This window comes from Dendropsophus ebraccatus, chromosome 4 (assembly GCF_027789765.1).
Source record: "Dendropsophus ebraccatus isolate aDenEbr1 chromosome 4, aDenEbr1.pat, whole genome shotgun sequence".
Classification (NCBI taxonomy): domain Eukaryota; kingdom Metazoa; phylum Chordata; class Amphibia; order Anura; family Hylidae; genus Dendropsophus; species Dendropsophus ebraccatus.
In genome coordinates, this window is record NC_091457.1 from 26116313 (window position 1) to 26260491 (window position 144179).

Here is a 144179-nt window from a genome sequence, read left to right on the forward strand (position 1 = left end):
TGAATGAAAACATTCTAGTTCCATCCAGACTCTAAGAACATCCATAACACTTACAATAAACAAAGCTTTGACACAAAGACAGGTACATAGGCCTACATTGACTGACAGCAAGCAGAGACAGAACTATACCTTTTCATATTACAGAGACCTAGGCTCAGGGACACATTTAAGTCTATGGAAGCAGCACAGGTGCATGGAGATGATGCAGATAATGTCTCCTGGGGGTCACGTTACCAAGTCAATAGACAGCAAACCCAGCCCCCAGAGAGGAGATCACATGTCCTGTGACTACAAAGGGAGGGGGGAGAGGGAGTTGGGCGTGGTCAGAGTGGACCCAGAGTAGAGGATTTTATACATCAAGAGGGGATAAGAATGAGAAGAAAAAAACAGGGAAAGGGTGCAAGATAAGTTATAAATATATATTAGACATAGGGTGGTATTGGGAAGGGGGATTGTTTAAAATATTGTTACCTGGATAACCCCTTTAAGTGCAAACTCAAAATTAAAAAACACAAGAACTTAATTTGTAGGAAGATGAAATCAGGTTGGCCCTGGCGTCCTTGGCAAAAAGAAATGCGTGCCGATGACTCGAATACAACCAATTCAAGTAAATGTCCATTGATCATGCACAATGTATTCTCATGTCTTATCTCTCCTAACAAGAATATAAGAGCTCGCAGTGAAGATGTCTTCTACCTAATACCTTATACCTATGCAGTGATCATACCTTACATTGGTGGCTAACTGAAGTAGTGATGTTACAGCAAGCTTATTTAGATCTTTTCTTAACTGATGGCTCTTGTAGACACAAAATCCTGTCATAATTTCAAGACGAGTTTGTTTCTTGTATTGAGAACAATAAGAGTTTTTTCTTCTGGTTTACAAGGTATTGAAGGAGGAAGAAGAATCTAAGCTGCTATTATGTTCCTATAGGGCAGAAGAGAAGACCCTTTATTACATTCATCCACCATTTTAAGAAAATTAAATATTTATTGACATGCTAATTAGGTGAAATGTCAGGGGGTAAAGTGTCGGCACCAGCGCACCAACCCACCTGCCCGCTGTCTCCTCATGAATAATCATTGCCCTCTCTGCAGTGAAATAACTACAGGCTTTTCATGACTGCAGATCATGGTGTAAATACTCACAAAGTTGATGCCCCTATTCCACAGGTCGTTTAGAGGAGCAAACGAGCGCTCTCAGCGCTCGTTTGCTCCTCGTTCCCCGCTCGCTGCCGCCGCTATTCAACGCGTCTGCAGCGAGTGGGTGAGTGCGGGAGGGGGCGGCGGGGAGCTGCGGGGGGGGCTGCCCGGGTGATCGCTGATCCTCCGGGCAGCCCATAGGATATAGCAGCGTCTGCTGCCGATGCTCCTATTCAACGGAGCGACGGCAGCAGATCGCTGCTATATCAGTCGCTTGTTTTTCAACATGTTGAAAAACAAGCGACTGCAACGATCAGCCGACATGAACGATGTCGGCTGATCGTTGCACTCTATTCCACGGACGATTATCGTCCGTAGCGGCCGATATTGGCCGAATACGAACGATAATCGTTCCGTGGAATAGGGCCTTTAGGATGGATCAGTGAGGGGTAAAGTATCGTCCTGAATGGTCGGAATTCACTCCACTGAATTCTCCAAAAATGGCACCACGCTCAAACAAAAAGGTAGATTAGTAGCATCCCCACCCGGATCGTAAGAGAAGGTCAGATTCTTCTAACCTGCTGTTAGTTCCCTATTAAATTCTCCCCTTTAAACCTTCTTTGGCCTCACACAGTGGTCCTCTATAGCCATTCACAAAAAGGGTCACACAGTGGACATTATCTTTTCCCGCCTATGTCCCATATCTGAGCTCAACCTCTTAACATTACTTCACTTTTTTCTTCAAAAGGTGGACTCCTTCCTCAGGAGAAGGTGTAGATCTCTGCACCTGCCATACGGTGGTCAAAGAGGAGTGTAGCTCTTATGGTCCTTTTACACGGATCGATAATTCGGCCAATCGATCATTTAAAAGATTTTGAGGCCACAATTTTATTTTTATAACGATCAGCATTTAGACAAAAAAAAAAAATCGTTTGAAAAAAAACGTTATTGCGATCGTTTTAAGTTCGATTAAGCCCATCTCACACATAGGGTGAATTGGTGAAAGACTGTTTACACGAAGCGATCTGTGAATTTTCAGCGAACGACCAACGATGATTTGAGAACATGTTGAAAGACCAAGATGAACGATTTCTCGCTCATCGCTTGATCGTTTGCTGTGTTTACACGAGTCTTTTATCGTTTAAATGCGATCGTTATCGTGAAAGTTCGATCAATAACCGATCCGTGTAAAAGGACCAATAGTGAATCCGGCAGGGCAATTGGGAGGGCTTGTTTACTTGTACACCGGTCTTTATAAATGTTTCCCATTAACATTCAAACGCTCTCTGACTCTCTCCTGCCACTCTCCACCATATCTGCTCTTGATGGCACAGATACAGCCGTAACCTTTTACAACTCCACAATTACCTCTTAGCTCTTGACTCTTATTGCCCCTCTAATACACAACAGAACATGATGCATCGACAGACAGCCCCAGCACACCGACCTAACCAAACAACTTCAGTAGAGTTGTGCATATTTCTTGCACAACTTTCCCAGATGACTACATTTATGATGCAGCTTATAAAGTATCCCACTAGGGAGCAGCCGGGATTCCGGACATACCCTTTTTTTTATTTTCTTAGTAATTTCCAGCACCGACATACAGCGGGAAAAATAAGTATTAGATACGCTGACAATTTTGCAGGTTTTTATTATCGTAGGTACACTTCACCTGTGAGAGACAGAATCTATATATACTCCTTCTCTAAATAAATATATATATATATATATATATATATATATATATATTATATTCGCATTTTCTGAAGAAAAATGTATATGTTTTTGCTGTAGGCTAAAAGGGACATGGTGTAAAGTGAAACTGGCTCAGTTACCCCTAGCAACCAATCAGATTCCACCTTTCATTCCTCACAGATTGTTTGGAAAATGAAAGGTGGAATCTAATTGGTTGCTAGGGGCAACAGTTTCACATCATGTTTGATAAATCTCCCCCATGGTGTAAAGTGAAACTGGCTCAGTTGCCCATAGCAACCAATCAGATTCCACCTTTCATTTTCCAAAGAGTCTGTGAGAAAAAAAAAAAGTGGAATCTGGTTGCTAGGGGCAACTGAGCCAGTCTCACTTTACACCATGTTTGATAAATCTCCCCCTGTGTGTTCAAATTCTGGAGAGGACTCCGACACAAGACCAAACGAAACACATGCACGTTTTGCTGCAGATTTTTCTTCTGCATGTGAAAGGGTTAATAATGGTCTATAGAAGAGAATGAGTCAGGTACCTGGTGTCTGGAAGATTTCTCGCCTCCTCAGGCTTCTCATACATAAATAGCACATATACACATATCCAGTGTGTACTTACACCTACACAAAATACAATGCACTTTTTTGACATTTTATTATGTTGTTGCTTTGTACCAAAATAAAAAGTACCCCCCCCCCCCCCCATTATTCTCATTATTCTTCAGCAGCCACCGCTAATCAAATGCCGAACGATCGGGTTCGGATGGACTCGAACCCAAACCCGGTTCACTCATCTCTAAAAACACCACTTCCTACATGACATACAGCAGCTAATAAGTACTGGAAGACTTGAGATTTTTTAATAGAAGTAAATTACAAATCTATATAACTTTCTGGCGCTAGTTGATTTGAAAGAAAAAGTTTTTCGCTGGATAACCCCTTTAAGAATCTTCTGCCATTCTCTGCAGATCTTCTCGTGATGTGTCAGATTGTATAGTGACCATTGGTGGATAAATTGTCAGGTCTCTCCTCTTATTGTCTTGCTGGAAGGCAAACCTTCAGTCCAGTTTCAGGTTTGTACTTTGCTCCATGCAGATTTCCCTTAAAGGGGTTATCCAGTGAAAATCTTTTTCTTTCAAATCAACTGGTTTAAGAAAGTTATATAGATTTGTAATTTACTTCTATTCAAAAATCTTATATCTTCCAGTATTTAGCTGCAGGAAGTGATGTTTTCTTTCCAGTCTGACACAGTGCTCTCTGCTGCCACCTCTGTCCATGTCAGGAACTGTCCAGAGCTGGAGAGGTTTTTTAATGGGGATTTGTTACAGCTCTGGACAAGTCCTGACATGGTCAGAGATGTCAACAGAGAGCCCTGTGTCCGACTGGAAAGAATACACCACTTCCTGCAGGACATACAGCAGCTGTTAAGTACTGTAAGACTTGAGGTTTTCAAATAGAAGTTAATTACAAATCTATATAACTTTCTAAAAACCAGTTGATTTAATAGAAAAAGATTTTTGCTGGAGTAACCCTTTAACCCCGACCAGTCTCCCTGACCGACCACTGAAAAGCACCCTCATTCTTAACTGTAAGGATGGTATTGGGATTTTCTTACCAAGGCTCTTTTGCCTCAATTACGTAGTTTGGTGGGGCAGTCACCTCTGGAATTCTACGAGTCCTGGTTCTTTCAAACTTCTTCCATTCAATTATGGAGGCCATTGTTCTCTTGGGAAAATTTAGAGCAGCAGAAGTATTTTTCTCCAGATCTGTGCATTAACATAATCTTGTCTCTGAGCTCTACAGGCAGTCCTTTCCTCCTCACACTTGGTATTGCTGCATGCAGAATGGCCCACATGATTAAATTACCCCATACCTGATCTTGCATGGCAAATGGGGTAAGGGCAAAAAACCTTGCAAATTACAAAGTAGTAAAATGACATAAAATTTATATTAATTGAGTATCGAAAAGAAATGTCCAGCACCAAGAAATCCTGGAAAAAATTTGTTCTAACCGTACTGAGTAAGATTTTTGAAGAAAGTGGTATGACCTTTTAATCACAAGGAGGAAAAAACAAAAGTGCAAAAACGTGTTCCTGAAGAGGTTAAAGGTTAAAAAAAATCTAATCAACTGGTGCTATAAAGTTACACAGATTTACAAATTACTTCTATTAAAAACCTTTAAAGAGTCAGTGTCGTATTTATTTATTTTTTTGCAGAAATCAATAGTCCAGGTGATTTTAAGAAACGTTGTAATTGGGTTTATTAGCCAAATCTGCCATTATCTGCAGGGGGGGGGGGGGGGACATTTCCAGGTCCCCCCCCCTTCCCTCCTCTTTTCCATCCACTGCAAAATATCAGGAAATTGTGACTTGTTGCATCAGACGTACCCAGTCTGTTCTAGGGAGAGGGGAGGAGGGAGTTAGCCAACAGCAGAAAGTAGATAACAAAAGATTACAGGCACAGAGCTGGGTGACCGCTGTAATTAGAGCTCAGAGAGGTCAGTGGTTACTGTCAGAGGAGATAAAGGGTGATGTATTTGTAGATTAATTCTTTGTTGTCCTGTTTTAGTCTTTTATTTAGCTCTCTCCATAGGAGAACAATGAAGACAGGGGGGAGAGCTTCACACTGCTTTTTCATGTTAAAAATGCATTTTTCGGCTAATAAACCTAATTACAAAATTTCTTAAAATCACCTGTACTATTGATTTCTGCAAAAATTTTTAACCCCCTTGGTGACCATCGATACAGCTTTTTACGGCGGTCACTAAGGGGCCTTATTCTGCTGCCATCAGCTTTTTACGGCGATGGCAGAGAATAAGATAGCGGGGCCGGGACAGCCCCCACCCCATCCCCCCAGCTACCGGAGGTAGCTGAGGGGTTGGGGCAGTGTGTGGGGTCCGTGAATCCACAGCGGGGGGAGATGAAATAAGTGTCCCCCAGACCTCAGATCAGCCCCCCCTAGTAGGGCGATCACTAACCCCCCTCCCCCGGCGGCCATCATTTCCAAGATGGCCGCCCCCATCCCTGCGAACAAACAGTGTTTGTTCGCAGGGATGGAAAAGTGAAAATGATTGAAAGCCCCATGCTCTCCGCCACCGCATGGGGCAGTGATCGGGGACCCCCCTGTGGGGTTCCAGTACAAGCGATCAGAGGTATATACTATATACCGCTGATCGCTTGTGCCATGTGGATCCCGGCACTTTTTATCCCCTGTCACCATAAATGATTGGTGACAGGGGATAAAAATTGATGTGTCCGTCCCCTCAAAGTCACCCCCCACCCCCTCAGTCACCCAGTCACCCCCCCTTCCCCATATACGTTACCTGATCCTGGAGCTCCTTCCTCTTCGGCGTCCTGGCTGGTTATGAAGTGCGCATGCGCTCCACAACCAGCCAACTCTGAAAATTTAAAGTGACAGAGACCAATTTGGTCTCTGTCACTGAACTATGATTACTGTGATAGAAAATATCACAGTAATCATAGTAATACAGTGAAAATGAATGCATAAAGTACAAAAAGTGACAAACATACAAAAAAATAAAACACACACTTTTTATTATAGTAATAATTGCAGTTTACTCCCAAATTACCCCTAACCCCTCCCAGATTACCCGTAACCACCGCACGTTGCCCGTTACCACCGCACATTGCCCGTAACCACCCCAAATTGCCAGTGACCCCCTCCAGATTGCCCGTAACCACCCCAAATTACATGTACCCACCCCAGATTACCTATAAGCACTTCAGTTTATCAGTAACAATCCCAAATTGTCTGTAACCCTTCCAGGTTGCACATAACCCCCCCAGGTTGCCCGTAATCACGCCAGATTACATGTAACCCCCCAGATTGCACGTAACCACCGCACGTTGCCTCTGACTACGCCACGATGCCTCTGACCACCGCACGTTGCCTCTGACCACCGCACGTTGCCACTGACCACCGCACATTGCCTCTGACCACCACACGTCGCCTCTGACCACGCCACGGCGCCTCTGACCACGCCACGTTGCCTCTGACCACGCCACGTTGCCTCTGACCACCCCAAATTGCCAATGACCCCCTCCAGACTGCGGTGCCTATGCCAGATTACAGGTACCCACCCCAGATTGCCTATAAGCACAGCAGGTTGCCCGTAACCAGCCCACGTTGCCCGTAACCACCCCACGTTGCCTGTAACCACCCCAGGTTGCCGTAACCACAGCAGGTTGCCCGTGACCACCGCACGTTGCCTCTGACCACCGCACGTCGCCTCTGACCACCGCACGTCGCCTCTGACCACGCCACGTCGCCTCTGACCACGCCACGTCGCCTGTGACCACCGCAGGTTGCCTCTGACCACCGCATGTTGCCTCTGACCACCGCACGTTGCCTCTGACCACCCCAAATTGCCAATGACCCCCTCCAGATTGCGGTAACCATGCCAGATTACAGGTACCCACCCGAGATTACCTATAAACACTTCAGTTTATCCGTAATCACCCCACATTGCCCGTAACCACCCTACGTTGCCCGTAACCACCCCAGATTGTCTGTAAGCACTGCAGGTTGCCCGTAACCACCACACGTTGCCCGTAACCACCCCACATTGCCCGTAACCACCCCACGTTGCCCGTAACCACCCCAGATTGTCTGTAAGCACTGCAGGTTGCCCGTAACCACCACACGTTGCCCATAACCACCCCACGTTGCCTGTAACCACCCCAGGTTGCCGTAACCACAGCAGGTTGCCCGTGACCACCCCATGTTGTCCGTAACCACCCCAGATTACCTGTAACCACCTCAGGTTGCCCATAACCACCCCAGGTTGCCCGTAACCACCCCACATTACCTGTAATCTCATTTTTTTTATTTTATTTTAGTAACTGCGCTATTCTAATAACCATTACTAGCTGCGGTTTTGCTCCAGTAAATTGGCGCTCCTTCCCTTCTGAGCCCGGCTGTGTGCCCATACAGTGGTTTATGGTACCGTTTTACTCAGAAGAACCTGCGTTACAGATTTTGGGGTACGTTTTCTCTCCTGTTCCTCGTCAAATTGAGAAATTTCAAACTAAACAACATATTATTGGAAAAATTCGAGTTTTTCATTTTTACTGGCCAATTTTAAATACTTTCCTCTAATACCTGTGGGGTCAAAATGGTCACCACACCCCAAGATGAATTCTTTGAGGGGTATACTTTCCAAAATGGGGTGACTTTTGGGGGGAATCTATTCTGCTGACATTACAGGGGCTCTGTAAACGCACCTGACACTCAGAAACTTCTTCAGAAAAATCTGCACTGAAAATGCTAATAGACGCTCCTTCCCTTCTGAGCCCGGCTGTGTGCCCATACAGTGGTTTATGCCCACATATGGGGTACCGTTCTACTCAGGAGAACCTGCGTTACATATATTGGGGTGACATTTCTCTCCTGTTCCTCGTGAAATTGAGAAATTTCAAACTAAAGGAACATATTATTGGAAAATTCGAGTTTTTCATTTTTACTGTCTAATTTTGAATACTTTCCTCTAATACCTGTGGGGTCAAAATGCTTACCACACCCCAAAAGGAATACTTTGAGGGGTGCACTTTCCAAAATGGGGTGACTTATGGCGAGATTTTACTCTGATGGCACTACAGGGGCACTGCAAACGCACCTGGCGCTCGAAAACTTCTGCAGCAAAATCTGCATTGAAAAAGCTAATTGGCGCTCCTTCCCTTCTGAGCCCTCCTGTGTGCCCATACAGTGGTTTACGCCCACATATGGGGTACCATTGTACTCAGGAGAACCTGCGTTACAAATTTTGGGGTACTTTTTTTCTCTTGTTCCTCGTGAAATTGAGAAATTTCAAACTAAACGAACATATTATTGGAAGAATTCGAGTTTTTCATTTTTACTGTCTTCTTTTGAATACTTTCCTCTAATACCTATGGGGTCAAAATGGTCACCTCACACCAAGATGAATTCTTTGAGGGGTTTACTTTCCAAAATGGGGTGACTTATGGTTTTTTTTTCTCTCTGCTGACACTACAGGGGCACTGCAAACGCTCCTGGCGCTCAGAAACTTCTTCTTCTTCTTCCTTCTGAGCCCGGCTGTGTGCCCATACAGTGGTTTACGCCCACATATGGGGTACCGTTGTACTCAAGAGAACCTGCGTTACAAATTTTGGGGTGCTTTTTCTCTCATGTTCCTTTTGAAAATGAGAAACTTTAATCTAAACGTATATATTATTGGAAAATTTTAATTTTCCATTTTTTTACGGCCTAATGGTGAATACTTTCCTCCAGCCCCTGTAGGGTTAAAATGCTCATTATACCCCTAGATTAATTCTTTAAGGTGTCTAGTTTCCAAAATGGGGTCACTTATGGGGGTTTCCAGTATACAAACCTCCTAAATTAACTTAAAATAAGAACTGGTCCCTAAAAAAAATCAGTTTTGGAAACTTTCACGAAAATGTGGTAATTTGCTGATATATTTCTAACCCCCGTAACACCCTAAAAAAGTAAAATATGTTTATGAAATGAAGCCAGAATAAAGAGGACATATTGGTAATGTGACTTAGTAACTAATTTATGTGCTACAACGTTCTTTTTTTAGAAGCAGAGAATTTCAAAGTTCATAAAGTGCAATTTTTTTAATTTTTCATGATATTTTGATGTTTTTCACAAAAAACACACAAAGTAGTGACCAAATTTTGCCACTAACATAAAGTGCCATATGTGACGAAAAAAACAATCTCAGAATCGCTAGCATACGTTAAAGCATCACTGAGCTATAAGAGCATAAAGTGAGACAGGTCAGATTTTGAAAAATTAGCCTGGTCATTAAGGCCCAAACTAGCTGCAGCACGAAGGGGTTAAGCTTTCCAGTACTTATCACCTGCAGGAAGTGGTGTTTTCTTTCCATCCTTACACAGTGTTCTCTGCTGCCACCTCTGTCCATGACAGGAACTGTCCAGAGCAGTAGCAAATCCCCATAGAAAACCTCCTCTGCTCTGGACAGTTCCTGTCATGGACAAAGGTGGCAGCAAAGAACAATGTTTCAGACCACCACTTTCTGCAGGACATACAGCAGTTAAAAGACCAGAAGACTGGAGATTTAAAAAAAAAAAAAAAAAAAAAAAAAATAGAAGTCATTTACAATTCTGTATAACTTTCTGGTAACAGTTGATTTGAAAAAAAAAATAAAATAAAATTCTTCAGATTAGCCTTTAAGTATTAAAAAAATTTCGCGCATTCATAAATTATTTTTGGGATGCAAATGTGCTGCACCGCTATTCCCAATATAGGAGACACAAGTAGGATGTCTTTTTCATTCGCTGTCCCTGACGTCTCGTACTTGTCTCTCTGCCCCTCTGCACTGTTTGTCACATTTGCCGTCTGACTGTCTCTTCGGATATCCTCTTTGTGTCTCTCTACTTTTTACTCTCCACTTTTTGCTGTATGTAACTTTTTTTGTTCTCCCTCTTTCCCAGACTACTCCCACCTTCAGTGCCTGTCCCTCCTCCCCTGCCTGCCTCTCTTACTCCCTTTTTCCCCCCTCCTCCGTCTTCCTGTTTTCTCACTCTCTGTTTCTTCCCTGGCTGCTCTCAAGACATTGCCCTCATCCGGAACCCTTTCTAGCAGAGCCTCCGGCTTCAGTGACTGTCACTGCTGTCTATGTGTACGTCTGCCTCTGTCCGGGGAAACTTTCTCTTTGTCTCTATCCTCCCTCTGGCGGACTTTGTTTCTATATCTTTTCATCCGTTGCTTCATCGTCATTTCTCACATTCCACTCTCGCTTTCTTTTATTATTTCTTTTCCGCACTTTAGCCAGTTTTATTCACTGGTAGGTAATAACCTTCTAAGCTTAGACATCTGACGTGGGGGGCAGCTATAATCTAGCGGCATCTTATGGGACAATACATAGTAACGGCAGAGACAGCTATGTAGGTAAAAAGAATCTGAGCATCTGTCTAGCAAGTATACGCAGCATATTAGGCGACACTATGCACAAGTATACATAGCGCTACAGCTTTCCTACAACACTCACATAGCAAGAAACGCACTAAATTCTTTGCCGTGAAAGCTATCCCATGCAGGGTGAGGTAACGGGCAATGACAACCAGTGACAGAGAGGTGTCATATAAACAAAACTAAGTCCACATAGACAGCCAGACAACACAGGGGAAGGTTTAGCCATGGCTCCGGCACGTTCCTATCCCACATTTTCTATCCTCATCCTCTGGTTGGGAACTTATCTCTGTTACTTTACTCCGGCTGCTTCCCGTGAGCGCTTTAAGGTGGTATTTGCCCCCGTAGTATGTAAAAGGACGTGTCACAAGGGCTATTGTCACGACGTCTGCAAACCGGGGAGCAACATGACGCTGATAGCCGAGAATGGAGGTTCCACCGACACGCTCACCGGGTCTGGATTTAGAGTGGGTGAGTACGGTAGTTGTTTTAGTCATAGACATTGGCGTAGATACAGATCGCAATTCACGCACTACTTCTTCTACCTCTATAGAGAGAGAAAGCACGCTAGAAAGAGACACAATAAGGAACTGCTGCGGCCCGCTGATTAGAATTGGCTGTCCGCCAGCAGGGTGGCACCATGACACAAGCAAATAGGAATTTCCATGTTGGTGATGGTAAAGAGATTCCTATAAGGTATAAAAACATACCTGTGTTCCGGATAGAAGTGCGCTCGATAAATGCTGTTTTATGAGATGTGTTGTGTAGAACGCCGTCCGCCTCTCTCGTTCCATATAGTTTTTATGGCGTTTCTGTCTAGGAAAAACCATCTATATTCATTTCTTAGATTTTTGACCTCCGCAGTCCCAGACACTTCTCATTATTCACTCTGTTTACGCTGTCTATAAAGTACCCTGAAGAATTTCTGTATGCATCATAGAAGAGAATGGCGGATAGAAGGGAACGGACGGCAGGCACGGGAACATTGGACCAATAAATACACAATTTGATGTTATATTATATGATTATTATCAGACTGACACCACTTTATCATGTGTCCAGCTTATTTAGATGTCAGCCCAGGAAAGAGTTCTTTACAGTTAGAGAAGTCACACTATGCCAACAGGGTATGGCAGATACGATGAGGGATAGATGCCTATCTAGTGACGTATGGCATTGGGTGTTATAAATAATTTAGCAGTGAATCATATACAATTGATCTGAGAAAGGTAGAACTTAAAGGGGTACTCCTTTTCTTTCAAATCAACTGGTTTCAGAAAGTTATATAGATTTGTAATTTGCTTCTATTTAAAAATCTCAGGTCTTCCCACACTTATCAGAAACTGTATGTCCTGCAGAAAATGTTGTGCTCTCTTCAGCCACCTCTGTCCATGTCAGGAACTGTCCAGAGCAGCCGCAAATCCCCATAGAAAACCTCTCCTGCTTTGGACAGTTCCTGTCTCGGACAGAGGTGGCAGCAGAGAGCACTGTATCAGACTGAAAAGAATACACCTCTTCCTGCAGGACATACAGCAGCTGATAAGTATGGAAAGACTCAAATTTTTTAAATAGAAGTAAATTACAAATCTATATAACTTTCTGAAACCAGTTGATTTGAAAGAAAAAGATTTTCCCTTGAGTGCCCCTTTAATAGACATGTCTTTTTCCATCTGTGAATGGCTCATTGCACATAGAATAATCAGCAAAAACATAGTATTATTATTTATTTATTTATAAAGCGCCCTTGATTCCAGAGCGATTCCTGAGCGCAATATTGCTAATCAGCTTTATTAAGATGTTGTTACAATAGTTTTGCCTAATCAGTTTTCCAGGTGATAAACTTCATTCATCTCATGTACTTAGCAGATTGTTCATCAAAAATTCTTGAAAGAAGTGCCAAAAACCCAGTGTTTCTGCGTAATTCGGTCTCCCAGATTTATTACTTCGGTTGTCTGCGTTTTAATAAAGGACCTCAGGTCATTCCCAAAAAGTCATGTTTTATATATAAATCTTATAGCATTGGGTGCCCTTTTTTCGATGGTGTTTTTAATTTTTTGCTAAACCCCCTGAGATATAGAGGTTTTACTATTTGGTTGACTAATGGTGCGTTTAGACGAAGCGATAATTGGCCTGATCGTACAATTAACAATGTCGGAGTAACGTTTTTTTTTTTTCATAACGATCAGCGTTTAGACGGTACGATATATTGTACGGAAAAATCGTTTTGCGATCGCACGCCCGCAGCCCGGCCCGCCCGCTGCCCGGCCCCCCGTTCGCAGCCCGGCCTCCCGCTCATCCGCAGCCCCCTGCGCCGGCTTGATCGCCACCTCCGCCGCTCTCATCGCCGCCCCCGCCGCTCCGGTGCCCCCCCCACCGCTGCCGCTCCGATCGCCACCCCCACCCCCGCCGCTCCGTTCGCCACCCCCCCCCGCCGCCGTCGCCGCTCCGATCGCCCCCGCCGGCCCACGTTCATACGTTACCTGCTCTGCGCACTGATTGGCTGAAGAGGAGCCGTTTGAAATTCCCGGCTCCCCTCTTTAGCCAATCAGTGCTGCCGTGCATTGATTGGCTGAAAAGGGGAGGCGGGAATTTCAAACGGCTCCTCTTCAGCCAATCAGTGCTGAAGAGGAGCACTGATTGGCTGAAGAGGAGCCGTTTGAAATTCCCGACTCACCTTTTCAGCCAATCAGTGCACTGAAGAGCGGAGCCGGGGATGGCTGAAGACCTGCTGCGCGGAGCAGGTAACGTATGACCTTGGGCCGGGGGGGGGCGATCGGGGCGGCGACGGCGACGGCGGGGGGGTGGCGACCGGAGCGGCGGGTGGCGATCAGAGCGGCGGGGGTAGCGATCGGAGCGGTGGGTGGTGATCAGAGCGGCGGGGGTAGCGATCAGAGCGGCGGGGGTAGCGATCGGAGCTGCAAGTGGCGATCAGAGCGGTGGGGGTAGCGATCAGAGCGGCAGGGGGGGGCGACTGGAGCGGCAGGTGGTGATCAGAGCGGCGGCGGCGATGAGAGCGGCGGGGGTGGCGATCGAGCCGGCACAGGGGGCTGCGGATGAGCGGGGGGCCGGGCTGCAAACAGGGGGGGCCGGGCGGCGGGCGGGGCTGCGGGCGGCCGGACTATTGCGCGACGACTGTTTACACGGAACGATCAGCGAATTTTTTGCGAACGACGAACGACGATTTGATGACATGTTGAAAGATCAAAACGGACGATTGCTCGTTCGTCGTTTGATCGTTCGCTGCGTTTACACGTACGATTATTGTTCGATTTCAATCGTTATCGCGCAAATTCGCCCGATAATCGTTACGTGTAAACGCAGCATTATTGTATAGTCAGATGGGCAGAAACTTCATTGAAAAAATGGATTATGAATGCAAGGTTAATGGTGCGTTTACACGAAACGATTATCGTACAAATTTGCGCGATAACGATCGAATTCGAACGATAATCGTACGTGTAAACGCAGCGAACGATCATACAATGAACGATACATCGCGCATTTTGATCTTTCAACATGTTATCAAATCGTTGTTCGTAAAAAATTCGCGAATCGTTCCGTGTGAACAGTCGTTCGCCGATTTAACCAATGTGTGAGATAGGCTTAAGCGTTCGCAAAACGATCGCACAACGAATTTTCCATACCATATATCGTACCGTCTAAACGCTGCTCGTTATGAAAAATAAAACGTTACTCCGACATCGTTAATCGTACGATCGGGCCAATTATCGTTACGTGTAAACGCAGCATTAGAGGGTGTGATGATTAGGCTCAGGGGGCGTGACTATGAAGCTCCTAGTCCCACCCATCTGACTATTTAGTTAAAAGTACAGATAGTCAACAAACCCCTCTATCTTGGGAATGGGGGGATGCGGCAAGAAAGTAAAAACACTGTTATAATCAGAGGCTATTCAGAGGTTGTTTTCATCACATTATGTATATAACAAAAACAGTGGCGTCTTTAGTCAGTTTTTCATCTAAATTAGATTTTTTTTGTCTTTTATTGATGTTACTTGTATATTGATCTGCTTAGTTCTGCAGTTACTTGTATATTGATCTGCAATGTTTCATTGGGATATGTAATGAAATGTAATTTACTTAATAATTCAGATTTTGTATAATTTTCGTGTTGCACTTCTTATTTTTAAATAAAAAAAAAAGGTAAATTCACCATTTTACCATAAAATATTATTGTAGTAACTGTGCCCTACATTTAAAACCTATAAGGCAAACATATCCACTTAAAAAGTTTGATCTATTTATATAACCATAGTAATGAAACGTGTTAATAAGTAGTGGACAGATGGAAAAGAGTACGATGGCAAGATCAGACTACACAGGATTTGTTTGTAGTCTGTAACCATGGAAACACATAGATCAGCATGTGAGCTGTAGCAATGCAACAGTAGGATATTTTTAAACAAGCAGCTTTTTCTTTCAGATGTGGTAGAGCAATACAAACATGGTTGCAATTGTGTATTTTTCCATAAAGGGGTATTCCACCCAAAGTAAACTTTCAATATGCCATTTCCCTTTTAGAGAACATAAGAAACAGCCTATTCTTACCTTTACACGCTCCCCTGTTGTCCTGCTATGCCATCTTTAGCTCCCAGCTGAACGATTCAGCCTCCAATTCTGAAACAGACTAGTCTCGGGGGTGACAGCCCACTCAGTCAGTGATTGGCTGAGAGGGTGTCACCCCCGAGGTGAGTCTGTCTCGGTAGTGGAGATGGGATTGTTTAGCCGGAACCTAAAGAGTGAGTAAGAGGACATTGGGGAAACGTGGAAAGGTATGACCCGGTTTGTTATGTTCTTCCCAAGGGCAGCTCATATTGAAAGTTTCATTTGAGTGGAGTACCCCTTTAATAAGTTTAATAATTTCTCATTTCAATAAATAAAAAAACAAATCCTAGGTTGGGCTCTGTGCACAATTTCATTATCTGAAAGTCCTATAATTATTGGGTACGGTACAATAGAAAATGGATTAAAAATGGCGCCATGGCACAATTATTGAACAGACATTCCTATCGTGTGAACAAGCAGGAAAATCTATGAGTGTAGATGTAGGCTTCAGTAAGCTGTACGTTAATATGTCATTTGTTCTCCTCTTCACAGTGGTTTGCCCCATACCATGCATGAACGGTGGCCAGTGCTCCTCCAACAATCACTGTCTATGCCCTCCAGAGTTTACAGGCCGATTTTGTCAGTTCCCCGCTGTTGCTGGAGGGGGTGTGGGGCGAAATCCAAGTGAAGTGAGTGAAGGAGAAGGAATGGAGACATCCTCGGGGAAGCATGCAGTCTACGCTGTGCAAGTCATCACAGGAGAAGATGATCCTGAAGGCAAAGGGGTGAAAATCAGCCAGTCTGCTCTTACAGTACCACTGGGGCCTGGACACGGCTCTGCTGAAGGTATTTCATTTAAAATTCTTAAAGGTTTTGCCTAAAATGACCTATTCTACATTAGAAGTAAAGGGGTATTCCCATCTGGAACATTTATGATACCCATCTATCTCCAGATCAAGGGTTCCTCAATAGCCTGTTTATGGCCAATAGAGGTGGTTGGGCTCAGTGAGCGTAGTTTGCGTAATTCCCATTGATGTCAAAGGGAACTGCAATAGTTGTTGCGATTCACTAACATCGTACCTCCACCAATTGGACGCTAGTGTTGTCCGTGGTTGCCAATGTCTGTAGTGAACTAACCCTTTGAGTGGGATTATTCAATATAAATTTTCCACATAACCAATGGATGAATTACTCGAAGATTTACAGATCTACGTTACTTTTCTTTCTTGGTATTTTTACATTTTACATTTCCTTCATTCTGATATGTACACTTTGTCATCTCTCCTCATAGTTCAGGTCCTTCCACCTCTTTTAAACGTCCGCGTTCATCACCCACCCAATGCGTCCATCCAAGTTCATCGCATAGAGGGCCTTGGAGCTGAAGGAATGGCAGGTGGGGGTGGCCAACACTTACTCCCTCACCCTGAAGTAAATAAGGCAGCACCATCCCGCCCTGCCACCTACAAACCACTTGGTCGATGTTTTCAAGACACCCTTCCCAAACAAGCTGTAAGTAATAATGCGAATTAAGTAAATCTGGACATGCATGAGAAATTGTGGTCGCAATACTGTATGATATTATGATATAATATGATATGATATCTCTATGATTTGGAGAATGGGCCCACCACACTTAGTTATCTCTAGCGGCTCCCATACAAAATAAATACTTCTGGCAGTGGCTTATCTCCCCGAGAACAAAAGAATTGGCCAACATGCCCAATTCTTCTCTTTCCAAATATCTACGCTCAAGGGAGAGTCATGAGACCCCCCATAGCCAGTAAATAGTCGGCCAATACTCGTTGGGATCAGCCAACTGCAATCTTGTGTTTCTCCAGTTTAAGGCTACGTTCATACAGTGCACTATTTTGAAAAAGAACAGCCGTTGTTTTTCATTAAAAGAATGGCCGTTCTTTTCATACTACAATGACATGCACAGAAGTCAGTTGTTGTTTTCACACAATGCATTGAACAACGGCTGCTGCTTGGGCTCTCAAAACAAGGCTGTTGTTCAATACATTGTGTGAAAACAGTGGAAACCAACGGCCTTTCTTTTCAAAAATACAAAAATAGTATGTTGTGTAAACATAGCCTAAAGGGGTATTCCAGACCTACAAAATGTTTTATAATGGAGTAGGGGTGCTTTCAGAATAAAAAAAAACAATGCATACTCACCTGCATCAATCTCCTGCAGCTGCTGTTCTGACAGCTCTTGGTCCCTGCTTCCTCTGTTTTATTCCTGAAGGTACCTGCTCAGCTAATCGCCAGCCCAGGGGGCACTTTGGTTCGGCTAGTGATTGGCATGAATGGGAATTTCCTGCAAAAAAAAATAAAAAATCAGAGGGATTGTGAAGAAGTGGAGAACAGCGGAAACCAAGAGCTGTCAGAACAGTGGCTGCAGGGGATCAGGGCAGGTGAGTATGCATTATTGTTTTATTTGGAAATCGACACCACTATAAAACTTTTTGTATAACCAGAATACCCCTTTAATATTATACATTATTATACATGCTCAGGGCCAATGTACAATCTAGGACATCAATCGGCATACTTACAGTGGCACATAACAGATACAATAAAAGGCTGTAAAGTTGGCACCACATTTGTGAATCTGTGATTGTGCGTGTGTGTGTGTGTGTGTGTGTGTGTGTATACTGGAGGTATAGAGAAGAAGGAATGCACCCAGATGGGATTAGCTGGATTTCAGACAGACAGTGGTTTTCAGATAATGTTTGATACGTGTTGAAATTCTTTTGCCGTTTAGTCAGCTCCAATAAGCATCTTCTTACTGTACCTGCGTCTTTCATCAGACTTTTACCTAACCTGTTTTCAGTGCATTCCTACCTCGATACTTGAGCCATGATTGGCATTAGTTGTTTTTTTTCAATATTTGAATTTTCTTTTAATATTTAGAGGCTATGGATCATTCATTGCGGGTAATAACTTCATCAAGGCTTTATGCCAGCTAGGCGGATGAGTTCTACCGATATTGTGGCTAGTGATGACATGAGAGAGATCAGCGTACACTCTGACTACCATCGCTGACTTTTGCAGTGCAATGTTTTTCTAGCTTATGGTTTTGCCATTGCTTTTTGTCTAGAAATTAACTCTGTGAAAAAGGTTATTATGAGATTATGGCCGGTGGTAGAATGGAGTCTTTGTCTTGTACGGTATTGTCAGTTTCATTTAATTTAGTTTTTGTTGCATGCATGATTTTGTTTTCAAATGAGCCTAAGGCTCAGTTCACATTCGCATTACACAGATCCAAGCTCCCTTAGGATTATTGTAACCAAAGAGAGAACATCTCCCATCAGAAGGACCAGCTGGACCATAGGATAATAGGACAAGGCTTTGTAAAACTTTACTTTCTGCTGGCATGTATTTCTTTTTATTAGTTGAAAACATGGACGCATAACAGGCCCCATTAAAGCTAGTGTGAACTGAGCCAACACTAAAGCTAAACTTGCTGTAATGCCAGTACCGTATTTTCCAGCATATAAGACGACTTTTTAACCCAGAAAAAAGCCAGGGGTCATCTTATACGCCTGGTATGGTCGCCCCATATGGTTGGGGAGCTTGAAAATGGCCGCATCCCCACCGTATATGGCGACCACTATAAAAAAACAAACAATTCTACTCACCTGGGGCACGCACACTGCTTGTGCCAGAGAACCCCAAAGCTCTCGCCCCCAGCCGAGCGTCTCATCGGAGAAGCTTGGAGGCGCTCGTCTAACGGGAGAGCTTCGGGAGAAAGACAGAGGCTCCGGAAGTCTCCAGTCGCCTTATACGCCGGAAAATACGGTACATGCTTTTGCAGTATACCGTGCCCAACAGAACCTATTGACTTTAATTAGGGACATAGGGTTTCCAGCATGGTGGCCATCATATTACCAGAAAAAAATAGAGCATTCTGCATTATTGGAGACAACAACTAAACCTCTAATGCAGGTGTCACCCCAGACTTATTGTTATTATAAAAAAAAGTCACCCATACAAGTCTGACATCTGGGTGTCAAGGAAATATGGATCAGGATCAGGAGTTGAGCCGGTTTCATACAGGGAGGGTGCCAGTCAGGGGCATAGCTAGGATTCATAGGGCCCCTTAGGGGCATGATGAATCCTGTATGTCCCCCTGTCCCCCTCCCTTTCCCCCATACTCACCTGGTCCAGTGCAGTCCCCCACCATTCCTTCATTCTCCCAGCTCCCTGTTGCACGAGTGACATCACTCATGCACTAGGGAGCTGTGATGGAACACCAGGGGGCTGCGCAGGGCCAAGTCACTTGGGCGGTCATGGTGGGCTCAATCACTTGGGCCGAATGAAAGTACATTTTTGGGAAATTAACCAAATAGTCACTAGCAGACTCTGTTCAGTCTATTACAAAGGACCTGTGGTCTCGCCTGTCCTGTCTGTTTTAGTAAACACATGGGTTTTCCAGGAGACAATCTTTCTCTTGTTCGTGGTAGTTTACCCCTTACATGCCGCGGTCAAATCAGGACTGAAGCATATAAGCATGTGCTGTTTAACCCATCAGATTACTGGCAACATGATCGCCAGTGCAGATGGGTTTCCATGGCAGCTGGGGGCCCCCAGGCCTGCTGTGGTCTTCTGTTACCTGGCCATATGCATCATGAGCGAGGCTGAGCATCATGCTATGCTCCCAGGCAGAATACAATGCACTATAGCAGTATTATATCAGCGCTCAGACTGATAAAAGTTTTAAAAAATAAATATAAAATAAAAAATAACAACCCCCCCCCCAATAAAAAAAATTAAATGCTTTTACATTCTCTTTATTTGTTATTATTTATTTAAAAAAGAACACATATTGGGTATTATCAGATCCATAGCAACCCGAACAATAAAATAATTTTATATTTTGCATGGCGAACAGAACAGGAAGTGGCGGCTTATTATTAGGCTTAGTGGCCAGACTAAAAACTGTGAGTTTTCCGAGATTGTTTTTTTAATATGATGAAATTAGAAAATTAGAAATTAGAAAAGACACATAAATACACGCCAGACACATAAATACCTATAGTACATATAGCATACAGCTTGTCTATGCACACAGCTTGTCTTTGCCTTTTATAATGGCAAACTGAACAAACAATTGCAGATTGCTCACAGTAGGACGTGGGCAGTTTCAGCCCTGGCTAAGCAATTAGTGGTCACTTGAGGCTAAGGAGGCCTCGAAACAAAAATATAAAAAGTTAAGTACTGGCCGAGACAGGAAAATACCAAATTGTCTAGAAAGGCCACAGAGATGAACCCACGGCTGTATGATAAAAAGAATAGAAAACAGGGTCTGAAATTGAGGGACAGTCTGTGTGCTATTCAATTGCATAGAAAGCAATATAACCATATAATAAGACAGTCTGTATACACAGTCATTGGAAATATAAATAATGCAATATACAGTAATGTGGGTAATGGAGGAAGTGGAATGTCCAAGGTACATGAAGAAAGTAACCCAGACTGATCACAAGAGGAAAGAAAATCCAAGGGCTATATGGACATCACTGTAATAAAAAGACAACACATTTGTGTACTGAATTAGATCGTAGCAATACATGAAACACAATATAGATAGATAGTATAGATAGCAGACAAAATGTAGCATAAAGGGAACGCGCATAAAGTAGATGTCATTGAGTATGAGAGATAGATAACAATGGTATTGGATGTATAAAGTGCATATAACAAATAACAAAAACAGGAATACTAGAAAATGTACCCGGCGCTGCCCGAGTATAAAGTGTCAGTGTGTTAATTAGATTTGTTCTAAGGTGCCCAGGAGGCCAATCTAAAGGTATTGTTTCATCAGTGGAATTAGTGTATACCTGTAGTGCATAGTTGGAGGGGTTCTGTATACCTACAGTGTATAGTTTTTAGGGGTCCCGCATATCTGTAGTGCATAGTTGGGGGTGGGGGGGCTGTATACCTATAGTGTATAGTTGGGGGAGTCCTGTATACCTTTAGTGTGTAGTTGGGGGGGCTGTATACCTGTAGTGTATAGTTGAGGGAGGTCCTGTATACCAGTAGTGTATAGTTGGGGGGGCTGTATACCTGTACTGTATAGTTTGGGAAGTCCTGTATACCTGCAGTGTATAGTTGGTGAAGGTCCTGTATACCTCTACTGTATAGTTCGCGGGTCCTGTATACCTGTAGTAAATAGTTGGTGCTGTATACCTGTAATATATAGTTGGTGGAGGTTTTGTATACCTGTAGTTTATAGTTTGAGGGTCCTGGATACCTGTAGTGTATAGTTGGTGGAGGTCTTGTATACCTGTAGTATATAGTTCGGGGGTCCTGTATACCTGTAGTGTATAGTTTGAGGGTCCTGTATACCTGTAGCATGTAGTTGGTGGAGGTCCTGTATACCTGTAGTGTAAAGTTTGGGGGTCCTGTATACCTGTAGTATAGAGTTGGTAAAAGTGCTGTATACTTGTAGTATGGAGTTGGTGGAGGTCCTGTATACCTGTAGTGTAAAGTTTGGGGTCCAATATACCTGTAGTATATAGTTGGTGGAGTTCCTGTATACCTGTAGTGTATAGTTTTGGGGTCCTGTATACTTGTAGTGTATAGTTTGGGGTCCTGTATACCTGTATTATAGAGTTGGTGAAGGTCCTGTATACCTGTACTGTATAGTTTTGGGTTTCTGTAAACCTGTAGTGTATAGCTTGGGGTCCTGTATACCTGTAGTATATAGTTGGTGGAGGTCCGGAATACCTGTAGTGTAAAGTTTGGGGGTCCTGTATACCTGTAGTATAGAGTTGGTGAAGGTGCTGTATACCTGTAGTATAGAGTTGGTGGAGGTCCTGTATACCTGTAGTGTATAGTTCTGGGGTCCTGTATATCTGTAGTGTATAGTTTGGGTTCCTATATACCTGTAGTATATAGTTGGTGGAGTTCCTGTATACCTGTAGTGTATAGTTTTGGGGTCCTGTATACCTGTAGTGTATAGTTTGGGGTCCTGTATACTTGTAGGAGGGGGGGGTGGTATTATTGGTCAGGTCTGGTATAGCGGTGTTATCCAGTCACAGTATGGCGGTATTGATCAGGTCTGGTATGGCAGTGTTATTCAGTCACAATGTGTCGGTATTGGTCAGGTCTGGTATAGTGGTGTTATTCAGTCACAGTATGGCGGTATTGGTCAGGTCTGGTATAGCGGTGTTATCCAGTCACAGTATAGCGGTATTGGTCAGGTCTGGTGTGGCGGTGTTATCCAGTCACAGTATAGCGGTATTGGTCAGGTCTGGTATGGCAGTGTTATCCAGTTACAGTAAGGCGGTATTGGTCAGGTCTGGTATGGCAGTGTTATCCAGTCACAGTATGGTGGTATCAGGTCTGGTGTGGTGGTGTTATCCAGTCACGGTATTGGTCAGGTCTGGTGTGGCGGTGTTAAATGTGACGTCTGGAGCTATTACCTACCTATCCTGATGCTAATTGGTGAGTGAGGATGGGGCGTCTTCAGGTTTAGTGCTTAGGGAAGCAGCAGCTGGTAATACTGCCCTGTATACCTGTATAGATGGAGTAGGAGGTCCTGTATACATGTACTGTATAGATGGAGTAGGGGGCCCTGTACAGTATACATGTATTGTATAGATGGAGTAGGGGTCCTGTATACATGTACTGTATAGATGGAGTATGGGGTCCTGTATACATGTACTGTATAGATGGAGTAGGGGTCCTGTATACATGTACTGTATAGATGGAGTAGGGGGCCCTGTATACATGTACTGTATAGATGGAGTAGGGGGCCCTGTATACATGTACTGTATAGATGGAGTAGGGGGTCTACCAGTTATTTCTGTGCATCTGTTGTGAGGCAGCTGCCTTAGCAACCATTCACATTCCAGCTCCCTGTGAAAGTAGTAATCCTATTGGTTGCTTAGGCTCCCAAATGCCAACTGCTGGGCAGCTGCAGCTAATTATATCACCTGTGTGCAGATTTTCCCATTCATTTCTATGGGGTCTCGCTCTTCCCCCTCCCCTCCCCCCCCTGTACATCTGGTGGGGACGGGACCTTTGCAATAACCTTCCCGGGCACCCAATGTATCTGTGTGCCAAATTTGGGGTCAAACAGTTCAGGCGTTTGGAAGTCTATAGAGGACAGACAGACAGACTTTCATTTTTATTATATAGATTTGGTAAATTATTGATCACCCAAAAAGTATAAATGAATAAAAACATAGAAGATTGTTGTCAAAAAATGGCCACTGGGTCCATCTAGTCTGCTCTTTTAGTATTTCCTTTCTTATTATCTTAGGACAGATATATGTTTATCCCAGGCAGGTTTACATTCGGTAGATTTACCAACCACATCTGCTGGAAGTTTGTTCCAAGCATCTACTACTCTTTCAGTAAAGTAATATTTTCTCACGTTGCTTCAGATCTTTCCCCCAACTAACCTCTCACTGTGTCCTCTTGTTCTTGGGTTCAGCTTTGAGTTCAGTGGGTACAATATACTAACTATGCAGTGCAGTGCCAGAGCTCCAGTCCTCCATACAACCTAGGGTACTATTACACGGGCCGATGAAGGCCCGATAATAAATGTAAACGAGCGCTGATCTGCTAGATCGGAGCTCGTTTACTGGGCCTATTACACAACCCGATAATCCGGGCCAGTGATTTGATGAGCGGCCTGTCAGCTGAGACAGGAAACTCTGAAGCTGGAGCGCGCAGACCCAGGGAGAAGCACAGAGGAAGAGAAGCCTTGCAGCCTGGATAGGTAATGTATATTGTTAGTCGCCGGCCGCGCACTCCTATTACATGTAGTGATGCGCGGTCAGCGCCCGACAATGCTTTCAAACCTAGCTAGTCTTACCAAGTCCCCCTAAGTATTTCGAGCCATTGCCTGTCTTTCTAGCTGCCGGCGTTCCTGAGTTACATGTTTTTCTAAAAGCCGATCTATATCAAAGATTGCGTCTGTCGGGAAACTACATTTCCCAGCATGCATTGCACCTCATAGCCAACTATCAGGTATCTGCCTCATCTTGTAGTATCTGCCTATTACTTGCTCAATCTGCTTCTTCTTTAGGCTATGTTCACACTATGTAAAAAACACGGCTGTATTTCATAACGATTTGCAAAAGAACGGCTGTTATTTGTGCAAATACGGCCGTTGTTATGAGGTACGACCGTGTTTTTTACGTGGTGTGAACATAGCCTTATTACACTGTAAACAGTGTATTATCTATCTATCTATCTATCTCATATCTAGCTATCTATGTATCTCCTATCTATCTTTTTCATCTATCTATCTATCTATCTATCTATCTATCTACAGCAGTGCTTCTCAAACTGTGAGGCGGGCCTCACCATTGAGGCGCCCCCTAGTTGTTGGTGAGGCCCAGCTGGGGAGCCAGTTCTCACAAAAGTAACTATGATCTCAACTGTCCTTTTGCTATTTGCAAAAATCTCCATTTTAGCAACATTATTAATTTATTTTGTACTTACTTTATTAGTATCTAGAGCTTGGTAGATGGGTGTAAGCTAGCCCTAGCATTGTATTCAGCTTTTAAATTGACTTTTACCATAGATAGTGAGGCCCAGGCACCCTCTTGGTCAGTCTGGTGAGGCCCAAGCATTGCCTTGGTCTGTTGGGTGAGGCTCCAGTAGAAAAAGTTTGAGAAGCACTGATCTACAGTATCTATCATCTACATAGATAGATTAGAAAGAGAGATGAAACAACTGTGTTTCTTTTCCCCTATACTGCTCAGGAGGCTGTCACTGTTCTGTTTCCCCACCCCTTGGCAAAGTGTACACCAATTGGTGTAATGTCACTGGTGGGTGGGGTTACAGGTGATGCTATGTGCAGCCACACAGTTTTGGAACCCAAGGATCTCTGTTTAGGAACAATGAGTAAGGACATTTGTGTCTGAAATGCATTAGTTTTAACAATATGAAATAATAAAAAGGAGATTTTAAGTAGCGGGAGAGTTGTTTTTTTTGCAACACAGGAGATGGTGATCCGATAGCTAGATAGATAGCTGATAAGATGGTGTTAAAATAGATAGATAGATGATAGATAGATAGATAGATAGATAGATAGATAGATAGGAGATAGATAGATAGATAGATAGATAGATAGATAGATAGATAGATGATAGATAGATAGATAGATGATAGATAGATAGATAATAGATAGATAGATAGATAGATAGATGATAGATAATAGATAGGAGATAGATAGATAGATAGATAGATAGATAGGAGATAGAAGATAAGGTGGTGATGAGACAGATAGGAGAAGATAGATAGATAGATATATAGATAGATAGAGTCCAAAAATGTAGCGGCACATCCAGTAGTGAATAAGGTGAAATTTATTTGCTCAGAAAAATGCAGCAACGTTTCAGTCCATACTATATGGACCTTTCTCAAGCCATGAGAAAGGTCCATATAGTATGGACTGAAACGTTGCTGCATTTTTCTGAGCAAATAAATTTCACCTTATTCACTACTGGATGTGCCGCTACATTTTTGGACTCTATATTGCTCCGCCTTGAATCAGGCGGTGAGGAGCAGGCACCCACCCTCATTACTAGTGCCGTGGAATATTTTGGAACTATAAGATAGATAGATAGATAGATAGATAGATAGACAGACAGACAGACAGACAGACAGACAGATAGATAGATAGATAGATAGATAGGAGATAGATAGATAGATGATAGATAGATAGATAGATAGATAGATAGATAGATAGATAGATAGATAGATAATAGATAGATAGATAGGAGATAGATAGATAGATGATAGATAGATAGATAGATAGATAGATAGATAGATAGATAGATAGACAGACAGACAGACAGACAGACAGACAGATAGATAGATAGATAGATAGGAGATAGATAGATAGATGATAGATAGATAGATAGATAGATAGATAGATAGAAAGATAGATAGATAGATAGATAGGAGATAGATAGGAGATAGATAGATAGATAGATAATAGATAGATAGAGATAGGAGATAGATAGATAGATAGATAGACAGACAGATAGATAGACAGACAGATAGCTGACAGAGTTATCTATCATTAAGCTCTGCATTATACTGATACTTTTTTCTATACATAGTTCTACATTTTAGGTTCTGCTTCTCTAATCTTATTCCCACTTTTCCTTTTTCTGCAGTCATTCATCCTGCATCATCTATCCGTCTTCATCCCATATATTTATTTTTAGTTTATAGACGTTCCTTAATGTGGGCTGATAGCTCTCAGCTTATTTGTGGCCATGAAATCATAGTAAAAAAATGCTAAAAATACCAGTATGAAGAACAACAAACATGGCCTGCTCGGCTTTTCCTTCATGTGACCATGCTCATGGCACTCGATCAGTGGTACAGGACAGGAAAAGGTTATTCGGCCAGTCTACATTTACTTCCATAGCCTTTCCTGTTATAATTGGAAAAAATCTTTGCTAATACTACTGTTCTGAAACTGTAACGTAAAATGGGGCTCAGTAGCCCACACTGCAACAAAAAAGCCAACATATCACCTGAATTATCCATATAGCATCCATTAAAGTAGCACTCCGGCAAAAAAAAAAAAGTCTTCAAATCAACTGATGTCGGAAAGATTTGTAAATTACTTCTGTTAAAAAAATCTCAAGCCTTCCAGTACTTATCAGCTGCTGTATGTCCTACAGGAAGTGGTGTATTCTTTCCAGTCTGACACGGTGCTATCTGCTGCCACCTCTGTCTGTGTCAGGAACTGTTCAAAGCAGTAGAGTGTTTTCTTTGGGGTTTTGTTACTGCTCTGGACAGTTTCTGACACAGACAGAGGTGGCAGCAGAGAGCACTGTGTCAGAGCAGTAACAAAACCCCATAGAAAACCCTCTACTGCTTTGAACAGTTCCTGTCACAGACAGGGGTGGCAGCAGAGAGCACTGTATCAGACTTAAAGTGAACCTGTCACCCCCGATGCCGGGGTGACAGGCTCCCAACCCCCCGCTAGAGCACCTTATACGTACCTGATCGCGCCTGGTCCTGCTTCTTGAGACGGTCGGGTGACGGAGATGTCAGCGCCCGAAGCCCGGTGCCACACTCCTGAGATGAGTCCAGTGCTCATAGAGAATGATGGAGCGTCAGACTCACCAGTCATTCTCTATGAGAGTTGGACTCATCTCAGGAGCACGTGCGCCAGGCTTCTCTGTCACCTGACCGTCTCAAGAAGCGGGACCCGGCGCTATTAGGTAAGTATAAGGTGCTCTAGCGGGGGGTCGGGAGCCAATGTTGTTTGATAACAATCTCCAGTCTTCCAGTACTTATCAGCTGCTGTATGTCCTGCAGGAAATGTTGTTTTCTTTTCAGTCTGATACAGTGCTCTCTGCTCGCATGTTTTAGGGATCTGTGGGGGGCTGAGCACTCTAATCCCAATCAATGAAAACTCTAGACAAGTCCCTGCAATATATAGTAGGAAAAGTCGAATAGTAGCTTTGTTCCAAGTTGCTGCAGTTTTTGATGCACTCTGGGGGCCAACAATCCACAGAGGTAGCCCATGGATCACAAATCCAAGGAGTCCAAATCACCTGGTGTCAGAAAGTGATATAGATATGTCATTTACTCTCTCAAGTTTTCCAGTGCTTATCAGCTGCTGTATGCTCTACAGGAAGTGGTGTATTCTTTCCAGTGACACAGTGCTCTCTGCTGCCACCTCTGTCCATGTCAGGAACTGTCCAGAACAGCAGCAATAGAAAAACTCTCCTACTCTGGACACTTCCTGACACCACTTCATTTTAAATAAAAAAAAATTAAATGGAGTTCCCCTTTAAGTGCAAGTTGGAAATACCATCTTATAGTTTGAACTCTATATTCAATCCTGTGGGGGGGGGATATAATGTCTAATGTATAGATCATCTGGTCTCTTTTCTTTTGAGAAGTAGCTGTCTGTTCCCTCCTCTCCTCAATGGGGGGACATGATCATTTACCCTAAACTTGAGTTGGCTAATGGTGTGTTGGCACTGATGAAAGTGTTTGGGTATCAGGGGTATCTATGTTTTATAGGAAAGCGTTGGCCTGTGTGTGGATGGGGAAAACTGACAGCGGGTGCCTGTGGTCGATTGTACCAGGTGCACAATAAACTTCTGAAACTCAGATTCTGCTGTTGGACTCCTTGGATTTATGTCCTTGCAATACTTACAGTATTACATCAGGATTTCTGCATAATAAAGGCAGGAGATTGAATTACTTGCAGAATAAATGAACACATTTTAGAAATATGAATTCAGTACGGATCCAATGTGGCTTTACATAGATCAAAATAGCACAAGCTGTGATTCTAATACATTGTATACACCCGCATTGCCCCATAGACTAACAAGCTAGGCGAAGCTTACCATGCTGACAGCCCTCTATAGTGGCCAAGACGCTGAGGAGGTAGGTACGTGTGTTACCTTTCTCCTCAGTGCTGTTCGTCAGAGTACTCTCCGCTCCGGTGCACTGTTAGTAGCACTGCCAAGTCATCCACCTCACCCCCTCCATTGACTATCATCAGAAGGGGCGGGGCGGATGACGCGGCAGTGCTCCTAACAGTGCACCAGAGCGGAGTGCTGTAGGGGGCTATCAGTAGGTTAGATTTGTGTCAAAGCGAATATACCACCGGCTCATCGCTTTTCTGATGTGTACATGGATAGGCTGTTGCCGGCACAGGGTTGCCGGTGAGGCGGTCCTTTTTTTTAATGGTGGTTACAACGTACATTGCTGGTCTATTCCCAAGCACCGTCCGGGGGTGGAGCACTGGAGGTGGGCCGGCCCGTCCACAGTGGGAGGAGACACCCTCCCCTCTATGATGCAGCTCCATTGATTCTAATGAAGCCATGTCATAGAGAGGCGGGGTTTTCCACCCACTGGGGGCGGGTCGGTCCACCTCCAGTGCTTCACCCCCGGCTGGTGCCTGGTAATAGGCCGGCGCTGTATGCAGGAACTGGGCTGCGGTTCAAAAAAAAGGACCGCCTCACCGGCATCCCTGTTCTGGCGCCAGCCTATCCATGTAAATTTTAGAAAAGCGATAAACCAGCGGTACATTGTAAAACTACCTACCTGTTCATTAAAGGTTATATCTGTTGAAATCCTAAAACCTCTTCAAGTTGGACCTTTTTTTTTCTTATTTCTTGTAGACAAAACATTGAGATAGTGGGAAGGTCTCCTAAGAATTACTCAGCATTCCTATTCCCCCGGAGATAAATAATCATCTGGAGTCTCCTTATTGAATCCATGCTGAATGGAGGAGGAGGCCGTAAATATAAACTGAGTTCTCCAATGTGGGAATTTTCTATCCATCCAATTCTATAAGGGCATATGTACACAATGTCTACAAGGACCATATATATATATATATATATATATATATATATATATATATATATATATGTGTGTTTCTTACAAGTAAGGATTCAGGAGATTCAGTAATCTGCTGCCAACAGTGAAAGTTATTTTTACCACTAGGAATTACAGGATGATATTTACTGTGCTGCCATGGACATAAATGGAGAAGAGCCGAGACGTGTATGACGTGTTATCTGACATGGCATCGACTGTAGGACTCTGTGTGAGAGCTGAATTTCTTATTTCAATACATGGTTGTGAATAAGTAATCAGAGACACGTGAAATACGCCGACAAAGAGCTAGATATGAGGAAGCTTATAAAACACAGGCAACAATATATTTACAGCCCTGTCTGGCTCATTGTAAATAGAAAAAGATAAGATAAGGAGACTTTGATCTGCGCTACAAGAGGATTAGTAAACCCTATGTGATCATAGTATGCATCAATAGTAAGGACATATATGAAGCTTTGTGTTTACAGCTGCGCCGCTGTCTTATTACAGTGCTGTGAAGATTCAAAGGGTTCCCCATCTGCCGGCATGATATTGATTCATCATGCCGGGCAAGGAATCATTCCATTAAAGGGCTTTCACATCCGTAGGGCCCATAAAATACAGGACATGGGAATAAGCCCTTTTACTGCAAACTGCAGGAGCTGGTTGTCTCCTCTTCCTGCGTTCTCATCCCCCTCGGCCCCTTCCCCCCTTTATAGGTTATAATGGACACAGCAAATCTGTATTCACTTTTTTTTCTCCGTAACAGATAAGAAGTGTGTGTGTGGACTATTGATTTCTTCAAAGTTGTTTGACATGACAGTTGCATAAGTGAAACTATTACTTTCAAAAATTTCTGACGTGTCGATCTCAAAGGGGCTGATGGGCTCAGCAGCGCATGCTTTGCTGCTTCTTCACTGCTGTAACTGCTAATACAAGTAGTCTACAGAATTTTAATGGGAGCCTATGGAACTTTCGGTCATTTAATTTACCAGAAGTTCCTTGATTACTGGTGGCTGAAGAAGTTGGATGTAGTCTTAGGGAGTTCTGTAAAACATGGATAGAGCCATAGGCCATAGACTGCGGGGGAGATTTATTAAACATGGTGTAAAGTGAAACTGGCTCAGTTGCCCCTAGCAACCAATCAGATTCCACCTTTCATTCCTCACAGACTCTTTGGAAAATGAAAGGTGGAATCTGATTGGTTGCTAGGGGCAACTGAGCCAGTTTAACTTTACTCTATGTTTGATAAATCTCCCCCTATATTCTTGTTTTCCAGGACTCGTTAGGGCTGCATCCAATTCTACAGGTATCGGTTATCAAATGTTGCATGCTCAGGTTTGGACAAACCCACTTAAAAAAAAAAAGCATTACCGCAGTGTCAGTGTTCCAAAAACAACAGTCTTAGGTTTCCGTCAGACACAATCTTTACAAGTAATTTTTTGGCCTGAAAGGACAGTTTTGTGTTGCTTTTTGTTTGTTAGTTTCATCTATGTCCATGAGTCTAGCTGTAAAGCATGTCACTAAATGCTGTTAAAAACAGCCCAGGCAATATACAACGGCCGTACTTTGTACGGTCTGGAACACTGCCCATTCTTCTATGGGATCCTGGCTGGAGCGTATACACACAGTATACGCTCCGGCCGGGATCCCATGCGGCGCCGCAAAGAACTGACATGTCAGTTTTTTACGGCCGCAATTCAGTGAATTGCGGCCGCAGAAAGACCTGTCAGTTCACACAAAGAAGCGAGCGGCTCCGGCCATTTGCTTCATTGTGTGCTATGAGATTTCTGATGCGAGCGCGCGTTCATATACGCAGTGTGCACATAGCCTTTGTTTTTCTGGCATCAGCATTTTTTTTTTCATTGTCTTCTGATATCTAAAAATGATGTCTAAAAATAAAAACCCAATCTGCATATAGACCTGACGTTTTGTCTGTCAGGTTTCCCCTAGTCTATGGGATAAAAAACACCACTATTTCTTGAAAGTAAAACGACAATTTTTCATTGTGCTGTAAATTTTCGAATGTTCCAAGGAGCAGAAAAACACCAAAATGCCCTGAAAATCCCTAACACGAAATCACTTTGTTGGCATTGATCTTCATATCTCCCTAGCTGACCGCAGCGCTTTTGAGCCAAAAAAACACCATGGAACAATATTGTTGTTTTTATTGGCTTTTCGGGGGGGGGGGGGACACCAAGTGTGACAACGTCCTTAAGGAGCAATAAGTTGCAAATTTGTTATTACATTGATTTCTACAACATTCCAGTTTTAACTATATAGGCATTTACATACACCCCTGTGCTAATATTGTGCATTTTATTTTTTTTTTACGTATAAATATTTAGCTTTTTAGTGTTTTATTATCATTTAAGCGTGTGCTGCTAGAACTGAAGCTGTATGCTGAGAAGCAGATGTGCTTCAACCTGAGCTGTGAATGCAGCAGAGTGTATGACGTGCAGTATGTAACACCACCCCGACAATTCACAGAGGGCAGTGAACATATACAATGGCTGCATACAGAGCGCTCTGCATAGCTCCTGTGCAAGAAAGCAAATGAGCTGCTCTCAGGCAGCAGTGTCTAATGTATATAGCCATCAGCTAGGTCTCCTGTCTTCTCCATAAACATTCCCACCTGGTCCTGGCAGAAACATCAGGGGTGATGCTGGGGTAGCTTGGGTCGGACATCCACTTATTGCTCATTGATGTCCTAATACCCTTTCACCTAAATTTTCTATTACTGATTAGACTCAGATACTAAAACTTGTTCTTTTATTCTAATCTGTTTCTATTTTATGACTTTAATTTTCATTTATTTCACTTTTTGTACATTGTTATGGGGGCGGCCATATTGCCTGGGCTGTTTTTAACAGCATTTAGTGACATGCTTTACAGCAAGACTCATGGACATAGATGACAATAGGCAGAGTCTTACCCCTTCAGATAAATGTGAAACATTACTGAGGGCGCTCTGTGACCTTTGAAGAGGTCATTCCACAGGGAGCTGCTAGTTTAACTGACTGACTTAATATTGAAGGTGTATGGCCAGCTTAAAGGGGTTATCCAGCGCTACAAAAACATGGCCACTTTTCCCCCTACTGTTGTCTCCAGTTCATATGCAGTTTGCAATTAAGCTCCATTTACTTCAATGAACAGAGTTTCAAAACCCCACCCAAACTGGAGACAACAGTAGGGGGAAAGTGGCCATGTTTTTGTAGCGCTGGATAACCCCTTTAAGGGACATTTATAGCTTTAAAGCCATCAAGATAGTGAATGTCTAAGGTCCAGGGCAGATGCAGGGGAGGTGTTTTTATCAACATAATATTGCTGTAAAGGAAGGGGAAGGAGACACATGGTACCTTTCATTTATCAATCTGTACTTTCAGAACATAGAAAAATGCTCCTATTCTCTAGGGCACTGTGTAAAAGAGGCATCCCGAGCTGCTGAAGCGTTGAGAGTGGAAACACCTTCTCACTCCCCCTCCCATCCCTACACCTGCTCAATTAACAGACAGCTGGAAGCTTAGCTCTAAGCAGGTATAGTGATGGTATGGGAAGATAGGAGGTATTCTAGGCTGCAGCACATGAGAGTAAAAGCATTTCCTATGTTCTGGAAGCACAGACAGATATATGAAAGGTACCATGTGTCTTCTTGACCTAACAGCGATCTAACATGAATGAACATAAACATGAATTACAGTTGACAGATTCCCTTTAAAGAATGACTTAAAGAAGTATAAATCAATTATTGGGTTTTTCATTCCTGCAGCTGATGTGATGTTTCCTCTCTTCATAGTGCGGCTCTAACCCTCTGCCTGGTCTGACCAAGGAGGAGGATTGTTGTGGTAGCGTGGGGACCTCTTGGGGACACCAAAAATGTCAGAAGTGTCCTCAGTTACAATGTGAGTATAAAAGTTATTGGTGCTACGGGCTTGATACATTTTTCCTGGCTGAACCCCCATGGACCTCTGGTCGGCAGATGTGTGTAGCTGAAGGAGTGCCTCTTGGTGCCTTCGTATGAGACTGGTATCTTATGGTTTATTGGCTTCTAGTGGAGTCTCTGACACTTGACAAGGCTCGGTCACATTACCACCCTGTCTGTCACACACGCTGGCTGCCCTTATTTCCATTCTATGTTGCTCGTTCTGCCTTTTGCTCAGTGTTTGCCACCCAAACCAATTTGCTCCTTCTGCCTTACCTGGCAGCTCACCTGACTACCATGCCCCAGTCACTGTTTGGCTGGGCGGGCAATCACTCCGGAGCTGTAGTTGTGAAGTTGCAGCAAGTGGAGCTGCAGGACCCAGGTTAATGTGAATGGGACCCTGGAGCGGAGCTACAAGGGCACAGGGATGGGTTAGTTCACTTGTTTGTTATTTTCTTACCCACCCCAGCCTGCCTGCCATAATAAAAAATCTATACTTACCCAACCCTGTGCCTCTACATCACCGCTCACGGACCCCCTGCCAGCCTCCTATATCTCTAGGTCCGGTGACGTCATTACCAGACTCGCTCGTTCAGCCAGTCAGTGACTGAGACGGGACACCTGTGCAGTCACTGACTGGCTGAGCCGCTAGTTCCTGCCCAGTCATGAGGACACAGGAACTGGGAAAAAACTGGAGGCAGGAGGCTGACAGTAAACTGGTAATGCAGTGCTGCAGGGGCACCGGGACGGGTAAGTATAGCTTCTTTATTATGTCCCCAACACACACTTCACTACCACAACATGCCAATGAATGGCTTCTTTCAGATCTGACACTGATGGTAGACCAGGTCTTTCCAAAAGCCCCATAACAAGACATCACATGGGGTAATTTAATTTTGCTAACCCTGTACATATAAGCGGTAAAGTGCAAAGGTATCTCAATCAGGGAACCCAATGCAAGAAAACAAAAATAGAAAATAAAAAAGTGATGAACTTTACATTTTGTCACCATTAAAGGGGTATTCCATAAGAAAATGTAATCCTTTTTTTCCTTATTTGCTGCCACCTATATTGGGAACTGTTGCCTCCAGCACAGTTACATGTCGCCAGCTTTGCTGCAAGCTGTGCTAGCAATACTGATGCCCCCTGATGTCTATATAATGCATGTTAGTATTAGAATAGATATTACACTGAGGGAAGCTGTCTATGCCAGAAGCGCTGTCAATCACTGCTCGCTCTACTACACTGTGCTGTGGTTATAGCGCTTCTAGCACAGGCAGCTTCCCCAAGTGTAATGTCTATTCTAATACTAACATGCATTACATAGACGTTACACTGGGGGAATCTGTCTGTGCTAGAAGCACTATCAATCACTGCTTCCTCTGCTACACTGTACTGTGATTGTAGCGCTTCTGGCACAGACAGCTTCCCCAAGTGTAATGTCTACACTAATGCTAACATGCATTAGAATAGATATCAGAAGAGGCTTAGTATCTGTACATATAACTGTGCAGAAACCAGGGCTTCAGCAACCCTGCAGTTACCATGACGGCCAATGGAGGCATCACAGCTTGTACTCGATGTTAAAAAAAAAAAAAAAAAAAGTATACCTTTTGTTTAATAAAGTAATAATACAAATTTAAAAGAATATAAGATTGCCCCCCCCCCCCCCCCCCCGCTGGAATACCCCTTTTGCGTTCACACGTAACGGATCCGCAGCGGGTTTCTCGCTGCAGATCCTACCCTGTACACTCTATGGGCACACAAACTCGCAGCAGAATGCACATCCCGCTGCAAGTTTGTCAGCAGCCCGCCCCGTTAACCCCCCCCCCAGCCGCCGGAGCCTTTACATCACTTGGTCCCTGCTCTGGCTTGCTTCAGGGCTCCCGACACGTCCCGCTCAGCCAATCAGTGTGCTGTCTTGCTGCAGCGCACTGATTGGCTGAGCAGGACGTGAAGACACCGGGAGCCCTAAAGCAAGCTGGAGCGGGGACAAGGTAATGTATACGCTGCAGTGGCCGGGGCTGCTGAGTGCATCCTGGTGCGAGTTTGTCTGTCCATAGGGTGTACTGGGCAGGGATCCGCAGCGTGCGGAGTTAAGACACTGTCCAATTGTGGTGGGGCCACCGTAAGGAAAGCGGTCCTTACAATTACAATTCGAAGCAGATGCAATATAAATCAGCCTGGCCAACGTGTAATTTACATAATGATCCTAAAACTGTGGATTATACAACATGATGGAATCAGCTAAGTATACATAGTAAATGTAAGCGCTCTATGCTATAATATATAACACTAGAATAATATATCTATGCAATAATAACACAATATAGGGATAATACAACAATGACAACATTTACTAAAACTCCTATTCGTAGTGGAGTAAAGTTCTGCCTCTTTCTCTGAGTCTGTGAGGCTTAGTGCAGATGAGCAGCCGGGGAAGGGCTGATACCACATAATGCCCCAGGGATCAGCTCAGGATATTAGGATGCAGCTTGAATCTGAACGAGACTTTAGTTCCCATTGTGTACTGAACGCACTCTTCACTCTCTCACATCCTTCTTTTTTTTTCACTCTTTTCTCCGCTTTGTCCCTTTCTGTGTTACTGTATCATAAGATTTTTACAGAACTTTGTGCCGAGTAAAATGTTCCTGGAAATCAACAGCCATGAAATAAAATCGGCTTCAGGCAGGTTTTGGCGGCAGCGCCGGATAAGAAGGCCGCTCGCAGGCTCTCTCTGTATATCCATATCCCTTCCTCCATCCCCTCCCTTTCTTTTTTTCTCACTTTGCTCAGAATTTGGATTCAGATTTTCCAGAGCTGTTGGAAGTAAAATACATCAGACAATAGGGAGGGGGATGGGAGGGGGATGAGGTGTATTCATTATTCCAGTGTACTGTACATAACCTCTCTTTTTTCCCCTCCTGGTTTATAGATTCTGGCACACAGAAAACTGCGCCATTCCGAGGAGAGCTTGGTTCAGACTGCCCGCAGGGTTATAAGAGACTTAACAGCACTCACTGCCAGGGTAAATATAACCCGATGTATAGTCTCTGTACAATAATACAGCATATACTATATCCTCCTCTGTGTAAGGGGGTAGGCTACGCTCCATTGTTTACATCACAGACAATTATAGTGAGTGAGAGCTGGGGATTCACTCCCTCATTATCCAACCACACTAAGGGCCCTATTCCACGGGACGATTATCGTTAACGATAAACGATCCAAACGATCGTTATTGCAAAAGACCTGAAATCGTTCGCCCATTTACATGGAACGATGATTGATACTGATGATCGTTCTTGCGGTCGTCTTGTCGACGCTATTGCGTTCGTCACTACTGCGAACGATCGAACGACGTCTTATACAATGCGAATGATTTGCGAACGAGCAACGGTAAAGATAGGTCCAGGTCTTATTAAGCGATCAACGATTTCTCGTTCGGTCGTTAATCGTTAACTGCTATTCAACCGAACGATTATCGCTTAGATTCGAATATACTTTTATTAAAGAAAATATAAAAACATATTTTTTAGACTGACAGAAGGCGGGACATGGCACCTCTGCTGCCACCAATGGCTGTGTTGGAACTGCAGGGCTGTACTAGTCCTGGTCCAGACTAGTTAGTATTAGAATAAAAGTTACACTTAGGGAAGCTGTCTGAGTCAGTGGTGCTGCAACCGTGTAACAGAGCGTTATTGAGTGCCCCCTGATGTCTATATAATACATGTTAGTATTAAAATAAACATTATACTTGGGGAAGCTGTCTGAGTCAGTAGTGTTGCAACCGTGTAGCAGAGCTAGCAATCACTGACAGTTATTGAGCGCACCCTGTTGTCTATATAAAGCTGTCTGTGTCAGTAGTGTTGCAACCGTGCAGCAGAGTGAGCAGTGATTGACAGTTATCTTCACTCGCTATACATCACTGTGCCTCAGCTACAGAACTACTGACAAAGGCTGCTTCCCCAAGTGAAATGTTTATTTTAATGCTAACATACATTATTTAAAAACCAGGGGGCGCTCAAGATCTGCATGCTGCAGAGTTATTGATATTCAACTGTGCCAGGACCAAGGTTTATGCAGCCCTGCAGTTCCCCACACAGCTATTGTTGGCAGCACAGCAACTGTGTACTCCCTTACTACTGCCAGCCAATAAAATTGTATTCGCCGGAATACCCCTTTAAAGTTTTGCTGTGCTTTGTTTGTATCAAATAGTATTATATATATATATATATATATATATATATATATATGGCTCCGAATGGTAGCTGCAGGCAGCCATAGTTATTATTTACTATATAAAGGAAAGGGATTGGGTGGTACTATATATGGGAGATTCATCATTGTATCTAATTACAAAGAAACACATGGGGGGAATTTATCACTGCTGTCCCTGCTCTACTGCTGTGGTTTGGTGTAAAAAAAAAAAGTACACTTTTGGACAAAAGTTTGCAACTTTTTACAGGTAGCACCTCCTCACACATGTAGTCAGTTAAAGGGGTACTCAGGAGATTTTTTTTTATTATTATTATTATTAATTGGTATCAGAAAGTTGTACAGCTTTGTAAATTACTTCTCAATCTGAAGCCTTCCAGTACTTATCGGTTGTTGTATGTCCTGCAGAAAGTGGTGTTTTCTTTCCAGTCTGACACAGTGCTCTCCGCTGCCACCTCTGTCTGAGACAAGAACTGTCCAGAGCAGGAAAGGTTTTCTATGGGGTTTTCTGGACACAGGACAGGTGGCAGCAGACAGAACTGTGTCAGACTGGAAAAAATACATCACTTCCTGCAGGACATACAGCAGCTGATAAATACTGGAAGAATAGAGATTTTTAAATACAAGCAAATTATAAATCTTTATAACTTTCTGACAACTGTTGATTTAAAAACTTTTTTTCCCCTCCAGAGTACCCCTTTAAGGCCAGTTTAGAACTCACAGCACATTTATTATTGGAGATTCTGGTTATTCTTGCAAATTCTAGTGCAAATTTACTCCAGTCCGGAACACACTTAAAGGGGTATTCCAGCCAACTCACTTTCTGTGCAGCTCTGCTGCCGGAAGTCTTGTACTTCTTGTAAGAACGCTCCTATCCCAGTGCAGCCCTTATAGCTATAACAATGACTCATTATAACCTTATAATATATATTTTTTTCCATCTTATTTACAATTGGTTTCAGTTGGAGCTTTTATCTTCTGCATCTGGGATGCCTCACAATACAACACCGACCACTGGGTGCAGCCCCGTCCTCTGCTCTCCGGAAGGTTAATCTGAGCTGACAGGCCGAGCAAATAAAATAAACTTAGGTTGTAAAGAAGTCAACTTGGATTAGTGTAAAGTAGAGCAGAAAGAGGGACGTCCGTCTGTCTGTCAGAGAGAGCTGTGGACGGCATCCAGCAGCTCCTGAGCACGTCCGCTCTGCTGCATATATGTACTATAGTTAATGGGGCTTTCCCACAAAAATATTTATCTCTACTATTGATAACTATTAGGGCCCTATTCCACCGGACGATTATCGTTCAGATTATCGTTAAATCGTTCGAATCTAAACGATAATCGTTCGGAAGAAATGCAGTTAACGATTAACGACCGAACGAGAAATCGTTGATTGCTTTATAAGACCTGGACCTATTTTTATCGTTGCTCGTTCGCAAAACGTTCGCATTGAATAAGACGTCGCAGTAGATACAAACGCAATAGCGAAGAAATAACGAAGAAAAAACTATCGCAAATACGATCATAAGTAACGATGGAAATGAGTGAACGTTTTAGGTCTTTCGCAATAGCGGTCGTTTGAGATCGTTAATTGTTAACGAATATGCGAACGATAATCGTCCGGTGGAATAGGGCCCTTAGATCGCCAGGGGCCCCACCAATGTGGACACCATGCGGAGAGGAGGAGGTTGGATAGTGGGGGGCTCTAGTATGATAAACAATGAGTTTACTCTATGAGAAAGTGCTTTATCATACACATTATTGGTGTCTCACAAAAATTTTATAAAGATGGCGAAATGGAGCCTGCAGAGAAAGCTGTGTGCTTCCCCCTGCTGGCTGTAGCGGAAACAACAACAAGTTAACAAGTCCTGTGTCAGCTTCCTGAAAGGAAATACAAACCCTAACCAGAACCCTAAACTAACACCGATTCATACCAGGACTTTAGAGTAGTAGTGCCACAGGCCATAATCCTCTAAACTATTGCAGACCAGGCCCTAGACTAGACAGCCAAAATACAGACCGCAAAAGTTGTTATGAGAGATGGACATTCACTGCTGTATCACATCTTTATGCTGCCAGGACTGAGACTCTCAAAAGGCAGTAATAAAGTTACTAACATTAGATTTTTTCCAGGGACACTTAGGCTTTGCCAACGAGGGGTGTGGCCAATTATGGGTGTGGTAAGTGGGGGCATAGCCTATTATGGGTGTGTTTTTAGGGGTGTGACTTGTCAACGGTCTTGATTTAATTTAAAATTATACTACATTATATTGACTACAAGATGCTGGGAAAGCTGGGAGACCTCCACTCTGCTGAGTATAGGATGCTGGAAAGCTGGGAGACCTTCATCATGCTGAGTATTGGATGCTGGGAAAGCTAGGTGACCTCCATCATACGGAGTACAAGATGCTGGGAAATCTGGGTGACCTCCATAATACTGAATATAAGATGGTGGGAAAGCTGGGTGACCTCCATCATACTGATTATAAGATGGTGGGAAAGCTGGGTGACCTCCATTATATTGCGTATAGGATGCAGGAAAAGCTGGGTGACCTCCATCATACTGAGTACAAGATGCTGGGGAAGCTGGGTGACCTCCATCATACTGAGTACAAGATGCAGGAAAAGCTGGGTGACCCCATCATACTGACTACACTACAAGATGCTGGGAAACTGTGGTTTCTGTATTTTCATAATTGTTGCTGTCAAAATTGCCCCCCTACCCAAACCCCCCCCCCCCCCCCCGGCAATCCTCATTGGGGCACCAATGTAAATATAATTATTATAATAATAATAACAACATCAACAAACACACATACAGTACTCTATGTATCCTCTATGTATTCCTGTATATGTCTCTATGTGTACTCTCTGTACTCTGTGTATATGTCTCCTCCTGTATATATGTATCCTCTATGTACTCCTGTATATATGTCTCCCCTGTATATACTGTAGGTATCCTCTATGTACTCCTGTATATATGTCTCCTCTATGTACTTCTGTATATGTCTCCTGCTGTACATGTGTATCCTCCTGTGTATGTCCACTCCTGTATAGTTATACCCTGGATCCCTGCAGTACACCATCTTCTCTTTCCTCAGGCTCCTCTAGCCAAGATGCACCAGTGACAGCTGGGAGGAGAGAGCGGACTCTAGTGGCCGGAGGAAGAATACTGCCTGCAGCCAAAACTGAGACTGGCAGTGCAGTTAACTATAAGCCTCATAGGTTTATAGTTAAAAGCATAGGGGCGGGCACAGGGGACGGGGCTTGCCGGGACATAAATTTGCTGGGACTGTCCGTTTAGGTAGACATCTCTGGTGTACAGTGCCTATAGAGTCAGGAAATGTGCTCTATACTAGAGATGAGTGCAATTCAAACATGCTCAAGTCTGATCACCTCTACTCTATAACTGACCTTTTAGGTATTTACTGTAATGTAGGTGTATACGCTGTAGTCAAGTGACATGTGACAATTTCTGGTCCTCCAACAGATATAAATGAGTGCAGCATGCAAGGGGTATGCCAAAATGGGGAGTGCCTCAATACGCAAGGAAGCTTCAGATGTGCCTGCAAACACGGATATGTCTTCATCTCTTCTCAGATGCGCTGTACACGTGAGTCACCTACTGTCTATGTGACTGGTGCCATTAGGGTATTTGGGTACACTCCTTTGCATGGTCTATTTTGCCCCTTGTAAGACACAGTCTAGACAAAGTCTACCTTTTGCCCCTATTAAGCAGTTGATGTGGTTGAGAGTCAAGAATTTGCAAACACTGGCGGGGGACGCTTGAAACAATGCTTCCTCTGTGCTAAGCCCCACCCACTTGGTAAGTGCATCACAGAATGGCAAAAAGTCGCTTCCCCCCCCCCCCCCAAAAAAAAAAAATATATATATATATATTTTTTTCTGTTCTGTACCAAGGCTTCTTTAAAGGGGTACTCCAACGAAAATATTTTTCTTTCAAATCAACTGGTTTCACAAAGTTCCATAGATTTACAATTTACTTCTATTTAAAAATCTCCAGTCTTCCAGTACTTATCAGCTGCTGTATGTCCTGCAGTAAGTTGTGTATTCTTTTCAGTCTGACACAGTGCTCTCTGCTGCCACCTCTGTCCTTGTCAGAAAGTTTCCAGAACAGGAGAGGTTTTCTATGGAGATTTGTTACTGCTCTGGACAGTTCCTGTCTCGGAGCAATGTCAGATGGGAAAGTATACACCGCTTCCTGCAGGAAATACAGCAGCTGATAAGTATGGGAAGACTTGAGATTTTTAAATGGAAGTAAATTACAAATCTATATAATTTTCTGACACCCGTTGATTTGAAAGAAAAACATTTTCGCTGGACAATCCCTTTAAGGATGGATAATGGAATTATACTGCTGGCATGCCTAGCTTCAGACTCCTCAACTCCAGTTTAAAGGGGTTATCCAGGATTCAAAAACCATTACCAAATACAGCCTCGGGTGTATCTTGATGCCATTCTGGGGAGCCCTTCCTAATATCACGTGTGTGATTTGATCGTCATATATAATAACAATCATTTATTCTTATAGAGGAAAAATCTGACGTGAAAAGTCTGTGCTACAGGCTTATAGGCCAAGAGGGACAATGTCAGCACCCTATCTCTATTCGGATGACCCAACAACTGTGCTGCTGTAGTGTCGGGAAGGCTTGGGGTCCTCAGTGTGAAGCTTGTCCTGCTGAAGGAACAGGTAGGAATAGATGGAAACTAGAGAGGAGCGCATGCTCCAGTCTGTCCGAACCCGGAAGTTTCAGCATTTGATTCCCAGTGGCTGAAGAAGTTGTATGCAGCTCCAAGGGTCCTATTCCACGGGCCGAGCAGGGCCCGATCAACGCTGTAAATGAGCGCCGATCTGCGCTTGTTTACTGGGCCTATTCCACGGCCCGACAATCGTTAGCGAGGACTGCAGGGGCATCGTTACCTATCTCTTTGCAGCCCTTGTTTCATAGATTACCTATCCAGGCGCAGGTCTTCTCCTTCTCCCGGTCCCGCGCCGCTGCAGCTTCGGAGCGGCCTGTCTGAACTGACAGACTGCTCAGCCAATCACCAGCTGCGGCGGTCCTTGCCAGTGATTGGCTGAGTGGTCTGTCAGCTCAGACAGGCCGCTCCGAAGCCGATGCTGCCGCACCGGACCGAGAGAAGGAGGAGACATGCGCCGGGACAGGTAATGTATGATGTTTGTGAAATCGTTGGTTGCCCGCCGTGCCCGCTATTCCACATAGCGATGCGCGGGTGGCGACCGATGATTTTAGGTTTAAACCTAAATGAACGATCAGCTGATCTCTATTCCACGGAGCGATAATCGGCCGAATCGGGCCGATTATCGCTCCGTGGAATAGGCCCCTAAGGAGGCCTATGGCTGTATCCATGTTTTCCAAGACTCCCTAGGGCTGCATCTGCGCTGGACACTCCGCTGAGAGTAGTGGTAGATGGTAGTACCGGGTAGGATCCCGGTCAGCTGCCTGCCAGATGTTATGTCATGGTTATGGCACAAGGGGATGCAGCTAACCAGCAGGAACCTGACCATGCGGAGCCCGAGCAAATTCTTTGTTGTCCTTAGTCAGGGCACCAATAATTACACCAATGCCAAGGTTCAGAAACAACGGTAGTTGTGTATTTATTATAACGGTGGTAACTAGTAGCAACAGTCTCTCCGGATGCAACCGGGTATAAGGCAGACTTGGATAAGGCAGAGCAATGGGTGATGCTGCAATAGGCTGTGATGATAGCGTACTGAATGATGGGAGCAGTAGTAATACTAAGGATAAGATGCTGGGCGGAATGAAACTGAGATGAATACTTGCTGTTGACAATTAGAGAAGATGATGAGAGGAATGACTGAAGAACGGCACCCAGATCTTGGAGTTAGGATGGGAATCTTGAGAACTTGAGAATAGAACACAGCCAGGAACACTTCTTGTGGAGCTGGAGCAGCAGAGCACACGTACCACTCTCCTGACAGGGGAGAGAGGACACACACACAACCTGTCCCCCTAAAGGTGGAAGACAGTACTGAGTCAGACAGGAAGTCACATGGTATTCTCCAGCCAAAGCTCGATGGCCATTGGGGTTACCATGGAAGCAGGGGACACCATTAGGACATATAGGACCAAATATACATGAGAAGTACCATACTTGAACACTGGGGGCCGACATAATACCCTTAGGCACTGATAACTGAATATGCATACAAGAAATGAATGGAATAGCAGACCTGAACACTGAGAGGGGTGACACAATACACACAGTTTGCAGTGGACCATAGCTTTCCAGAACAGAACTGGCTATAATAAAGGTGCAGAGATAAAGTGACAAATAAATACTCTGTTCTGGGACACTGCACATCCAACTTCTTCGGCCACTGGTAATCAAATGCTGAGAATTCTAGTTCCTGATGGACTGGAGCATGCTTGAGTTGCGCTTATCTCTAAAGAAAACCTCTAAGAATGTTTCAAAAAGTGACCACTAAGTGCGCAATGGACAATACTAACTCCTCCCAATTCCTTTCTTTCCAGCCTCCTTTGCAGAGATTTGCCCAGCAGGGAAGGGGTATCACATCTTTAGTACTCATCATACTTTTATGATCCAGGGTCAAAGTGAAATCACACTACATTTGCAGCCAGATTTAGGCGATCAGCAGGTTATCCCTCCGAGGATGCCAGATGTGGCTCCGCCTCCAAACATCCCGGACGTGCCCCCACCTCAAAAGATATCAGACCTGGAGTCTAATGAAGGGCAACGTGAGTATCTTTTCAAATGTACATAATAGTTCACTTTGGTAGAAAATGCGATTTGATCGGTATACACTACAGATGAGGGAGCATGCAGAAAGTGCGGGTTCGTATAACTCCAATGAGGGCCGGCGTCAGCACAGGGCTTACCTGGGTAAGCGCCAGGGCCCACAGCACCTCTAGGGGCCCAGTGTTCCAATGTTCAGCTCGCTCTCTGTAGTGCAGGTTGAACGCTGAACATCAAAAAACACAGGGGACAGAGCAGGACCTGCACAGAGAAAGGAAAGGGTGAAGGACCGGATCACATGACCCGCAGGTCCTCAACCTCACAGTGTAGAGAGCAGCTCGACCGGGACAAAAACTGAGCTGTAAGTGCTGTGCATCAGTGTCAGTCAGTGTCTGTTTCAGTCTGTCAGTGTTAGTCAGTCAGTGTGTGTGTCAGTCAATCTGTGTCAGTCAGTTTCAGTGTATGTGTGAGTAATGTGTGTTTGTGTCTGTTAGTGGTGTCTCAAGTTATTGTGCATAGTGTATAGATGATGGGTGCATAGTGGATGGATGAGGGGCAGGCTGAGGCTCATTTCCCCGAGGGCCCGCAAAAACCTAGACCTGTCCCTGACCCCAATGATGTTCATTTGAATCCCGCTGCCTAAAGAGGGTGTATGCAGCCCTAGGACTATATTTTCCAGCAGTCCTCCGGCCGGCATCCACCTCCCCTAAGCAGCAGGATTCAAATGCTGACCATTCAGGCAAACTCTAGTATACACTCATCAGCCATAACATTAAAACCACTAACAGCTAATAACATTCTCTACCTTATGGCAATGGCATCTGTGGGCTGTATTTAGCAGCAATTGAACAGTCAGGACTGGAGTTGATCTACACTAACATCTCAGTGCCAGATACCAGAGGACACTTTCAGAGGTCTTGTTGATTCCAGGCCTCAACAGGTCAAAGCTTTTATGGTAGCACAAGAGAGGCATTTTACATTGTATGAACATAGAAGATCACATATTTGTATGATCAGCATTGTGGCAGCATGTACTTATACTTATCTTTTATATTCTAGGCGAAGTAACTGAATCTAATGTAAGTATTATTATATGACTTTTTAATAACAGGGATGATGAGCTGTAAAACAGGATCACATGTCATAGTGGTTATCCGACCTTATAGAATTGATTACCTGTTTACAGGACATGATAAGTCTATGGATTTCTGTGAATCTGTATGGCTTTCTGAGCAGAGCCGAGCAATGACCGGCACACAAACAGGCACATCCCACAACTGGGTGCTGCTGCCCATTCATTTTAGTGATCCGTGGGGGTTTCAGCACCTGGAAAAAACATTGGAAATGTAATATTTTTTTAAACTATATACCATTGAAAGATGCTTCTTTTTCCACATAAGGGTCCCTTCTTATCCTCTCTCCTTTGTCTATGGAGGGGAAGGGGGGAGGGGTGACAATCATGGCTGCAGCTTGCATTAAAGAGTCACTGTCGTATATATATATATATATATATATATATATTATTTTTTTTTTTTTTTTGCAGAAATCAATAGTCCAGGTTATTTTAAGAAACGTTGTAATTTGGTTTATTAGGCAAATGTGCCATTATCTGCATTCAAAAAGACTTTTCCCAGGTCCCCCCCCCCTCTTCTCTCTCATTCACTGCAAAATATTAGGAAATGTGACTTGTTGCATTAGACACAACCCAGTCTGTTCTATAGAGAGGGGAGGGGGGAGGTGGGAGTTAGTCGGCAGCAGAGAACAAAGGATTACACAACAGGGAGGTGGGTGACAGCGGTATTCAGAGGTCTGAGAGGTCAGTGCTGACTGTCAGAGGAGATAGCTGGGTGATTAACTGTAGATTAACTCTTTGTTGTCCTGTTTTGGTGCCTCATCTCTCTCCACCCCTCCCTGCTCCATAAGCAAGCCATGAAGACAGGGGGGAGAGCTTCAAACTGTTTTTTAGTGATAAAAATGCATTTTTCGGCTAATAAACCCAACTACAAAGTCTCTTAAAATTGCCTGTACTATTGATTTCTGGAAAAAAAAAATTAAAAGACAGTGACACTTTAAGTAATGTATTTTGAATTACCCCAGTGCTGGATCCTGGATGCATGCTGCTGCTTCTGAAAATGACAAAGCACCTAGTCTCCCCCCGCTTTGATGTTGACCCTTTAAAGAGTCCCTGTCAGTAGGTTTAATGCTTTCCTATCTCAGGGAAGTATAAAGTATTGACAGAGAAGCTGAAGAGAATGATGTATCACTTGCATTGTTCTGTGCAGCTGATTCAGAGAAATACCGAATAACATGGACAATAAGTAGTCCTCTCCATTATGTGTGTAAGCGCAGTAGTCCTCACTATTCATGGGAAGCAGAAAACTCCGCCCACCAGCTGCTGATTGGCAATTATCTATCAATGCTGTGTATAGGCAGCCAACTGTCAATTAGCAGCTAGAGGGCAAATTTACTGTCGACCCCGTCCTCTTTTCCCGCCACCATTTTGTGACGATGTCGTCACAAGCGGGGGGTGGGGGGGGGAGCGGGCCTGGTCATCCTCTTCTTCCCCGTCTTCCTTTAGAATGAATGGGAGCGAAAAGGCTGGAATGCATCACATGGCTTCCAGCTTGCTCAGCTCTGATTGGCTGAGCAAGCTGGAAGCCATGTGATGCGATCCAGCCTATGAAAAGGCTGCCGGTGCGAGCGCATCGGCAGCCTTTTCGCTCTTATTCATGCCGTGGGACCCCGGAAGTGAGGAAGAAGATGAAGACGCGGACGGGGTTGACGGGGATCGACTTAGGAGGGATGGTGAGTATAGGGTCTGTGTCTGTTATCGTTTAAATGATGCTGTTATATTCCAATATTTACAAAAAGGTCCAGAGCTAAAAGCTAGCATGTAGTACAGCAGGAGATCTGTATTGTGCTGTATTGTCTATTGTCGCCATTTACACTTTTCTGCTCAAATTTCAGCTTCCAGCATTCAGCACAAACTCAGAAGAAACGTCTTTACCTTCTCTGATTCCACAAAAGCCTGGTAATAAAAGTCACATTAAATCTTGTTTCCAGTTATTTGGTCAAAGCTTCTATTACAGATGTGTCAAATGTGCTTGTAAACCAAGGCTAAAAGGGTATTACTAGCATCTAAACGTGTGTTTAGGTGATGGGAAATGCAAAAGAAAGCAATTTTGCAAATGCATTGTATTAGCAAAATTGCTTTCTTTTGAAGTGTGGCCCCTCTGTCTCTCTGTCATGTTGACAGTGGCTGCCTAGAATCCCGACCACCGCTATTAGCTTTGAGCGAGGTGGCCAGGCAGTGATGAGACTGAGGGTTGGGAGCTAGTAAGTATATTTTCACTTATCCTATGTCTCCCTCTTACTGTCTTCAGGGCTTGGATTGCCTCTGGAGATACACAGGGTATACACTCCGGCCGGGATCCCTAGTGGCGCTGTAGAAAACTGACATGTCAGTTTTCTGCGGCCGCTATTCAATAAATAGTGGCCGCAGAAAACCCTGTCACTGCACACTATGGAGTGAGCGGCTCTGGCCACACGCTCCATAGTGTGCAGTGGGGAGTTATGATGCGGCCGTGCTAAAGATACTGCAGTACCGGTCAAGATGATCTTTTCTGAGACCAGCCATTCTTTGACCTGGCCGGGTCACGGAACGGCCGGTCTCACACTAAGTGTGCACATAGCCTATAGCTGTATCCAAGTTTTCCAGGACTCCCAAGGGCTGCATCCAACTTCTTCAGCCACTGCTAATGAAATAGATTGAAATACACAGTACTGTATATAAGAATATACAATACATGGGGGGGGGGGGGACCCTGCCCTATATAACCAGACCTATTGAGATGAACGGGACAACCTGTTGTACTACAACTTCTTATAATTCTTGCCCTCCTTCTTGTTGGATCCCCTCCAGTGCTGCACCACATCCAGCCCTGGGATATTTTGTAGGACACCCATCCTGCTGAATATGTCATAGCACATTGTTAGATAAATGATTTGGCCTGTCTTATACTACGAGAATTGCTGTTTACACATAGTAAAAGTAACTGATATTTAAGACGATGGGTAATCATTAGGAGCTCTTACAGACATGCCCAGCTTCTGAAACAGCAAACTCTGCATTTTAACCCACAGTGGAACATGGTGAATTGATCCAAATAACTGGTCCAATCCATAGGTTTATTTGAGACAAAAGGGAATATTGCTAAGGCTATGTTTAGACTCTGTATGACAACAGCCGGTGTCAGAAAAGATAATCTCGGATGATCTTTAGTGCCGCTGAGTGCGGGCACATCCGTGCGTGCCTGCATCCAAATTCCCCGCTGCTCACAATAGAGCGTTCAGCCGGAGCAGCACGCTCCATTGTGTACACTGACGGTTTTCTGCTGCCACTATTCATTGAATAGTAGCCACAGAAGCCTCAGTTTCTTGCGGTGTCACTATATATATATATATATATATATATATATATATATATATATATATATATACTGCTCATATATAACAAATGCTAGCAGTGTAATAACAGTATCGACTATCAGGCCATGTACACATGGCGTAAGAAACCGGCCGTTCCGGCCCGCAGAGTTCTGATGCGGGTGCATCAGCGCGCGCCCGCATCAGAACTCACCAAAGCACACTATAAAGCGTCCGGCTTCAGCCGCTCGCTTTATAGTGTGAACTGACTTAGCTTTCTACGGCCACTATTCAATGAATAGCGGCCGCAGAAAACTGACATGTTAGTTGTTTGCGGCGCCGCTAGGGGTCCCGGCCGGAGCGTATACTATGTATAACCCCATAGACAGCAAGCCAACTTATTTTTTCGTATTAACTACGGCAGTTGTTGCAATCGGCAACAGTGGCCGTAAAAATACAAAAAAATAAGTTGTGTGAACATAGCCACATATAATAATGCCAACTATAATGATCACACATGTAATGCCCATAATATGCCAGGAGGACATCGTGATATCGTAAATTGGTACTTATATACTGTATATCCAAATTTCAGCACTTGCTCTGGAACCCACAACTGTAGCCGTGAGAAAAATACCTGCCGAGTATGACACACGAAGTGCTGCCGAGATTGCTCCCACACAATTGACAGGTAAGTGATCGTTGCTTTTTGGAACATAAAGTGGTTATTTTGTGGAATAACATTATACTTTATATATATACCCAGCAACCGCAGATTTTCCAGTCCAGTTCCAAAGTTTTTCAGCAACTGTCCTATAAGACTAAGACAACACTTGGCGTATAAGACGACCTTTGACTCTTGAGAAGATTTTCCTGGGTTAAAAAGTAGTCTTATACGCAGGAAAATACTGTATTTATATATTATATAGGGAATGTATTGGCTAGATATTACTGAAACATGCTTTTATCTGATGCTTTTCAACATTGCCTGCTAGCATTTAGATGTATGCTTTACAGCAAGACCCATGGACATAGACACCATAGACTGGCCCTAGACCCCAGACACTAGAATTGAAATATTTTCTGAACATGCTTTCTGACCTGGGAGGGGGGGCCTTCATATACTGTATTTACTTCTGTTATCTATACACTGGTGTCACCTTCTACTGTTCTACTGTTTGTGATGATAAGGAGGGGCACTGCTGGAAAATGATCTGTACAGAACAGGAAGTCTCAACTAAATATAAGGTCTAGTGAGTGGAACTAAAAAAATGAAAGATTTCAGGATTATTTTATAATATAGGAAATTATATGTAAAATTCTTAACTATGTTTAACATAAAAACTTTATTTAGACAGTAGGTCATTTTCTGATGACTCAAGTCCCATACCCAAAGATTTTTAGATTGTGTATTATATGTGTATTTAAGAAAATAAAGCCTTGTATGACCTCATTGTACTCACCCTTCCCCCAGTAGCTGTGTCCTATTTGTTTTATTGTGTGTTGTCCCAACTCTACAGCTTCCTTTAGCCCAGCCCAGTACATGCCAATATGAGCTATATGGGTGACCTATAGTCCCAATGGGAAGGGGAGCAGGGAGAAGAAATAAAACAGCTGGGCCAATACAATAAACAAATACGTTACACAGTAAAAAAAAAAAAATTGATGGCCATGGCATTTATTGTATTCCTCAGGAAATACCAATTCTGTACCACCTGTTTGTATGGCTCTGTGATGTGCTGTCCCTCTCTTATTCTTACTAGAATTACTGTATATGACTCAATAACCAACTGGGTGTTACCAGCTGGGGGCGTGTCCCTACACTGTCTGGGGGGCATGTCTCTCAAATGGTAACACCCAGTTGGCTATTTAGTCACACATTTCTAGCAAGAATAACAGAGGAATGGTATATCACAGAACTATAAAAATAGGTGATCCAGAATTGTTGTTTCATGGATATTGCAAGGATGTGCTAAAACAGATAGGTCAGGAGTGGTGACAGGTCCTCTTCAACTCTAATGTTATCTCCCAAGAAAATTTATGACCTAAGAAGAGGTCACCAATGTTTGATGTTTGATAGGTAGAGATGAGCCCTACTCGAGCATGCCATAGGCCATGTTTTCCAGGTCTCCCCATGGCTGCATCCATCATAGTCAGCCACCGGTATTCATATGCCAAATGATGAGTATTGAGTATGCTCGAGTATCACTCATCTCAGAAACCCATCAGTCAGCAAATCATAAGGTATTGGTGCTCCAGCGCACACCATCTCCTCAGTAGTATATACAGCCAGAGCCACATGCGTGTGAATCTAGTTGTGCTGGTATTGCAGCTCAATCCCATTCACAACCCCTTCATTTTTCTAACTGACAGGATTCCCAGGGTTCAGAATGGCCACTGAGTAAACAATGGTGACCTAGTGAAAGGATAAGCCTTGGAGAACCTCATTACCTCCTAAATGATGGCTTATTATAATTAATAAAATGTCTCTTTCCACCCTAGAAACCGATGAGTGTAAGATGATCAGGAACCTGTGTGGACATGGAGAATGCATCTCAACCCCTACAGGAGGGTTCTACTGTATCTGTAATCCTGGCTACTATCAGGATCCCGAGAAGAGGGTTTGTGTAGGTAAGTCACTCAGTTAGAGATGAGAGCAATTCGAGCAGGCTGCAGTGTGATTGCTCAGGATGTGGTTTTAGTGGCTCAAAAAGTTGGATTCAGCCTTAGGGAGTCTGAGAAAACATGAATACAGCCTATGGCCTATATCCATGTTTTTCCAGACTCCCTAGGGCTGCATCCAACTTCTTCAGCCACCACTAATCAAATGCCGAATGATTGGACTCAAGCATGCTCTAATTGCTCTAATCTCATTCAGTAGGCTTAGCTACTGATTCCTTCCTTTTGCAAGCTGAAATAAGGCTCAGTGATATGTAGGATGTTGTAGTACTTTCTCTGAACACAATATGGAAGTATTTTCAACACAGACATTAATGGGACCGGCAGCTATGTGAAGAATATAGATTTCTTAACCTGCCTGGCAAGCCAGCTGCCAGACGCCTTTCCTAGGTGCAGAATACATGGAGAGGAGGCCACCACACTCAGCAAAAGCAGCGGAATTCCGCGGAGGAATCCCGCCTGCCTACGTGTCTCTACAGGAGGGTTTGCGTGCCTCTGCTCAAATTAACATGTCGATTCTTTGAGCAGAGAGTGACAGAAGCGGAGGCCTGTGAGCCCTCCCATACAGATACTGAGGCAGGCGGGATTCCGCGGCAGAGAGATCTATTTATTGAATATACTGTGGCTAATTAATCAATTGACCAATACTAAACCATAAGGCCCCGTTCCCACTGAGGAAAGGTAGCGGAATTCCGCGACGGAATTGTCCGCCGCGGAATGCCATTAGCCTCCCGCTCATAATGGGAGTCTATGGGAGGTGCGCGCTCCTGCCCTGTCCGCGCTGAAGAATGAACATGTTCATTCTTCAGCGCGTACAGAGCAGGAGCGCGCGCCTCCCATAGACTCCCATTATGAGCGGGAGGCTAACGGCATTCCGCGGTGGACAATTCCGTCGCGGAATTCCGCTACCTTTCCTCAGTGGGAACGGGGCCTAAGAGGATGTTCATGTTTAAGCTTTTTAGTGAATGAAAGGCCTAGTAATAGATTATATACATCAATAAAGAAGCTTTCAGAAGGTTTACTGTAGAATTTTGTATTGTGTCTTTTTGACTGTTAGGGAAAAAAAAGAGCAAAACCAATCTTTAAATTATTAATGCTTTATTAGGATATATTAAGTTTATTAACACTTTACTCCTCTTGTCAGATCATGGCTTATACTGTGTTTGTACATCTTAGATATTGATGAATGTAAGAGCGAACCTTGTGGACTCGGGAAGGGGATGTGTCTGAATACGGTGGGCTCCTTTAACTGTCACTGCCATCATGGATACAGGCTAAACGTATCACACGGACAGAGATCTTGTGTGGGTAAGAAAGTGTATTGCCTTTATTCTCTTATAGTCAAGCTGTCATGTAAAGGAAGCTTTTAAAGCGACTCTGTACCCACAATCTGACCCCTCCAAACCACTTGTACCTTCGGAGAGCTGCTTTTAATCCAAGATATGTCCTGGGGTCCGTTCGGCAGGTGATGCAGTTATTGTCATAAAAATAACTTTTAATCCAGCAGGGCTGTGTCTAACGGCCGGGGCTTACATTTGTATATGCATTAGGCTGGCACCACCTCTATGTCCCTCCTCCCCATCCTCCCCCTAAAAATAAAAATTATAAGGCACTAAAAAACAAAACACCAAACAACAAATGACAGTTATTTTGCTAATGTAATGCATTTGCAAAATTGCTTTCTTTTGCATTCCCTATCACCTGACAAAAGTTTTGGTGAAGGGAATACTCCCTTTAAGGCTCCGTGCACACAAAGCAAAACTGACGGAATTCCGCGAGCCTCCCTGTCATAATGAGAGTCTATGGGAGGTTGTGCACCTCCTCTCTCCGCACTGAAGAATGAACATGTTCAATGAATTCTCTGCTGCGGAATTCCGCCAGTTTTGTTCTGTGTGCACGGAACCTAAGGCTATGTTCACACACAGAAAATAAAAACAAAATACGGTTGTTATTTTGTGTGAAAATAAAACAGGCGTGAACAAGTCAAAAGAAGGTCACAACCGTTATTCTATACTGCGTGTGCACTGATGTCCAATTTCCTATTGACTTCAATGGAGCGCATTATTATATTGAAAATACAGCTGTATTTTAAGTTAAAATTATGGTCGTATTTTAGTATTACTTTACTGTGTTTGAACATAGCTTAATAGAGGAAGAGTGTAGGAGAAAACTCTCTTCTGTCTCTGGGTATATTTCTATGTACATGTATACATGTATATGTATAGATTTTCTATTGCAGTAAGCCAGGGCTCCAAATCAATTCCTAGTTGTGCAACCAGTGTTGCGATACGGGATATATTTTTTGCAATTACAGGGGGGGGGGGGAGTTGAGGCAACAGGCAGTGGTTTCTGGTCACATGACCAGAAACGTCAGGTTAACCCTAGCCGTACGCTGTGTTCAACTTTTCATTTATATGGATTGATACAGCTTCAGATCCACATCACATACAAAAAATGTTAACATTCCCTTTATTTCATTTTGGTTTTGGCAAACTGTGTTACCCACCTACAAAACAGTTTGCTGCCATTGTCACAAAGAATACAGAAAGGTCAGAGTACTGTTACTAATAGTAAAACATAATAGATAATATATTCTCCATTAAAGCTTTGCCAAAGAATATGACCTATATTTCTTCCTGTAATTACAGTCCTCTCTCCGGATTTGCATAATGACTGTAACATAGATCGAGCCCTATAGAGTAGGTAGCACTAAGCACCAATAATAGCCAAGATTATTTGTAAGTTAATGTAATCATTATGTGGCCATGGACGTCAGGGTAATAATGGGACTCTTATATGTCATGTGTTATATATGTCTTTTCCCTCTCGCAGACGTCGATGAGTGTTCGCGCTCCGGGATGTGCGGAGATTCTCGCAGTTGTATAAATTTTCCGGGATATTATAAATGTGAATGTCAGACTGGATACAAAATAAAGAACAGGAGGCCATTAGTATGCGAAGGTGAGATGACGGCTGAACCTTCTGACCCTCTGAAAAATCTCATTTGCGGTTGATCAGAGTCACAGAGGATCCGTTCTGGAATTACTTTTTCTTATTAAGAAATTCCAAGAAGCTTTGGCAGTGGCAGGAAATAGACCTGGCCGGCAATATGACTTTGCTATCAGGAGGAAAAGGTAAAAAGGGTCAGATCCCTTTATCCCATATGTTGGCAGGAAATAGTTTCAAAGAACCTAACCTATAGTCCCTATAGCACGGGGGGCACTGAGGATGGAGGGAAGCTTCTTACCTTTATCCTCAGTGCGGTTTTCATGCTGTTAGGAGTTTAATCCAAATGCTAAGAAGGCATTTTGGCGCACTGAGGGCAGGACTACAACCCCCAGTGCACCGATTCACGCCCGGCTGGCCCAGTGCATATGGTGCACTGGGGAGGTAGTTCCGTCTCCAGTGCACTAAAACACCTAATTAGCATAAAGAGGAAACTCCTAATAGCACAGCAATGGTGCATAGGATGAAGGTACGAAACTTACCTTCATCCTCAGCGCTCAGTGTGCTATAGAAGATATCAGCAGGTAAGATTCTTCTTAGTTTCCCTTTAAAGTTGTTCCATAGACAACAGGTAGCTTCACACGTACCGGATAGGCAGTAGATTGAGGTCAGCTGGAGGTCACGGGGGAAGACAAGGCAGAAGTCACTTTACAGAAGTTGGGTAGCTTCACACGTACCGGATCCGCAGCAGATTTCACGCTGCGAGTTTGCGGATCCTGGTAGTGTGAAGTTGAATGGGTCACATACCCGCAGTGAAATTTCCACTGTGGATATGTAACCTGGCCCCTTTAACCGCCCCCCCCCCCCCCCCCCCCCCGCAGCCCCCGGCCTGGAGCATACATTACCTGCTCGGCGCCGCGGCTGTGTGTGAGGCTCTCGGCTCCCTTTAGTCCCCATCAGCCAATCAATGCTCCAGGCTGGGGGCTGCGGGGGGTTAAAGGGTCTGGGTTACATATCCGCAGTGGAATACAGATATGTAACCCCATAGACCTTCACACTACCAGGATCCGCAGCAGATTTCGATGCAAACTCGCAGCGTGAAATCCGCTGCGGATCCAGTACGTGTGAAGCTACCCAACTTCTGTAAAGTGACTTCTGCCTTGTCTTCCCTCGAGATCTCCAGCTGACCTCACAGAGGATAGTGGCCAAAAAATTAGAAAAAAAAGTGGTTGCCATAAGTGGTTGCATGGCTAATGCTACAGTATAATAGCCTTATATTCATGATCTAATATGGGATTGAGGCAATAGTATACCTGGTTACCACCAAGACACTCATCTCCTATCTGCAGGATATGTGTGGGTCCAACTAGAGTCCGTGCAATGAAGGAACAGGGATCCTATGTGCCCCTCAGGGCAGCTTCTATGTCTATCTGCCTTTCAGTTCAACCAGAGAACTCCTGATCGGTTTAGGTCTCAGCAGTTGTACCCTCACCGATCAGACAATTTTTGGTGTTGATTACATAGTTATATAGTTTTTAAGGTTGACAAAAGACAAGAGTCCATCAAGTCCCACCTACCCTCATGAGGCAGAAGGCAGTTGTCCCATCTCAGGAAGAAAAAATCCTTCCCGACTCCAAATGACTGGTCACTACCTATAGCATGCCTAGAAACCTCTCCCATAGATGTCAGTCAGTTATCCCTATATGATAAGCTTCTATGGTCCATGAGGTTTCTGTAAAGCAGATTATTAAAATAATGTGTCAATATCTGGTTTTAAATGTTTAGGTTATACTTTCCCATTAATGTAAAATGTTATTTACACAGGTGTTGAATAGTTTTTTGGGGGTACTTCGGCAAAAATTTTTTTCTTTCAGATCAATTGGTGTCAGAAATTTATATAGATTTGTAATTTAATTCTATTTAAAAATCTCGAGTCTTCCCATACTTACCAGCTGCTGTAGGTCCTGCAGGAAGTGGTGTATTCTTTTCAGTCTGACACAGTGCTCTCTACTGACATCACTGTCTGAGACAGGAACTGTCCAGAGCAGGAGAGGTTTTCTATGGGGATTACAAATCTATATAACTTTCTGAAACTGTTTGATTTAAAAGAAAAAGATTTTCGCTGGAGTACCGCTTTAAGGTTACTATTAAAGTGACACTGTCACCCCCTTTTTGCATTCTGACTTCTCTACACAGATGTAAAGGGTAATGTTGCAGTTTTCATACCTTATTTTATATCATAAGTCATGGTGCTTATTCCAGTAAAAAGTGATCTTTTATCATCTGCGGATTGTGCTACCTGGGTGGGGCTTTACGGCCGCAGCACCGCTTAGCCCCGCCCACATCTCCACCGTAGGTCCCGTCCCAAAGTGACTTCTTGGGCGCATAGGCCATGCACCCTCGGCAGCCATTGGTATGGGCCAACCTAGAGGGGGTGGGGCTTAGACATTTAGGCCAGCCTGTTCCAATGGCCTACTAGGGGGCGGGGCCTGGACGACTATGATGTCACAGAGCGACAGGGTCTATGGAGCTATTGTGGGCGGGGCTAAGTGATAAAAGATCCCTTTTAACTGGAACAAGCACCATGATGTATGTGTCCAAAAACTCACAATTTACTACAAATTTCTGCAGACATCAACGAGTGTATAACACAACAGCAATGTGTGGGAGGACAATGTATAAACACTGCCGGCTCCTTCCGATGTGTCTGTCCCGAAGGCTACAGAATATATAACCAAGGAATCCAACAAATCTGTCAAGGTACCTGTAATCTATATGTCTATGTTATGGGTGTGTGACTGCTGAGCATGCACTTCTAATGACTTATTTGCACCATTTTAGATATAGATGAGTGCTCTCTCTTTCCGCAAATCTGCTCCCCTCATGGCAGGTGTGAGAATTTGGATGGCTCATACATGTGCATCTGTGATGCTGGGTATGCACCTAGTGAAGACCAGAAGAGTTGTGAAGGTAAGGGTATATTATATATCAATATCTTATAGCACACTACTCTTACACTCAGATACCTGCTGTATGGTTATTTCTCTCCTATCAAACCCCTTCCTGTATTTTCATATACACTTATGTTAGAAGTGCAGTGAGGACATATGGAGAAGGCTCATTGGTGCTGTACCTACTCCATATACAGCGAAATTCAATGGTATATAATAGCTTACACTCACTGGCAGCTAGTAGGGTCGAACTTAAAGGGTTTGGCCAGTTTATAGTAAAAATTTTCAGTGTACAGTATTACCTAGTGTGCTCACTGTATATACCGACAGCAGCTCGCAGTGTACCTCATAGAGCTAAAATCAGACTGCCCTCCTCCAGGCTGTGCTGCCCTGCTCTGTGGTGAGTCTGTCCAGAAGATGGCCGACACGGAGGAGCATGTGACCATGACCCGCGCCCCAGTGTCCTCCATAGACATATACAGGCTCAGTGGTGGACACTGTGGGGTGGGGCATAGTCACATGCTCCTCCATGTCAGCCATCTTATGGACAGCCTCACCACAGGGCAGGGCAGCCCAGCCTGGAGGGGGGGAGTCTGATTTTAGTTCTATGAGGTACACAGGGAGCTGCTTTCAGTATATACAGTGAGTACACTTACTAATAATGTACTTTTACTATAAAGTGGCCAACCCCTTAAGGACTGTTCTTGACATTTTAACCCCTTAGATGCCACAGAGACTGTGGCATCTAAGCAGCTATTTGACAGGTACTGTCCCTGTCATGTCTCAAATTGTTCCTCCCACAACGTAATTTCGGGATGATCATCACTTGTCATGGTAGCCCAGAATTGTCAGGGCTTGTCCACCTCAAGTCCCAAAAAAACATGGAATAAAATGCAATAAAAAGCTTTATTTTTTAGTTTACCACTTACAGTTGTATTATGGCTTCTTTTTTTGCAGGACAACTTAATTTCACCCTAAAATATGTTAGTACTGTATTTATTCATATAAATCTTTTCAAATTCTAGGCTAAATAAGATGCGGTTCTGCTCAGTGATTGACAGCTCTTTACACACACTTATACTGGGTGCTGTCAATGACTTACTAGGACCGCCCAGTTGACTACTTAGCCCAGAATGAGCAGAGATTTACATGAACAAATGACATGTTATCCTGGAACTTCTCCCACAAAACCATATATCAATCTGCTCAGCTCCTCCTACTCTAATATTATTTTTTATTTTTAAATCGCCCTTCAAAGCGCTTCAATGTGACATGTTCCCTGTAAGTGACCGACATCAGAGTGATTTCCAATGTCAGTCATAGAGGTGGTGCCAAACATGGGGCCCAGCTTTGCAACATTTATAATATAAACAATGGCTGTGCAGGAGAAATCTCATTCACTATTTTCAGGAATTAGAATGAAAATTTTACTGAGAACTATCCGCTTCATAAGTTGTTTTTTTTTCCATTATTCCAGAAGTTTCTCGTGGCTTAGTTCTCAAAGACTGCTTCTTAAGTCTGGATGACACCCTGTTCTGCGACAGCGTTCTTGCAGTGAATGTCACACGAGAGCAGTGCTGCTGTTCCTTGGGGGCCGGATGGGGAGACCATTGTGAGATCTACCCCTGTCCCGTGCACAGCTCAGGTATAGTCTCTTACTATGTTTCTTTTCGAATCAGACATGTCATAAATGTCATATATTACCCAGACATGATGTCCAGCATGAACCACTTGATACGCATTCACTTTACACATAGGCAGACAGTATATAGGATATACTTTGGCTTTCCTTTCACCCTTCTATAGAACTTTATTAGATCTCTCCTATGGCAGCTACCAAGCTCATTTTTAGTAGCATAATTTCTTTTTTCATCCTTTATTTTGCTTTACACCTAGTTTCTCATCCTTTTTTATTTTCTTCCTATAAAATCCCAAGATATTGTGACCTAGTAACACATCATCCTATACTATTGTAATGGTATCTAACAGTAAATTTTACCTCCTGACAGCTGAGTTCCTATCACTTTGTCCGGATGGGATTGGCTTCATCGTCGACCTTGATATTATGAGTTACGGTATTCCCACATATCGAGGTAAGAGGATACCTCATTTCTAAGCGGACGTTCATATGGTGAATAGAACAAAATGAGCTTAATGGAAAATAGCAAGTATTTTATATAGAATTTTTTATATAAAAAATAGACTTTATTTCCTGTACTACAGTATTATATACAGAAATTGTTAAAAAGAATAGGACCCCATGAATGGAGGCACAAAAGAGGAAAATTTGTTAAAGTTGATTATATATGCAGCCACTAATATAGTGAATATAGGGGAAGCATCCTCTATTATCCTCCTGTATGTGTGTGTATATATCTCCCCATTCTGTGTAGGTATACAACTATGTATTATATACTTATTATCCTCCTGTATGTGTGTGTATATATCTCTCCATTCTGTGTAGGTATACAGCTGTGTATTATATACTTATTATCCCCCTGTATGAGTGTGTATATATATCTCCATTCTGTGTAGGTATACAGCAGTGTATTATATACACACTCATACAGGAGGAGGATAATAAGTATATAATACACTGCTGTATACCTACACAGAATGGAGATATATACTGTACACACTCATACAGGGGGATAATAAGTATATAAACACAGCTGTATACCTACACAGAATTGAGAGATATATACACTCATACAGGAGGATAATAAGTATATAATACACTGCTGTATACCTACACAGAATGGAGATATACAGCATATATATATATATATACTAGAAAATGTACCCGGCGCTGCCCGGGTATAAAGTGTCAGTGTGTTAATTAGATTTGTTCTAAGGTGCCCAGGAGGCCAAGCTAAAGGTATTGTTTCATCAGTTAATCGGTGGAATTAGTGTATACCTGTAGTGCATAGTTGGAGGGGTTCTGTATACCCACAATGTATAGTTTTTAGGGGTCTCGCATATCTGTAGTGCATAGTTGGGGGGGCTGTATACCTATAGTGTATAGTTGAGGGAGGTCCTGTATACCTGCAGTGTACAGTTGGTGAAGGTCCTGTATACCTATACTGTATAGTTCGGGGGTCCTGTATACCTGTAGTATATAGTTGGTGCTGTATACCTGTAATGTATAGTTGGTGGATGTCTTGTATACCTGTAGTTTATAGTTTGAGGGTCCTGGATACCTGTAGTGTATAATTGGTGGAGGTCTTGTATACCTGTAGTATATAGTTCGGGGGTCCTGTATACCTGTAGTAAATAGTTTAAGGGTCCTGTATAACTATAGTATAGAGTTGGTGGAGGTCCTGTATACCTGTAGTGTATAGTTTGGGGTCCGATATACCTGTAGTATATAGCTGGTGGAGTTCCTGTATACCTATAGTATATTTGGGGTCCTGTATACTTGTAGTATAGAGTTGGTGAAGGTGCTGTATACCTGTATTATAGAGTTGGTGTAGGTCCTGTATACCTGTAGTGTATGGTTTTGAGGTCCTGTATACCTGTATAGTTTGGGGTCCTATATACCTGTAGTATATAGTTGGTTGAGTTCCTGTATACCTGTAGTGTATAGTTTTGGGGTCCTGTATACCTGTAGTGTATAGTTTGGGGTCCTGTATACCTGAAGTATATAGTTGGTGGAGGTCCTGTATACCTGAAGTATATAGTTGGTGGAGGTCCTGTATACCTGTAGTATATAGTTTTGGGGTCCTGTATACCTGTAGTGTAAAGTTTGGGGTCCTGTATACCTGTAGTATATAGTTTTGTGGCGGTCCCGTGCACTTGTAGTGTATAGTTTTGGGGTCCTGTATACCTGTAGTGTCCTGTATACCTGCAGGGTTGTATTTACCCGTATGGCAGTGTTATTCAGTCACAGAGTGTCAGTATTGGTCATGTATGGTATGGGGGTGTTATCCAGTCACAGTATGGCGGTATTGGTCAGGTCTGGTGTGGCGGTGTTATCCAGTCACGGTATGGTGGTATTGGTCAGGTCTGGTATAGCAGTGTTATCCAGTCACAGTATGGCAGTATCGTTCAGGTCTGATATGATGGTGTTATCCAGTCACAGTATGGTGGTATTGGTCAGGACTGGTGTGGCGGTGTTACCCAGTCACAGTTTGCCGGTATTGGTCAGGTCTGGTATGGCAGTGTTATCCAGTCACAGTATGGCAGTATTGGTCAGGTCTGGTATGACAGTGTTATCCAGCACAGTATGGCGGTATTGGTCAGGTCTGGTATGGCAGTGTTATCCAGTCACAGTATGGCGGTATTGGTCAGGTCTTATATGACAGTGTTATCCAGTCACAGTATGGCGGTATTGGTCAGGTCTGGTATGACAGTGTTATCCAGTCACAGTATGGCGGTATTGGTCAGGTCTGGTGTGGCAGTGTTATCCAGTCACAGTATGGCGGTATTGGTCAGGTCTGGTGTGGCAGTGTTATCCAGTCACAGTATGGCGGTATTGGTCAGGTCTGGTGTGGCAGTGTTATCCAGTCACAGTATGGCGGTATTGGTCAGGTCTGGTGTGGCAGTGTTATCCAGCCACAGTATGGCGGTATTGGTCAGGTCTGGTGTGGCGGTGTTATCGAGTCACAGTATAGTGGTATTGGTCAGGTCTGGCAGTGTTATCCAGTCACAGTATGGCGGTATTGGTCAGGTCTGGTATGACAGTGTTATCCAGCACAGTATGGCGGTATTGGTCAGGTCTGGTGTAGCAGTGTTACCCAGTCACAGTTTGGTATATCTGTTGTGCCCTGTATATACATGTACTGTATGGATGGAGTAGGGGGTCCTGTATATACATGTACTGTATAGATGGAGTAGGGGGTCCTGTATATACATGTTCTGTATAGATGGAGTAGGGGGCCCTGTATATACATGTACTGTATAGATGGAGTAGGGGGCCCTGTATATACATGTACTGTATAGATGGAGTACGGGGTCCTGTATATACATGTACCTTATAGATGGAGTAGGGGGTCCTGTATATACATGTACTGTATAGATGGAGTAGGAGGTCCTGTATATATATATACTGTATAGATGGAGTAGGGGGTCCTGTATATACATGTAGTGTATAGATGGAGTAGGGGGTCCTGTATATACATGTACTGTATAGATGGAGTAGGGGGTCCTGTATATATATGTACTGTATAGATGGAGTACGGGGTCCTGTATATACATGTACTGTATAGATGGAGTAGGGGGCCCTGTATATACATGTACTGTATAGATGGGGTAGGGGGTCCTGTATATACATGTACTGTATAGATGGAGTAGGGGGTCCTGTATATACATGTACTGTATAGATGGAGTAGGGGGTCCTGTATATACATGTACTGTATAGATGGAGTAGGGGGCCCTGTATATACATGTACTGTATAGATGGAGTACGGGGTCTACCAGTTATTACTGTGGATGTTGTGAGGCAGCTTCCCTAGCAACCATTGCTCCCTGTGAAAATGAAAGCAGTAATCCTATTGGTTGCTAAGGCTCCAACTGCCGTGTCTGCTGCAGCTAATTATATCACCTGTGTGTGCAGTGAGGAGATTTTCCCATTCATCTCTATGGGGCGCCTCTCTTTCCCCTCCCCCTCCCCTCCTGTACATCTGGCGGGGACGGGAACTTCGCAATAACCTTCCCGGGCACCCAATGTATCTGTGTGCCAAATTTGGGGTCAAACGGTTCAGGCGTTTGGAAGTCTATAGAGGACAGACAGACAGACAGAAGGACAGACAGACAGACAGACTTTGATTTTTATGATATAGATATATATATATATATATATATATATATATATACACACACACACAAACACACTCATACAGGAGGATAATAAGTATATAATACACTGCTGTATACCTACACAGAATGGAGAGATATATACACACTCATACAGGAGGGGGATAATAAGTATATGTCTCTCCATTCTGTGTAGGTATACAGCAGTGTATTATATACCTATTATCCCCCCCCTGTATGAGTGTGTGTGTGTATATGTTTATATATATATATATATGTATATATATATATATATATCCATTCTGTGTAGGTGATCAGCAGTGTATTATATACTTATTATCCCCCCCTGTATGAGTGTGTATATATATATATATATATATATATATATATATACTTATAATACACTGCTGATCACCTACACTAAATGTAGAGAAAAAAATAGCAATACAACTGTGGATTTATTGCATATTGTGACTCCCCCATGGAAAGTAAAGGGGAAAATCTGCAATAAATCCACTGCAGCAGATATGCCACAGGTGACCCTACCTTCCTACTCCCAGCACACATAGACAGATACTCATACACAACACCTGCATAGACTTACACACACAACACTAGCATACAGACTTACACACACACAACACCTGCATACAGACTTGCACACATATGCATGTATACTCAGTCACACATACACTCACCTCTGTATCTGTCAGTCCTGTTACATCTTCTGCCTCTGCCCGGGCTGCTGTGGAGGTCAGGAGACCCAGGAATACAGGAGGGGGCAGGCAGCACAGCTCAGGCAGCACTGTGGGGAGGCTTCTGGGCCCTGACCTGCTGTTTGGCCTCTACAGGCTGCCGTGCAGTGAGCCCCGCCCCCCTCTCCTCTGGTCCGACGCTGAGAGACTGAGGCCTGGAGGAGCCACAAAATGACTTAAGTGGCCCACCAGCGCCCCCCTCATCCCTGCGCCCGGCTCATCCCCCCCTCCCCCCACAGCCTCAGGTAATGATTGTGTGCGCTCACCACCTGCACACAGTGCGATGTGTGTCAGTGTGTGAGCGCAGTGAGAGGGGAAGAAATGGTGTGGGCAAGTGCAGGGGGGCCCCTTGAGGCACTGTGGGCCCCGGCACTTGCCCGAGTATGCCTGGTGCTGACGCCGGCCCTGCGGCTCAGTATAGGGCGATGGGGTCTGCGGCTGACAGCTATCTTATGTGTATGGACGGCTTTCTGGGACAGCGTTCAGAGTTTCTTTATACATGTCGTTTCTTCTCCATAGATATCGATGAATGTGAACTATTTGGACAAGAAATTTGCAAGGAAGGAAAGTGCGTGAATACTCAGCCGAGCTATGAGTGTTACTGTAAACATGGGTATTACTATGATAACCGATTACTACAATGCATGGGTAAGGAAACACTACGGAACTGGTGGAAGACAAGGCTGATTCATCTGACTAGAATAGAAAGCGCTCTTCAGACAATGACTCCTTCAGTCATGACTCCTGTTTTCTTAGTTATGACACATATGGCTCCCACATAAGTCTAAACAGCGCTTGTAAAGGTTTTTTTTTAGGATTTTTGTAACTGGTGGCCTTTACTATGACAGTATCTGGAGCTGGAAGGAGACAACTCCATACTGTGTGTAGTGAGTGTCCTGGGTTACTTACTGCAGCTCTGCTTAAAGGAAGATAGAAGTATCTAACCTGGTGATATCTCCCACTACAGCATGGGGTGCTAAGGATGAAGGTAAATTTCTTGTCTTAATCCTTGGCACCATTTCTGTAATATTAGCAGTTTTAATTTTATGCTAATTAGGTTTTTGGTGCACTGGGGGCGGGGCTACCTCTTTCGGTGCACTGATCCGTTCCTGGCGGCCCACCCCTTCTAATGAATATCAGCAGAGAGGGCTGGCCAGGGGCGGACTGGTGCACTGATGGAAATAGCTCCACCCGCAGTGCACCAAATTGCATAAAAAAGGCCAGCTAATAATATGTAAATGGTGCAGAGAATGAAGGTAAGAAACTCACCTTCATCCTCAGCTTCCCATGCCCTATAGTGAGATATCTGCATATAAGATACTTCAAACCTGCTGGTAGTTTCCCTTGATTCTAATGGAGCCACATAACAGAGGGGAGGGGAGATTGTCACACTGGGGGATGGCGAGCCCACCTCCAGTGCTCCGTGCCGGACTGGTGCTCGAGAATAGACTGGCGCTGTGCGGTTCAAAAAAAGGACCACACCACTGGCATCCCCGCACTGGCACCGATCCGTAAAGGTAAAAAAAACCCAATAGTGATGTACCTGGTGGTGCATTCTCTTTAACTTCAAAGACAACCGACCTGCAGTAACCCAGTATGGCCACTATACAATGTATGGCGCTGCCTGCCTCTGTTGCAAACAGCCAGTGTCAGGTGTTGTACCCCCCAATAATCACCTATTTATAGCCTATCCAGAGGAAAACCCTTTAACACTTACATCACCAGTAGGCTCCCTTTCCATTACTGTATGTATAGTGCAGTCTGCTGGGAGGATTGGCGCCTATAGGTACAATAGGCATATGTGCATTAGGCATATCTACTGGCTATATCTAGACCTCTGTATGTTCCCCTCAAATGTAAAACTATGTGAGTGGCTCTATTCATAACAAAGAGCCAAAGATCTTGGGGATCTCACTGGTCAAATTCCCCACGATGATACTTATTCCCTATACTGTGGATAGTTATTTAAATGGGTTATTCCCTATACTGTGGATAGTTATTTAAATGGGTTATCCAGCAAAAGTCTTTTTCTTTCAAACCCACTGGTTATATAGATTAAAAATCTGAAGTCTTCCCATACTTATCAGCTGCTTTATGTCCTGCAGGAAATGTTTTCTTTTCAGTCTGACACAGTGCTCTCTGCTGACCTCTCCTGTACAAGACAGAAACTGTCCAGAGCAGAAGCAAATCCCCATAGAAAACCTTTCCTGTCAGGACAGTCCCTGACACGGACAGAGATGGCAGCAGAGAGCACTGTGTAAGACTGGAAAGAAAACAACATTTGCTGGAAGTACCAGAAAACTTGAGATTTTTAAAAAGAAATAAATTACAAATCTATATAACTTTCTGAAACCTGTTGATTTGAAAGAAAAAGATTTTCGATGGACAATCCCTTTAAGAAGATCCCTTTGGGAAGTCAATATTTTGTTCCAACCCAAAAACCAATAAACCAATAAAAAAAAGCCGCTAAGGTAGCTCATGCCCTTGTAAGCCGACCATCCCAGGCACCTTATACATAGTTTTAAAGGTTGTTTGTAGTGGAATCCTGTAGGTGTGAACGCACCATTAAAGGTTATTTGTAGTGGATGTAATGTGTCGTACTGTCAGACCTAGAACGGCTCATATTCTTATAGTGATACATGACATTTCTGTGCTATAATTATTCTCGTCTCTAAAATAGATATAATTACAGACTGTGAATTGATGCATACGATCTTGTCATATGTCGCCCTTCAGATGTAGACGAGTGTGTAGATGAGTCAAACTGCATAAATGGTGACTGCTATAACACACGGGGCTCCTTCTACTGCCGCTGCCCCCACCTCATGCAATATCACGCTGAACACAAGCGCTGTGTGCCCAATCCTGAGCTAGGTGAGTATATACTGACAGGGTCATACTCTGACATATCATAGAATAATTAACATTTCTCAAACCAGTCCTCCATATACACTACAGGTCATAAAATTGTCTCTTGGAATTTTTTTTTAGACACTAGAAAAAAATCCCAAAAGTTTATGCAATGTCCAGGAAATTCTGGATGGTTGTCCACCATACACTGGGGCCATAATAGTAGGCCTTCATAAAAGGTCACTAAAAATAGTAGGCCTCTAGACAGGTCACTGAGCATGCCCAGAAGCCTTTCTCATTCATATCAGTGACACAGGTCCTGTCTTCTGTTGCCTATAGTCCATTGGGCTTGCTATAAATGAATGATGGGGAATCTGTGGCTCCCCAAGTGCCGTAAAATTACGGTTCTAATCGTGTCTGGAGAGCAAGTGTCTCTGGGCGCTGACGCTGGCAAATCTGTATAACTTTCTGACACCAGTTAATTTGAAAGAAAAAAAAAACTTTAGCTGGAGTACCTCTTTAAGATTGAAGGCTTCCAGATCCTGTTTGCATGTGTAACAAGTGTTTGAAAATCCAAAATCAGCTGTTTACACAACTTGCTTAATAGGAGTTTTGTTTATGTAACCTACAAAGCTACAGTACAATGTTTATGCAGCTCCCACTAAAGTCTATGGGAGTTACACAAATTTCATAAAACAGCTGACTTGCCTGTTTCTGGCTTTCCGACTTTCAGACTGCAGCAGGAGCCCTTGATGGGAATAGCCCTTAAAAATAAACCACAAAAGAAACATGTATACCTGGATTTAAACGCTGCATGTGTGAACTGGGATTCTATTCAGACTCAAGACATTAGATATGGCCTCACATGCAGAGCCTGGGTGATAGGGGTGTGTGAACTGACTAAAAAGAATCATTTACAATAGATGCGACCTGAAAACTACCTGACTATGAAGCATGCGCAGTATACAAGAGTCATCCTGATCTCACATTAGATTTATTTTCCGCTGCAGATCGCGCAGAGGCAAAAGACATATGCTGGGTGATACGAGGGACGGATGGAATTTGCTCCCGTCAGATGAACGGCCCTCAGTTATCACTGAATGAATGTTGCTGTCGACAAGGTCAAGGTTGGGGTCCGAGGTGTCTCGCCTGCCCGCCCAGACACGGTAAGGATTAAAATGAAAAATCAATACACAATTGCTGCTCATTGGGCAGATAGTAGTCTGTCCTATTGTTTCCAGCAAAAGAAAAGTATTGTTTCAATAGGTGATATTTATATATTTCCTGTTCTTTTCTCTTTGCGTTTGGTATATAACTGTTTTAGGCTATGTTCACACTACGTAAAAGTATATCCGTTGTTGCCATCGGCCGTACTTTGTACGCCTGTGAAGACTGCCTATTGATCTATGGGATCCTGGCCAGAGCGTATACACAACGTATACGCTCCGTCCGGGATACCGTGCGGCGCCGCAAATAACTGACATGTCAGTTTTCTGCGGCCGCAATTCAATGAACTGCGGCCATAGGAAACCTTGTCAGTTCACGCAATGAAGCGAGCGGCTCCAGACGCTTGCTTCATTGAGTGCTGTGGGAGGTTCTGATGCGGGCGCGCGCTGATGCGCCCACATCAGGACCCTGTGGCCGGAAAGTACCAGCCGGGGTAATCCAGGCAGAGCCCGGCCGGGGTCACGGAACGGCCAGTCATTCACAGCGTGTGAACATAGCCTTAGCATGCGTGCCAGGTGTATAGCAGGGAGGAGAACCTTTGGCCCTTCAGCTGCTGCCCTTTAGCGAAGCTTTGGCTGTCCAGGCATGATGGGAATCGTAGTTTTGCAACAGCTGGAGGGCCGATGTTCCCCATCCCTGGTGTATAACATCTGATCCAATAGATGGTGCCTGCCCTACTTGGTCCTGAGGGACCCTGCTAACTTATAATGAGGTCCCCAGTCAGCTCCATCTTGGTTTCCATCATTTTTCAGCACTTTTTCCTTACGTCGGAATCATAGAACAACTGACGAAGGCTCCTAACTGATCTTCTGACATTGGTGTGAATGGAGCCTTACTATACGATACTTAAAAGTATACCTTGCAAAACAGTATGCAATCAAACGTTTTACTAAAAAAATAAAAAAAAATAAAAACTTGGAAAAGCATGTTTTGATTCTGTGCTCCTTTGCATAGAACACTGACTTGCATAAAAAAAAAAAGAAAAAAAAAAGGAATGACCCAAAAAGGAACAGGCCTGTTAGCTCATAAACAACGATTGTCCTAAAAAACATTTATATCCCCACATTGGTAAATAGTTAAAGAAGCACACACCCTTTTTTTAATTTGACGATTTGTCAGCCGCGGCAGACTGCAAACGGCGCTTCTTTGCGTTGCACAACCATCTGCACTGGTTGTGATTCGGCATCCAGCTCTCCAGTCCTCCAGCTGTCAGTCATTGTTGAGACGTTACTGCAGTGGCCAGAGGACTGGAGACCCGGATGCCGGATTACAAGCAATACGGATGGTAAGTATACACTGCTGTTTACACAGGAAGATGTGCCGTAGACAGCAATAAATTTTAAAACGTGGTCAAAAGGTGCAATCACCCGAGTATCGGTACTTGGCCGAGCGCTGTAACGTGATTATTGGCCGTAGGAGCATTTCTAGTAACGTTCCTGGCCCATGTAAAAGGCCCTGGGCTAATTGCTGCCTCCCAGCGCTGGGATGGCTTGGGATTGTGTGAACGTGTCTCTGACTATCTTCTATGATAAGTGCATTTGCACAGGCTGGAAGTCAGTGTCTTCTCTGTATCTCTATAGGAGCTTCTCATAGAGTAAGGGACCTATTACATGGAGCGATAATCGACCGAATGGGCCCTATCCGGCCGAATATCGTTCCGTGTAATAAACATAAGGATCAGCCGATGACAACGATCGCTGATATAGGTTTGGATCTATAATTGACGGGCACCGGCCGCGCATCGCTACAATATGCAAAGTGCATACATTACCTATCCATGGTCCAGGGCTCCTCCTGTGCTCTGCTTTACCCCGGGTCCTGCGATCTACAGCTTTAGAGCGGCCGGCTTATCTGACAGGCCACTCAGCCAATCACTGGCCGGGGCCGCTACAGCTAAGACAGGCCGCACTGAAGCTGCAGCGCGTGGGACCTGGGGAGAAGCCGACCACAAGAGGAGCCCTGGACCATGGATAGGTAATGTATGCAGTTTAAGCAAGGGCTGCAAGGACATCGATGTCTTTGCTGATGGCCATTTGCAGAGATTTAAAGGGAATTTGTCAGCTGTGATATATGTTCCAAACTGCTGACACTGTTATATAGCTGTTAGGTCAAGGAGACACATGGTACCTTTCATATAGCCAGCTGTGCTTCCAGGATATTAAAATGCTTTTATTCTCTGGTACAAGGAGTCAAAGAGGGTTTCCGAGCTCCTGAATTGCTCCATTTGGTCTTGATAAATATGAGTACACTGGTCTTTATAAGTCTCCTCCATTGACTGACTACAGCCAGTTGCAGTTTACATTGGCAAACCCTTTTTATAGGTCACTAATTTGTACCTACGTGTAGCCAAAACGTGGTGTGAATGACCCCTTCACTTACAGACTTCTACATGTGGCTTTACATGAGGCCTTAGCTTCTGTAAAATCACTTAAAGGGGTTATCCATGATTAGAAAAAGCACAGCTACTTTCCTGCAAAAACAGCACCAACCCTGTCCTCAGGTTATGTGTGGTATTACAAATCAGCTCCATTCACTTTGATTGAACTCAGCTGCAAACTCAAACAGAGGGCAAGAGAGATGCTATTTTTGGAGGAAAGCGGCCATGTTTTTATGTTTTTCTAGGCCTGAATAATCCCTTATAGATTATTTATTATATATTATAACTTCTTGAATGATAGTGACGGCAATGATCACATTTTGTTCTTTACTGTCTGTATTTCTCAGCTCTGGCCTGCTCAGCCTCTCACAGTGGGGCAAATTCATTTTGGGAGTACAGTTCACATCATGGGAAGAGAAAGTCACGCCGAGGTATTTCTTTATTTTTTATAATATATGCAATAAAATAGTGAACTATCATGGTATTGATTCCAGCTGTATAGACCCTCAATGCTGAGCAGCAGCATGATCTACATCAGGGCTGGTAGGCCTCCAGCTGTTTCACAACTACAATTCCCAGTAAGTCTGGATAACCAAAGCGTTGGCTGTTCAGGCACAATGGGAATTGTAGTTTTGCAACAGCTGAAGGACCACCAGTTTGACAGCCCTGATCTTGATGTGTTGTTTTTATACACATCTCTATTGGTTTCATTTTTCTTTTAGATGGTGAGAGCTCAGAGGAGCTGTCTGAGGAGTGTCACTGTGTCCATGGCCGCTGTGTTAAAGGTCTTCATGGGGTCTCATGTGAGTGCCAGAGTGGCTACCAACTGGACATCACTAGAACGCGCTGCAATGGTGAGCCACAGCTCTTGTTCTACTTGTTATAATTTTTTTTAATAGTCTTACCTCGTATTCCGTTGTATTTGTGTCTATAACAAGACTGGTCGATGAATGGTCCTACTAAATGACAGCAATCAGAAATAAGGAAAACTGGGAGGAGCCGATACGGAAAATATACTGGAAAATTTCAAAATGTTTGATTATATAGTGAATAAACTTTTTATGCTCAAAACACAGTAGGTCCAAAACTCTGGACTGATTTCTTAATAGATCTTTAAAGTTCATCCTCAAGATGCTGATACAAATGAATACTGTCACAGAGCAGGAAGCCATTGGCTCTTTTCTCCACTATTCATAATTGTACACTTGAGTCTCTTAAAGGAGTATGACACTCAAACATAACTTTTCATATGTTGCTGCCCATGGTGAGACTAACAATTCCTTCCATACTTGTTATTATCTATTCAGTCTCCTTCCTCCAGTTCTGAGCTGCTGCTTTTTGCTGAAGACACAAAAAACTGAGTGTGAGCTTTTCTCTCCAACTCCCCCTTCCTTCTGAAATGGCTGATTCCCTGGCAAACTGCATCTGCAACTTTGCAGCTTTTTTGTAATGCTGGAAGGGCTAAACTGAGGTGAAGTTCCTAATGAACTCACTGGGGGAGATTTATGAAAGGGTATAAATATACACCTGGTGTAAACTGCCCACAGCAGCCAATCACAGCTCAGCTTTCAGCTCTGGTAGAATAAAAGAGAATTGGTTGCTGTGGACAGTTTACACCAGGTGTATATTTACACCCTTTCATAAATCTCCCCCACTGTGATTATTCCTCCTGGTACTACAAAGTTGCAGATAGAAGGGAGGGGGAGGAGACAAGCTTGTAAACAGTTTTTTGTGTCACCAGCAGAAGCTCAGAACCGGAAGAATGAGACTGACTAGATAACAGGTATGGAATGAATTGTTAGTCTTTTCATATGGGCAACCACATATGAAAAGTTATGTTTGAGCGGAATACCCCTTGAACTCTACACAGATCAATGTGGCGCAGTAATGTTCAATAACAAATTACAGTAACCTGTGAGCATGGCACTAAGGGGGATTGTCCTAATGCTGTTACGGGCTCCTTGTTGGGCACAGAAGAAGGGGTACTAATAGTGCATGGAGCACAAGAATCACATCCTCTAGTTCAGCTATAATTGTAGAATACAATGTGAGACTGGACAGATATGTTATGGATGAAAGCTATTAAAAATAGCAACATGAAAGCTGTTATTTTATGAAAAATATTAACGTAAAAGCACATGTGAAATAAAGTATATCAAGATGGGGAACTTGGGGCCCTCAAGCTGTTGGAAAACTAAAATTCCCATCAGGTATGATGGCCTCTTTTTATTATAATATAATACTTTAAAGCGTCACTGTCGTTTAATTTTTTTTTCTTCAGAAATCAATAGTACAGGCGATTTTAAGAAACTTTGTAATTGGGTTTATTAGTCGAAAAATAAATTTTTATCATGAAAACGCAGTTTGAAGCTCTCCCCCATCTTCATGGTTCTCTTATGGAGAGGGGAGGGGTGGAGGGAGATGAGGCACCTAAACAGGACAACAAAGAGTTAATTAACAGCTACATCACCGGCTATCTCCTCTGAAGTCAGCACTGACCACTCAGAATACACTTTCACACAGGTCCCGCTGTGTAATCCTTTGCTCTCTGCTCCTCCTCCCTCCTACATAGAACAGACAGGGCACGTCTGATGGAAACAAGACGAGATTTCCTGATAATGAGCAGTGAATGGAGAGAAGGGGGGGACCTGGGGAAAGTCTTTTTGAATGCAGATAATGGCATATTTGCCTAATAAACCCAAGTACAAAGTTTCTTAAAATCGCCTGTACTATTGTTTTCTGCAAAAAAAAAAAAAAAAAACACGACAGTGACACTTTAATCAACAGAATATGCATAGAGATAATATAGTATTATAGTAATTTAACCTTTCTTCTGAATTTTGCTTGGTCCTGTAGATCTGGATGAATGTAGACAGAAGAATCCAAGAGGAGCTCTCTGCAAAAATAGCCGCTGTATAAACACAATGGGGTCATTCCGATGCGTGTGTAAAGCAGGGTATACGCGATCCCGTCATCCTCACATATGTGTGCCACAGAGGAACAGATAGCATGGTGGTCATAGTCACTAGACCATTACCAGTATGTAACCAGTCAGTACTGATGGGCCTCCAAAAAGTAAGACTAAAAAAAGCTCCAACGTGGAAAGCAAGGTGTCACTTTTTATTCTACAAAGGACATTAACTATGTACAGGATATATAATAGACATCTGATCACTGGGAGCCCCACACCAAACCCTAGAATAAGGGTCTCTAGCCTCCGCTTCTGCTCCCTCTGTATACCATAGACAATGCATAGAGCAACAGGGTGCATGTGTGACCTCTCCTCTACTAAATGTCCTTCAGGGGCTTAGGACCCTTATTCTAGTAGTCAGTGGGGGTCCCCTGAGATCTGACGTTTATATGATGTCCTTTATAACTCCCCATAAATACTGAGACATATGTTCTTTGTGGTAAATGAAGCTTATCAGACTGCTATTGATAGAATATTTATGAAGCGGGGACCTATATACACCCCTAATGTACAGGCACAACGCTCCCCACCTGTATTACAGACAATTGCAGAAGGGTCTGTATGTGTATATAACCAGTACAGATAATATGCTAGATGCATGGGGATCATGGTTTTCTATTGTTTAGATCAAAATGTATATACAGTATATAAACCTACATTATTTAATGGCTTTATACAGTTTCAGACAACTTCAATGTCAAAGCTAATGCACTTTTATGGCATGTTTACCAAAGGTGGGCGACCCCTGACAACACAATACATTGCTTGGCTCCACACTCAGAAGTAATAAGCAGCTTTGGTATACAGCCTACTGTAGCTTTTCAGGACTTTCATCTATTTATCTACCTATTAATTGTCTATCTACAGCATTATGTAAATGTTTAGGTACACCTTCCCTGTTTTTCCTTAGCGTACTTGTAATGAAAAAACAAAAACGAAACAACCTTTGACATGTTAAAGGGAACCCATGCTGAGAGCATAACATAGGGTCAGACATGCTGTTTCCAGGGTTGTATAGTTGAAAGAGCACTTACAGCCAGAAAGCAGCCACACGCTGCAAAAGATGAGTCTGTTGTCACAGGTCCCACCCATCCACCAATGATTAACAGGTTGCTCCCTAAGCACTGTTTTTTAAAGGAGTAGATTGAATGTTGCACTTAAAGGGGTTGTCCAGGATTTTTCAATTAACTAGCATGGCATTGACCTTTGTGGGTGTTGTACGTACGTTTAACATATTATGTTTAACCTGTTTCCAGCCACATATGAATTTTTTGTCCCCAGACAACCCCTTTAACCCTTAGGCGACCCTGGACGTACTCGTACGTCCAGGGCTGCCTCTATGTGCTCAGAGTGGGGCCGCATGGCGGCTGCGCTCTGAACCGCCGTGGTCCCGGGTGCTGCTCGTAGCCCGGGACCGCGGCTAATAAAGTAATCGGATGCAGCTGTCAAAGTTGACAGCTGCATCCGATTACTTGATGCAGCCGATCCCTGGTGTCTAGTGGGGTGGATCGCTCCTCCGGGATCCACACATCTTACGCCGTCCGGGGTCTGCGCCATAATGGCGCTGATCCCGGCTCGGCACTCGATTGCTTCCGGCTGCAGGAGCCGGAAGCAATCAATGTCATCTCTTCAATCTATGCTGCATATCTATGCAGCATAGATCTGTATGAGAGATCAGAGTGCTTATACTAGAAGTCCCCCAGGGGGAATAACCCTAACCCCAGGGGGAATAACCCTAACCCCAGGGGGGCTTCTAGTATAAGTGTAAAAGAAAACAAAAAAAGTGTTATTATTAGTAAAAAGCCCCCTCTCCTAATAAAAGTCAGAATAACCCCCTTTTCCCATGTTATAAATAAAAATAAATAAATAAACATGTTTGGTATCGGCGCGCGCGTAATCACCCAAACTATCACACTAATCACATTACTGATCTCGCACAGTAAATGGCGTAAGCGCCAAAAAATCGCATTTTTGGTCGCATCAAATCCAGAAAAATTGTAATAAAAAGCGATCAAAAAGTCGCATATGCGCAATCAAGGTACCGATAGAAAGAACACATCATGTCGCAAAAAATGACACCTCACACAGCCCCATAGACCAAAGGATAAAAGCGCTATAAGCCTGGGAATGGAGCGATTTTAAGGAACATATACAGTATATGTTAACAATGGTTTGAATTTTTTACAGGCCATCAGATACAATGAAAGTTATACATGTTATATATCGTTGTAATCGTAACGACTTGAGGAACATATATAACAAGTCAGTTTTACCCCAGGGCAAACGGCGTAAAAACGAAAAAAAAAAAACAAATTAAAGAAATGTTTTTTTTTTTTTTCTGGTTTCACAGTGTACTTTATGAAAAAATTCAGCCTGTCATTGCAAAGTACAATTAGTGACGCATAAAATAAGGGCTCATGTGGGTTTCTAGGTGAAAAAATGCAAGTGCTATGGCCTTTTAAGCACAAGGAGGGAAAAACGAAAACGCAAAAATTTAAATTGGCCTGGTCCTCTAAGGGTTAATGTTAAATTTTACACACACACACACATATATATATATATATATATATATATATATATATATATATATATATATAAATATATATATATATATATATGTAAAATTTAACATTAACCCTTAGAGAACCGGGCCAATTATATATATATTTATACACTTTTTATTATTTTAGAAACAAGCATGTATAAAAAGAGGCCTTTGCCATACTACACTCCTGCCTAATAAAAGTCATGGCGTATCCCAAACATGATGTGAAACTAGCCCATGACTTCCTTCACTTTTGGGGCCCGTCATCACATTGACAATGGTGCCGCGCCCACTGATTCACGCTAAACTGTCCATTCATTGGTATTATATACAAGCGCTCTTTATTATTTTTTTGTGTTATATTAATATGTTGGACTTATATATACATATATTTATTGTTATTATGCAATGTAATGATGTCATAGTTCACATTTCTTCAGTACGAGACGTAGTGAGACAGGGATCAACATTTTATATACATACATAAGGATATAATACTACAATAAAACATGCAAATTTTTAATAATACTGTACAATTTTTGGCTTTTTTTCCCCCTCATTAAACAGTGTTGTAGTCTTTACTGTAATGAAGGATAATTTTACAGTGAGTTTCTGCCTCTGTGTATGGTCAATGTGGGAGAGATAACCTGCAGGAAATGACATGGCTTCAGTAACTGCTCAGTGTAAATAATTACTACATTGTATTTCTCTGCTTGTTTATTCATTATTTCAGTCCCCTTTTCTGCTTGAATATTGTGATCGCCTATAGGCAGCTTCCCAATCCTGATATCTATGTATTCCTGGCACTTGTGGGTACTTACTGATTGGGAGTCACTGGAATATGAGTGTTCCTTATAAAGTTTCGGGCATTAAAATAAAGACATCATTTTACATTGTTTTGTTACGCTTCAAAATTTTCTTAACAAAGAACAAAACGCTAAAGTATATGTGTTTTACAATGAATAAATTATCTGCAGTTATCAATGACTATTTGTCAAATCTCATTTATCTTCAACTATGTTCAGCATAGGTTAACGTTACTGTGTTTGGCTATGGTCACATGATAGTAACATAGCTATTAAGATTGAAAAAAGACAAGAGTCCATCAAGTCCAACCCACAGAAACCCCACTGTGCTGACCCAGAGGAAGACAAAAACCCCCTTGAGGCCGATGAAAACTGCCCCACCACAGAGAGAAAAACTCTTTCCCAACTCCAATGGCAATCAGAATAATCCCTGGATCAGCGTCCTATCACATAAAATCTATTGTCCATGACTTGCACTGTTATACTTCTCAAGAAAAGCATCCAGGCCTCCCTTAAACTTCAGCCATGACAACATCAGAATCCTTGTCTGTGCTGGTGTTAAAACCTTCTTTCCTCTAGACGTAGAGGAGTAAAAAGACCACTACAAAAGATGTACTGTCCATTCATATGTTTGCACATTGTGATAAAATTGCCCCTAAGACGTCTTTTTTCTAAACTAAAAAGCCCCAATCTTGACAACCTGTCCTAGTCCTGTAACCTACCCATTGGTCACCCTCCTCTGCACCCGCTCCAGTTCAGCCATGTCCTATGTCTTATATACTGGTGACCCTAATTAAGATACTCCAGTATAGCATCTTTTACAAAACCCACAAATACTTTACCCTGGATCGATGTTAGACTTATAGGCCTATAGTTTCCAGGATCATTATTTGACCCATTCTTGATTTTTGGTACCACATTAGCTATGCGCCAGTCATGTGGAACCATCCCTATTATAGAATCTTCAAATATTAGGAATAAGGCAGGTGAGATTTATGGGAGGATTTACATCACCCCTAGTCATATCATCTGTTATAGGATTCTCCTCTGTGAATACAGTAGAGAAGAATGTATTTAGTAGATTGGCCTTTTCCTCCATTTCTCTTGTGCACACTACTTTTATTTCAGAGGGCATTGACCCTGTCTTTGTCCCCAAGTAGTCTTCTTGAATTTTTATGTATTTGTTGCTTCCCCCTCCCCACTAAGCATTGTATTAAAGGATAAATAAAAACTTATGTTGTGGTCACTATTGCCTAGGTGACCTCCCACCTCTACTTTTGATATTCTGTCTGGCCTATTGGTTAAAATCAGGCCCAAAAGTGCCCCCCCCCCCCCACCCTCTTTTTGGTTCCTGTACTTGTAAAAGGTATTGTCTTTTACTATTTCCAAAAACCTGCATCTTTTTCTGGAGCTGCAGGCTTCTGCTATTCAGTTTACAATGGGGTAATTAAAGTCCCCCATAATAATAACTTAACTCTGCCACACTGCATCATCTACTGTGGGACATCGAGGCAGGCGCGGATTCTGCGGCAGAGAGCTCTGCCGCTGAATTCCGCTGATTTTACTCAGTGTGAACATACCCTTATAAGAAGATTTTCTGCTTCTTCCTCTATACTTGAAGACTTATTACTCACTCCTATAAGAATTTTATTATTCTTCCTCCCCTTATTTCTACCCAAAGAGACTCCACATTATGATCACATATATCCTCCACAGAATGGGCTTAAGGCAGGATTTAACATATAAGCTGACCCCTCCCCCTTTCTTGTTTTTACGGTAATTTCTGAACAGACTATAACCTTGGAGATTAACCGCCTAGTCATAGCTATCCATCCAGCCATGTCTCACTTATCCCCACTATATCATATTTCTCTTCCACCATTATGAATTCTAATTCCTCAGCTTTATTAGTGAGGCTTCTAGCATTTGCATACATACATTTAATGATTGTCCATATTTTTTACTTTCCTCTTATCACTAGTAACTATTCTATCCCCTCCCGCCGCTCTAACCCCGTTCCATAATCTAACCCCAGCTCTCCGTCTACTCTGTCTTAAGCATTTGAGAATCAATTAGATTTTTCGTGAATATCGTAAAGCAGAGCCTGAGGAGGGAGAGCGCCCCGCAGCTTCCTTTTTATCCCCGCCGCTGACCCGCCCCACGAGCTCCCCTCCTGGCCATACACGGAGGTCCCCGTCCACTGGAGGATGCCGCAGGGATAGCTGGGTTCGGGTGACTGGGGCAGAGGTGATAGCGTTGCTGCGGCTGCTGGAACTGTACAACAGGATCTGCACTGTGCCCCCTGATCCCGCTGTACTGCTCCAGAAACCACAGCAACACTGTCACACTATTCTTCAGTTCCTGCGGCCTCCTTCAGAGACCAAGGACCAATGCACCCGGGGTGAAAAGGGAGGAGGAGGTGTGTGCCCAGGTGGAGTGGGAGGAGGGTATACTGGGTATGTGCCCTCCTGCCCTAGTCACCCACAGTCTGCCCAGCTAGCCCCACCTGCCCATTCTAATTGAACACACCCCTGTGCCCCTGCTCCAGTTGCCCACTATTCTTTGTGATGCTCTGCCATAGTTGTTTGCTCTGGGATCCCATGTCTCCTAGCTACGCCCCTGCTCCTCATCTGTTCCTGTACTACTACTACATCCCTCATGTGTTCCTGTACTACTACTACACCCATCTATTTCTGTACTACTACACGTCTCATCTGTACCTGTACTACCACCACACTTATCTATACTTGTACTACCACTACACCCCTTATCCACTATACCTCCATTCCTACACCCCTCATTTTTACCTGTACTACTAAAACCCTTATCCACTACACCCTACCTAGATGGAAGCACAACGATTTCCTATACTATATGGGGGCACAGAGTGACAGATATTTGGCAAACCTACTTATATGGGCACAGGGGAGGCTTGTCTACTACATGGGGGAGCACTGTTACAGAGGGAAGCAATAAAGTTGTTGCCTCAAACATAGTATCTGACGCTGCAAGGAGAAAAATGTTCTGTTTATTTAGTAAAAAAAGAAAAAAAAAATCGAGCATCAGGCAAAAAGTTTTTAAAAAGAGATTTTTATTTTTGGCCATATCACCAGCCCCTCCCAGTAATCTGTCAACCCGACCCGCAATGTGACGAACTCGAGCACCAGGTAGGCAACACACTGTTCGACAATCCCGGTCTTTATTGGTGTACCTTGGAAAGGTAAGGTATTACACATCGGTTTCTATGGTATTTATGCTCCTTCCACTGTGCACTACAGATATAACCTGTTAATTCTGGGTCTATCTAACCTATAAAACCAATTAAAAACGTATTTTACATGTTTCCCCATTGGAAATAATGTTCATTCTTTTTAATACGTCTCAGGTTTTTTCCCCCTGAATACCTGCACCAGGGACCTAACATGCATTGAGGAAGAACACAAAACGACATGGGACTCCCTGTATATGATTACAATACTGTATATTGCTCACTAAAGCAGTTTAGAATGGAGATAAAGGGGGACATTATGTGCAGCCTTACACTTCTGCCCCTTCATTTTAATAATGGTGGCTGGGGGTCTCAGCATCCGGACCACAACCATCACATCCGAAGGTTGTCCAAGAGGTAGATACAGGCCCCATACTACAGGCTATAGGTATACTGGCTGCAAGTATACAAGCCATTGCTATGCAAGACATAGATATACAAGCCATAAGCATACAAGCTATAGGTATACAAGACATACAGTAGGTATGCTTGCTCAGTAGCGGTTTTGGGCGCCACGCAATTGCGTGGGGCCCCGACATCCAGGGGGGCCCTCACCCCCTGCTCTGGTGCCCAAGACCGCCGGACAGGGCTGCCGCCAGCGCACAAGTGACATCACTGGTGTGCTGGGACCGCAAAGGGAGAGCAGCCTCTTGTGACCACAGGCAAGACATTGCCTGCGGATACAAGAGTGACGAGGAGACGCCAGAGCCAGTTGAGTATAAGTGTTTTTTTTTTTTAGTTATATACTATATTGGAGGGGGAGCACACAGGTAGTCTATATTACCAGGGGGAGCACACAGGGGTCTATATACTACTGAGAGAACACATAAGGGACTATATAGTACTGGGGGAGCACACAGGGGGCTATATCCTACTGGGGGCACAGACAGGGGGGTTATATATATCGGGGGAGCACACAGGGGGTCTGTATACTACTGGAGGAGCACACGGGGGGCTATATATACCTGGGGGAGCACACAGGGGGTCTATATACTACTGGGGACAGCACATAGGGGGTCTATATACTACTGTGGACAGCACAAAGGGGTCTATATACTACTGGGGAAGCACACCAGGGGCTATATATATCTGGGAGAGCACACAGGGGGGCTATATGTGGTGTCCTCACAAAAACCTGTACTACAAGTTAACGTGGTAATGAAGTGATACTTAAAGCGTAACTGTCATGTTTTTTTTTATTGCAGAAATCAGTAGTATAAGCGATTTTAAGAAACTCTGTAATAGGTTTCATCAGCTAAAAAAGCCTCCTTCTGTACTCAAGAAGCAATCTCCCAGCCTCCCCCCCTGACTTCTTATCTGTGTATTATCAGGCAAACACGTCTTCATTACAGAAAAGCCAGTGAAGACGGGTTCTGCTCTCTCCATTGTAAGCCTATGAAGGGGGGAGGGGCCGAGGGAGATGAGGGAGCAGGGAGAGGTGACATGAAAGTCAGCTGTTTGTAGACTCTCTGGGCACCTAAGACGCTGGATTCAGGTGTCAGAAAGGTCAGTGCTTATCTATGATCTTACTGAGAGAAGATTGCTGGGTGTTGTGCTTTGCAGATTTCCTCCGTGCTCAGTCACTCCTTACAGCCCCTCCCATCTCCATAGCCACATAATGGAGACAGAAATCCTGCTTCATTTGATGTGAGGGGGGAGGCTGGGAGATTGCTTTTTCTGTACAGAAGGAAACTCTTTTAGTACATAAAACCTATTACAGAGTTTCTTAAAATCGCTTGTACTGTTGATATTTAATGTTTTCAGAAAAATGACCCTGAAATGACAGTTACGCTTTAAGTTTTACCACTAGATATCGCTGTTATTTGTATATCCACATGTATATTGCACAGCTGTAGTGAACAAGGGGTTGCTTGTTTATGATCTGCGGACTAATAAGAGCTCTCCTCTCCATCTCTATTCTCTTTCTTCTCTTTACACTTTCTTCTCCACCACTCACAGGGGACATTACCCCTCCTGTGGGAAGTTGTCACATGGGGAGAGGAAGTGCACACCAACACTTAGGGAGTCTTACCCAAGTCTTGGCAGAGAGAGAACGCAAGACAAGACGGTCCCTGCTGTGGTCGGGCTGGGCCCTGGCAATTTTCCCCTCCAGTCAGTGTCCAGTGTAGTCTAGTCAGGAGTGTGGTAGTGGACGGACGCACATGGGACACAGAGAGACTTTTCTTTTAGAAGCTATCTTTGTTCCAACTATGCAGTGCTAAACTACTTAAGAGAAGACAAGTCAGAGATCACCCCAACCCATGCCGTGAACATTTCTAAAAGTGCAGGACAATATCCTGAAACAGATAAGAGTAAAGTTGCTACAAGCCTACATACTCTATCTCGCAGCGCAGGTGTAACCAAGTAATTTGGCCACCTTGCTAAACTCAGGTAACAAGGTCTGTGGCTTGTGTCACCCTAATAGGACGGATCACCTGACACTGTAGGCCAACAGGTGGTACAGTGACAACAAAGGTCGAAACCCGGGCACGAGTGTACTTTTATTTTCAAGTATTCTACTTCTTCTTCTAAAGTTCACTCAGAGCACACTTCTACCCTGGGTTGGCACTCTCCGCGCAGACTCCTCTCCACTACTCTAAACTTGCAGCACAGCCTCCTCTCTGCTATTCTCAGCTCACTCTTATTCTCAGCACACAACCAAGTCAACTCAGCTCTTCTACTCCAAAGGCTCTTAGCGCAGATTCTGTTCTGTTACGTCTGCAGTCTATGATCAGCTATTGTACAAAGTATTCTCACAGCAAAGATTTTATTCATGATAACAGGACTCAGTGATTCTTGTTCCGGCACCTACTTAGTCACTACTCCATTCTTGGGTCATCTCCCCTTTCTGTGGGTGGCAGTACTGATAGTCTGAGTGGGTCACAACTCTACTCCGGACCAACGTCTTAAGTACCCAAGGGACCCCCTTGCAGCCCGGCAGGTCGCCGTCCAAAGGGAAAAGGATATAGCCAGCCACCTTAAAATAAAAGCAGGTGTGGCACTGGCATCGCAACAATCAACCACCTGGCTGCGCCATGTCTCGATCAACCACCACTGTAGTGGTGTCACTCAGCACTATCTGGCGAGTGACCGGTTGTCCACACACGGGCAACACATATATATTACTGGGGGAGCACACAGGGGCTATAGACTACTGGGGCATCACACATGGGTCTATATACTACTGAGGCAGCAGAATTGGGTCTATGTACTACTGGAGGAGCACACATGGGGTCTATATACAACTGGGGGAGCACACAGGAGGTCTAGATCCAAGTGGGGAGAACACAGGAGGTCTATATACAAGTGGGGGAGCACACAGGGGTCTATATACAAGAGGGGGAACACACAAGGGGTATATACTACTGGGGGAAGCACACAAGGGGTAAATACTATTGGCGGCAGCGCCCAAGGGGTATATACTACTGGGGGAAGCACACAAGGGGTATATACTACTGGGGGCAGCACACAATGGGGTATATACTACTGGGGGCAACACACAAGGGGTATATACTACTGGAGGCAGCACACAAAGGGTATATACTACTGGGGGCAGCACACAAGGGGTATATACTACTTGGGGCAGCACACAAGGGTTATATAATATTGGCGGCAGCGCCCCAGGGGTATATACTACTGGCGGCAGTGCCAAGGGATATATACTACTGGGGGCAGTGCACAAGGGGTATATACTATGAGCACTGCAGAGAGGGTTAGGGCTAGGAGAATACCTAATTAAAAGGGGGCACAGAGGGGTGTAACTACCATATAGGGGTACAGGGGGACCTAACTACTTTATGTGTTGGAGCCTAAAATGTTTCTCTGGCAGATTCTGGAGAGAAGATTTACAGCCAGGAGAAGACTTCAAGGTGGTCCACGCTGAATTGAGAGAAAAAAAAAAAGTAAAAGACGCTGATCAGAAAAGACGCCACCTGTAAGTCACTGGACGTAACTGCACTTTGTTATAGGGTCTGTAGTGATAGTGGTCATGGTGTGGCGGTATTATGTAATGTTATCATCGGTGATATCTTTGTTTTGTTAAGAGCCGTTTTGAGGCAATATATAATCACTGTATGGTGGTAGGAGTGTTATAACTTACGGGGGGGGGGGGCGGGTTGGCAGACATAACTCCGCTTGGGGTCCTAGAAATGCCGAGTGATGTGATTTAACCTGCTTGCATCGTACCTGTGGGACTACACCTATATATAGAAGTCTCTGAATAAGATGATCAGAACGTGATCAGAGCGTGACAGAAAGATGGTCTGGAACAGTCATGTCAAACTCTGGCCCGTGGTGCCATTATTTTTGGCCCACTAGGCAATTCAGAGTTTTAATTACATCTGCCAGCCATGGTTACTATATAAGAGACTATGGGGCAGGGCTGGCTACTATATAAGAGACTATGGGGAGGGCTGGCTACTATATGACTACTGGGGGAGGTTTGGCTACTATATAAGAGACTATGGGGAGGGATGGCTACTATAAAAGAGACTATGGGGGAGGACTGACTACTATATAAGAGACTATGGGGGAGGGCTGGCTACTATTTGGGACACTTGGGGGGTGGCTACTATATGAGACTATTGGGAGGGTTGGCTAATATGTGGGGCAATGTTGGTTGGGTTGGCTACAACATGGGGCAATATTGGGGGTGTTGGCTATAACATGGGTTGGGGTTTAATCATATAGCAATTTATCATGTAATTTATCATAGTGCACATTGCTGGGAGACTCACACCACTGACAGTGTCAGGACCGCTGCATTCGCGCTTCAATAATTTTCAAGGTTGGCCCGCGACTTTGTCCCATTTTTTTTAATTTTGGCCCACTGTGTATTTGAGTTTGACACCCCTAGTCTGGAAGGAAGAAAGGAATAGGAAATCTCTCGCACACAATGATAATTTCCAGGTACTCTGACGCATATGTTAAGTTTGCAATACTTGAATACATTGCGCATGAGTAGTACCGCCCCATATTCTCTCTATAAGGTTACAAACCCACTTGCCGGATCTGCAGCGAGTCTCCTTGCTGCGTTTTTGCAGCGAGACTCGCTGCAGATCCTGGCCCTATACTTTCAATAGCAGAGAAACTCGCAGCAGGGATGTACATCCCTGCTGCGATTTTGTCTGCAGCCCGCCCCATTAACCCCCCGGCCGCCGGACATTATACATTACCGGGTCCCCGTTCCTGCTTGCTTCGGGGCTCCCGGTGTCTTCACGGCGGGGCAGCGCACTGATTGGCCGGGCGGAACGTGCCGGGAGCCGCTGAAGCAAGCAGGAGCCGGGATCAGGTAATGTATATCGCCCCCAGCCCCCGACCGCCCGCAGCCCCCGGCCGCACGATCGCCCGCAGCCCCCGACCGCACCATCGCCCGCAGCCCCCGGCCGCACGATCGCCCCCAGCCCCACGATCGCCCCCGGCTGCACGATCGCCTGCAGCCCACCAGCCCCCGGCCGCACGATCGCCCCCAGCCCTGCAGCCCCCGACCTCACGATCGCCCCCAGCATCGCAGCCCCCAGCGGGCGATCGTGCAGCCGGGGGCTGCGGGGCTGGGGGCGATCATGCGGCCGGGGGCTGCGGAGCTGCGGGCGATCGTGCGGCCGGGGGCTGCAGGCGATCGTGCGGCCGGGGGCTGTGGGGCGATCGTGCGGCCGGGGGCTGCGGGGCGATCGGGGCTGCAGGGGGGCGGGCAGGATATACATTACCAGGTCCCCGCTCCTGCTTGCTTCGGCGGCTCCCGGCACGTTCCGCCCGGCCAATCAGTGCGCTGCCCCGCCGCAGGGCACTGATTGGCCGGGCGGGCCGTGAAGACACCGGGAGCCCCGAAGCAAGCAGGAACGGGGACCCGGTAATGTATAATGTCCGGCGGCCGGGGGGTTAATGGGGCGGGCTGCAGACAAAATCGCAGCAGGGATGTACATCCCTGCTGCAAGTTTCTCTGCTATTGAAAGTATAGGGCCGGGATCTGCAGCGAGTCTCGCTGCAAAAACGCAGCAAGGAGACTCGCTGCAGATCCGGCAAGTGGGTTTGTAACCTAAAAGTTAACACAAAACAATAAAGGGGGCGTGTCCCCAACTTATGTTACTGATACATACATCAGCTGTCTGCGAACCATCCTATCCTGGGGAGTGTCTGGCTTCATAAAGTCAGGCAAAACAAAAGTTAAACTTATCACTGTGCTTGGGTTTAGATGTAAAAGCCATACGTATAAGATCCATAGGCTTGATCCACAAATAAGTGCTAAATGCAGTATAAGGGGTGACCTGCTTGAATAGCATTAGCACCTTATTGGGTCCCTGTAAAGACACCATCAGGAGGGATAGGTGCTCGATTCTATCTTCCTGCCTGTCACCCGTGTCTTATTATAAGGACTCAGATAACAGGCGGTATATAGTGTGCGCAGTGATGCTAAGAGAGACGATATCAGCGGGATTCCCGGGCTTCCTGAAGGATATAAACAAAAGCCGCACCAGCGCCGTGAGGTAGACGGGGAGATACTGAGGAGACTATAAGCGTCGTTCCCGCCTTTTCCTTCAGCCAATCAGCTCTCGCTGTAGCGGCTATGTGAAGCGCCCGAGTACTTCCGGGAAGATGACGAACAGACCGGAAGTTGTATCCTCATTGTGTAGAAGGTGAGTGCGGCGGCGTGTGAACTGCAGTCAGCCTGTATGTAGCGTTACTTGTCAGGCATGATGTGTCGGTGACCTGAGGCACAGCAGGGGAGAGGGGGGAGATGCTTCTATGACTGGCGGGCGTCTAGCCTTCAGGGACTGTGTGTTCTCACTTAGTATGTAATCAGCTGGCAGTGTCATCGCCAGTGTAGTCAGGACATAGCCAGGTATAATAATGGTGAAGCCTCTAACTGATGAGGTAAAACAGCTAGTGATAGAAGCCGCCCGCAGTGGGAAGACCCAGTACCAGATCGCAGATCAGCTAAACTGTAACCAGAGCACAGTGTCCCGGCTGATCAAGAAGTACAAGCTGCTGGATCTGACCGATGAGACCGAAAGCGAAAGTCCAGAGAAGACGCCCAATCAGAACCGGCGAATCAGCAAACCTAAGTCCAAGGGCAAGAAGACGTCCGTCAGCCTGTCCAGTGACTTAGACCCAGAAGACAGTGTAGATGTGAGTCACCCGCTTTTCTTATTGGCTGAATGATATGTACCTTTTTTATTTTTTTATAATTTTGGTTTCATTAGGTTAGGTGTCTATGGGGCATTAACACTTTCGCTGGTTACTGTGCACATTAGATGCGGAACTCCCAGTACCATGCGTCATTATGATCCTGGAAGCTCCGAAACAGTAAAAAGTGTTGCGGTTCTTACGATTGACACGTGTCAAGTTTTAATTTAGTGGTCTGAAGGAGGGGGAGAGGACCGGGCAGTCTGCTCCTAGCTCTGTGTCAGCGAGGAAAGGTGTGCCCCATAGACTTTTATTATGAGGCTATCTTATCAGCCGGGAAAGGACCGCTCTGAGCACAGACAGACTTTTCAGCTCTTCTCACAATCAGTCAGAGACCCTGATCTATCAAGTCCTTTCACATTTCTCTCTGACATGTCAAGTTTTTTGTAACAGTGACTTTAAAGGGAACCTGTCACCCCCCCCCCGTGCCGGGGTGACAGGCTCCCGACCCCCCGCTGGAGCACCCTATACTCACCTGATCCCGCCGGATCCCGCTTCTGGAGGTGGTCGGGTGACTGAGATATGAGCGCCCGAAGCCCGGCGCGTGCGCTCCTCAGATGAGTCCAAGGCTCATAGAGAATGACGGAGCGTCGGACTCGCCTGTCATTCTCTATGAGCGTTGGACTGGGCCACCTCCAGAAGCGGGACCTGGCGGGATCAGGTGAGCATAGGGTGCTCCAGCGGGGGGTGGGAGCCTGTCACCCTGGCACGGGGGGGTGACAGGTCCTCTTTAAATCTTCACGCTACTGTACTGATGCTGTGTCAGTACAGTAGCGTGGGGACAGTTTTGGAGCTTTTGGAATCATAATACGTGATGCCAAGAGAAGCACATTCCAGTCCGTTGCACATTATCCATGGACAAAACGTGTGAGTGCTCACTAAGGCGAGAATTACACAGAGGCGTCTTATAGTGCCCCAAATAGTACCTGTCACTAGCCTTTATGTTAAGGATCTAAGTGATTTGGCCCCGACTGTTAATTAGTGTTGTATTTCTATAGGAGAGAGATGGCTTCAGAGACTTGCATTATGGAACTGCCTCTGTCATGTGAGTTGGGAGAGACTCACTCCAGCTGTTGCAAAACTACTACAGTGGTACCTCGGCTCTCAAAGTTAATTGGTTCCGGAAGGCAGTTTGAGAACCAAGCAGTTTGAAAACCGAGCATTGTCTTCCCATAGGAAATAATGTAAATGTGATTAATTGGTTCCAGCAGCCGCCAATAATTACCTACAATACTCATTAATTACACTGATAAATGCTCAATATAATCACTACAGTACAGTACAGAACAGCACTATACTGTACAGGACATTAAACATAAGAAATGTTCATCAGAATCAGCAATTATAATACAGTAGTCACCAACTCCTCACCCATCCTTTACTGTATAGCGTCCCCCGTCCCCCCCTCATCCAAGCACTGTAATGTATGGGAGATGGTGGTGCACTGCCTGTACTACTACTGCACTGTATATGCACTCCAGCAGTCTTATACAGCACTGTACTGTATGTGAAGCCTCACCACTGCTTAACTTGCCAGGTACAACCCATGATCCACGCTCGCAAAAACGTTCGAAAACCGAGCAAAGTTTGAATTCCAAATACTACTTCTGGGTAAATTTCCGTTCGAATACCAAGCAGTTCGAGTTCCAAAGCGTTCGAAAACCGAGGTATTACTGTATTCCCATCAAGCTTGGGCAGCTAAAATATGATAGGAATAGAAGTTTTGTAACAACTTTGGGGCCGCAGTTTGACACCTATTTGCTAAGCGCATACCAATGGCTCATTCTGGTGATCCTTGGGATCTGAACACTCTGACCTATGAGTTTTTTTTTTTTTTTTTTTTTAATGATCATACCCACTTAAACCCTTCCCATCCTGGTGAGTTTTTTTTTTTTATCTTTTATTTTGTTGTTTTCTTTATCAACCATCACCTTATTTTTTTACAGGGCAAGTTATCTGTGGGAGAAAAAAACTGAAAAAAAAAAATAAACAATTGTACAATTTTGTTGAGCATTTTTTTACATATATATATTTATTGCTTACTAAACATGATGCAGGTCATACATATCAAGGAACTGCACAAACAATTTTGTTTGTTATATAATAAGTATGATCAGAACTAACAGGAACAAGCTATAACATCATGAGACATTCATGAGTTCACTGACTAGTAAAAAAAAAAAAAATTCTTTCAAATCAACTGGTATCAAAGTTATACCGACAGCAGCTTTAACAAAAAAAAGTATACGTCTTGCATCAGTCTTTATAAAGTATGCAAAAGCGTGGTCCAACATGCTTTTGCGTACTTTGTAAAAGAAACAGAGAACTGATCTCAGGGAGTCCAGCCAAATGACAACACTGCTGGCTGCTAGTGAAAGCGCTCAATGCAGTGAAGTCCTAGGTGCATTGCCCCCTGGGAAACGTGAATATTCAAAAGAACATGTGGAACCTCATCAAAGAGGCTTGAAACACAGGAGTAGCCAGATATCCCTCCGGGAAGGACCCAGCCTTGGGGTGGCTCCTGTAAGGAAACCACCATATTAAGCGGCCCTATAAGTCAATGTAATGACAAGGGAAAAACCAAGGCCAGGTATCCATCCACAGACAGCTGTGGATGGATACCTGGCCTTGGTTTTTCCCTTGTCATTACATTGACTTATAGGGCCACTTAAAGGGGTAGTGCGGCGCTAAACCATTATTCACTAAATAACACACATTACAAAGTTATACAACTTTGTAATGTATGTTAGTGAATGGCCCCCTTCCCCGTGTTCCCCCACCCCACCCATGCTAGACCCGAGGGTGTAGTGCTCTATACTCACTTGATTCGTGTCGATCCCCGTCCGCCATCTTGTGACAATGATATCTTCGGGAGGCCGGCCGAGAGGGTCGTCGAGCTATAGAAATATTTTAACAACTTAAGTTAGCCTAAAGGGGTGCCACTACTGATTCTGAAGCTGTGCCTGGTAAGAAGTGAAGGGGCAGCATTACTTCCATGGATGAAGCAGGCCTGACAATCAGCTGATCAGCGGGGGTGCTGGAAGTTGGAAACTCAACCAATCATATCCTAAACGTCTATCTTTTAATAGGGAAAAAAATACTGATAACCCCCCTTAAAGGGGTGTTCCAGCAGAAAAAAATCTATATCTACACCATACACAACTTAGTAATTTAAGTCACTCTGTTAACGGTATTTAGAGACTTGCCTTAGAACCACCTCATTGACTATATGAAGCTGTAGTTGGGAGCTGATTCATTGACTCATGGTAGAGAGTTTTTTTAGGCATGCTATGTGAGCTGTGCAGGGAGGCGTTCTTACCATCACCTGTTCTGAATAGTGGATCCTGTTACCTGTATAGCTTTTACCTGTCACTGTAATGCTGCTTGTGATGATGGGAGAGCGCTGAAAGTGATCTCTATGGAACAGCAGGTGTCTGCTTAGTGGCCAGAATTAAGGCTATGTTCACACTACGTAAAACTACGCCGTAGTTCTCGCTGCAGAACTACGGCTGTAGTTTTGAGGGGTGGAACATAGCCTTATTTTCAATGGGATGCCATGCGGCGCCGGAAAAAACTGACATGTCAGTTTTTTTGCGGCCGGAATTCAGTGAACTCCGGCCGCAGAAAGACCTGTCAGTTCACACAGTGAAGCAAGCGGCTCCGGACGCTTGTTTCACTGTGGGCTATGGGATGCGCCCGCATCAGAGCTCCGCGGCCGGAAAGATCACCTGACCGGTACTTAAGTACCGGCCGGGATGATCCGGGCTGAGACCGGCCGTTCCGTGACCTGGCCGGGGTCACGGAACGGCCGAGTGTTCACGTTGTGTGAACATAGCCTAAAAGTACAAGGGTTTTCAGCATTATTTGAAAATAAAAAATGGTAACATGGGAAATTTGAAAATAAATTATAAAAAATTGAGAAATATATTTAATGGGGTTTTCAGGCCTAAATAGACTGAGCTCTCCACAGGATATAGCTAGTATCCCCACTGTTGTTCTCTTTTGTGTTTCTGTATTTCCTGGTTGAGCAGATGTACACCGTACTACATTCCCCGCCCAAATCTGTTGCAGAACATCTAGGCTGTGTTCACACATTGCAGTTTCATTGTGTTACTGAATTATTTGCCGTACTTTATCATTTCATTGTGGTCCCACCCGCACAGCACGCTGTATTCTCTACTTGTAATGCTGATATTGGAATAAAGCAAAGAACTTTTTAAATAATTTTTTTTTTTTTTTCCCTTTCCACACACACATTATGATCAAGCATAATTTATCTTTAAAGTTGATTCCAACAAAAAGGACTTTATTCAATACTATCTTAGGGTATGTGCACACTGAGTAAATAGGACGGAAAGTCCGTTGCGTAATACGACGCTCGCGCCCGCCGCTGTCCGCCCGTGCCTTCTCCGCCCATGCCATAGACTCCATTCTATGGATAGATTCCTTCCTCCGCCCAAAGAATGATCGAGTTCATGAGTCTATGGCACGGGCAGAGGTGTGCACGCCTGCTGCTGTCTGTGAGCGGGCACGAGCGTCGGATTACGCGACGGACTTTCCGTCCTATTTACTAAGTGTGCACATACCCTTACATGGGATATATTGTTTATGCCTTGTTTTTTGTGCAGGTGGAATTGGCAGTGCCGGCCCTTATCCTCTCTGCCGTTTAGCATTATCTGTGTTACAGCATCATTTTTGTGCAGATACTACAGTGCTGCAATGACACTCCAACATGTGTGAACATAGCCCTAATTTCACTGTAGACTTTTGCACAATCAGCGAAGTTAAAACACCTGCTTCGGGCCGGTCAGAGATGGTGAATCACGCCCTGCCCCCTCTCTGCATCATCAGCCTGTGGGGATAGCAGAAGGAGCAGGAAACAATGTGGATTGGCACAGAGGTCATTTTTCTTCACTTCCTGGATTTCTATCAGCTACCAGTTTGGCAGAACCGCACAGATACAGTAATACATTGTATATACACATCTATATAACTTTTAATGCACTTTTAATAGAAAACAAGTTTTCCTTATCCGGAGTTCCCCTTTAAGCACATTTTCACCTTTAAAAAAAGCAAAAAAAAAACCTGCTGACATGGGCCCTGTTCTAGATGGACAAAGTTTTAAGGTTCAAAGTTGGCATGATAAATTGCTTGCTTAGCAAATCGGAGGCTGTGGTGGTATCTGACTGGCTGGACAGGCAAAGTCTCATGCTTATTTTTGCTTATTAAATTGTATTTCATAACATTTATGTCGAACTTGTTATATAATGTAATTTTCACCCAATTCCTCTTTTTGTTGGCAATCTTTATCCACACAGACCGACTTCGATAATATGGGTCTTCTACCTGCTCAGAAATCCTTTTTCCCTCTTTGTTCTCTGGAGTCGCTGGTTAACCTGTTCCGATGGGAGTTATCCCGCCCCGAGCCTGATCTCGCTTTGCTCTCGCTTACATTAGGCTTTGTTGAGCACTTTTTAGCAGTTAATCGTGTTGTTCCCACAAATGTGACCAGCTTGCCAAAAGGACAGGATTTATTGTCAAAAATTGGCGGAAAAGGAACAAAGGCAAAACGCGGGGAGTTATTAAATCAAGGGGCCCGAGGTGGTGGTAAGGCAGACTATGGCAAAAGGGGTGCAAGAAATGAACTGGGAAGAAAAAGTGTCCCTGGGACGCAAGCAATGAAAGAAAAAGAGACTGGTCATAAAGAAATCACAGGTAGGGCAACTAAAAAAGAAGCTAACAAATCCATAAAAGAAGGATCTGAGGTTAAGAAAGACAAGGAGGTAGCAAGTGAAGAGAGCACCAGCATAGAGGAGACGTCAAGGACTGGTGCAGGGAAAACCGATGACGGCAGCAACAAGCCAGAGTCTTCCCAACAAGGGGCTCCTTATTTCCCTACCCTGGAGTTAGCCGTTGTCCAAGCCCTGTATGCCCGATTCACTGCCCAAACTCGAGGCGCGGTGGACTTGTCTTGCTATTCTCGTGAGAATGGTGCATCGGGTCGGGACTTAATTCGTAGAGTATCTGACGTCATCTGGAATGGCCTGAGCCGATCTTACTTCAAAGACAGAGCGCATATCCAGTCACTCTTCAGCTTTGTCACAGGTAAGAACAAAACACGTACACCTTGTGCATGTTAAAGGACTAGTCCACCAACTGTTGGCAGAAAGTGCCAGAGATTTGTAACATACTGCTATTAAAAAATCTCAAGTCTTTTGGTACTTATCAGCTGCTGTATGTCCTGCAGAAAGTGGGGTATTCTTACAAATCTGGAGAGCAGTAGAGGTTTTCTATGGCAGCTGCATTTAAATGTATTATAGTCCCCTTTTCCTGGTGTGTAGTAGGCAGATTAAATTATATCATTCCTGATCTTGCATGGTTAATGGCGTAAGCGCCAAAACACCAATTTCGCATTTTTTGTCACATGAAATCCTGAAAAATTGAAATGAAAAGTGATCAAAAAGTCGCATATACGCAAGCAAGATAGAAGGAACAGATCATGGCGCAAAAAATGACACCTTACTCGGCCCCATAGACCTAAGGATATAAGCGTTATAAGCAGGGCTGAGTCGGTAAGCCGCAGCTCCGACTCAGACTCCTGAATTTTAGCAGGTCCAACTCCTGCTTCTTCATACATGGCCGGTCATATACCAGGGGAGTTATTTATCATACTGGCTCAGCAGCTTCTCCCTAATGTCCTACATGATCCTGGGGCGACTTCTGAGGGAATAAAGGAATACTGTATATAAAGCAGATTCTCCTGTGTGTACAGTGGATGCAGCCAGTCTCCAGCCTCCATGTCCTGAACTACTCACAACTAGACTAGATGGAGCAGGTGGTCTTTTCCTGCTGACAGTCTTTTATATTTCTAACTAAATATTCACCATACTTAAAGAAACACTGCTAACAATGCCAGATCCCTGTAATATAGAGGTCAGCCATAGTGATATACAGGGGGTCACACAGTGATATAGGTCACTGTGGGGGCACACAATAGCGCGCGTGCATACACACACAGCCTGCTGCAGCCATAGCATACACACACAGCCTGCTGCAGCTATAGAACACACACACACACAGCTACAGCCATAGAACAATGAAGAAAAACACACAATCTTCTCCCAGAGAGAAAACACCACACAGAGGTTACTGCTGCACTACTTGTGTCTTCTCCTCCTCTATATTACACAGGATATCTTCATATTACACTGTGCTCATATACAGGCATCCAGGAAGAGAACAGCACAGATCTCCCCCCACACAATGGACTCTTCCTACTCAGAAACAACTTTTCCATGCCCACCCTTATGTAATAGGGCCAGTGTCCTATTAGAATGTTGCTCATAATATGTATTTATGAGCAAAACTTGTAAAATTCATATCAAAATTCAATTCTACATTTTGTAAAGATTTTTTTTTAAAGCTGGAGTCTGAGTCGGTACATTTTTTCTGACTCCAGCCAAAACTAGCTCAGACTCCACAGCCCTGGCTGTAAGGCAGGGAATAGAGCAATTTTGAACACATTTAGTTTTTTTTTTTTTAAAGGTTTTAAAATCAGTCAGATAAAATAAGTTGTATAAATTACATATCGTTGTTATCGTACTGACTTGAGGAACATATATAACATGTAATTTTTTACTATAGAACAAATGGCGTCACTGCACGAATAATTTTGCTAGTTTCACAGCATATTGTATGGAAAAATCAAGTCTGCCATTGCAAAGTACAATTACTGGCGCAAAAAATAAGGGCTCATGTGGGTCTGTATGTGAAAAAAATGCACGCGCTATGGCCTTTTAAACACAGGGAGGAAAAAACGAAACCGCAAAAATGACGATTAGCCCGGTCCTGAAGGGGTTAATAGAAGTATAGGTGGCACTTTGTGGAACCAGTTGATTTGAAAGAAAAATATTTAAGTGAACTACCCATTTAATGCATAATACTAATATGTTAACTGGGTACTCGGATATATTTCAATACATTTCTTTAATAAAGTTACATATATTTGTAACATACGTTTATTTTAAAAAAAGTGTGTGTGTGTGTGTGTATATATAATTATATAATTTTTTTTTTTTTTTATTCAGCTGACTGGCAGAAGTAAAACGGGCATCACTGCCCCCTCTTCTGCCACCAAGGTTTGTGTCTGCCGAGGAGGGCCCGAACAACGATGTAAATGAGCGGCGATCTGCTAGATCGCCACTCGTTTACTGGGCCTACTCCACGGCCCGATGATCGTCGAGCGAGGGCTGCAAGGACATCGTTACCGATGTCCTTGCAGCATCCTACATTACCTGCAGGTCTTCTTTGCGCTGTCTTCATCTCCGGGTCCCGCGCGCTCTATCTTCCGAATGGCCGGTCAGCTGACAGTCCCGGCCTGAGATTGGCTGAGCGCTCCGTCAGCTGACCGGCCATTCGGAAGATAGAGCGCGTGGGACCCGGGGATAAAGACCGCGCAGAGAAGACCTGACCGGTAATGTATGATGCTGCGCTTCTGAAATCGTCGGTTGTCCGCCGCGCACCGCTATTCAACCGTAGCAATGCTGGTGGGGGAACGATGATTTAAGGTCTGGCCCTAAATGAACGATCGTTCTCTATATTTCACCGAACGATAATCGGCCGAATCGGGCCAAATGGGGCCGATTATCGTTACTGTGGAATAGGGCCCTAAGCCCTGCGGTCTCCTACTCTGATCTAGTGTTGCTGTACAGCTCTATACAGCGCAGGGTTCTCCCCCTGCAAGGCACATCTTACTGCTGCCAATCAACTGAAGTGTGTGTGTGTGTGTGTGTGTGTGTGTGTGTATAAAAAAAAAAAAAAAAACTTCCCATAATGAGTTAAACTCTTCCCATTTTTCAAAAGAAAAAATGTAAACTAAAATAAAAATAAACATATTTGCTATCGCTGCATGCAAAATTGTATGATTTAAAAAGATACACTATTCTTTATCCTGCATGTTAAATGGCATGAATAAAACTTAAACACCAAAATCACAGATTTTTGGTATCATGATAAATCAGAAAAAAAATTACTTAAATAAAACAAACTTGATATAGTGGGTACTACTGTAATCGCACTCGTACACTGAATACAGATAATCGGTCACTGTAACTTGAATGGTATAATAACAAAGTCCCCCAAAGATTGCTAATTTACACTTTGTTTTTGTTTTAAATTTCACCCCACAAATTTGTTTCGCTGTACATTTTATAGTAAAATTAAAGGAGTCAAATTTAGTCCTGCAAAAAACAAGCCATCATATGGCTCTGTATATAGAAAAGTCAAGGCGTTACAGGTTTTAGAAGGCAAGGAGGGAAAAAATGAAAATGTGAAAGTAAACCTGAACACTAAGCGGTTAATATAACAAGCAAATATAGCAGGAAAATGATTCATAATGAGGTTACTAAATACATTTAGTCTGTATCTGTCCTAGGTACAAAGCTGGATTCTCCAGGCGTGGCGTTTGCCGTTGTGGCTGCCTGTCAAGTACTTGGTCTTTCTGATGTACATCTCGCTTTGTCTGAGGACCATGCTTGGGTAGTGTTTGGAAAAGATGGTGAAGAGACGGCTGAAGTAACATGGCATGGGAAGGGCAATGAGGACAGAAGAGGACAGTCTGTGAGCTCTGGTGTAGCTGAAAAGGTGGGCTTGTGTTTAGCACATACTCCTGGTTAGGATAAATGCCAGTAGATTGTCCATATTGGTAGTTGCTGTGTCCGTAACAAACTATTAGAGATGAGCGAACCACGAGCATGCTTGAGTCCATCCGAACCCGATCGTTCGGCATTTGATTAGCGGTGGCTGCTGAAGTTGGATAAAGCCCTAAGGCTATCTAAAAAACATGGATATAGTTATTGTCTGTATCCATGTTTTCCAGGAAACCTTGGAGCTTTATCCAACTTCAGCAGCCACCGCTAATCAAATGCCGAACGATCGGATTCGGATGGACTCAAGCATGCTCGAGGTTCGCTCATCTCTACAAACTATACAACATATACAAGGGTGGGCACCACCACTATCAAAGAAACCTCAGGGTGCAACATACACAAAAAGAAACACATATAACCCATGCTATAAAATAGCTTTATTGATGCAGATTATACAAGCTGTGAACAAAACAAATTGATACAGGAAGTATCCCTAAAAAGCCAAATGTGCAAATAGTATCAATATCTGACAGTAAGTACCACAGGAAAATAATAGCTGTGAACCTCAGAGGAATGAGGCTGCCTGGATATTGTATACAGCAGCTTCATCAGGAGTGATAGGAGTTGGGGAGAAGAGTCTCAATATACGCAGAACAATTTTAAAACCAAGAAACATGACCTACATTGTACAACCCATTTTTGTCCTGCGTATTGAATTTCGTTTATTTTTATTATCCCCACATAAAGTGATCATTGTCTTAAAATTTACTGTGTTTACAAGTCTGTGGATTATGGAGTTGAGATATTCTGTATTCCTGTCTGCCTCAGAGACATGTTAAATGTGTTGATTAGTTGGGGATCTGGGTGCCAAGACACCCACTGACCTCTATCTAATGCAGCAATAGGGGAGGGAAGCACTTAGCTGAGCTCATCTCCCTACATGTTTCAACAATCATTGAGGGTCTCCGCATCTAAACCCCAGCTGATTTTGTGACATTGTGGCAAAAGTTTCCTTTTTTACTAACATTAAATGACCGTAATACTTATTTTGACTGTATTACGGTATTACCGTACCTGTCAAGAAAAACAACTTTTGACATATCATCAAACCCAAGGCTGTGGAGTCGGTAAGCCGCAGCTCCGACTCCTGAATTTTATTAGGAACGACTCTGACTCCCCACTCCGACTCCTGCTCCTTCATAAATGGCTGGTCAGATACCAGGGGAGTTATTTATCACACTGGCTCAGCATCTTCTCCCTAATGTCCTACATGATCCTGGGGCGACTTCTGAGTGAATAAAGGAATACTGTATACAAAGCAGCTTCTCCTATGTGGATGCAGCCAGCCTCCAGCCTCCATGTCCTGAACAACTCAGAAATAGATTAGATGGAGCAGGTGGTCTTTTCCTGCTGACAGTCTTCTATGTTTCTAACTAAATATTCACCATACACAAAGATACACTGCTAACAATGCCAGATACCTGTAATATAGATGGGGTCACACATAGTGAAATAGAGAGTCACTGTGGGGGCACGCAATAGAGCACACATACACACAGCTTGCTGCAGCAATAGCGCATGCACACACAGCCTGCTGCAGCCATAGCACACACACACAGCCTGCTGCAGCCATAGCGCACACACACACAGACACAGACACACAGAGCCTGCTGCAGCCATAGCATGCGCACACACACACACACACACACACACACACACACAGAGCCTGCTGCAGCCATAGCGCGCGCACACACACACAGCCTGCTGCAGGCCATAGCACACACACACAGCCTGCTTGCAGCCATAGCGCGCGCACACACAGCCTGCTGCAGCCATAGTGCGCACACACACACACAGCCTGCTGAAGCCATAGCGCACACACACAGCCATAGCAAATACATACACACACACACACACACACAGCCTGCGGCATCCATAGAACACTGAAGAAAAACACACAATCTTCTCCCAGAGAAAAAACACCGCACTGAGGACGGATGTTACTGCTGCACTACTTATGGCTTCTTCTCCTCCTCTATATTACACAGGATATCTTCATATTACACTGCTGCTCATATAGAATCATCCAGCATCCAGGAAGAGAACAGCACAGATCTCCCCCCACACAATGGACTCTTTCAGCTCAGAAGCAGCCAAAGCTAGGAACAGACTAAACAGGGAACAGGTCATAAAGGATTTCTCTTCTTTTCAAATCCATTCCTGGTTTTGGCTGCAAAAATCTGCCAGATATCTGGGACCCTAAGGGTACTATTACACGGAACGATAATCGGCCGAATTGGCCCGATTCGGCCGATTATCGCTCCGTGTAATAAATGCAACGATCAGCCGATGACAACGATCATCAGCTGATCGTTGATATAGGTTAGACCCTATTTTCGTCGGGTGCCGACCGCGCACCGCTGCGTGTAATAGCGGTGCGTGGCCGGCGACTAACGACATACATTACCCATCGACGTTCCAGGGCTGCTCCTGCTGTCCTACCAGCTGACAGGCCGCTGTGAAGCTAGAGCGCGCACGGGACCCCGGGAGAAGCGGACGGCAGGAGCAGCCCTGGAACGTGGATGGGTAATGTATGCCAGTTTAGCAAGGGCTGCAAGGACATCGGTAACGATGTCCTTGCAGCTCTTGTCAAACGATTATCGGGCCGTGTAATAGGCCCAGTAAACGAGCAACGATCTAGCAGATCGCTGCTCATTTACAGGTATTATCGGGCCCTGCTCGGCCTGTGTAATACCACCCTAAGAGCGACTTGTCAACAATAGTTTATTTAAACGGCAGTATGGCTTTGTGTTATAAATATGGAAACAACAACCTGATTTATTTTATTTTTCTAGAGCTGGTTGTATCTTAATGGCAGATACCTGCGTTGTGACCGTCACATGGAAGTGGCTTTTATGGTGTGTGCCATTAATCCTTCAATAGATGCCCACACAGACAGCCTGGAATTGCTGCAGTTACAGCAGGTAAATTATCTAGTCTATTCTAATTCATATACATTGACTAATTGCTGTCCAGCCTGTGGTCCTTCATATTTCTGGTGGTGATGGTTCCATTTTAAAGGGAATAGATACCTAGGTTTATGCTGTCCTATCTGAGGGTAACATAAATTAGTGACAGATGCTGAACAGAACAGTATCTTACAGTGTTCTGATACACAGGAGAATGAGTGCCATGCTGCACTGCTTTGTCTCCCCTCCAGCCTGGCTGCTTATGCACGGTATAGGGATATACTGACGGCTGGCTGCTTATGTACAATATAGGTATATACTGGTGGCTGTCTGCTTATGCACGGTATAGGTATATACTGGTGGCTGGCTGCTTATGCACGGTATAGGTATATACTGGTGGTTGGCTGCTTATGCACGGTATAGGTGGCTGGCTGGCTGCTTGCTTATGCACAGTATAGGGATATACTTACGGCTAGCTGCTTATGCACGGTATAGGGATATACTGGTGGCTGGCTGCTTATGCACAGTATAGGGATATACTGGTGGTTGGCTGGCTATGCACAGTATAGATATATAGCTGCAGATTAATGGTTGGAGAGAGTGGGCCCTTGTGAATATTGAGGACCACTGAGCATGTGCAGACAGACTGATAAGACCTCTTGATTCCCATGAGGATATCAGGAAAGTGGCTGCATAGATGGTATAGCCTTGTGGCAGGTGGCAGGGAGCATAACCTTGCAGCTGTCCAGCCCTAAGCAAAATGCAATAGGTATTCTTTGGAATAAGTTCTGTAATAATAGATTGCATCATTTTTACTATTTATAATATCTATGCATCTTTTTCATTCTAGTGCTTACTTTGGTTGCTGTATGATGGAGGACACTTGGAGAAGTAAGTCTTATGTAGAAAAACTCTCAAAAGTTTTATTGAAGTGAATAAAGCCAAGCTGTAATATCACACATGACCTGAGGACAGGTGTGGCGCTGTTTTTCTAATCCTTTTAGAAGTGGTATTCTGATAAATTTAACCCCTTGAGGATGCAGTCAACTTTCATTTTTTTAAATGAGGAGTGTTTAAATCCCTTTTTATAAGCAATGATTAGATTGATTATACGGAGTTATGATGGCACTGTAGCTAGTTAGACCTATGGCACGCTGTTGGGTTGAAAAATCAATAAAGGGGGGGCAGTGTAAAAGGACCCTATCTTTATAAAAACCTACTGCACACAGAACACCATGCTTAAAGGGTCAGTCTAAGGATGCAGTCCGTTACACTCTAAATTTTGGCGGGAAGAGATGCAGCTCATGCTGGGCCAAGCTAAAACTTATGCAGAAGCAGAGGTGACCCATCTGTAGACAGCTGTTTCAGGGTTCTTGCCCTCCAGTATAGAGCAGGGTACTGGCTGACCTCTTCACTTGACTTTCTGGAGGCTGCATTATTAGACCATTATAGTGATCGACACCTGGACCTCCAGACAATGCCGAGTTGAGCCTACAGGAGATGGCGGCACTGTGTGTTCCTGTCACTGCTGCCTCTGTACGCAAACAGGAATAAAACTGTATTACTGAATTGGAAGCAGATTTTTTTTTTTTTTTTTTTTTTTTTCCCTATTGTCTGGAAATTTTAAATATGAGCCAGTGTGTCCCGAAAATTGACAGCTGGATGCAGTAAAATATAAGATCTATACATATACCGTAAATTCAGTGACAGTAAGTTTTGCATGCAGAGAATCTTACACAGAAATGAAGAACGTGCCTGCATCCCTTCTGTTCATGAAATAAAAGCGTCTGCACCAAAACTGGCTACTACCTGGCGACTGTGTAAACCTGCTGACTCCTAAAGTCACAGTAATTTCTCCATGACTGGTGTCATGTAGATGGATTACACCAGTGCACAGTAAAAGGGAATCTCTCCAGTAAATGTTAATTTTAGGTAGATTTTTGTTGATATCTGAGAGCATCTTTGTCCTTAGGTACCCAATGGCTCTGGGTAACTTGGCAGACCTTGAAGACTTATCTCTAACTCCTGGACGTCCAAAACCTCTTGAGCTCTATCACAAGGTGACTAACCCCAGCATTGCTATTTTTATTTTTTTTGCTTTATATGGTACAAATATTAATAATAAAAAATGGTGAAAAAGGGAGGGGGGGGGTATCTGTTATGGTTTGCAGAGTAATGTGTTTATAAATGTAAAATGCTTCATGCTCTGTCTTTTATTAGGCCCTGTCTCCACTGAGATACCCAGTGCCATAGGGTCCTATTATTAGACAAAGCAACTTTTAACAATAATTGATCAAAGGAGAGCTACCTGAAATTGTTCACCATATTGCAGAATGATAGTAATTAATTACTACAATTGTTTACTCCATCTGATCCCAGCAAATTGACAAATTAGGGTCCATTTACACAGAAAGATTATCTGTCAGACACAGACTATAAACAGAGATCTGGTCGTAAAGGAAAGCCTGAGATTTTCCCTCTCTTTAAATCTGTTCCTGGCTTTGGTTTCAAATCTTCTGCAGATATTCTTTGTGTGTAAATGGACCCTTGGGGTCCATTTTCACACACCGATTATCTGACAGATATCTGCCAGATATTTGTAGCCAAAACCAGAAATGGATTTGAAAATAAGAGAAGTCTCAGTCTTTCCTTTATGACCTGTTCCCTGTTTATAGTCTATTCTTGGCTTTGGCTGCAAAAATCTGTCAGATAATCTGTGTGTGTGTGTAAACGGACCCTTACACTGAATGATTAGTGAACAATTTGCTAACAATGATTTTAGGTTTAGCTCAAAAGACCGCATTTACACGAACCAATGTTTTAAATTCGAACTATATAAGGTTTTATCTTCCTGTGTAATAGGGTCCATAGACTTGCATTCTGCTGGGTTTCTCACGAGATGGAGTGGGAAGCTCTGTTTCATAAGGTTCCACTTGGAAACCTATTCTGGTACCAAATTCAAAATACAGTCACGTTAGAGCAATGACTGTTGTGCATCATGCAGCACCATAATCATTTCTGAAAAAACACTACAAACGAACTTTAAAGCATGCCTGTCACAGAGACCCTTTAAAAGTTTTTATCAGTCAGGGTCTAAACACTCCGACTGATAAAAACATCTAAAATGTGGGTGGGGAGATACCTGCTCCCACATATCTCTTTTCATGTTGTGTGCCCATGTGAGTAAGACTTTGCTCCGAGACGGCATTATGATGCTAGTCTATAAGACTAAGGGCCCATTTAAACAGAAAGATTATCTGCCAAAGATTTGAAGCCAAAGCCAGAAATGTATTTGAAAAGAGAACATTCTCAGGCTTTCCTTTATGACCTGATCTCTGTTTATAGTCTGTTTCTGGCTTTGGCTTCAAATCTTTGGCAGATAATCTTTCTGTGTAAATGGACCCTAAGAGAATTATATACCTGGCCTTTATGCTGCGTTTACACGGAACGATTATCGTGCGAATTCGCACGATAACTATCGAATTCGAACGATAATTGTACGTATAATCGTACGTGTAATCGCTGCGAACGATCAAACCACGAACGAGAAATTGTTCATTTTGATCTTACAACATGTTCTAAAATCGTCGTTCGCAAAAAATTCGCAGATCGTTCCATGTAAACAGTCGTTCGCTGACTTAACCAATAGGCTTAAGCGATCGCAAAACGAATTTCCGTACGATGTATCGTACCGTCTAAACGCTGATCATTATGAAAAATAAAATCGTCACTCCAACATCGTTATCGTACGATTGGGCGAATTATCGTTTCGTGTAAACGCAGCATTACTCTAAACAATATGGCCCATTTTTCCCTTCAACACCTCAGGTACATCTGTTGTTGCGGTTGGGGTGTTATGATAAGAAACGGCCCCGGCAGATTTCAGAGGGATGGTTGAGCTTAAAAATGTATTCTTGCAATGTCCGCTTATATTATGCATCAGGTAAAGCTTCTGCCCCATACATTAGACATCATGCTGCAATTGTGACATGTTTTGCATGGTTGTCAGGTGCTCCGGCATTACTACATTTGTCACACAATATAGGTTACCTCAGACCTAAAATATTTGCCCCATGCCACCAACTTCAGTCTGTTATACTCCGGCCCTGCTTTGTTCCTTGAAAAAGAGCACTCCCCTTGATTTTGTTTTATTGGCTCTCTGGCTGACAAGAATACTCAGGAATACGTTATTCCGGTGCTCTGATGTTTTATTCCCGCTGGTGCTCACGTGACCTCCATCTGTGCTGCATCTTCAGGACCTGGAAGTCGGAGTTTTCTATCCATCTTTGAGCGCGCTTTCATAAAGACTCATTGAAGACGCTGATTTCCAGTCTTCAAATGCACATGAGAATCAAGCGAGTCAGAACAGAGGTGACGTCAGCAGGATTTGAATGGTTATACCCATCCACAAGAAGAAGAACCCAATAACTACAGGCCAGTTAGCTTCGATACAGTTCCCCATAAAAAAGCTGATAGAGAAGTTTAGATACAATTGGCCTTAAAGGGAACCACTCAGCACGAGTTTTAATTATGTAGGCGGGAAACCCCCTTCAGCCGCCACTTCAAACAGGGGCACTCCAGCAACTGTTTTCATGAAGAGTGGGTCCAACTGGGACCTCCTTTGATCAGATACCTATCACTTATCCTACATACGGGTATGCGCACACTGAGGAATTGAAGAGGAAAGTTTTCTGCTTCAAATTCCTCGCCTATTCAGCTTTGGCAGAATACAAGTGGAATTCAAGCAGAATGCAAGCGAAATTTAAGCCCCCATTTACTTCTATAGGACTCCTCTAGCAGAATCCACCCAAATCAATTCTTTGGGCAGAAAGCAGATTTGCGGCAGAAATTTCTGCTCTGAAATTCTGCCGTGCGGACAACAGAGTGGAAATCCCATTGAACACAATGGGACATTGCTCTGTTCATATTTCACGGAAGGAATTTCAAGCTGAAATAAGAGCGGATTCCTCACCTTTTCTTCAGTGTGCACATACCCTTACAGGTGTAATATTAGGATATCCCCATTAGAGCCCAAAACATCCTTGGTCTTGAAAGTATTGAAATTCAAATAATGTGCTCTAGTAAGAATATAACATTACATGTGCTCTTAATAAAAAGTGTAAATGTGATTCTGTAATGCTTCTCCTCCATTGTCCTAGGCTATACAGTCTTCTCGTGTTCATTATGAAAATCAGCATATGTATCCTCACATTTACTTAGCTGCTTATCACTGCCGGAACAAGAACGTGCCAGAAGCACTAAAGGCTTGGGCTGAGACGGCTACTGTTATTCAAGAGTAAGGATTTATATTGAGTATTTAGATATTTATTTCACTCATCATTCCTAACTCAACACTTGAGCCCATTGACCATGTTTTGCCTACATGCAACTCTTAAATTTTTACGGAGCTATAATGCGACACACATATACTAGAAAATGTATCCGGTGCTGCCCGGGTATAAAGTGTCAGTGTGTTAATTAGATTTGTTCCAAGGTCACCCAGGAGGCCAATCTACGCCCTTGTTGTGTGTGTTTGTTTTTTTGTTTAAGGGGAAATAGCCAGGAGCCCTATATATACCTTTATACACTATATACCACAACAGTTCTGCACTGTTTATGTAAATTGTAGCTTATGCACATTAGAAATAAACTAAAAACTTGAAACATCCTAAATACCTTATAGCCAAACTGAGATGTCATGTGATCAGACTGTATACAGAACTTGGTTATATACAACATTGGCAGTGTTATGCTGAGCCTGGCTATATACAAGTGTTAGTGGAGATCCTGTATACCTGTAGTATATAGCTGGTGGCGGTCCTTTATACCTGTAGTGTATAGTTCTTGGGTCCTGTATACCTGTATTGTATAGTTTAGGGGCCCCCCTCCCCCGCCGACTGCAGACCATAAGTAAAGTGTGTGTGCAGAAAACCTGCAGCTTATAAGTGCATACACAATCCTGCATCATCATAATCTAGCCCTCTTAGGCACTACCTATCATCCTTGGGAGGACAACACAGAAGAGGTTTCAGAGTTTCTAATACTGTATACCCCCCCCCCCCCCTTTCCTTGCAGGTACTCCTATACTGTATACACTCCCTCTCGGCAGGTAGTCCCCATATTGTATACACCCCCCCATGCTGTATACACTCCTCCCACTTGCAGGTAGCCACCATACTATATACACTCCCCCACCCCCTTCTTGCAGGTTGCCCCCTTAATGTATACACTTAACCCCTGCAGGTTGCCCCCATGCTGTACAAACTCCCCTCTGCATGTAGTCCCCATGCTGTATACACTCCCCCCTGCAGGTGGCCCCCATGCTGTATACATTCCCTAGCACCACCACCCGGCAGGTAACCCCCTTACTGTATACACTCTTTATACACTGTACACTGTTAGGGTACAAACACACTGGGCGATTCTGCAGCGGGTCTCGCTGCGAATATTCCTGCAGGTCCCGCTCGACCAATCGGTGCGCTGCCCCGCTGCTGAGGGGGACATGAAGACGGCAGGAGCCTCGAAGCAATCCGGAGCAGGGAGCAGTTGATGTGTACCCTCCGGCGGCCGGGGGTTAACGGGCTGGGCTGCTGACAAACTCGCGGCGGGATGTGCATCCTGCTGCAAGCTTGTCTGCCATTGAGTGCACAGGGCAGGGATCCACAGCGAGAAATCCACTGCGGAATTGCCCAGTGTGTTTGTACCCTTAGGGTGCTAACACACGATTGATGCGCAGCAGGTTTGATGCTGTGTTCAGTTATTTACATCAAATTTGCTGCGTATCCGCAGCAGGAAATTCACTGCAATACAGTATTTATTTCTGTGGATCTGTTGTAAGGCAGCTGCCCTAGCAACCAATCAGATTCCAGCTCCCTTTGAAAATGAAAGTAGTAATCCTATTGGTTGCTAAGGCTTCCAACTGCCATTTCTGCTGGGCAGCTACAGTGCTAATTATATCACCTGTGTGTGCAGTGTGGAGATTCTCCCATTCATCTCTATGGGGCGCTCCTCCCCCTCCCCTCCTGTACATCTGGTAAAGACAGGACCTTCGCTCTAACCTTCCCGGGCACCCAATGTATCTGTGGGTCAAACGGTTCAGCCGTTTGGAGGTCTATAGAGGACAGACGGACTTTCATTTTTATGATGTAGATGTGTGTAAAATGTTTGTGTTTATTTTTTAGATATAATTACTGCCGTGAAGATGAAGAAATCTACAAAGATCTATTTGATATTGCGAATGACTTGTTACCAAATCTACTAAAAGAGGAGGCCACATCAGACAGTCCGGTGAGCGAGCGGCACAGTTCTTACCACTGCCTTGTCAGCCAGGAGTAGTACTTCTGATCTTCTTTTTGTTTACTTCTCAGACTGGATCTGCACTTCAGCACCCTTCATGTTTTGCAAATCTTCTCCGATTTTATGATGGCATATGTAAATGGGAAGAAGATAGCCCTACGCCTGTTCTACATGTGGGATGGGCAACATTCCTTGTCCAATCACTTGGTAGATTTGATGCACAGGTAAGCATAAATCTCACATCAGCACATACACTTATTACATATAAAATTGTTTGCATGAATGTTTTTCATACTATATAAGTTGTGGCGTAGCTGTAAGGCTGGATTCACACTATGTTTTTGCAATCTGTTTTTTTGCAAAAAAAAACTGATAGAAAAAAACAGATTGTGTGTGTGTGTGTGTGTGTGCATCCGTTTTTTTTCTATTGAATTCCAGTATAAAAAGTTTACATTTTTGTGCATGTAAAAAAATAGTCTCATTTTTGTGTCCGTTGCAAAAAAACGGATTGCCAAAATGTAGTGTGAACCTAGCCTAAAGGCCCTATTCCACGGGTCGTTTAGAGGAGCAATATCGTTCGTATTGGCCGATATCGACCGCTACGAACGATATTCGTCCCGTGGAATAGAGTGCAACGATCAGCCGACATCGTTCATGTCGGCTGATCGTTGCAGTCGCTTGTTTTTCAACATGTTGAAAAACAAGCGACTGATATAGCAGCGATCTGCTGCCGTCGCTCCGTGGAATAGGAGCATCGGCAGCAGGCGCTACTGTATCCTATGGGCTGCCCGGGCGATCAGCGATCCCCCGGGCAGCCCCCCCCGCAGCTCCCCGCCGCCCCCACCCGCTCGCTGCAGCCGCGTTGAATAGCGGCGGCAGCGAGCCGGGAACGAGGAGCAAACGAGCGCCAATAGCGCTCGTTTGCTCCTTCAAACGACTCGTGGAATAGGGGCATTAGTGTGTTAGGCTAGTGATCTCCAATGGAATTATTGGTAGGCGCATGCTTCTCAATAAAACTATCAGGTCTGTGGCAGCCATAGAATTACCTTATTCTCCTTTTCAGGTGAGACAGCAGGTGACACTAGTGAACTCTGACTCTGCGAATGAAGATGAGGACTCTGATGATAACAGGAGGAGAGCCCCTCGCAGGGAGTCCAGGCCTGGGGAACCTCTTCAACCCCCCCAGCGCTCAACCACAGAGCAAAAGGAAGAGGATACAGAGAGTACACCAGATCTCACACTCAGTTTCCAAAGCCAGAAGATGAAAGGAATGAAAGAACTTTTAGTAGCTGCAAAAGTGAACTCAAGTGCTATAAAGCTGCAGCTCACAGCTCAGTCACAAGTGCAGCCCAAGAGGGCGAGAGGACCCGGGGCAAGAGATTACAACCTTGGCTATCTGAAAAGGCAGCGCAAATCAGTTTAAGGGTACAAACCCACACACCGTATACACAGCAGATACGCAACAAATAAGCAGCAAATACGCAGCAGATTTGTTGGTACAGATTTGATGCTGTGTTCAGTTACTTAGATCTAATCTGCTGCGTATTTGCTGCGTATCGCAGCAGTAAATACGCTGCATATACGGTGTGTGGGTTTATACCCTAAGGGTAGCTTGACACACACCATCGTGCAGCGGATTTTCTGCTGCGGATCCGCAGCAGATCTGATCTAAATAACTAAACACAGCATCAAATCTGCTGCAGATCTGTTACGGATCCTATACATGTGAATGAACCCTAAAGAAGCTAATGAATGAAGAAGAGAATAATGAATGAACTGATGCTTTTATTTTTGATACAATTTTTCCATATGTGATGTATTTAAGATGTGGGTCATTAAATGGTCACTGTCATTTTTAAGTGGCTTTGTGTTTTGGATAGATGATGTGATTGTGAGCAACTTAAATCTATAGTTTTTTTTTTTTGGGAGAAAAATCTTTCCCGCTTATCTACGATCCATTACCCAACCTGGAGAAAGAAAGGGGGGCGCTCCCTAGTGTAATATCCTCGGGTCTCAAACACCGTAACAGTAACAGGAGTATGTCAAAACTACTCACTCACCTGGAGTGGTTGTGCGAATGTTAGGCACAATGCTAATGAGAGCTTGAAAGGGGTATGGAATCACTGCAGCTTGCAGGGACCACTCGTGCCCAATGGACCAAAGGTTTCCCATCCCTGTCCGACATAATCCTGGGGCGACTTCTTAGGGAATAAGGAAAAATATAAAGCAGATTCTCCTCTGTGTGTGCAGTGGATGCAGTTAGTCTCCAGCCTCTATGTCCTGAACAACTCAGAACTAGACTAGAAAGAGCAGGTGGCCTTTTCTGCTGACAATCTTCTATGTCTTTAACTAAATATTCACCATACACAAAGGAAAGCTGCTAACAATGCCAGATACCTGTGATATAGAGAGGTCAGAAATAGGCCCAGATTTATCAGCTCTCACTTAGGGTGCGTTTACACAGAGATTTATCTGACAGATTTTTGAAGCTAAAGCCAGGAACAGACTATAAACAGGGTGCAGGTCATAAAGGAAAGACTGAGATTCCCTGTCTTTTTAAGTCCATTCCGGACTTTGGCTTCCAAAATTGGTCAGATAAATCTGCCAGTGTAAATGTACCATTAGCGACCGCACTCCTGAATCATTGCGGCCCAACAGAAGCTCAGCCAGTCAGTGACTGCAGCTGTGTCCTGTCTCACTCACTGATTGGCTGACGTGTCAATTCTTACGAGCGAAGAGAGGAGACGCGTGAGTCTCCCATAGACTGCCAGTATGACACGGAGGCTGGCAGAATTCCCTCAGTCTTACTCCCTGAGAACTCTGCCTTACACACACGCCTTCTGCAGCCATAGCGCGCACACACGCAGCCTGCTGCAGCCATAGCACACTAAAAAAAAACACATGATCTTCTCCCAGAGAGAAAACACTGACTGCACTAATTTACTGCTACACTACTCCTAGCTCCGTCGATTAGGGTGTGTTCACACATATAGGATCTGTAGCAGATTTGAAGTTTCATATTCAAAGCAAATCTGTTGCATACAATGTACATGTGAACGCACCCTCAGGATATCTTCATATTACACTGCTACATATATAAAAGCATCCAGGAAAAGAACAGGACAGATCTCTCCACACACAATGAACTCTTCCTCCTCCGAAACAGACTGCCAAATAGTGACCACCAACCTTTCCCTGACCATCCTTATCTAATAGGGCCAGTTCTTTATTACTGATATATGGAGAAAAGGTTCTTAAGATTGATAGAACGTAAACAATCATTTTCTCAGGTCAGTGTTTTCCATTATTATGTGTTACAGAAAGTGATGAGCGTATAGTATTCAATCCAATAGTGTTCTCTTCGATTACGTTTGATTATTCGAACAATAATGCAGTAAAAATTTGATTCACCCTCCCACCCCCTGGCGCTTGTTTTCCAGCCAATAAACATGCAGGGGGGAGGGACAGGCACTAGGAAAAAAAACAACAACTCTGTGATTGGCTGGGGGGGGGGTTCAAGCCGTGGTCAAGTGAGTGGGGATACAGCGCGTGCTTCAGAGGGCTTTTATACTTCACATCCGACCATGTTCTCTGGACCTAGCACTGATTTCTTCCCAGCTAAAACTTCCGCTGCAAAACAAATATAATTTTAATAATTTTTTTTTTGTGCAGGTTCGGATTCTGCACTGATCCGTGTTTTAAATCATAGTCCATCCTGTCCATAATTTTCACCAGGTATTCACCGAAATCACGACGATTGCTGGGCCATGTTTTCTTGCAGGGCTGTCAGTACGCGGGGGGCTGGCATTCCTCATGCGTATTGCGTCATGCATGCATGTTATATGTACGAGGACGTAATATATATGCTAATATTATGCACCATCTAATAAGTACGCAAGTACCGCTAGACCAAAATGTACACCTCTACTTTATGTTCATGCACCCTGGCATGCTTCCCCTGCTGGTCCCATATGCATTCGAGGTGTTGGCATCATTTCCTAAGGTTTCATTGTGCACTTGGTGACCTCCTAGTGGTCGAATATTGATTTCTAGTTCCTAAGTATTTTTCTCCCATAGGCTATAATGGGATTTGATAGTCGTTCGAATATACGGAGCTATTTGATTCGAATATTTCACTATTCACTCATCTCTAGTTACAGATATAATAGGAGCGCCACTGGGAAGCGGATTCGTTCGTTGCCATTTGTTCTATGATACGCGGTTATCAAGTTCACACGTATTGGAAGTATATGATTACAGTGTATGCTGAGCCCTGTACTTCCACGCAACGGCAGAACTAGTGGTTCAGGCAGATATCCTAAGAGCGGATAGTTCAGAGGCAGTGTGCTTGCTGGACCTTGTAGTGTTATGCAGTGATTAGACTGTTTGCAGGATGTAAAAAAATGAGAATTATGGGTAAATTCACACGGGCAGATCCGCCGGGAGTCTCACGCACGAAATCCGCAATACATGTATTAATAATAAAAATAATACGTGTATTGTGGATTTTGAGCGTGAGACTACCGGCGGATCCGCCCGTGTGAATGTACCCTAATGAACAAGTTTTAGTCTATGACACAGCATATATAATAAAAGAAAATCTGGGTGATACAAGCCCTTTAAGTGCAGAGAACAGCTATAAGGAGGCCATTCATGTGTCTGTCTTACAGCGATTCTCCTGGGTTCCCATAGCAACCAATCACGGCGCAGCTTTTATTTCTCACACTGCTCTGGTAGAATGAAAGCTGAGCTGTGATTGGTTATGAGCCACAAAGACTCTTCCTACTAGAGTAATACCCAAGGAAGGCGGCCATACTATCATGACTAGCTACTGCTCCCCTCCCAGGTCACAGCAGAGGGGACTATCAGGTGACTGAACCGCCGGACTACCGCCGCCATTTAGAGACCGAAGCAAAAGCGAGGCAGCACCGCTGTATATCGAGGCGCCGGTGCCTACAGCCAGGCCAGTAATCCCGCGAACGCTTGCCGCCATTTTCCTCACACAATCACATCCTTTGCCCCAAAAAGCAAAATGGCGGCAACAGGCAGAGACACATGTACACAAGAAAGGAAGAAAGCGGCGAGTCAACGTGAGGGGGCTGACAGGAATCCAGCGAGCGCACACCGCCGCCCCGCAGTGATAGGCCGGGACGCCAGGGGTCGCCACTCCCCCTCTTCTCTTTCTCACACAACCACAGAGCGGCGCGCATCTCATTAGCATATTCAACGTCCCATCGCGACACCGCCCCTTCCGGCTCTGCTCGCGCCGTTTACGTCACGCTCCTCTCTTTCACGCTCGGCCGGTTGTGACCAATCGCTGAGCGCCTCTTTGTGACCCAATGAACGCTGGAGTTATTGTCCTAAGTGGGAGGAGTAACCGAGCTTATAATAAGGGCAGGTGTTAAACGTAAGCGCGCAGTCATCTTGGATGAGGAGAGAGCGGTAGAGCCTCGTGACTGGACGTGGCCGCGAAATGGGTAAGGCGGGCGGCCTGCGGTGCACGACGGCTGCGTGTGTGAGCTTTACGGCTGATGTGTAATAGTGGAGTCCCGTGTGGGTGTTTAGGGTCTGGGTGTGGTGTCTATAGTACACGTGTGATGCACACCTATATGTGGGGCTATCGGTTACCGCTGCTAGGCCGGTAAGATGGCTGCAGACACGGTCCTAGTACTGCAGGGCATGTCTATTGCCTCATACTCTGCATACTGTGTGAAGGCCGGAGGCTGCCCCTGCTCTGGGGTTTAACAGTACAAAAGAAGGGTTGATATGGTCGGTTATAAAAGCCTGTACTTGTTTCCCATGACGCTGCAGTCCCTCACTCCCAGGGGTCATTCCCTGGTGGCCTCACAATAGACTGTGTAATGCTGCACCCTGTTACTGACCTCAGTAGATGTGCGCAGTGGTGGCTGCAGCAGCAGCGCCATTCATAGCATATGGTGACGCGCCTGGGGAGCAACAGCAGGGATGAGTACTATTTTTTTTTTTTTATTTCTCTTGATTATATGCTCCCTTATTTTTTTATTTAATGTGCTGTTATCCTCTATCCTGTGGAATTGGGAACAAGCTGATCAGTCAGGGATCCCATTTAGAGATGAGTGAACTAAGGGTGCTATTACACGGGATGATCAGCCCTATCCGGCCGATTATCGTCCCGTGTAATAAACACAACGATCAGCCGATTGTTGTCATTGGCTGATCGTTGGTATAGGTTCAGACCTATAATTGTCGGCCACCGACCGCTCATCGCTACGTGTAAGGCTGGGTTCACACTGCGTTTTTGCAAAAACGGATGCATTTGTGTGCATCAGTTTTGATCCGTTTTTCCATTGACTTCCATTTTTTTAAAGGATCAAAACGGATGTTTTTTTTCTTACGGACGCAAAAACGTTGCTGACACTATTTTTTTTGTCCGTTAAGAAAAACGGATCCGTTAAACGTATGCTAAAAATGCAGTGTGAACCCAGCCTTACAGTGGTGCGTGGCCGGCGGATAACGATTTGCAATAGAATACATTACCTATCCATCGTCCAGGTTTCCTCCACTCCCGCTTCACAGCGGCCTGTCTTAGCTGACGGTTACTCAGCCAATCACAGGCCAGGACCACCGCGGTCAGTGGTTGAGTGGCCTGTCAGCTAAGACAGGCCGCTGTGAAGCTGCAGCGCCCGGGGAGAAGAGGAGCAGGAGGAGCCCTGAACCCAGCATAGGTAATGTATACTAGTTTAGCAAGGGCTGTAAGGACATCGGTAACAATGTCCCTGCAGCCCTTGTTAAATGATTATCGGGCCGTATAATAGGCCCTATAAACGAGCGCCGATCTAGACGAATGGCCAGGAATGGACTATAAACAGAGATCAGGCCATAAAGGAAAGTTTGAGATTTCTCCTCCTAAAATCCATTCATGGCTTTGGCTTCAAATCTTTGTCAGATAATCTGTCAGATAATCTTTCTGTGTAAACGGACCCATTGACAGCCCGATATTTGGGCAGTAAGGGCTACATGGATATCGTTGGCAATGCAGCCCTTGCCCAAACACCTGATACCTTACCTCTCCCCACTCCTGGTCTTCTCTCCTGTGCTATGCAGCTTCCTGGTGGCAGCAGCGTCTGTGCGGCCTGTCAGCTGGGACCAGGATTCTGCGGCGCACAGGAGAGAAGACCAGGAGCAGGGAGAGGTAGGGTATTAGGTGTTTGGGCAACTCTCTGCTGCGCATCGCTATTACGCGTAGCGATGCGCGGTTGGCGCCAGCTTTTTTTAGGTCCAAACCTAAACCAAGAATTGGCCAATAATCATTGTCATCAACTTATCCTTGTCTCTTACACGGGGCGATAATTGGGCCTATTCGGCTGATTAATAGGGCCCTTACGGTAACCCCCAGCAATTCTGAGTGAAGGAAAATTAAATCGCCACAAATATTCCAGATGTGAATACCTCTTTTAAGGTTATGTCGCATCTTCGTCGGAGCTCTGTTATGGGGGACTTCGTTGCAGTTTCTATTTTTTGTTTACACAGGGAGATGTGCGGCTTATAGGAATATATTTTAGCATGGCCCAAAAGATCAGCCGAGGATCTGTGTTTTCCGCTCCTCTTATACTTGTACAAGGTGTGATTTTTGGCTGAAGAGTTCTCTAGCAATGCTCCTTGTATATAATTTGCCCACATAAAAGGGGCTTTACTGTGAGCAGATCCTGAGGTATCTTGATCTGGGTTGTGTACGCTGGGTGAAGAGCAAAACTCTTAGGTGTTATCTTCAGGTTGGGCTGGCTTTTGCCTTTTTTTGTGTTCGTTTAACAGATCAATTTAAAGGAAACCTTTCACCCCAGCACCCAAGGCAGAGCCCGTTCGACCCCCCGAATACTTACCCCATACTGCAAGTCCCGCTCTAAAAGCCAGTCCCGCCGCAGAGAAATCAATGTCCATAGGAAATCTCCGCCGGGCGGCGGGACCGGCTTCTGGAGTGGGACTTGCAGGATGGCATACTTATACGAGGCTCTACCGGGGGGGTCAAGCGGACTCTGCCCTGGGCGCCGGGGTGAAAGGTTTTGTTTAATGTAAAGAACGGATGCTTCACAGGTGTGAAGCCATGGGTCTCCAAACTGCGGCCCTCCAGCTGTTGCAAAACTACATTTCCTATCATGCCTGGACAGCCAAATCCAAAGCTTTAGCTCCTGCTGACGACGCCACTTCTAAGTCAAACTCGTTTCAGCAGCGACCTCTTGTCCACCAATCACTGGTCACTGCACTGTCCCGTCTGTCAGTGATTGGCTGAGCGAAATTGACAGCGGGATTGTTCAGCAGGAGACCTGGAGACATCACAGTAGGACACCAGGGGAACCTAGTAAGTTAAAGGGGTAGTGCGGCCCTAAACAATTATTCACTAACACACATTACAAAGTTACACAACTTTGTAATGGAAGTTATGTTAGTGAATGGCCCCCTTCCCCGTGTTTCCCCCCACCCACGCCACCCCCGGAAGTGAAATGCTCTATACTCACCTGATCCGTGTCGACCCCCCCCCCCCCATCATCTTGTGACAATGAAGTAATCTTCGGGCGGCTGCCCGAACCGCTTCGACCGTCCCTCCTGCTGGCTGCCCTCTGCCGCATCATCAGCTGCTCAGCCGCGATTGGCTGAGCATAACTGTGCTCAGCCAATCGCCCGAAGATTACATCATTGTCGCAAGATGGCGGACTGGGGTCGACACGGATCAGGTGAGGATAGAGCATTACACTTCCGGGGGTGGCGTGGGTGGGGGGAAACATGGGGAAGGGGGTCATTCACTAACATAACATACATTACAAAGTTGTATAACTTTGTAATGTGTGTTAGTGAATAATTGTTTAGGGCTGCACTACCCCTTTAAGGGCCCTATTACACGGAGTGATGATTGGCCCAATTCAGCCGTTTATTGCTTCATGTAAGACAATGATCATCTGCTGATCATTGGTTTAGGTTTGGGCCTAAAATCGCCGGGCGATAGCGATGTGTGGCCGATGTCTAATTATTGCCCAGACACCTTACCTCTTCCCACTCCTGGTCTTCTCTCCTGTGCCCCACAGCTTCCTAAGCCCAGCGGCTGCAGCATCTGAGCTGTCTGTCAGCTGACAGGCCGCTCAGACGCTGCCGCCGCGACCGGCTAGCTGCGGAGTACAGGAGAGAAGACCAAGAGCCGGAAGAGGCAAGGTAACAGGTGTTTGAGCAAGGGCTGCATAGACATCGCTAATGTCCATGCAGCCCTTACTGCCTGTTTATCGGGCTGTGTAATAGGTCCAGTTAAATGTTACTAAAATGATCGGGCTGTAGTCGGCCTATGTAATAGGACACTAAGAAGCATTACCTTAAAGTGACAGAATACCCCTTTAAGTGAAACTGTAGTGTGGATCCAGCCCTTCCATTATACTTTTTTTTTTTTTTTTGTACTTTCTGCTTTGTCTAAAAAGTGTCAAATTCTGCATATGATTGTAGCTTTGCTTTAGATACTTTCATTAAAAACTTCATACATTCTCATTGTTCTCAGACTTTCCCCGGAAGAGAAAGCGCAGTCGTTGGAACGATGAAGCTCCCGACCAAAAGACGATTATTCCTGGGATGCCGACGGTTATTCCTCCAGGACTTAGTCGTGAGCAGGAGAGAGCCTATATAGGTAATGTCATGTGTCCTCTTTTACCGTCAATGCTTCAGGAAGTGATTCCTTATATTACTATTATAATTTTGCCTTATTTGTTAGTCTTTAATTTGCTGACGTTTTTCTAAGCTTAATGGTATTCATCAGAACAGCTTTTATGTTAGTGACCAAACCCTTTACTATTATAATGATACCTTGAATGTTTTATTTTTATTTTTTTTTTAGCCAGTGCAGATGGTTAACTTGTTACTAGTATTGTAATTGGTCGGTGGTGACGTGAGCGCAAAGAATCCAGCACCAGAACAGTCCTCATAGATTACTATGGTTCATAGGAACCTACCCCAGTCAGGTTAAATAGTATAGGGAATGAATAATCCAGACAGCCCTTAGCATTCAGATGAACGGGCTGCTGCTATAATACATGACTGATCTGTTCATCAGACTGCCAGCTATGTAATTATATAATAGTTTTTATTCAACAGAAAAGTCTTTTAGGGTACGTTCACACGTACAGGATCCGCAGCAGATTTGGTGGCGGAGATTAGATTCAAAGCAAATCTGCGCCATCAAATCTGTTGCAGATCTGCTGCGGTTCCTGTACGTGTGAACGCACCCTTAGAATGCGTTCACACGTACAGCATCCGCAGCAAATTTGGTGACGCAGATTTGAAGTTGCAGATTCAAAGCAAATGAAATCTGCTGAGGATTTAAGTCTGCACCATCAAATCTTCTGAAGATCCTGTATGTGTGAACACACCCTTAAAAAGTTTTAAAGTGGGTGAAGTTTTGAGTAAGTGTGGAAAGGGGGCTTGTCCCTTTAGTTGCTTATCTGCGACCTACTTGATAAAGGGACAGATGCATGATTGTAGGGGTTTGTACCACTGGCATACACCACTGCCACCCCATTTATTGTCTGAGTTACAGTGCTCTATTTTTTGCACTTCCATATTCAGTGTATGTAGTGGCAGTCCTGTATGTGCCCTGCTGCTCCATTCAGACAGGAGCTTTCCGGTTCAGTCTTGGGGTTTCTAGTAGTTGAACCAGCCCTATGCAGTCACACTTATCTTCCCTTCAGGAAAGCATTATCGTGTTTACTCTTGTGAATACATAGCTGTAAGGCTAAATTATCCCCGGATGTTCTCCCGTTCCGTGTGTCCATGACAACCAATCTCTTCAGCAGTCATGCAGGTGTTGGCTATCCCCTTCAGGGGTCTTGTTTTACAATGACGACCCCTCTCCATACGTCCTATTACAAAACATACTAAGCACATCTATGAATTACTAGGTAGGCTTGTCATGTCACAGTGCACATGTACTGCTGGAGTTCCCAATCTGCAACATAAATAATGGTGACCGATAAATTTGCATGCAGCCCTAGGGAGTCCTGGAAAACATGGATACAGCTTGTGGCCGTATCCATGTTTTCCCAGGCTCCCTAGGGCTGCATCCAACTTGGTCAGCCACCGTTATACATATGCTCAAGTGGCACTCATCTCTAGAGATGTTCCATCCTTTGTTTTATAAATACACATCATGTTTCTGCTCCATTATGGAAGCAGTAAATCCAGTCATCCAGGAATAGAAAATCACCACCACATCTTTCCTCAGGTTGTGTGTGATATTAGATTTAGACTTTTCTTCATTGGAGCTGCAATACCACACTTAAACTTAGGAGAGGAGTGCGGTGCTGTTTCTGGGGGGACATGTATTCACCATGCCCATCTCCCAGCCACCCAGGCTTGATTGACTTGTTAAGTGCCAGGAACTTAATACTACTGTACCCGATTCATGTGAACTAAGCTTCTGAATGTGGCCCTACTGCCTGTATCTATAGTCTCCTTCAGGGTACGTTCACACAGCACTTCCCCCTCAATGAACTGACTTCACTGGGACTTTGGTGCTGGAAAGAATTGACATGTTACTATCCCTGCTCCCATTGAAGTTAATGGTAGTGGATTTTGAGCAATAAGATGCACTGATTTTCTGCATCCAAAACAATGTGTGTTGTGCCTGTGTGAATGTACCCGTATCCTGTGAACCTGCCTGCCCTGAGCTTGTCCGGTTATCAGCAGGTACAAGATGACTTTCTGGTGTTGGTATTCTGATGGGATATAGTAGTCATTTATAGAGTTATAATCCTATTGTGTGACTGCCTATTGGTGTTGGGGATTGATGTTATAGTTAAATGCATGTGATGTTATAGTAAAATACAGATGTTATTTTACATAGTCTTTTCTATGGAACTTGTATGACGTAAATTCCAGCCCCTTATTTGTCTGGGACAAAACTAACCAAATCCTAGTTTATTGGGGTAAAAAAAAAAGTTCCTGTTGAGAATTTCCTGTTTTATGATGGTAAAATAACCCTAACCTATTGACAGCCAATGTTTGAGTTTTATCAACTTTTTAACACATTCTCTTCCGGTCATAACTTTGTATTTGAATCGAAATGTTATGGGTTTGATTTTCTCCTTTTTTGGGTTTGTAACAACTTTCTCCCGTTCCTTTTTTGTTTTCTAACCTGCTTTCTTCCAGTTCAACTTCAAATTGAGGATCTGACTCGCAAGCTTCGCACGGGAGACCTGGGAATACCCCCTAACCCAGAAGACAGGTTGGGATACCCCCTCCATTCGCTTGTCACCTGACAGTAACGGTTTCATCTTCTCTTGGGCTTGTTAATATAGTAATTTGTATCTTTTGTAAACTATGGCATGTAAGCAGGGTGTAAGCAAGTGTCACTTAGTGGAATTATCTTGTGCTCTCCAAACATGTAGAAGCTTACATATTGGATCCTTATGCTAAAAGTAGAGCAGAAAGCACCTGTGCGCACATAGCCTTATTACCTGATGTCTTGTTTTATTGGATAGCCTGTGTGACCCGTAGCTTCATCCCGGTAACTGTTTTAGACCATCAAATGTTATTGGTCTAGAAACAAATTTTTTTGTGTTTGTTCCCTAAATCACAAGCTGGTGTTACCTTCAGTTACATTTCCCCTCTACCTTCTTTGCTCCTTTTTATGTAACTAAACCTGTATAGTAAGCTATGCAAGTTTCCGTGACTAAATGTAAGTATGAACCTGAACTTCAAACTGGGGTAGCAGCAATACAAAAATGTGTACTCTCCTGCCCCAGTTCACGTCGCCACTGTTCTGACAGTCCCCATTCCTGCTGTGCGTGCTCAGCCAATCAGTGGCTGAGGTAGATCATCGCAGGCGTTATCTTTGAGAGTCAAGATGAGGACCAAGAACTGGAGATCAGCCGTGACTGCGACAGTGTCAGAATGACAGCAGTAGTGCAAGAGTGAGGTGAGTAATGCTTTTTTGTGTTCCTTCCTGTCACATTTTTATTTCTTTAGTTCTACCAGACAATTCTTTGACAATCCAGGAGGCTTTAAGGCCAGTTATTTGAGTTATGCCTTATTTGCACATCTATGGTATAAATGTTTCATAGATGAAGCTCCCACTAGGCAGCTCAGTCCTCCAAGCTATGGGGTCTAGTGCTGTAATTGTCCAAGTTGCAAATACCATTTTTAAAGGGACCCTGTCATCACTTTCCCTCCCATGGACCATGAGTGAGTGGGGTGGTCCCCACTAGCTTCTCCTTCCCTTTAGCGTTGGTAGATCTCTCAATGCTTGTGTATAGGTAGAGAGCTATCAATTAGTGGGGCAGGTAGATTCATGGTTCAGGCCGCATTAAAGAGATGACAGGTTCCCTTAAAATTTTTGTGTTTTCTGAAAAATAGTTAACTGTTATGTAACAAGAAAAGAGACCTGACGTAAAGGCAAGGGAAGGGAGTGTCGGTCTGACTGTTTTTATCCATACACCTACACACTCTGCCCCATATTGGTCTCCTTTTCCACAGCTCTTCTCTTGTGATATGATGGAAAAGGCCTCAATCTAGGGAGTAAAGCACATAGTTGTGGCTTGTTCTAAAGATATGGTCCAGTATGTGGCTGTTGTCAAAAGTTTAGCAAAATGACAGTGACACTTTAAATGTACATTTAAAGTGTTCCTGTCATTTACAGACTTGTCATGTCAAAGGTTTTGATCTGTCCGGGTAAAAGTGTTCAGCCCCCTACCAATGGGGAAAAGACACACTGCAGCACGTCCACTCATTGCTCTGTTAAAAAAAACGCTCATAATGTAAGTCTATAGAGCGTGTCTCTTCTTTATCTTACACAGAGTGGGGAGAGGACGCGCTGCCATGGACTCCTCAGCAAACACTCCGACCCAGACTAATGGTGCGTTTACATAGAGAGATTTATCTGACGGATTTTTTTAAGCCAAAGCCAGAAATGGATTTGAAAAGGGGAGAAATCTCAGTCTTTCCTTTATGACCTGCACACTGTTTGTAGTCTGTTCCTGGCTTTGGTTACCTGTGTTAACGCACCATTACCAAACTTATGACATGTCTGACACTAGAGCAAAGGCCTGTTGTGTCTCATGATTGAGATAAGACCCTGCACACACTTTTATCACTTATGGGGAAAACTTAGTTTTGGAATTTCTATTTTATTAATGATTGAGATACAAAGCCTGAGCAGCTCTTCTGAGAGATTATGAAGATCTTTCCTGTTCTGATTTGTTAGATGTACTTGTCATATGTACCTATGTACCACTATCCAGGCCCAGACATGACCCCTGTCAGACAGCTTCAATATTATTAGTGCTCGGCCGTTCTGCACCTTTAGGTTTTGGTTTGGTAACAAGCTGTTACATCTTAGCATTTGGGTGCATTTAATTTGCAGGGTCGCCCTTTTTTTCCAAAAGAGCTGGGGAGGAGGTGGCTGAACATAACATGCACATGGCTACAGCGCTGGGGCTCGCTGTCCTCTGCTTCGGTTCCTGGTCCACCAGTCGCTTCCTGGTCTAAACAGGGTCATGGCATGTCAGGCCTGCTCAGCCAGTCAGCTGCTGAGGCGGGACCCCTCTACATCACGACCCGGGTCACTAATCAGACAAGGAAGCAACTGGAAAGGACAGTAAATCCCAGTAGTGCTGGAGCCAGAGAGAGAGCTGCATTTCATGTTTAGCCGCCACCACCTCCCTGGCTCTTCTATAAAACAAAAAAAAGGCCATACCCAGAGACCATCAAACTTTATACCAACTATGTTTCTGCAAAGTTTTCCTTTTTGATGGGTATAATAGATTAGTCTGTTGCACTTTTCTTCCTATAAAATAAAAAATAAAGTTTTTGAAAATTGAGTTTTTAACAGCAGAGTCGGAGTCCAGTGTGCACAGAGTTCTGACAGTGTCTGGAGAGCGAGCAGATTTCCACTAACTGATGCTTTATGTCTATGACTATCTGTATTTACACATTGTTGCCTTGTCTTCTGGTGGCAGCTTATTGCTGTTTTGCCATTTTTTTTTTACCTTTCGGTTGTGTTCACACGTTGTAGTTTTGCCTTCAATTTTCATTATTTTGCTGCAAATTTGGCAAGGCAGCACCGTGTGATCTCAGCTACATTAGGAATTGTGTATGGGTGGAGTATAGCCCTCAGGCCTAAAGGCCAAGCTGCTTCACTGTTTTCAGTGAAGGGCCTGAGCGGTGCTATATTCTCTTTAGTGGTCTTTAAAGGGGTTATCCAGCCTTAAACAAACATGGCTGCTTTCATCAAAAAACAGCATCTCTCCTATCCTGTTTGGGTGTGGGTATTACGTATGAGTTCCCTTGAAGTGAACGGAGATTAATTGTAATACCACAAACAACCTGGGGACAGGGGTTGCGCTGTTTTTGCAAGAAAGTTTTCTTTTTACTAATCCTTGATAACCCCTTTAAATGTCATTCACCTCCCTCTCAGCTTTGCCTGTAGTGTTCCTTTAATCGGTAAGAAGCTGGTTTACTTATGTTTAATGACCTCCATGTAGGCTAGTATCTCAACATTCATTTCTTACATTTACTGATGATGTTGCTTGATTCCTTCCCCATAATGAGTAGTGACCCTGTCTTAGAGTAATGTTTATTCAGCGATTACAGCTAGCCACAGATCCCACGTTGGCGGGACGAGCGCTCCCTGAGGTCAGCTCTTATATACGTAGTATAAACCATAGAAGCTGCAGAGAAGAATGGCTATCCTGTGATCTTCCTACATCGTCTCGTATGTTATTAGCCCCACGACTCAAGGATCTATTGAAGATTTCCGTCACGTGTCATACCCCATATCTTGACGATGGTTGAGCACTGTCCAGATATCGTGGTAGATCGGTGCCGGTCAAATATGGATTCAATTAACCAGTAACCATTTTCTTTTATAATATTTTTTTTTATCTCTAAATCCCAATTTCTTTGGAATGTCTTTGCCTTTTGTTTTCATTGTCACTTATGTTATTAGATGGACAATTTATAGGGCAAATATTCCATATCCATCTGGTTTGTTATACAACCTTAACCAACCCTGTTCTCTCAGCTCCTAAGAAGCAGGTGTTAGAGGAGTTGCCTCTTGTCTTATGGGATATAACAGCCTTTGCACTTTCTAAACAGGTTATAAAACATTATTGCGCCCAAATATAATAAGGTTTGTGAGCAGATATGAATTAATGACACTAATGTTTTTTTTTTTTTTTTTTCTCGAAGCAGCCCTCAAATAATTTGTATTTTCGGCTGAATATTTAACCATATTTACAGATTTAACCTGCTGCCTTTCTCTCTAGTCATTAAAGTGACTTTTTTTTTTCTCCTTTGGCCCAAGCCTTCCTTATATCCCTTGCTGCGTATCATGTCTAGCAGGTGCCATAGGCTCCATGGTAAAATCTTAGCTTTGATTCCTTTCATTCTTTTATAAAGATGAAAGGAGATCATGGAAAAGTAATGGAAATAAGACAGAGGTCTGCCAGTTTCCTTACTTTGTGCCTTTTTTTTTCCGTTGGATTTGATATATATCAATGTGCGCACATAAAAACAGCATGTCAGATTAAGCTATAACCAAGAAGGCAGAGATCACACTAATATTCCTGACTATTCTTCAAGGACTTTATGCAGCGGTTGAAGAGATTTTGTTTTGATGCCTACAGCTCTCCATAGATTTTGACACCACTTAAAGTACACGTAATCTGACGATCCTTAGCCATATGTTTTCTTTAAAGAAAAAAAAAATATTAAAGCAGTACAATGTTAATAGGATATTATCTAGTAGCCCATAAATGTCTGCTCCTGACCACAGATTTAAGGTGGTGGATTGCACACCATGAATATTGCAGCCATATATAACACTGGAAATGTATATGACCTGTGTAGTGAACTGTGTTTGCCTTTTTTTGATCCTGTTTGCTCTCCCGCCATGCAGGTCTCCATCTCCTGAACCGATCTATAATAGCGAGGGGAAGCGACTTAACACACGAGAGTTTAGGACACGGAAGAAGTTGGAAGAGGAGCGGCACAACCTTATCACAGAGATGGTTGGGCTGAACCCAGACTTCAAACCTCCAGCAGATTATAAGTACGTGTTATAATGGGCTGGTTTTCCTGCTTCATCGATTTAAAAAAAAAAAAAAAAAGTTAGTGTTTCTTCAGTTGATAGTGTCTGAGCCTATGCCATTATAAAAAGCACAGCTACTTTCTTGCAAAAACAGCACCACCCCTGTCCTCAGGTCGTGTATGGAATTAGAATTCAGGTTTACTTCAGAAGAAGTGATCTGCAAAACTGCACCCAAACTTAGGGAAAGAGAGGTGCTGATTCTGAAAGAAAGCGTCAATGTTTCTAAGCCTGCACAACCACTTTAAAGGAGGAGTCCAAGCAAATAAAAATCTGAATGGGCAAGAGGTGGCGGGACAAAATAAAGGACTTTATCTAGTCGATAGAACTTGTACCATTCTGCTTCGCTTTAATGTTGTTTTACTTGTTTTCCAGACCACCTGCTACTCGTGTGAGCGATAAGGTCATGATCCCACAGGATGAATACCCTGAGATTAACTTTGTCGGTTTACTTATTGGTCCCAGGTATAAAATATTCTCTTTTCTAGTATTGCCTTATTTTATTTGTCGTATCTCTGTATTCATTGCCCGTTTTGTCCGCTGTAGGGGTAATACGCTGAAAAACATTGAGAAGGAGTGTAACGCCAAAATAATGATCCGCGGCAAAGGCTCAGTGAAAGAGGGCAAAGTGGGACGTAAGGACGGGCAGATGCTTCCGGGGGAAGATGAGCCGCTTCATGCCTTGGTAACTGCTAACACAATGGAGAATGTCAAGAAAGCTGTAGATCAGGTAAGTGTTTTTTTGTCACCTTCTTACCAACTATAGGTAACAACAAATCAACAGACCACCTTGACAGATTGCAGTCATATCAATTTATCTAACAATGAGTATTGGACATGTGGCCCCCTACCTTCTTTTGTTGGTGCCCAAAATATTCTCGGTCAGATATCTAGAAGAACATAAGAGATAAATTGGAGCATTGGAAACAGCTGGACATAGTCATTCAGCTATTTCTTCTGATCCCTTTTCTTACTAAAGAGATGGTTCTAATTTTCCAATCACCTGAAGCCAGAAACACAGATTTGTCATCATGTTACAGAGCAGAAGGAGCTGAACAGGTTGACATATATCTTTTTGGGAAAAGATTCAGTTTACTCTTTTAAATTGATTGGAATCTGTTTCCATTCTAGGGCCCGTTCACACAGAACGAAAGAATCCAAATTTCAAGCAGAGCTTGAAATTCCACCTGTCCCATTGATTCAATGGGGTTTCTTGTGCGTCTCCCCTCAAAGAATTGACATGTCAATTCTTTAAGCGGATGTGCACGAGAGAACCCATTGAATCAATGGGACAGGTGGAATTTCAAGCAGTGCGTGCTCCACTTGAAATTCTACCTCTTTTGCTCTGTGTGAACGGGCACTAAGAAGTTCCGTCCATTAAAGGAGACATCCAGCGAAGTATTCTATTTCCCCCAAATCATCAATATACACTTATTACAGGAAATGCTTATAAAGTGCTTTTTTTCCCTGCACTTACTACTGCATCAAGGCTGATTTGTATAACTTTTAGAGGGCAATACAATACTTTAATAAAAATTTTCACCGGACTTCTCCTTTAAGTGATAGAATGATCGGGGATATCAATCAACATGTTACAAGTTACACTTTTCCCACAAAAATATGTATAAATCTGCTCAGTTTTTCCTGCTCTGTAACATGATGGCGATAGATTAGATAGCATTGTCTTGGACAGGTTCCCTTTTAACCCTTAGGCGATGCTGGACGTACCCGTATGTGCAGGGCCGCCTCCATGCGTTCAGAGCGGGACCGCGCTCTGAACCGCCACGGTCTCGGGTTTTCCCCTCGGGACCGCGACTATTAGCGGGCACAGGCCGGTCAAGTCCTTGCAGTCAGAAGCAGTGATCTCTGCTGCCACCTCTGTCTGTGTTGGGAGAGGCTTACTGTGGGGATTTTCTCCTACACTAGACAGTTCCTAATGTCGACAGAGGTGGCAGCAGGGAGCACTGTGTCTGATCGGAATCTTCCACTATATCCTCCAGGGTATGCAGCAGCAGGTAATTACCAGAAAGCCTTAGTTTTAGAGTCTGACACCCTGATTATGATTATTCATCACTTGCAGCCATAGTGATTACTATCTCTGATAGGCAGGACAGTGAGCGCAGGGAGATAGCCCTCCCTAACATGTATGCACTCGGAAGTCTTTGATCTTCATGAGGTGCCGCTCCCTCTGGCTGCTGCATTACAGCTTTCTGCCTATTCTGTGCCTAGAGTGCAGGATCCCATAGAGCATGGAGAAGCTTGCATGCTATTGCTTCCTTCACCGTAAAAGACCCCAATTGTTGTTGGTGGGGGTCCCAGTGCTTGAACTTCACCCATCAGATACTGTTAGCAATACACTGCACAGTGGAGGAGTGACCCTGAATAGAGCTAAATCATTCTATATGACAGGGCACAAGTAAAGCCACTATATACCTGTACTCTGCACATTATAGTGATTAATAACTTTCAATAAACATAAGTGTTCATTCCTTTTAACCCCTAGACAACTTAGGACGTACCGGTACGTTCTGAGCTATAAAGCGCGTTCCGGAGCGGAGCGTGCTTCATAGTAGGTGGGGGCCTCACCATTAATGACGCCATTAACTCCTCAAACGCCGCGGCACTTACCGATGTAAGTCCCAATCGTTAAAATGGACCGCAGGAGGTTTCTCACCTGCCTCCATGCGGTCCGATCGGCACTCTGGTAAGTGAGCCTGCAAAGGCAGGCTCAATGAGCAGAATGCCAATAACACTGATCAATGCTAGGCCTATAGCATAGCAATGATCAGTGTAAAATCAAGGTAGTGTATGTACAAGTCCCCCAAAGGGACTTCAAATGTGTAAAAAAAAAAAAAAAAAGCGCTATAAGCGTCACAATAGGCCTATTTTATTAATTGCCCAAAAAAAGCATTTAAAAAAAAATATATATATAACATTAGAAAATCTGTGTAACCTGCATATGGTTGTGTTCGGACTCAGCGATAGAGTAATAGTATCACGTCGCTGTTACCATATAGTGCATTACGTAGACACAGGAACCCCCCAAACGTTATCATATTGCATTCTTTTTTACGATTTCACCAATTTATATCTTCATAAATAATTTTGGGGTTCCATCATACATGTTATGGTAGAATGAAAGACTCCATTACACAGTACACCTATTCCTGTAGATACAAAACTGAAAGTGCTAGAGCTCTTAGAAGGGGAGGAGGGAAAAATTAAAGCGCGAAGAACTATATTTGCGCGGTCCACTAGGTCATTTAGGGCCTGGTCCTCAAAGGGTTAAGGGAGGATTGTGCAAAATTGCACTGCCATTTATGGCCACTAGATGTCAGTACAGCACAGATGCCCTAATGTGTACCTGCTGTAAGGATATGTACTATCCTCGCTATTATACAGGGTATGTAATGGATGTAATACTAGGTTCACTTGTACTTCTAGTCCATAGAACAGTCCTACATGGGCTACAGCAAATATGAGGGAACATTCTGTATTATGAATGTATGGATTAGGTTACTTTTATATGCATTAGGTAGACTGTATCTTAGAAAAATGTGGTTTTGACATCACTCACTGTAAAATAGTGTTTTATTTATTTATTTTTTTCCTGCTTAAGTGTTGGGGTGTAAAATCTGAGGAATCCCGCCTGCCTCAGTGTCCCACAGTGTCTCTATGGGAGGGCTTTTACGCCTCCGCTTCCATCACTCTCCTCAAAGAATTAACATGTCAATACTTTGCGTGGAGAGCAGCATCGTGTGAGCCCTCCCATAGAGATACTGTGGGACACTGAGGCAAGCGGGATTCTACAGATTGTACTCAGTAAGAATATACCCTTAGTCTTCTCAGCAGTGTCCTCCATAGCTCCAAGTACAGCTGCTAGTGTGGGGAACCCACCTCCTTCCTAAGCTTGTCTGCACTAGTCATTGCTGTGTGCGTAGGACCCGGCTGTGGCTCCATAGCAACCCAAAAGCAGAACACTCAGTCAGTACTATAGAATAATCTCTATTGAAGTACCTGCTGTAATCTAGTTGCCACTTGTCGGTGCTTGACGTTGCAATCGATAGGCTGCTGACCTCTGGTCTGTTTGGCTGTGGGGTCAGGATGGATTTCTTGTAGCACTTGCATTTCCCATATAGGAAGTTTATTCTACAGTAGTTACTCAGCTAAACTGAACATATGCTTGTCTTTCACTTTTTTTTTCTTTTTTATAGATTCGAAATATTCTCAAACAAGGAATTGAAACACCTGAAGATCAGAACGATCTCCGCAAAATGCAGCTGCGAGAGCTGGCACGACTCAATGGCACCTTGCGTGAGGATGACAACAGGTTTGCTTTATTTCCTCTTTATAAGTCTTACTACTGAAATATTGGATGCAATTGTTCCATATTCATTTTTTTTTTTTTTTTTTTAATTTCTAGGATTCTGCGACCCTGGCAAAATACAGAAACAAGAAGTATCACCAATACCACCCTTTGTACAAAATGTGGAGGCGCTGGTCATATTGCCTCTGACTGCAAATTTACAAGGTAAAAATTCTGTAAAAATCAATCACTTGGCAATGCTAAGTATCACACAGCATATCTGCAGTTATTTAATATATTTACATTTCTATCTAGTGTCCCAGTCCGGCCTGGTGAGCCCCAGTCAGCACAAGATAAGGCAAGAATGGATAAAGAATACCTTTCTCTTATGGCAGAACTTGGAGAAGCACCGGTACCTTCTTCTATAGGGGCAACAACTCCGACCCATACTCCTATCCAAGGATCACCAAGACCTACTGGCATGACTACAAGCCAGCCACCTGTGGTACGTAGACATCACTGAAACTGACTGCAAGCTAGCCTATGTAGCCCACTGGTTTAAGAAAGTGTAGAAACTTTATAAGTGCATCAGGGCATTTGAATCTTTGTTTTCAAAAGGGAAAAAATAAAACCATAAAGAAATACATACCATATAACATTGAGTCGCCTGTGGCTGTATCCATGTTTTCTTGCCAGTCCTAGGGCCACATGCATCTTTAGGCCACAGGATCCACATGCCAAGTGTTCCCATTTGCACGAACCAAAACTTACTGGAAGTTGCTCATCTCTTTTGGTGACCGCTTTGAGATTCCATAAGGCCCCTTTCACACGTCGGGAAAGTCTATCCAGATTTCATATTGGGAAATCCATATAATTTCCTGACCCATAGAGTTCTGTTGGACATGGACACCCCTCAGGATTTTACTGAAGGGTGCCTTTTCCAGAAAACAGCTCAGGAAATTATAGAATCTCTCCTGTTCGTCCAGAATTCCGTCATGCATGCCCTATAGAAGTCTAAGGGAGTGGCCAGAATTGCAGTGTTTTCTGACGCACGTCTGGAATTATGAAGGCTACAATATTTTTTTTCTTTTCTGAAAGCACTCTTGATGGTTTCCTGACCGTAAATACTGATTACTGACATTAAATCATGATTTATTTTATTGGAATTTTAGAATATAATACAATCTAGTATTTGCAAGAATAAAGAGTAAAAAATAATGTAGAGTGTCCAGTCATTAAATCATGATGGTCAGGATTTCCTGACAATAAAAAATGAAACGACCATGTGAAAGGGGTCTTAGGGGATAAAATGTATTGAACCATCTGTAATTCCGGACTCTCCCATAGGGTTCTATGGGGGAATCCATGACCGAATTCCTGATTAAAATAGGTTCTATAGTTTCCTTACCTATTTTCTGGAATCAACAACCTTCAGGAAAAATACTAAAGGGTGTCTGTGCCCAGTGCAATCCTATGGGTCAGGAAAACTGTCTGGATATCCTGATAAGGAATCTTTAAATAAATTTCCCTTGAAGTAAACGTTTTGGGTGCCTCCCCTTGTGGCTCCTTTTTCCTGACCTGGTAATTTTTCATGTCGAGCTGTTTGACATAGTAAACAGTGTATCATCATCCACATTACTTTCCAAGTACTGCAAACCAGCCTTCGAGTCCTCATTGATTTCCTTTGATCATCACCACTGGGACCACGTTGCTTATTGAACCTGATTCCCTTATATTCCCATTGTCATATAGAGCTGTGTTGCATGTTCTTTGTTTAGATGGAGAAAACATGAAGGAACATAAAGTCTTGTTCTCCAGGTCAGCACAGGGCATAGATGTCCCACCAGTTAGTGTTATGGCATATTATGTTTAAATTATTCCAATGTAATCATTTATTTTTTTTCCTTCCTTATTTGTAGAACCGGCCGCCTTGGATGGCAACTGAACGTCCCTTCCCATCCTTGCATGGTGCCCCTCATACCTTCCCCCATCCGATGGGAGCTGCAGGAAATGGTCACCCTCTACAGCCCAATCCTGCAGGACCTCACCCGCACTGGATGCAGCCTCATCCGGGAGCACACCCCCCTGGTCCTCATCCTATGGGTAAGCCTTTGGGTTAGTAGTTTAAAAAAAGTGGCATAAATCCTTTCCATGCTCATTTTAATTTAATTTCCGCTTTAGGTCTCTTGCACACTCACCCTATGGGGTTGATGCCGCCACCACCGCCACCTCCTCCTAGTGGTCCTGCACCGCCGCCACCACCTCCATCTGCACCCTCTTTGCCTCCATGGCAGCAGCAACAAGCTACTGGTGCACCACCCCAACCCGGAGCTCCGCTACCTTGGCAGCAAAGTAAGTATTAAAGATGTGAAAGATACTTGAGAAATACACCCAAATACATGTCCTAAAAATGCCAGTCATAGTAGACCCAGCTTGTATCTGCCACTGATCAAGCAAAACCTCTGCATGGTCAGTCCTGGCTTAACCAATCTAACAGGAAGTATTGATCTATTTGTGATCACATCATTCTTTGCTAATCAGCCGCTCTCGGATTATATGAAGTAGGGCAAGATTTACGTGTGTCACAGCCTGACCCTTGAGCTGATGAACGTAGTAAGAGCAGGGCTGGCATCTGCTGGAACCAGGAGTCTTCCTGCTTATTAGTATAATGTCACTACATGTGATGGTATATTTGGGAGATTTCTAACCCCCCTTACCCCCTGGCTTTGTTCTGGCTATGAAGAGTCAGGGCCCTAATACTGCTACACCTCACAGTATTATTGATTATCCAAAGAGCTTCAATACAGCACAGTGAGGCACAGCAGTGCTAGGGTCCAGGGGATTCTAGGCCCAACACTATTCACAGCATTTTTTTTTTTTTTTTTTTTAGCAAAATACAAACTAGAGATGAGCGAATCGCTCATTGAAACGAAGTGCTTCATTTGATAAGCGCTCCACTCATCAAGTCAGCTGACTGTCAGCGCTGCTCTGCTCCCTGCCACTCCTCCCAGAATGCCAGGAAAAGCTGGATCCAATCCTGGGAAACTTCTCCTAGTTTCCCAGGATTGGATTCAGCTTGCCCCGGAACCTGGGTGGAGGGGCAGAGAGCGGAGCAGCGCTGACAGCCAGCTGACTTGAGCGGAGCTAAGTGATTCTTTTCGTTTAGATGATCAATTTAGCTCATCTCTAATACAAACACACAGGTATGTTGGCCGCCATTGACTGAAGCACATTACAATAAAAATGGAAATTTCATGTATGTATAAACAGTGTATACTGGCGAGGCCAATGTGTAGGTTCCTGCTAGGCGATGATATTGGCCTTTAGTGAGCAATCTGGCCTCATATGCCCTTTCTGATCAGTTACAACAAACTTCACTGATGTTTACTTTTACACTGAATAAAATGACAGCACTTTCTACACTCAGGCCTGTGTGAAGCTGAGTTGTGATTTGTTACACTCTGCAGGATCCGTGTGCAGCGGCAGCATGGAACAAATGGCTGTGAATCAATAGTTAATAAATGTTGCAAAGGTGATGAAACTATTAAAAATGCCCCTAGAAACAGGTGCAGCTACACTGATAAATGGGGGTCACTCTTCTGAATAATACATTTTCCACATCTGTACTTGCTTTTCTTTGTTTATATATCCTCTATAAACAACAATTCCTCTTGTTTTAGGTGCACAGACCACCAACGCCGGTTCAGCCTCCCTTCCACCTTGGCAGCAGCAACAAGGAGCTGCCTCCGCTACATCTGGCAATGCCATGCAGTCCAGTGCCTCCCTTGTTCCTCCTCCTCCTGGTGTTCAACCGCCTCTGCCTCCAAGTGCCCCGCCACCTCCACCACCACCTCCCCCTGGAACCTCTGGGCTTATCTATGCTCCACCACCTCCTCCCCCTCCTCCAATGGATCCCTCCAACTTTGTCACTATGATGGGGATGGGTGTTCCCGGCATACCCCCCTTTTCTATGCCTCCCGCCCCTCCACCACCCCCTCCCCAAAACTGAATCCATTAAGTGATAAGTGACAGGGCTCTTTGCCTTACAGAACTCCATACAGCAGATGTATGCCTCCTCCCATGAATGCAAGTGAGGATCGGCATACTTCATGTGTCAAGGTTTTGACCTTTTAAAGTGAAGACTAGCAGTTCACCAGAGTCCAATAACTTCAGTATGTCAGTAATACTTGTGGTAGCATAAAGGAAACTCGTAGGTTTTTTGTGTAATGTTAATGAACTCTTAACATTTTAGGATTGTCGCTGTTCTGACGGCGACCTTGAGATCTCTCACCATATCATTCAGATCAGTGTTGCAGCCTGATTTCAGCGGCAGAGTCCGCAAATCGAACTGCAGAAGTATTGTTAGCTTACATAGAATTACTAGCTGAGCCCACCCTGTGGAAATGAACCTCACTGACCCTCGGTTACAATGCACCCACTGCCCAAAGTGCTTTTTTTTTTTTTACACCTGGTCTTCAGTCCTTTTTCTCTAGACACCTGGTCTCTCTTGACTACACTTAATGTCTAGTGACCTTTATGATATTGTTTTTTTTCGTACCTCCAGTATGTCTGTCCTCCTCTCCCCATACTGATGTGATTTACCAATGGATGCAGAGTTCTGTGTGTGACACAAAGGCAGAGGTTGTAGCATATAGATAAAGGGTTTACGCTTTTGCACCCTTTCGCTTGCTTATTTTGTCTTATGATTCTGTATAAAGCCTATCTTATATTAAAACCTTTTTAATGAATGAGGTCTCAAGGTGTTCAATATGGTTTTATGTCCAATGGAAGATCTCACGGTTGGAAGTGTTAAATTGGAACCTCCAGTAAATTTTCTCATTAAAGGGGTACTCTGTAGAAAAAAATTCAGATCAACTGGTAGAAGTAATTTACAACTCTGTATAACTTTCTTACATTTAAAATTCTCCAGTAGATATCAGCTGCTGTATGTCCTGCAGGAAGTAATGTATTCTTTGCAGTCTGACACATTGCTCTCTGCTGCCACCTCTGTCCATATCAGGAACAGTCCAGAACAGCAGCAAATCCCTATAGAAACCTCTTGGTCTGGACAGTTCCTGTTATGGACAGAGGTGGCAGCAGAGAGCACTGTCAGACTGGAGCTGAGAAGTACTAGAAAAAAAATCTAACTTTCTGACACCAGTTGATAAAAAAAAAATATATATATATATATATATATATATATATTATATAATATCTACATGTGCCCTGGATTACAAGCATAATTCGTTCCGGGACTGTGCTTGTAATTCAAATCTGCTCTTAAACCAAAGCAAATTTTCCCATAAGAAATCATAGAAATGCAGACAATTGGTTCCACACCCCAAAAATAATTATTCTGAATAACATAAACAGGTGAAACATTCAGAAACAGCAGAATATGTGATATTATAAGTTACTGTACAGTAATGGAGAGGATGGGAAACACAATGACGGACAGAGACTGCAGGGAGCAGGAAGGAATGAGCAGGGCAGATGTGGGCACAGTATATCAGCGCTCTCTTTTTGGGGAGAGAGGGGTTACAGCTATGGAGAGATTACCTCCACAGTCCTTTCCCCTGATGTAAGCCCCAGCCTGAAGTGGATCTGCTGATTTGGAAGGTGAGGGAGACTTCCTGGGTCACCCAGCTGTAGACCCAGGGTATCCCTTTGAAATGGGTCCTGTCACATTAAAAAAAGAAACCTTTGTAAATTTTCCAAGCGCTTCACTACCTGGCTTTTTGCCATTTCTCTTTAGATACAGGAGATGTGCTTCTATGACACTTGTCTCCTTCAGCGAGCCAGGGAGCGATTAAAAAAACACAAAAAATGCCATGTAAAGTTTTTTTTTTATTAAAATTTTTAAAAGGACAGGAACACTTGAAGTAGCAGTTTAATTTGCAATGACTAGTGATGAGCGAACTTCATACAAATGTCCGGGTTTGGCCACGGGGCTCGGAGAAATTGAATGCCACCCTAGTAAGTCCTAAAAAACACAGCCATAGATTGTATCCATGTTTTCCTGGCAGCCCTAGGGCAGCATCTTATTTCCCTGGACATTTTTCTGAAGAAGGTATGACTCCATCGTGCTCTGGTTCATCTGATACCGATTGTGCGGCATTTGATTACCAGTGGATGAAGAGGTTAGATGTAGCCATAAGGCTGCCTGGTAAACATGGCTATCCAACAACTTCAGCCACCGATAATCGCATGCCATATGCTCTGGTTTGGATGGAGGTTTGCTCAACTATGACAGTTCTCATTTCCCAGCCCTTCACATCCATATTTCCTTGTCTGAGCCGAACCTTGACACATACCCGAGCAAACACAGCTTGCATCCCTCAAGCATTGGGAAGGAGATTGCACTGTATCTGCATAGATACACAGGGGGAGTGAGGATTGTCATATCATTTTCCGGCCTCAGGCATCCCTTTTTCAATGAATAATTGGATCAGGCTACCTGAGCTGCTGTGGGTTGTGGATTTCAGCAGGTGTTGAAGTATGACCCATTTTTATTGTGAATGCACATAATATACCGCCAGTGATCACTATTCCTGACATGTCTCTTCAAAGGATCATTATAAATGTTAAAAATAAGACTCTAAACTTTGACTTGGGATCTGAAATGGTGCCCCCCAGTCCCTGAATTGCCTTAGAAATTATGCTGGTTTCCCTAAGGACTTAAAAAAATAGCTTAGTGTCACTGACTGACTAATCTCCATCCTCCCTAACTCCCCTCTCCTTAGGTTAGATAGGGCTCGACTGATGTAAAAGTCAAGATTTCCTGATAATGAGCAGTGGATGAGAGAGGAGGGAGTGGACCTGGGGAAAGTCTTTTTGAATGCAGATTATGGCATATTTGCCTAATAAACCCAGTTACAAAGTTTCTTAAAATCGCCTGTACTATTGATTTCTGCAAAATAAACAAAAAAATGACAGTGACTCTTCAATATTTAGAGATACTATTAAAACCTGGCACCTCTTAGTACAAAATTGTTTGGGTTACCATTCTTAATAAGCAGACTTATGGCATCATCCCGATCTCTCACAGAAGGTGGACTTCTCTGTCTGGAGAGTGACAGCCCGCTCAGCCAATTACAGGCCACAGTGCTGCCTCTTCCTAGTCAGTCTGTGATTGGCTGAGCAGGACTTCATCACAGAAGATGTTGGAACCAGAGAGTCATACGGAGACCTATTTTTTTTGTGTTTTTTACATGAGCACCACCATCTTGCCGAAACCCTCTGAACTTTGACGAAAGTTCAGTTCGGTAACAAACCGAATTTTTTGCAAAGTCCGAAATAAATCTGGGTTCAGCAGGTTTGGTTCGCTTACCTCTACTTATGACATTTCTCGGACCCCCCCCCCCCCCCCATCCCAAATACATATGGTGGTCAGACCTTTTAAGAGTACAGAATGGTACATGAGGGCAGATGTGGCGGCAACCTTAGGTTTGCCAGAATGAGCTCATTCACAGACGCCCAGTTACTGGTGTGGATGGAAGTTCTTAATTGTCCTAAAAGCTAAAGGTTTGACCCAATCCTCCATATGCCAAACCTCTCCATAAATTCGTATTGCTGGTCCATGTCTTTAGGACAGGGTTTCTCCAGAATGCAACTGGTATAAATATTTGAATGAAGAACAATACAAACTGGAAACTAAATCCTAAAGTGATGCAGTAACATGATCTGTCTGTTGTGCAATACCTATAGACAACCTCTAGGTGGCGACATGTTCTTTTGATATTGCGATGTGCATCTTTTGATGGAACTCAACAAGGTATTGCCTCCTCAGTATATGCTATAAATGTATGATGGATGTGGCTTCTAAAGACTGCACTTATCTCCAGAACACACCCCAGCCCCATCCTACCATGGCTGGGTACATTCACTATTATTCACAAAACCTCTTCCACATCTCGCCATGCTGTGGCGATGGTGTAAGCCCAGTAGCTGTTCTGTTTTAACCCTTATAGACCCTGATGCTGATCCTGGCGTCAAAGTTAGGTAGATGGAGGTAGCATCACCTGTCATCCTATCCGTGCCATCCACAGGATGCCAGTGGGCTGCCAGGGCAGCCAAGGACCTATTAATGGCCCCGGTTCTTTGCACCTAAATTTACCACCTTATTTATCTACTATTGAGGATACTGTATAAAAAGATGGGGATCTGTCAAAATAGGTTTTTATGTTCATCTCTTCTGCCAATAAATATTGGTAAAGCAATAAAAAGTGATCAAATTTTATATTTGCTCCAAAATGTAACCTATACCTATGTCTGGGGGAAAAAAAAGCATGACCCTCTTATGGCTGAAATAAAAAAATCTTGGGTCTTTCAATGCGGAGAAGCAAAAAGATTTGATAAAAGAAAAAAAAATACAATAAAATGTTTAATGTTGTATAACCGCAACGACCTGTAAAATGTTTTTTTTTTTTTTTATAATGAACACCATAAAAACTAAACTCAAAAGACAGTGGTGGGATTGCAGGTTTTTTTTCCCCCAATTGGCTCCAAAGATTGTATAAACTGTAAATTATGTGGTCAAAAAGGTGCAACAAAAAAAAAAAAATTCTGAAAAACACAAGCCCTTATATGGTTATGTTGATAGATAATAAAGTTGGGTCTCTTTTGAAAGGTGGAGGTGCCCATAGAGGGTTGGTGGTGCAGCTTGGTCTGTGTGACTCTGCTGTTTTTTCAGTTGTTCCTCCCAGCCTTTTGAGTGACCTTTTATTGTACAGTTGGCCTGGCTTTTTTTTGTGGGACAAGTTGTATATTGTTTTTTTTATTTATTTATTTTTTTGATGGCACCTAAGTAAAATCAAAATTTTATTCTCTTTATCTCTATTCAGGAAAGATAAACACCATATCGGGTTCTTTGCAGGAGCAAATGCAGACAGTATAAGGGCCTATTTATTTCTATGACTCCATACACACATCTGTAGGTGTTACGGTTCCATGCCGCAAAAAAACGTAAACTACTCACCGGTAATTGTTTTTCTGTGAGCCCATGACAGCACCCCTGGAGAGCGTCCTTCCCCTTCCCAAGAGACAGGAAAGAGCCGCCAAGGATGAAAGCTTTAAAAGGGGCAGGACCGACCCCAAACTCCAGTTCACAGCAAGTTTTCAGGAATCTAGAATAAAACACTCTCTCCCCTCCACGGAGAAAAAAAATCTTATATGCCCTTATTCAGGCAAAAAAAATAAAAAGAAGCTAAGGTTCAAATTTATCTTCATTTCTTCTTACTTCTTAACAACTATTATTTCTCTTTCTCAATCTATAATATATTTATATATCTTTTTTATTTATTTTTTTTATATATATATCTGGGTGGGTATTATGAGGGGTGCTGTCATGGGCTCACAGAAAAACAATTACCGGTGAGTAATTTACGTTTTCCCTATTCGCCCTATGACAGCACCCCTGGAGATTAGAATAGGCTTTCTTATTAGGGAGGGACTACAGCTTGAAGAACCTTTCTACCAAAAGAAAGGTCCTCTGACCCTAGAAGCTAAAGTCTATAGTGCTTAAAGAAGGTGTGTGGTGAGCTCCAGGTGGCTGCTCTGCAGATCTGAGATATTGATGCTGCTGCTCTTTCTGCCCAAAATGTCGAGATTGCCCTGGTTGAATGAGCCCCAAAACTCCCTGGAGGAGATAATCCTGATGAGGAGTAAGATAAGCTAATGGCATCTTTAATCCATCTAGCAACTGATCTAGAGGAGGCAGCCTGCCCTCTATTCTTTCCCTGAAAGAGAAGGAGTAACCTCTGAGATTTCCTCCAATCCTTAGTCTTTTCTAAGTAGAATAAGAGACAACGTCTCTAGGTTGTGGAATCTACGCTCCCCTTCATTCTTCGGTTCAGGACAGAAGGAAGGTAGAATTACTTGTTGGGATCGGTGGAAATCTGTAACAACTTTGGGCAAAAAAGGCTGGATCAGGAGATAAAATGATTCTATCCTCTAGTACAGTCATATAAGGTTGGTTAATAGACAGGGCTGAAATTTCCCCCACCCTCCTGGCCGTAGTTACCGCTAACAAAAAAGCAAGTTTGAGGGATAGAGTCTTCTCTGAAAGCTCCTCTAAAGGTTCAAAAGGAGGGAGGGCCAGGGCCGACAACACTATATTTAGATCCCATGGAGGGATGTTTGATCTTACTGTGGGTCTGAGTCTGTCTGATGCTTTTATAAATCATCTTATCCATTGGTGGTCTGCAATACGAAAGTCAAATAGAGCACTTAAAGCTGAGATCTGGACTTTGAGGGTACTGGTGCTTAGCCCTAACTCTAGACCCTTTTGTAGAAATTCTAATATTTTTGTTATGTCAGGTGGATCAAGGACATTAACAGGAGAGCCCATAAACCTACAAAATACCTTCCACGTCCTTAGGTAAATCTGTGAAGTAACTTTCTTTCTACTAGCTAAGAGAGTATGGATAACTGATGGGGACAGACCTCTATCCATCATTAGCTGCCTCTCAACAGCCAGGCCGTCAGATGAAGATGCTGCGATGTGGGACGCAGAACTGGGCCCTGGAATAGGAGATCCGGGATTTCCGGAAGAACCCATGGCCTGGCTATTGAGAGCTTCCTGAGCCAAGAAAACCATACCCTTCTGGGCCAAAAGGGTGCAATGACTATTATAAGGGCTTTGTCTGTCCTCACCTTCCTTAGCATTCTGGGTAGCATACGTATGGGGGGAAAGGCATATAGTAGATCTCTGCTCCAGTCCTGAGCAAATGTGTCCACTCCTGATGGCATCTCTACTGGATTCAGTGAATAGAACCTCTCTACTTGTCGATTGGATCTGTTGGCAAACAAGTCTATCACTGGATTCCCCCATAACTCCGAGATCTGTCTGAATACTGACCGACTGAGGCACCATTCTGACTGATTCAGAGAGACTCTGCTCAGATAGTCTGCAGTCACATTTTCTGAACCCTTCAGGTGGAGGGCTGATAGAGAAAGAATCTTTTGTTCCACTAACCTGAAGATGAAGTGAGACACTTTCATGAGTTGGCTTGATCTCGTCCCCCCCTGATGATTGAGGTAAGCCACTACTGTGGAGTTGTCTGTCAGTATTCTCACAAGTTTCCCCTCTATTCTCTCTAAACTGCCTAACAGGGCGAAAAACACTGCTCTTAGTTCTCTGACATTCTGTGGATCTTCTGCCTCTCTGGGATTCCATTTGCCCTGCAACAGAAGGGCCTCTGCATGGGCTCCCCACCCCCATGGGCTGGCATCGGTCGTGATCTGACAGATCTCCTCCTTTTCCCAGAGGACTCCCTTGGAAAGATTCTGGGGACATAACCACCACTCCAGTGACCTCAGAACCTGTGGAGATAGGGAGAACTGCTTCTCCAGAGAAGATCTCTGCTTGTCCCAAACCTCCAGAATTTGAGCCTGAAGCCTCCTGGAGTGGTATTGGGCCCAACAAACCCCCGGGATGGCTGAGGTCATTAAACCCAGAATTGACATAGCTTGTCTGATGGTGCAGGACCCCATTCTCTTTAATTCTACCACCCTTGATATTATGTTTGTGATCTTTTGAGGGGGGAGAAAAGACGTCTGGACTATTGAGTTGAGGCTGATCCCCAGGAAGGCACATATCTGACTTGGTACTAGACAAGATTTCTCTAGATTCACTTCTAGACCTAGCTTGGCTAAAATCTGTTGCACCACTAGGCCCTGCTGTGTAACTATCTATGCTGAAGGGCCTATGATCAAAAAATCGTCCAGATACGGGACTATCAGCACATCTCTCTCCCTTATGTGGGCCATCACCTCTGAAATAATCTTTGTAAAGGCTCTGGGAGCCTGACAAAGCCCAAATGGGAGAGCCTGGAACTGATAGCGATGTATCTCCTCCTGGATTCGGACTGCAACTCTTAGGTATCTTTGGTGACCCTGAAAAATTGGAACATGATAATATGCATCCCTCAGGTTCAGTGTCATCATGAAACAGTCCTTCGAGAGATTCAGGATAGCCGACTGAACAGTCTCCATCCTGAACCTCTCGTAGCATAAATGGTGATTTAGGTCCCTTAAATTTATGATGGTCCGGAAAGTTCCATTGGGCTTTCTTACTAGAAATAGGTTTGAGTAGAAACCCTTCCTTATTTCCGACTGAGAGACTGGGACTAACACCTTCTTTAGGAGAAGAGACTGGATCTCTGATTCTAGTGCTGACTGCTTTTGAGGATCCCTGTTCAGATCTGTTATGACAGAACGACCACCTGGGAGAGACGACATCTTTAGTTTTAGACCAAATTTTATTGAATCTAACACCCATTTGCTTCTGCTTATCTTTTCCCATTCTGGGTGAAATAGGGTCAAGCGTCCCCCCACAGGTGGCCTGGCGTCGTTGCTTGTCATCTTTTTTATTGGTTGCACTCTTGGGAAACAAAAAACTATAGCTTTTCCCTTTTCTTTCCCCTGGATGAAGAAGACTGGGCTCCCCCCCTACCCTTGCCACGAAAGGGCTGTTTAGCCGGAGGAGGGCCAACTGAAGGGAATCCCTTCTTCCTGTCAGATGCTTTCTCTAAGACAGTGTCAAGGGCTGGGACAAAAAGAAATTGACCCTGACATGGCATGGCACAGAGGCGGGATTTGGATGCCATATCTCCCTTCCAGTCTTTTATCCACAAAGCCCTCCCGGCTGAATTAGAGAAAGCAGTGGATTTTGCTATAAGTCTGAGTGCGTCATCCGATGCATCAGACATAAAGTCTAAGGCATTAAAAAGAGATGGGAGAGACTTAATTAACTCTTCTCTGGGGGTACCATCCCTAATACTAGACTCAAGGTCAGTTAACCACATTTTTACTGACCTAGCGACAGAAGTAGTAGCTGCAACAGACTTAAACAAAGCCGCTGTCGCCTCCCAAATCTTTCTAAGAAACCCATCAGCCTTTTTATCCATAGGGTCTCTCAACACTCCAGTATCCTCAAATGGAAGAAAGGCCCCCTTACATATTTTCGCTACTGCCGGATCCACCATAGGGGGCCTGTCCCAATATTCTGTTTCTATTTCATCGAATGGATACTTCCGTTTGAGGGTTCTGGGAACAAAGAATTTTCGGTATGGTTTCTTCCATTCCCTCTGGATTAAGTCCTTAATATTTCTATGTAATGGAAATACTCTCTTTTTCTTAGGGGCTAGACCCTCAAACATCTTGTCCTGTACAGACAGTTGCTCCTTGAATTCCTCCACCTTCATAGTATTCCTAACAGCCTTGACTAAAGCGTCCACACTGTCAATAGGGAACAACGCTTTTCCTGCAGAATCCTCCTCAGAATCAGAAGACTCTCTGTATTCCCCCTCCTCCTCATCCTCAATCTGGATGGGCTCTTGAGGAGACACAGGAACAGAGGGAGAGAGTGCAGAAACCTCTGGCTGTGAGGTAGAGGTAGAAGGCTTGTCAGATGAAATGGAGGATCTGATCTCATTTCTAATGAGGGTTTTAACAGTAGAAGGGGCAGCAATACACAGGGAAAAACTTCCACACTGCCTGGTCCTGGAACTGGCTGGCGTCCCGTCCGAGGAGCACAAATCCTCTGTTCTTTTAAAGAGGGTCTTTTTGCCCCCTCCCTCTCCACTTCCGGTGGCGGCTCGGAGCACGGCCCCTAACCTACCCCTCCCACTACCGGAGCCCGCCTGGAGGTCTCAGGAGTGCACCCGACCAATCCGCCGTCCCCCTGCCTCCCACCCCGGTTACTGCCAGGAAAAGGCCGCAGTCCGCGCCAGGCCGCACCGGAACTCGTCAGCCGTCCGGCGGAAGTGACGTTACACGCCAGCCGGAACTCCTGAGCAAACCCCGGAAGCGCCCGCCTCCATAGAAGCGCTCGCGCGTGATGCTAGCCCGCCCTGCACCGGGGGGAATACAGGTAAAAAGACGCCCGAACAGGCCGGTACCCACCTCGCCCCCTATGTAGCTGACTCCCGGCGAGAGGTGAGGGAGAACAGGAGGCCCGACGGACCGGGACAATCCAGACTGGCCGGCGGCTTCCACCAAAAGAGTTATGCCAGGCACAGGTAACCCGTTGTCCTGAGCACTAGTCATAGGGACCGGGCGCCTCAGTTCTCAATCCTCGGCGGTCCTTCCTGGGAGAGTGAGACTGAGGTCTCACTCTCCCCTCTTCCTAGAAGACAGGAAACAGAACTGGAGTTTGGGGTCGGTCCTGCCCCTTTTAAAGCTTTCATCCTTGGCGGCTGTTTCCTGTCTCTTGGGAAGGGGAAGGACGCTCTCCAGGGGTGCTGTCATAGGGCAAATAGGGAAAAATAAATAAAATACAGCCAAACTGTTATGACACTGCAACGATAGCATTTTTATACCAATAATAGTTATATAACAACATTTATACCAGCAATAGAGTTAGTTCCTTTGTGTACATAGCATTGAGATGTCAATCCTTTGGGCTGACGGTGGATTTCATTTGAGAATATGTGCTGTGATGTTACTAGTGACGCCACTTCTATGGTGCTTGGTCTGTTGTGCTGTACAGCTCAGCCAAGGGTGGTAATTTCATAATGCCAGTTCTAGTCCAGCACACAGGTGTGGTGGTGGTACGTGTTTTGTATAGAGGCTGGCTGTACTCTCCAAAATGGTTGGTGACCTGTCAGGCTGTGATGGGTCCCTTGCGCTCTTGTCACAGTAGTCCTGAGTGGCAATCGACCCACTCGGACTATCGGTACCGCAACCCACAGAAGAAGGAAAAAAAGGTGTGTGGCGAATGTGTATAGGTGCTGGTGCGGATGGAGAAATGACTCAGTCCCAGTGATAAAAATAGAAAATTCAAACAACCGGCACTCCGTTTACTTCTGCGGCGCGGTGCTCGTGGCAATGGATCATAAAAAGGTAGAATGAATCCCGGCACTCGCTGATGTAAATAGCTTCAATGGATGTTTATTACATCAACGCTGCACGCGTATCGACCATACTGGTCTTTATCAACAGTGTGATAAAAATAGATCAGCTTTTACTGTGCAGTCTCTTGAGAGCGAGTGTGATTCCTGTACCTGTGTTTAGACTAATGTCTGACCACCTTCTGCCCTACAGTGTTGAGCCTCTTGTCCTACTAGGGTGGTACAAGACCTAGCCGTGGTTACCTGGGTGAAGCTAAGTGTCCGAAGTTTCCCGGTTTCACCTGCACTGCAAGAGAATACGTAGATCTTATGGTATCTTTGTTCTATCCAGGCTAGTTCCTCTTGTGTTGTAGGATACTGCCCTGCACTTTGCACTTTGGCGTGGGCTGGGTTTATCCCCAACTTTCTCCTTTGGTAGTTTCTAGCACTGCATAGTAGTTATAGTGGATAGACAGGAGAAACTGAGTGTCTCTTGTTGCTTCATACACTTGACCAACTAAACTAGACTTGAACTAGAGAATACCTTCATCGCCACTTAACTTTGAGAAAAAGCTTTTGCTCCATATCCCACAAAAAGAAACGTTCTTGCCTTAAAAATAATGCACTGCATTGCATTCTTTGGGAACAACGGTCGTTGTTCAAACACTGTATTAACCAATGGCCGTTGTTCCCCTACCGCCGCACAAATAATTGACCTCTTAATTTTTTGC

At 44.0% G+C, this 144179-nt stretch overlaps 3 protein-coding genes across 4 annotated transcripts; all 3 read left to right on the top strand.

The window, feature by feature from the left end:
• The first annotated feature begins 10367 nt into the window (after window positions 1-10367).
• LTBP3 (latent transforming growth factor beta binding protein 3) lies at window positions 10368-76049 on the top strand. The gene is made up of 24 exons (XM_069965305.1): window positions 10368-11248; window positions 15893-16186; window positions 16632-16849; window positions 33471-33576; window positions 36532-36624; window positions 41303-41425; window positions 42365-42523; window positions 44349-44573; window positions 45631-45650; window positions 47539-47602; window positions 49592-49687; window positions 51499-51627; window positions 52852-52983; window positions 54508-54636; window positions 57253-57381; window positions 57463-57591; window positions 59050-59217; window positions 59582-59665; window positions 64601-64729; window positions 66818-66955; window positions 67942-68097; window positions 70883-70966; window positions 71258-71389; window positions 73392-76049. The coding sequence occupies exons 1-24, from the start codon at window positions 11005-11007 to the stop codon at window positions 73541-73543; spliced, it is 3333 nt and encodes a 1110-aa protein (XP_069821406.1). The 5' UTR covers window positions 10368-11004; the 3' UTR covers window positions 73544-76049.
• Window positions 76050-86763: 10714 nt separating this feature from the next.
• Window positions 86764-108642, top strand: MEN1 (menin 1). Its single transcript, XM_069968207.1, has 10 exons — window positions 86764-87250; window positions 92626-93412; window positions 96741-96949; window positions 99810-99938; window positions 100774-100814; window positions 101896-101983; window positions 105083-105219; window positions 107105-107210; window positions 107291-107443; window positions 108283-108642. The coding sequence occupies exons 1-10, from the start codon at window positions 86972-86974 to the stop codon at window positions 108640-108642; spliced, it is 2289 nt and encodes a 762-aa protein (XP_069824308.1). The 5' UTR covers window positions 86764-86971.
• A 3912-nt stretch (window positions 108643-112554) lies between these two features.
• SF1 (splicing factor 1) lies at window positions 112555-133365 on the top strand. 2 transcript variants are annotated; one of them, XM_069965306.1, is made up of 12 exons: window positions 112555-112696; window positions 116734-116859; window positions 119376-119451; window positions 124123-124275; window positions 124687-124776; window positions 124858-125041; window positions 128526-128641; window positions 128735-128842; window positions 128933-129122; window positions 130537-130720; window positions 130799-130969; window positions 132298-133365. In XM_069965306.1, exons 1-12 carry the CDS (start codon window positions 112693-112695, stop codon window positions 132624-132626), a joined length of 1731 nt encoding a protein of 576 aa, XP_069821407.1. In that variant the 5' UTR covers window positions 112555-112692; the 3' UTR covers window positions 132627-133365. The 2 variants fall into 2 exon arrangements, with proteins under 2 accessions (XP_069821407.1, XP_069821408.1); XM_069965307.1 differs by lacking the exons at window positions 112555-112696; window positions 119376-119451 and having other exon boundaries at window positions 116773-116859.
• The last annotated feature ends 10814 nt before the right edge of the window (window positions 133366-144179 follow it).

What these genes read in the sequence shown, in the direction of transcription:
- LTBP3 (XM_069965305.1), top strand. Translation starts at nt 11,005, where the DNA reads ATGGCTCCGGCACGTTCCTATCCCACATTTTCTATCCTCATCCTCTGG. An exon ending in TTCTCAGATGCGCTGTACAC is followed by an intron (nt 41,426 to 42,364) that starts GTGAGTCACCTA and finishes TTATTCTTATAG; the next exon opens with AGGAAAAATCTGACGTGAAA. An exon ending in CGGACAGAGATCTTGTGTGG is followed by an intron (nt 52,984 to 54,507) that starts GTAAGAAAGTGT and finishes TCCCTCTCGCAG; the next exon opens with ACGTCGATGAGTGTTCGCGC.
- MEN1 (XM_069968207.1), top strand. Translation starts at nt 86,972, where the DNA reads ATGGTGAAGCCTCTAACTGATGAGGTAAAACAGCTAGTGATAGAAGCC. An exon ending in ACCCAGAAGACAGTGTAGAT is followed by an intron (nt 87,251 to 92,625) that starts GTGAGTCACCCG and finishes TTATCCACACAG; the next exon opens with ACCGACTTCGATAATATGGG. An exon ending in CTCTTGAGCTCTATCACAAG is followed by an intron (nt 101,984 to 105,082) that starts GTGACTAACCCC and finishes CCATTGTCCTAG; the next exon opens with GCTATACAGTCTTCTCGTGT.
- SF1 (XM_069965306.1), top strand. An exon ending in AAACCTCCAGCAGATTATAA is followed by an intron (nt 124,276 to 124,686) that starts GTACGTGTTATA and finishes CTTGTTTTCCAG; the next exon opens with ACCACCTGCTACTCGTGTGA. An exon ending in TCCGCTACCTTGGCAGCAAA is followed by an intron (nt 130,970 to 132,297) that starts GTAAGTATTAAA and finishes CTCTTGTTTTAG; the next exon opens with GTGCACAGACCACCAACGCC.